The 144,179-nt window shown below is 42.5% G+C and overlaps 4 protein-coding genes and 1 long non-coding RNA gene across 7 annotated transcripts; 2 read left to right on the forward strand and 3 right to left on the reverse strand.

Annotated features, from left to right (window-relative positions):
* Nucleotides 1-4,114: 4,114 nt before the first annotated feature.
* LOC128763410 (rho guanine nucleotide exchange factor 26-like) lies at nt 4,115-32,563 on the forward strand. Of its 2 annotated transcripts, none has more exons than XM_053872184.1 (15): nt 4,115-9,674; nt 10,044-11,404; nt 11,917-11,968; nt 12,028-12,161; nt 14,000-14,056; nt 14,190-14,350; nt 17,426-17,578; nt 17,659-17,788; nt 18,124-18,198; nt 18,267-18,356; nt 18,925-19,079; nt 22,537-22,746; nt 29,208-29,278; nt 29,348-29,452; nt 30,490-32,563. In XM_053872184.1, exons 2-15 carry the CDS (start codon nt 10,115-10,117, stop codon nt 30,630-30,632), a joined length of 2,826 nt encoding a protein of 941 aa, XP_053728159.1. In that variant the 5' UTR covers nt 4,115-9,674; nt 10,044-10,114; the 3' UTR covers nt 30,633-32,563. The 2 variants fall into 2 exon arrangements, with proteins under 2 accessions (XP_053728159.1, XP_053728158.1); XM_053872183.1 differs by having other exon boundaries at nt 12,025-12,161; nt 30,490-32,560.
* Nucleotides 32,059-50,805, reverse strand: dhx36 (DEAH (Asp-Glu-Ala-His) box polypeptide 36). The gene is made up of 26 exons (XM_053872181.1): nt 50,330-50,805; nt 49,946-50,097; nt 49,746-49,844; nt 49,441-49,678; nt 49,088-49,126; nt 48,836-49,006; nt 48,653-48,732; nt 47,176-47,250; nt 46,505-46,671; nt 45,507-45,588; nt 45,267-45,407; nt 43,403-43,508; nt 42,272-42,359; nt 41,316-41,371; nt 41,169-41,233; nt 40,736-40,879; nt 40,348-40,465; nt 38,514-38,612; nt 37,914-38,087; nt 37,745-37,831; nt 37,594-37,677; nt 36,645-36,744; nt 35,617-35,707; nt 34,003-34,123; nt 32,606-32,758; nt 32,059-32,457 (listed from the first exon to the last, which is right to left on the reverse strand). Exons 1-26 carry the CDS (start codon nt 50,579-50,581, stop codon nt 32,212-32,214), a joined length of 3,228 nt encoding a protein of 1,075 aa, XP_053728156.1. The 5' UTR covers nt 50,582-50,805; the 3' UTR covers nt 32,059-32,211.
* Nucleotides 50,806-54,164: 3,359 nt separating this feature from the next.
* Nucleotides 54,165-66,377, reverse strand: LOC128763799 (probable G-protein coupled receptor 149). The gene is made up of 5 exons (XM_053872984.1): nt 65,327-66,377; nt 62,089-62,269; nt 61,532-62,004; nt 59,234-59,377; nt 54,165-57,525 (listed from the first exon to the last, which is right to left on the reverse strand). Exons 1-5 carry the CDS (start codon nt 66,212-66,214, stop codon nt 57,034-57,036), a joined length of 2,178 nt encoding a protein of 725 aa, XP_053728959.1. The 5' UTR covers nt 66,215-66,377; the 3' UTR covers nt 54,165-57,033.
* Nucleotides 66,378-66,502: 125 nt separating this feature from the next.
* On the reverse strand, nt 66,503-78,502 carry LOC128764223 (uncharacterized). The gene is made up of 3 exons (XR_008415729.1): nt 78,360-78,502; nt 67,865-67,993; nt 66,503-66,611 (listed from the first exon to the last, which is right to left on the reverse strand). It is a non-coding gene; the product is annotated as an uncharacterized LOC128764223 (long non-coding RNA).
* A 10,967-nt stretch (nt 78,503-89,469) lies between these two features.
* On the forward strand, nt 89,470-139,629 carry LOC128764026 (neprilysin-like). Of its 2 annotated transcripts, none has more exons than XM_053873390.1 (23): nt 89,470-89,853; nt 98,875-99,051; nt 100,187-100,222; nt 102,426-102,587; nt 116,483-116,563; nt 118,353-118,448; nt 118,527-118,645; nt 119,664-119,732; nt 120,113-120,247; nt 121,352-121,453; nt 122,394-122,530; nt 122,620-122,713; nt 123,712-123,840; nt 130,203-130,301; nt 130,397-130,474; nt 130,645-130,748; nt 131,049-131,107; nt 131,789-131,908; nt 133,664-133,797; nt 134,107-134,172; nt 136,584-136,679; nt 137,235-137,311; nt 137,385-139,629. In XM_053873390.1, the coding sequence occupies exons 1-23, from the start codon at nt 89,811-89,813 to the stop codon at nt 137,482-137,484; spliced, it is 2,313 nt and encodes a 770-aa protein (XP_053729365.1). In that variant the 5' UTR covers nt 89,470-89,810; the 3' UTR covers nt 137,485-139,629. The 2 variants fall into 2 exon arrangements, with proteins under 2 accessions (XP_053729365.1, XP_053729366.1); XM_053873391.1 differs by lacking the exon at nt 89,470-89,853 and adding an exon at nt 96,838-96,958.
* Nucleotides 139,630-144,179: the final 4,550 nt, after the last annotated feature.

Raw genomic sequence — 144,179 nt, forward strand, 5'->3', positions numbered from 1 at the left:
CCTGTGGCAACAAATCCTCCACCCCCACATCTTGTGCCACGACGTCTGATAACTGTCTTAACATGGTAACATGGATGAGGGCACAGCTGGAAGAGAAAGAGCCGGCGTCGCACCAAGAACCCAGGGCAAATATAGAGACAAGGCAGGCGCTGCTAAACTGGCTTTGACTGATGTTTTTTCAGGGATAAAGTCTGAGACAGACGCGGGGAGGGAGGGAGGTTAAGGATAAAGAGAGTGGCAGAGTAACAAAAGCGAGAGCGTTTAATATGAAACTGAATTTCAGAGGTGGCCTGCTATCTTTGTTGCCATGACAACAACACACTTTAACCGCCAATTAATCGGTGCTGTCTGCACTTGCCACTTGTATCTCCATCTAGTCCCTCGCTGTACACCGTATAATTACTGCTTTTGTGATCGTGTACCGGTGCAAACCTGCAGTACTATTACTCAAAGTCGGCGGATCATGAGAAAAATGACACTGGCAAGCAGCTTTAGGAAGATAACTAATTTGCGTGAGCTGTTGGTTCGGACTCAATGACAAATGGGAGAGTTTTGTTTTCCAGCGGTTCGATGACTCAGAAAATGAGTATCATTTTGCCACAGGCTGATTTTAACTACTGCAAAGATTGTCAGTTTAGATACTGCCGTGCTGTGTGCGGAGAGGCGGGTCCCTGTTTGCGCTGGCTTGCCCTTGCATGTTGAGGAACAGTACATTAACTCACCAAAGTTGTTCTGAAAAGCAGAGGTCAGCCGTGTCTTTATCTCCTTCTTGTTTAGACCCTTTGCACGCTACTTCCTGCCTCTTAAAAACGCTCATTCTGCTCAATAAAATCCTCAGTTTGAAAATGGAATCTCTACAGAGTGCAGAAATATCCGAACACCTCCTCTGGCTTTTGATGCTAACCTGAACATAAAGGAGGTTTTTTACAGCAACACAAGGTGAAGGTTCAGCACTCGCCAAGAGGCATTTCACTGTTTCTGTGCACAGCGAGCTGTGAATGTGCGTCTCAGGCTCCCCACCGTTTATTTGTCTATTTTCAGAGAACCGTAGGTGGTTGAGAGCAGAGTCTTCAAGCCAGGACAGGATGTAGATATTCTCTTAAGAACAGCTGTCGCGACAGATACGCGAGAGAAAAACGGGGACAGAAATGACAGCTCAGTTTAATAGATGTTGGATGAAGATGGTGTCTGAAGCAGTCGCCTGGTGTTGTACGTATCTTACGCCTACTGTAAAAACATGAAGAAAGTTTTCCTCAGGCTGCCCTCACCGCTTTTTTTTTTAGTCTCCACCGAAGCACTTCTATAAGCCACGTGAATCTATGACCAATGAGGTGGATGCCCTCAGGATGTTTCTCCGTGCAGATGTTCCAGGCATTTCTAACCTGGAAACCTCACGCTGACTCCGGTCTTATGACTAAGTTTGGACTTTTAAAATGCATGTAAACAGCTTAGTCCGACTGCTGGAGAGAAATTTTAATTTCTCTTAGTCGGACTACGTGACCTGGATAATGTTATTAATAGCCTGACTCAGCTAGCATGTAGCCGTTTAGCTCGACCATGATGGATGACTGACGGCGGCGTGAGCTTCAGCTACCCAGCAGAATTAAACAAACTCCGAGACTAATGGTGGTCTGATGTCTAATAAACGTCTGTACAATCGAGAAGTCGTCGTGTGTAACCTGACCTGCATCGTGTCCGTCGGTCTGTCTGCGGTGAACACGTAACAAACCTGATATCAGCTGTGTTTTGCAACTCGCGACGATGGTGATCTTTAACTTCCTTCACCCGAGTCATTTTTATCGATAGTTCTCACAAAATGGGTAGATGAGATTTGTTGGTTTCAGGAGGCGATGTTACCTGCATGTTATGTCCTTCAGTTACTTGACATGTATTATTCTTGTGATTGAAAGAAAACATTGTTTCCAAAATATTTCATTTTATTCAGAAACGTGTGAGTTTAATCCCAAAACCTGCCGGAGGAAGCGTGTTTGAATATGTGTCCATACAGATGCGCCGTTCATGCTAACAATAGTAAACTCAGGTGGGCGTCTATCTTGTTGTTTTAAACTTGTTCATCTGAAGCATGATGAAATCTTGCATATTCCCCCTGAAAAACAATACATCACAACAACACCATCTGCTGGTCCCTGCCGACCCGAATTTGCCAGCACTAAATCACTCACTCACACCAGCCTGCAGTCACTGGCTGACCTGAAGAACCCTTCCACCGCGCGAGTCGCTGCCTGATGAGAGTCGACTGTTTGTCAGAAGTGCAACTACCTGCTCCTCTTTTTCTCTCCCTGAATCGTTCACCTGCCCGCACGCCTCTAGTCTCCTCCAGACCTGACCTTTTAAACCCCAGTTTTCTGCTCTCCTCGGAGCCACTTTCAAAGTTTCTCTGTGAACCCTCACCGGCGTGGTGGTCTGCTTTTTGACCCGCTCAACATCGCACTATCTTTAAAGCCTCGCCTGTAGCTGTGGCCGGGCTTTAAATACGCAGACCTGCGTTAGCACGCGCTTGCCAAGTCAAGAAAAGAAGAGCAGAAGATTGAGAACGCTTTGGTTCCGCTCAGAAGGGAAGAGAGGAAACAAGTTTGCAGTAGGTGTGTTGATGTTAAAACGCTCAGCTGTGCATTCCTATCAAGTGAATTCATCCCTCCTGCCTGCAGAAACAAACACTCACACTCTGAGTTTTGCACTACAGTTGATAAGAGAGGGTTTGGTTACACAGCCTCCAGGCAAGATGCTATTGTAGCTGTTGACAGGGAGCTGAACCATGGCGGGACGGCGCTGCACCCAATCTCAATGCGTGTGTGGATAAGGCATTTTGCCTTCTCCCCTCCTGTCATGTCAAACACTGGTCAAATCGCTTCCCTTAATTTGCTGCCATCAATGCTTCCTCTCACGTATGGACTGAGTGGGCTCTTGTTCACTGTGCGACCGCCTCCCAAAAAAAATCCAAAGAGAAGGGAGTCACACGGCAGACAAGCCTGCAGACAGCGGACAGTACAGTGGGGCGACTGTACTCGCTGACACTATTGTGGTGTGTGTGTGTGAAATAGGCCGCTGTCATAGACCCAAAACATGCTCTGCCAGAACGCATCCATTTCATGTCGTAGAGGGCTGAGAATAAACATAAAAACGTAAAATATTTTACACGAGTCATGTGATCCCTGCTCGTAACAATGTTAACCTTGACATGTTCTATCCTATATATGTAGGATCAATTGTTTTCTGGGGTAGTTTGACCGCAATATTTATCCATATAATGCTCATTGTGTAAATATTTTAAATAAGTTTTAGCTCCAAGCTGTGACCTCTAATGATGGTCAGCGCTTCCATGTCCATCCCCACGGTAGGCTGGAGCCCCATGCCAGAGGGGGAGTTCAAATAGAAAGATTTGACTTTTTTCCCCACTTATTTATCTCATAATAATATATATTTTTAAACACATTAAAAAAGTTTCACTCTTGCTTCTCACCTTCATTGAAATCATGACATATCTAGCCAAATGTTTGAGAATCTTGAGTCACAGCACTGGAACAATAAAAATAAATAAATATAAATATGTTTAAATTTGCTCTGTTTTTATCTTATCTATACACAGTCATTTGATAGTCTTTTTTTATTTGAAAAATCATCAGCATTAGGGAGCTGTCAGAACAGTAGGTGGCAGTGGACTTCTGGCACTTGCTCGCACAACACACAGAGTTCAGGAGCAAGCAAGAAAGGCAGCGCACAGTCAGGCTCTCTCCACCACTGAGACTGTTACATCCTTCATTCAAGGATCCAGATGGTAGTCCTGAGCTCCACCAAAACATCATTGTTGGTTCCTACATCCCACACCAAATATTTCCAGAAATATCACTGAAATCTGTTCTCCTGGTTACACAGACAACCACATCGCCCGTCTTTAGCCAGCAGTCAAAAAATAGACACTATCTCTTGTATGATCCTGTTTTAAAATATGTTCCATAATTTGCTGCGAGAGGTGAAATAGTGTCGGTGTGAAGTGTTCCATCAGGCTTTGGGGGTCAGGGCTCGTCTCGGAGAGGAGTCTCTCGTCCAACGAGGAGGTGGGGGGATGGAGGGGTGAGGGGCGAGTGTGGAAAGATGACTCATAGTGTGTGGGAGCTGGGAAATAGATTTCTGTGCTCTGGCTCCCGAGGCTGTTTATTTGTCTTGTATCACATGAAAAGACAAATGAATAGGAAACGCTCACATCACATAATGTCACTTCTGCGACTGGTGTCGGTCCGATTGTCGTGTTCTAAAACTGGTGGTTTGCGTGGCGTTAGAAACATGGTGCGTTTATGATTCCAGCTGGTGCTTATGAACAAGGACGGATCGTGAATCTGAACGAAAGTGACAGCTAAAATATATGTAGTCCACTCACTTATTACTTTCATATGTTGTCAATATTTTAATCCTGCTTGCAGTAAAACCTCACAAAAGCTGATGTTCATAGAAAGTGTTTCTATAAATATTAAACTTGCTTTGAATAAGTGTTAAGATTTGCCAGTTTTTATGTCCCAAATTAGACCCTTGAACATGTCAATTTATTAAAATACAATTGAAAAAACAAATAATGATAAATGGTAAATGATAAATAAACATTGTGTGATGTCAGATGTCAGACAACACATGAAAGTGTGTATGAATGTGTATGAAGTGATCATAAACCATCATGTCGCTTTGATCCATCCATGTCGTCCATGAAGAGTCACTCATATTTTACCAGTCCAGGGAACCATCGTATGAACCTGGATCTTTAACTGATCATGACCCACTATATTTACTTTTTCCCCCTGAGTTGAGTTCAGAGTGGCTTGTTGTTTCTGTATTCACATCCATAAGAGGATCCTTGCGTCCGTTTCAGTGCTCCAGATGATGTCACTGCCATCTTTAACATATTATCGATTTATCTGTAGACACCTTGAAACAGTGACATCACCGTCTCAGGTCAAGTCAAGATCACATTTAGATAATGGGATGTCTTCCTGATGGGGTTTTTCATCACATGCAATGTGTTTATTAGTCAATGTGAAGAAAGAAAACCAGCTGCAGCTCTCGGACAGGAGTTCAGCCGGAGAGGAAGAAGATGGGATGGGATTATTGAGAGAGCGATGATGTGGAATTTCACGGCACTCGGCAGACACGTTGGACAGAACTGTCATTCAGCTGTATTCCCGCTAGCTCCGCATATATGACAGGCCGAGGCGGAGAGTGGGAGGAAGAGATGCATCTCCAGAGATCCAGCATATCATGAGTGACTGACAGGCCAGTGAGATGTGTGAAACGGATATAGATTCAAGCGTTTGTGCCAGCGCCTTTGTCAGACTGAGAGCTGCTGTCAGAATGTGTGGGAATAAAGGATATTTAATCTTGTGTTTTTACACCAAAGAGCTCGCGTGATTGGCCGGGTTACGTGTCTTACATGTAGGTCAGTGAAAACAAACCCAAGATGATTTGTTTTCAATTGAAAATCCTGACTTGCATGAGTGTGTGTTTTGAGAGACGCTACATCACCATGAAATAATTCATTAAACTAAGCAGTTATTCAAAATAATCTGGGGATATAGACAAGCAATAACCTGTACAAATATTTAGAGTCGAAGGTGTATGTTTTAGGACTGCGGGAGGAAACCAGAGTGCTGACTGGTGCCACACAGCAGTTATGGCCAGAGCAAAAGAAACGCAGGAGAGATTCTGATAAATCTGCCTCCAGCTGGATTCAGACTCGCAACCTTCGTGCTCCCTTCTAAATCAATGTCCAGACTTGCAGTTATAGAAAAACAATCCCATCAGAGTCTCATTAGAAAAACTGTGTGAGACATCTGGAGTGAAGTCAGATGAATGATCGACTGTATTTTGGGAATAAATGAAGCTATTAGAAGAGGCCTTTGGCGTTGGGGAGTCAATTTACAGCCAAAACGTTGCTAAGATTTTGCAACAGCAACAGCGAGTCATCAGTCTATACTTCTGCTGCTTCAAGGGAAGATTAGCATCGATGCTAATGTTTGCTAGCAACCCTCCAGCGCATCAGTCGCATGGAACTTATGGCATTACTTCGATTGGACTCTGTTCAACATTTCCTGAACATTTTGAGTGGAATATGTTCAGGAACTTTCGGGTTATTTTGCTGACAGATGAATAGCTGAGTAAACAACCTGGTTGGCAGAGCTGGTAGGGGACGTGGTGAACTCCGCTGCGGCTGCCGTCTTTCCCAGTTTGTTTTAATATCTGTGGACTCCCAGTGGAGAAGATTGTTTGTGTGTTGTGGAGTCTTGTTTGCCGCCCGTCCTCAGCATCAACTTTCACCTGCTGCTCACCTATTTCAGCGAACTTTTCATCACTTATTTCCTGATAAACATTTGATCTTTTTTCATATTTTGACCCTTTAAATCCCTGGTTTCTAAATGATCCAAACTGATGCACTATAAGTTCTGCAACACCTTCGATTTGTAACTCCTCCTGAGTCTTAAAAAAGGCCTTTGTGACCCATCCATCGTGCAACCGTGAGACTCACCGTATGAGTTTCTCACCCTGACATCTGAGCCCAGCAGTGCATGTCTTTACTCGCAGCATCTGCAGCATCACATCATCGGCTCCTGTTGGGAAGTGTAACCCAGAAAACCCACGGGGGGCAGTCAATCACGGGTCAACGGCAATATATACCGAGTACGGCCGTCGCCATAGTGATTAGCAAGTTGTCTGTTTGTGCGGCAGATGTTCTCCATGGGCTGTCTGCTGATATCGGAGTGAGATATCGGGGTCACTTCCATTTCAGAGCAGACTTTTGCCTCTCTCTGAATGCTTGATGGAGAGAAAGCGGAACACTGAACTATTTACAACTTTGAGGTTCGACAATTTTAAAAAAATGAAGATGTAGGTTTTGACAAAACAATTGAACATGACTCTGGTTTCCTCCCATGTGTGTTACCAGAGGTGTGACAGTAGTTTCCAACCCTGCGTGGAAACATATTTTTTAAAGCAATGCTGCATTTGTGTGCGAGTGAGCTGCAGCAGCCTTATCAAATAAATAGAAGGCAAATCCATTCTGAAAATGTCTTGAATTTCAAAGCTAAGTCGTGTGTGTTAGCTGATTCTGTGCTGCCGTTGTTGCGTTCTCTTCTGACGGTTCTTCTCTCTGCATTTAGGCTTCTGTCAAACTGGTTCGTCTGCCCTGACCACCGAGGCTTAACTGTGACAATATTTTCAGCAACCCCTGGCAAATATTTGTATTTACACCACTCAGGCTTTAACAGAATCAAAAAACACCCCTGCAACAAGACTATGTTTGTGTAGTGAAATTAAAAACAGTTAAATGAGATATGATCTATCTATCCACTGATCCATCCATCCATCTTTCTACATGGGATGATAGGAGTGCAGTCATTTTGGAATTTAAAAATGTTAAAAAAAAAATTCTAAATCTAAATTATGGCAACTGAAAAAAAATAAAATAAAAAGGAGAAGTTCAGTTCTTGCGACATCTTGTGAATTAAATTAAAGCTAATGTATAAAACATCATGAAAACAACTGGATCTTTTTTTAATCTTCAAAGGAATTGAAATTATACGGATTATAAAAAAAATGAATTGTAATCCATCTTGTGAGATGATTTAATTCAGATAAACCAGAGGTGATGCCTCTCATCAGAAAGAGAGTTGCTGTGAAAATTCCTCCACTGAACACTGAGTATCACCTGGGAACACGTGGCAAGTCGTGCCAAACTAAACCATTGTGATCAGAACAGATCGACTCCTTCAGGATGGCGAAGCCGCCATTTTGTTTGATTGCACAGCTTTGAGCTGATGCCAATTTCTGGTGCAAACACACAATCTTATGGCCCTTGGGTTAAAACTAAGTGGCTGTTGCCGCAGCATGCCTGCAGACACCTGAAGTCCTGCGGCGGCTGCTTTGGTCTGAGCGGATATTTTCGTGCCTCACACTCGGATGTGACTCTCTCGTCTCGTGTCAGGAAGTATCTATATTATTTGAAGTAAACAACACGAGGAAACATATAGCTCTGTTGAACAATACAACAGGATGGACCGATAGACTTCCTCCACCGGGTATAATGAAAACTGTCACCGCGCCGGAGTCTGGATCACAAAAATGGAATATGACTCAATGATTACCACAGGAACCTTGGCTGGATCTTTACAACCTTTATTCCCTCGGTGGCTGTGGAACAGAGAGCTTCACTATTTCATTCCTGTTTGGTGTGGAGTGAGAGGCTAAGCAGCCGCGCATGGGTGTTGAGGCTCATTTGTTGCTTCTCAAGGACTGAATGTGTCACTGCTTTATCGCTGTTAAACGTAGCAAAATAATATTGTCAGTGCTTTCAATCATTCGCTATAATTTCATCATTTACTTTAGACTAAATTATAGCAAACACTAGAGATGATGCATTCATGTTTGAAAATGAAAAAGAATAAAATAAATCACAAGAATAGCAAACAACAGGCTCTCTTAGTCATTTTGTAAGCGGAAACGCTATTCATTTTAGATTTAGATTTAAAAAAAAGACACTGATTTTGTGGACGTCAAATCCATTTTAATTGCAATAAAATCATTTATAAACACAATAACACGTCACCAAAAATTCTATTTTGAGGCAATAATCGATTCTTATAATATATACCTCCATATAATATAACTGTTTTATGTGACATAACTGTCCTCAATTCGCCAGTTGATCGCGATCTTTAATTGACAGTTCATGGGAAGAACCAATAATGTTAGCGCGTTTGTAAATGCTGCAGCGTCCCCACGTGGTCAGATTTGGAGATGCAACCTCCTCGGGGATTTAGTTACCATTAGACTTGTGAGTGAGCAGGTTGTGGTCATTGATATTGATATTTCCGTGTGTACAAATCATTAGTTAGTCAAGTAAACATTTCCATTATCGCTACCTATTTTCCAAAGATCGTAAATTCTTTACTCTTTTGACACAAACAATGGAATTGTCTGAAGACCTTCCGTTACTCCTCGTAAATCTGACCATTGTTTTTGACTATTTAAATAGGAAGATCCACCTGGTCACTAAAACCAGATGAGAGAGGAGCGACGCCTTTTCGCATTTGAATAAAAACAGTACAATAACTTGATTCGATACGAGTGTTGATACGCGTTGAACACTAGATGGCGCGCTGAGCGTCAAAATGACATGATATTTGATGTAAAGTAAGGAGGAAAAGTTTCACCAAAATAAACTACTCTAGCGTTTTATAAATTATTATAAAAACACTCAAATTAGGTTTATTTAACTTTTGCTAAATTATTTTGGAACCTATTGTATTTCAAAATAAGATTTTTTTTTTATTTCGATTGCGTTTCCTATTTTATTTATTATAGTTATTCATCTTCTATTTCCTGCTAACGCATGATGCCAAAGGTTGCACCAGTGGACTTCTTCCCCGGGGAAACCATCAGCTGCTTGAGGACAGATGGGGGTGTTCCTAACCGCTCCCTCTTCCTCCTCCTCCTCCTCTTCCTCCGCCCCTCCGACGAACTCTTCACTTCAGCTGGAGAGTTTCAGACGCGTAGAACGTTTGCTCATGTGGTTCCTGTCCGTCGCTGCGTTATTTACCTTTGAACTCCTTGGACTTTTTGCCTTCTCCGCCGGCGCAATGTGCCAAGTCTGCAGCGGATCCATGGATTTTAAGGTATTCTTTATTTTATTTTATTTTTTAAAATAACTCAGGGCTTCGTTGGAGGTGACTTGTTTTAACAGTTTAAATTGTTGACAGAGATTGAATATCCTGTAAAGTGAAACCAGGACTACATCCGACTTTTCTGTCACAAAGAGCGCATTCAGAATGTAGCGGGTGCCAGTTCTTAATTGGGACATTTCACCGCGCAAATACAAAAGAGGCATCAACAGCCTGTTCTGTCTCCTGCTCTGTAATCCACCCTCTTTTCTGTTTCATTTCCTGACAAGTTCTCTGTGTTTTTCTGAAGCCAAAACCTGGTTAATGAGTGAACTGTCAGGTCGGACACTGCCCTCAGTGAAGGCTCTCGTGCCTGTGTTGCAGGGGTGAGCAGGCACCGAGACCAGCAGCTTGGAAAGTGGGTTGAAAAAACAAGAAAAAGTGACTGAAGCAAGATGGATTTCGGCAATGATGTGGATCTGTCCAACAATAACATCACTCCTCTGTGGAAACGGAGGAGTGATAATTGCAAAAGTCCCCAGCAGCTGAGGAAGCCCAGACCTCAGAGCTATCACCTGAATGGGGTCATGATGACGGACTTCCCGGTGGAGGACCACTTCTCCTTGAGTCAGACTCCCGAGAGGCTGCAGGCGGCGTCGGACAGCAACGTTGCGATGCTCAAACATGTCTTAAACAAGCCGTCGAAGAAATCCCGAGTCGTCCGGAGCATCAGCATCGGCCAGTTCTCCAACGGACGTTTCTCCTTGAACAAGTTCAGGTCTCAGGAGGGCCGGTCCGCCTCTGTGGACCACAGACCGTGTAATGGGGACTACAACAAGGGGATGACCAGCAACGGATTAACGGTGTGGCCCGACAAATGTGACGCTATGAAACCGACCACCCTGAGTTTACCTAAGGACAAAACGGTACTTGGGTCACTGGACTCAAATAATGGCTTAAACCACGGCGAACTGTTTCCATCGAGCCCCTCTCCTCCTGTCCGACGCACGCCCAACCCGTCCCACAGCTCCACCTCAAGCATCCCCTCACTGTCTTCCCTTAACTCCTCAGACCCGCCAACACCTCGCTCCCCGTCACCCGCAGACAATAGACAAGTGCTCCACAGACTGTCCCCAACCTCGCCTGCCTCCTCTCAAGACACCAGACGCTCTTCCTCCTCCTCCTCTTCAACTATGTCCTCCCCCTCCCCAACCCTATCGCCATCCATCTCCCCTGGACCTTCCATTGTCCTGAGCACCAACAGTCCGGCCGCCCTGAAGATGGGCACCCAGCAGCTTATCCCCAAGGGTTTAGCTTGCGATGTTCGTCAGAGCAAGCCGGCGGGATCCCAGGGCCAAGGTTTGGTCGGTCTGCTCGGCATGGACTCCTCGAAGCGTTCGTTGAAAACCCGCAGCATGGTGGAGAGTGGTGCCTACTTTTCTACTGGCACTGCAGAGGGGGCGGACGGGGAAGGGGACAGCCCTGGCCTGCTCCGACGAGGCCTCAGGAGTACGTCCTATAGACGGGCGGTTGTCAGTGGAGTTGAATCGGGGGCGTCTGCCCTTGACCTGAAGGTCTGTCCAAACTCCACCAACAAAGATGGGTCGCCCTCAGGAAGCCCAATCAGTTCTTCTGCCTCAAACCCAATAAGAGACAGCAAAGCTACGAGCCCTAAAACAACGAAACCCTCGAGCCCGAAGACGGCTCAACCTGGGGGCCGCGCTGGTGCGAACGGGATCATCAAGGTAAGGGATCAAAAGTCATCTATAAGGTTGGCCCCTGACTCAAGCTAACCGTTTTTTAGCTTAGCATTTGAGAACAAAGCAGCGAGGTATTACGAAGCTGCCAAGGCTTATGACCCATTAGATTCCCGTACTCCTTGTTTTGCATTGGTGACAGTAATGTACAAAGTTCCAGGTATTTATTTTAAGATAATATCCATCGGCATCATTGAATATTCATGATGGGTTAGTGAAATAATGGCGGTGCCGTGGATGTGAGCACGCGACCTTACAAGGAAACAACTGGTGCCGTTGTTAGAAGGTATGATGTCATTGGAGAGGCCGGGACACACACACACTTACACACACACACACATACAGTCACACACAGACAATGGCTGTGATTAGCTCAGGGTCTCTGCCCAGAGGTCACTGGTCAGCAGCAGGTCAGGGACAGGTGCCCCGAGTGAGCGCTCGCCAGGTCACTTAACTTCTCCCATTCAACCATGTCTGAGGCACATTGTGTTGTTCTCCAGAGCCCTGATAAGAAGAAAGTCTTGACCAATCAGAGGACCTTTGACAGCGAAGGTAAGATGTAGCTATTGTGTTGTGACTCTTTGTTGACACCAAGTATTGTGTTTCAGAAGAGGAGCTGTACCAAAACTATCAAGAGAAGGCCTTGCATAATGATTCGGATGAAGAAAGCGGACGTCCGGAGTCGGACAGCAGCATCGTGGTGCAGTACAGACCCATCAGAACCTCCTGGAGCCAACTCACAGTGGTAAGAAGTCGATGTATATTATTGTTATTCTAATCTGTGGCTGACAGTAGGTGCGACCAGCCATGTCCCTCCCGCCCTGCTTCCAGTTTACACTCAGCAAACCAGCTCATATCTTGGAATTCTTGGGTTCTGAAGAATGTCCCGTCTGGCGGGAGGCCATATCTCCCCTCCCTCAGTGTCGGCCTCGTGCTGCTTGTCACAGTAGCACAGCATCCACAGCGGGGAGGGTAAAGGGGGGGAGGCAGGCAGCTAACAGGCCCACAGGAAGTTTCAGAGCTATCTCGTGCCAGCGTCTTCCAATTTCCAGGACTTTGTCAGCCTGGAAGTATGAAAGAAATGCAGCCAGAACTGCAGTGACTGAATTACATAATGATGCTGTTGAGGCCTGGAAATGGACAAACTGGGCATAAATAAATGGAATGTCTTGTTTACTAATGTTGGCAGCCTGTGTGTTAACAGAGAGAGGATGGATTTCTTCCTGCATTCTCACTGAAACCCATTTTATTTCACCTATCATTTCTACATGGCAGCAGAATGAATGAATATGGCGAAAAGCTGGTGGCAAGAAATGGATACAAATGTTGACTGTCACTGGAGCAACAGTTTTATTTTGGATGATGAATAGAAAACTGCTAGAAAATAAATGTAGCTGTTCAACTTTTACAAATAGCAAGAATGTAATTGCTATGGAAAAATGAGAGTCCAGCGAATCAATGTAAAGACTGAGGTCACCAGGTTGTCTTCTGCGTTTTCCCGCTCATCTGCGCTCCAGCTGTCTCAGACCGCTCCTCAGTGGAGTTCTTCCTTTGTTTGTGAGGCACCGTCATCGCTGCGCCTGACGGGAAATGTTTGTCATTCTGATGAAGGCAGAACTAGATGGGCAACTTTTCAAGTTGCTTGAAGATGAGCTGATGCTGCGCTTTGCTGCTGAAGATTGTTTGATGTGACACGCTAACTCACTGAACCCTGGCTTTTTCCTTTGTCTAGACGTCACCTGCAGTTCATAAATTCTATTTTCAAAAGTGAACCATATTTATAAAAAAGGAAGAAAAAAATTCTTGAGCTTATCCGCTTATCAAGCTCATCTGTTTTGCTAGCTAAAGTCGCTACAGAAAGGTGACATTAGTTTGATGTCCATTGCAACAAAGATGATGTGAATGTTTTTGTGCTGCAACATTAGTCAACATAGTCCACAAGAACAACTAATCTATTACTTGCCAACTATTGGGTTTCAAAACAGCACTTACAACATTGCAAATGAGTCACGTGTTCGTCGACATCATTTGTTGGCTAATCGCTGTGATAGTCTCAATGTGGTTGTAATTTAACATGTAATTTGTTTTTTTATGACAATTTTCATTCAGTTTTCTGTTTTCTAATGACTGGTTACGACACTATAATAAGCTGGCATGTTCACTGATCGCTAGCTAGTGGGTGGCTAGTCATAGTTGTTAGTTGTAGCCCTAGAATATTAAGCTAACAGAAAGTATTGGTGTGGCCAAATTACTTGATGTGAACTTTATCTTTGTTCGCATGCTGCTAAGCTTGAAACCTAGGGAGGTTGCTTTGGAACATTGGATATAAAAATATAAAACGTCTGTTAGCAAAATGCTAACATATGATGCTAGCACGACAGAACAGGCTTCTGATGAACATTTTGTTTTTGTAGTCGATTTGTCTCCTAAAGTTAGAGCTTATTTGTTCATTTAACTTTGCAAAGGTTGGCAAGAACTTTCCCTTCTTTTATCAGTTTAACATTTGGATTTTCACGTGACATTTTCTACAAAATAATCATAGTATTTTCATAGATGCAATACAAAATGTGTTGTGTTTGGCAGGTGAAGAAAAGTGGTCTTTCAGAGCGGCTGAGTCAGGAGGAGCGCAAAAGACAAGAGGTATGTTTATTATTATTATTAGTAGTAGTAGTAGTATTAGTAGTGTTTTAATGCGAGGACACTTTGGTCTCATCCGATGTCAGTGAGAGGCATGAAACACTGTCTTACTTTTCTGTACTTTCCCCCGTCTCAGGCCATTTTCGAGGTGATCTCTTCGGAGCACTCCTACCTCCACAGTCTGGAGATCCTGATCCGCATGTTCAAGAACGCTGCTGAGCTGATAGAGACGATGACCAAGACGGAGCACCACCATCTTTTCTCCAACATCACAGACGTCTGTGAGGCCAGTACAAAGTAAGTGTGCGGAGATTCATATGAATGTCTGAGGCATGTAACTCCATTTTAAGTTTTTCCAAAAACTGCCGCTGTATTTAACAATGTGTGAACGTGACTGAAGCTTGTCCCAGTCGTCCTTTTTCATGTTATCGGTCCATTATGATAGAAAGGGCTCACAAAGGCACCATTTAATAGCCTTTTCTGCTGAGTAACCCAAAACCCTGATCAGATGATGGATGCGCTGGTGCATGAGAGGCAGTGAAAGATGAGACGCTGCTGAATCTCTGAGTGCTCTGCTGGACCGGGCTTCACTTTTTCATCATTGTCTGGAGGATTTTCCGTCCTCATTTGCTTTGAAGCGGACTACTATCAGATATTTCATTCTAATAGTGTTTTCAGTCTGGTGTGTTCCTATCATGGTATTAAATGTACTCGACGTTGAATTTAAGAGGTGAAAGCTGCGTGTTTGTCCAGTGAAACTTCCCTGTTTGCTCTCAGATCTGGCATCTATTTGCATTAAACACTGTCGTGTTAATTACTCACCTTTGTTTGTCGACTCAGACTCAAGTGTGTTGCGACACCTGTGTTGTGAGGCAGTGACACAACAAAAAGACAATGAAGTTATGTGTGGAGAAACTAGAGCCAAAGCACCGGCTCGACAACATGTTTCACGTAAAGCAGACGCAAGTGCTTTGAATTTCAAATGGTTTTTACTTCTCGAGACTCTTGTTTAGCGAGAATGGAGGGTTCAATAGGGCCACGCTGCTCTAAATTGGAGATGAGCCAAAAGGCGAATTGGATTTTTCGTTCAGTAGAGATGAATTTCACCGTCAGTGTTTGTGTTGAACGGCAGTTGCCAGGGACGTGAGAACTGTGACATACTCTACATAGCGCTAACATGGCCTTCACTTGAAGGATGATGTGTACAGAGAGTGGATCATTGTTTGCTAGAATGTGTCATTTCTGTCCCATTTTCTCGCTGTGAATGCTCCGCTCCTTCTGTCATCTCTTTTTCTCATGACCTCATTCTTCTAATTAGCTCCATGTGCGACGATGCTGAGGCCTGTTTTCTGTTCTGCAGTGTAACTGTGCCCTGCTTTAGAAAGTTCACAAGGTCAGCCGTAAAAGTCTTAGCTCCCTAAGTAGTTCAGAAAGCGTGAGCCACCCCTCGTAGTGGGATGAGCAGCAGAACAGACGCTGGTCAAGGCCAGCGTCTGTTCTGTTGCGACGCCTTCCTGTTTGTCACCTCGGATCACACCTTAAAGGCCTTCTATTCGCTTGATGTTGGCCATGTGGCGTGCAGTTAAACTGGCCTTTTGGGGGCTCTCAGGAAGAGGAAAAGCCTCTGTGTTAGGCCAGAGGCTTGGCTGTGTCTATTTTAAGAGGCCTGGTGTTGCTCTTTTGTGATCTAAGCAGAAAGGTGTTGGCAGCATTTCCTGCCTTCCTGACCTGTGCATCTGTCTTTGTGTCCTGCGTTTGTGCGCGGTGGATCGAGGTTTCCCGCTGTGCTTTGTCGCCTACTACTGTGCAACCCTTGCTGTGTACTGTGTAGACTAAGCTCATGCATCTATGTGTGGCTTGTTTACCTTTGGAAGGTCAACCTTGATGGCAAGTTATGTAACGCATTTAGTTCAAATTTCAATTCTTATTTGTTCAAGTGGGAAAATGCATTTTTAACTGTAAGCAACCGTCAACGAAATATCGCTGAATTTCACGCCTGTGTTTTTGCGGCCTGAAATGACCTGGTGTGAGTCAGCGGGAGCGTTTTAAGTGGACACATGTCAGACATCTGGAGGATGGCGACAGCAGCCAGACAACTGTGGCTGCAGCTTAGTAGGTCGCCATCGACACGGGACAATCTCCCAGTACAAACATGCTGATGAATATAATTAGCATGATGCTAAGTAGCTTGCACAAATGCTCATTAGCGGAGGCGCTGTTTGTTTTGTTTCAACAACATGTATTTGACTGATTTAATGGCAGCAAATACTGTGTTTGAGAAGCTTCGGCAGAAGTGCTAGCAAATGCGATTGACATGTAAAGTGCGGGGGAAAAAACAACTGCAATGAGATCAGTCTCAAAAATTATCATATAAAACTTTGGAAAAATATTTTCAAAACCTGTTCAAACAAAATCGAATTGCATTTTGTTTTTGTTTATTGTTTACAAGAAAAAACTAAGTAAACTAAACTTGAAAGTTTCAATACATTACATTACATCAGTATCAAACTCAACAGATAACTGAGTGTGTGCGCTAAAGTAAACCAAATATAAATAAATATAAATGAACCATCACATTATCTCATTGATGTTTGGTAGTCCAGCACACAGTAGAATGCAAGGGGTGTCCGAAAACGTTTTTCTTTTTTCCCAAAACAACACAATTTAAATTCGATAACAAAACAAAATGTGATCTGTTGTGCTAGCATGACATGCTAGGATTGTGTTAGCAGACGTCGTCCTCCTTCACCAGCAACACCACCTCATAGTTCACACATAATTTTGTTTTCTCATCATTTGTCAAATTTCCTTCCTTTCCTTAAGTGTCTGGGTTAATGGTTGACATCTCTAATCCTCTGCTCAGGTCTTCATGTGGTTTGCTGCTTGTCTTTAATCTAGATGAACTTTGAACACTCATTATAAAGTCATGCGGGACAGATTTGGTCCCGAGCCTTGAGTTTGACATCAGTTTGGAAGAATCTGAATGGAAAGGATGTAACTGTTTAATGATCTCTACCTTGCCGTCAGCAGTTTAGTCGCCTCAGTCTGCCACTGCAATTCCTGCAAGAGAAAAAAAATGGAGAAAAAATGTACCTTTTATAATAGGTTTTTGTTACTGTTGTACGTTCCATTAATCTTCTCCGAAGTAAAATAAACTCAGACCCTCCAGGCTTGATCGTCTTCCAGCCACGCGGGCCTCAAAAATGCTCTTCTCTGTTTTGGTTCTGCTTCCTCCAGCTGGCTCGGATTCCTTCATTTGGACTCCGTCCTGGACCACTTCTGGCTCCCGCCTCTTGTTATTGTCTTCACTTCTATAGACACACAGGGGTGTGTGGTCGTTTCATGACTCCTGACGTTTTGGTTTCCACTCAGGTTTTTTAAGGAACTGGAAGAGCGGCACCAACACAATATTGTGATCGACGACATCAGCGACATTGTCTTCAAGCACGCTCAGTCCAACTTTGAGCCGTACGTCACCTACTGCTCCAACGAGGTCTACCAGCAGAGAACCCTGCAGCGCCTGCTGTGAGTGACCCCCCACCTCTCACATTCAGGCCCTAAAACGAAAGTTAGACATCCTAACTCCCAGTTCTGGGTCCTGCCAGGTCCAAGAATTCTGCTTTTAAGGAGGTTCTGTCCAGGATAGAGGCCCACCCGGACTGCAGGAACCTCCCCATGATCTCCTTCCTCATCCTGCCCATGCAGAGGATCACCCGCCTGCCGCTGCTCATGGACGTAAGCAGCAGCTTTTGGAATTCCAAGACTTTGTCTCTTACGTAACTGTTTTGTTTATAAGGTCTGACTAAGAATAAACAGGGAGTGTGCTTGTCCTTTCAACCTTGCTACAGTGACCCAGCATCAGCTCGTGGAGCTGGTCTCTATTTGCTTTCTCTTTCTTATCGTCACTCTTCTGTTCCTCCTTTTAATCGTTGAACTCAGTCCCTCCCTCATTTCCTCTCCGCCAAGGTCTCCTGGGTTTTTGGACCCTGAGAACATATGAGTCTTCTCTTCCCTCTGAAGCTTCACGTTAAATGAGTGTGTCTTGAATGCAAAAACATCATGTCTTGCAGACGATTTGCCATAAGACGACGAAGGACTCCCCCCAGTATGAGGAGTGTAAGAAGGCGCTGCAAGCGATAAGCAAGGTCAGAGCTTCGCTTGAGTCCAAGTTGTCAAACCTTTTGACTTGAAATGCGTATCAATGTTTGCACAGGTGGTACGGAAGTGCAATGAGGGCGCCCGCACCATGGAGAGGACAGAGATGATGTACACCATCAACTCTCAGTTGGACTTTAAGATCAAGGTATTGTGAATCTCTTCATTCTCACTGAACAGTGACGTCAAGCCCGAGGATCCACGCAGCTGTGAACTTGGACGCAGTTCAAACTGTACACAAACATGCCCCACCATGTCACTGAGGATTTAGGGATTTCATCCAACACAAGTGTGGAATGAGGAGAAGCAGTTTTACCTTTTGAAATCTGAACCAGTCCAGGACCTGCTGCTGTACTGGTGTATTAGTCACAAAATATCCTCATTCATTTAGTTTGTCGAAAACTAATTCTGCAAACGGCCATGTCCTGACACGCACTGGCAGAGACAAAGAGATGCCGTTTGCTGACAACATCTCTCACTACAAAGCTTGGCACGTTCCGGTGTTTTGTAAGAGCGTGGGAAAAGTGGTGGGAGCATTTTCTGCTGATAAATATGAGAACAGATTGTTTCGCAGACTGAAAATATGACCACAAAACAGACTGTTTTTTTCGGCGAGTAGTCATTGAACATGATAGCCTTAAGCTCCTTTTCTATTCTGATATATGTGGTCTACTGAGGACATAGTTTAACTGTCGCCTTCTTCCATGTGCTTGCAGCCGTTTCCACTAGTGTCCTCCTCCAGGTGGATGGTGAAGCGAGGCGAGCTGACAGCCTTCGTGGAAGAGAACGGGATCTTTTCCAAGAGAACGTCGAGGCAGCAGGTCTACTTCTTCCTCTTCAACGACGTCCTCATTGTCACGAAAAAGAAAAGGTGGGAAGCTGCACTTGCTGGAGGGTCTTCTCTCATGGCCTGTGCTGACATGTTGAAGGTGAAAGTCTTGCAGAAAAGGGCCATGAATTAGCCTCGACATATATGATGGTACGGGGTGAGCCTGGCCACCTGTGCACTCATCCTTCATTTATAATGGGAATATTTCTCTACATGCTGTTATCAATCTGAGCCTGTTTCGCTCACTCCAGTTTGAGATCTTCTCTCCCATGAATCATCTTCAACCACTGCCTGCTTGTAGCTCCCCTTCCTCTGCTCTTCATCAGCGGCATCAGTGAAACGATGCGGTTTTCAGTTTCATGCGTGTAATGTGGGCGTGTCCGCGCGTATCTGCCAAGGAAAGCCTGCGCTGCTCCCTGTCTGGAACCCATTGTCCACCCTGACTCGCAAAATTCCTTCAAATCATTAAATAAGAGAGCGAGGGATACATTCCATGACATTTTCTGGGAATCTGAGGACGGCATCAGCCTGTGTCGGGAAGAATTCGGGAGTGAGAGTGGCTGTGTGTGTGTGAGTCGGAGGGAGAGAAGCTGTTATAATATTGATCTGTTCTCAGAGGTCCTGCTGTGGCACGCTACTCCACGGCTCTCTGCTATGGTTAGAACCAAAACACACCAGGGGTAAGTGGGGGCCAGCCAGAACCCTCCCAACACAAACCCAAACAGACAGTATCAGAAGAGAGCTGCGGCCCTTTAACCCGGGCTGCTCGCCCCGACTTGCTTTATTTACTGTCAGTCAATCCAACTTCAGTTCAATTTAAATGCATGACCTTTAATGCTACATCACTGAGAGCGTTCTACTTAAGCTTTTGCTCTCACAAAAGTAAAAAATATGTTGCATACCGAGTGTTAAATATATCCTTAGGGCAGTGATGGAATCCACTTACCTCAAGGTGCTTGTCAGCATTCTCCTCTCGCGGTATGTCGACACAAATATGTTTGTGTTGTGTGCTACCGTCTGAATGTTGGGTCAAGTTGGTTGAGCTGCCCAGCAGGGACGCTTGCATAACAATCCGCTTCCCTCCGCCCGCTCTTCCTGCTCCGAGCGTCCTGGGCATCATCTAAACATCCACTTGTTTAGGTTTTCATCTGAGGGCTTGGCCCCCCGTGTTCCCTCACATCCTCGTAGCCATAATCGAGTGGCTTTACTCTGTGATTTCATGAAGCCTAATGTCAACATTATTTTGGTCTTTCCTTCTGTTTTGCGATGGTGTAGTCTAAACATAGTAGTTTTGCCCTCCGTCTGTGTGCCAGGTTGTAGGACTTGGTCCCAAAACAGCATGGAACTGATCACAAAAATTGTTTATAAATAACATTTTGACACCAAACAATGAGCTGCCAAGGTGCAGATATGTAAGAAAAGGTGAATAACTAGTTTATTTTTTACAAGTCAGAAGCCTTGTGCACATTGCAATGGAAAAATGACCCTCTTCATTTTCCATCGTCCCCACAAAAAAACACGGAAATCATCATCATCATCATCAGTGATGGGCTCATGAGGCTTCATGAAACAGTGTCCTTATTTTTAAAGCTCAGAAGGTGGCGCTGTAGGTTTAAACATGAGGTGAGGTTTCATTGAAATGTTTGTTCAAATCCTAAGATTTTAGTGCACAGAGTGCCATCGACTGGACTCTGAAAATAAGGACATTATTTCATGAAGCCTCATCAGTGCGTCAGAAATCATCATCATCGCCACCTAGTGACGTCATGATACATACAAATCACAGGAGTGAATAAACTCCCATCCCAAACTCCAGGTCATTTCTCATCTACCTTCAATTTTCCCTTCATCTTTAACTGTATCAAAGCTACAATATTTTTGGAATACCGATATTGAAGCTGTATATTTCAATAAAATAATACTTCGGGTTGAGACGAGCACTTGGTTAGGTTCCGATCTTACACAACCATTTGATGTCCCATTCAAGTGAAAAACCTGCTGCGTCAACATGGGACAGTCATATGTGACACGGCACCTTAAATGTGTCGCTCACAACCAGGCGGCGCCACTCAGGTTTCCTCCCTTTACAGTTCCAGTTCAAGTGCTTCTGTGGTTTCAACAGCAATATTCCGCACATGTGCTCCGCACAAGGTGATCCCACGCCCATCCCTTTCTCCAGCCACATGCAAATGGAATTCCAGAAATGTTGCCTGAAGGGGGATCAGTCACCGGTCCGCTGACATTCCCCCGAAAATCCAGTGGCCACTGTCAGATGAGAGCGGAGCAGCTTACATGGAAGGTTTTGGACCAAACAAGTAAAAAGTATATAGTATAAAGTGCTGCACCAACATCTTGTTCTAGCAAGGTCACACCAGGTGCGGATTTACAATGTTTTTGTTTTTTCCTTTCAACCTTTATCTGCTCCATCTCTCTCAAACTACTTGGACTGCAGTTGACCCTTGTAAATAACCTCCCAAAACAGTCATGACTCCTCGCTCCGACACCAACTGGGATGACTGTGCTCTCTCTGCGAGTTTAAGACATTTTCCTAGAAGATGTTTTCGTTCAGTAGCGTCTCAAGATCAGCTCCTGTTCCGCTCTCCGCTAAATTAAACACACATGGGCTGAACTTGAGCTGCAGAACTACACAAACACTCTCACGCACATCCACAACACACGCATGCCCTCGCTCTCTCTTGTGTTTCGGCTGTGGCTCCAGATGTTTGTAGCCGTCTGAGTTCAGGAGCGTGGAGGGTCATGGTTGGGATGTTGGTGTAAATACACCCGTCTTTTACAGCTGTTTCTGCAGGGTGAGGTTGTTTAGCCCAAATCATTCATGAGACCAAAATCTGAAATGATATAGAGTTCATAAAACTGTGATGTAGGTTTAGTTGTCAGTTTGGCTTTAAAAAAATGTAAAAAAAAAAAAAGTTAAAAAAAAGTCGAGAGTTGAGAAAAATATAAAATAAGTTAAAAACAAATAAAAATATGTAAAGGGTCAAAAATTAAGAAGTTGGGCAACAAAGTCACCAGAGCAAAAACAGGGAAATCAATAAATAAAAAATATTATTATTAATAATAATACTAAAATCAGGCAAATATACACATATATTTAAATATTTATGTTTGTAAAATTTAGCCAAAGGAAAAAAACAATAAAAAAAAAGAAAAAGGCAATAAAAAAGTTTGGTAGCTGCATAAGTGTGGGATAAAGTGGACTAGTGAAACTGAGGGGCCAAAATCTTAAATGCACAGTTGTCTTCATAACGGTGGGAAGTTTTCCAAGATGGCTTCAGTATCCATCACATTCCTGACATTTAAGTGACTGCTGCCACCATCATTCAGATCTAAGGCTTATCTCTCATATATTGAATTCAACTGTATCGATGGTCGATCTGGGGTGTCTCCTGAGATCTGTGGACTCCAGACTGACCAACCAGGATGGACGTGTTTTCCTGAAGGAAGGGAACTTCTCACCAAACTCCTCTTCTCTCCACAGCGAGGACAGCTACTCGGTGATCGACTACGCTCTGAGGGATCAGATCTGGGTGGGGTCCTGCCAGCCGGAGGACCTCAACCTGTCTCCCGTCCGGAGCTCCGCCAGCATGCTGAGCTTGCGGCAGGCCGGTGCCAACCACCTATTCAAAGTGGGTTTCCGTAGCAACCATTCCGAGGAGAAGGTGCAGATGGTCCTGGGGACGGAGCTGCTGTGAGTAGCAACACCTTTGTGTGTCGTGCGTCCATGACGTCCATAACAAGAGACAAATCAGTTTCAAACTACCTTCTGTTGCGCTGCAAACCTGCTCTCCAAGCTTTGGTCCTCACCAGAACATGAGTTTGTCCCTGAAAATGGCACCCTGCATTCTCTTGCACTTCGGGAAAATGAGGTGCTGACATGGACCTGCTCCGACATAAACGTTCCTAAAAGCTAAAAGCATCTAGTCACTTTTATAAGTCGCTGGAAGACAAGTCTTTTTATCTTTTATTTCCTCTAATCCTCAAAGGAGACGCGACGCTGCATCCTGTAGCTCTGATTTCATTGTCTCTGCGGTCCATTACGGCTTCACAGGGATATTGGGTTTCACCCCTTCCATAAGACTCAACCTGAACTTGCTGTTGGGAACAAAGCCGATATTCGCGTTGTATTCAGGTGTTGTAGCTCTGTTGTGGGACACGTTTTTAATGCTGAAAATCACTTTCGTAGGGAGCGATGAGAGAACACGAGCACGGGGCTGATCTCAGAGGGTCTGGGACGTTGGTGTCTTTTTTATGGAAGCCTGAGTGGGGAGGAATAAATAAATAAATAATAAATACTCAAAAAATGAAAATACAATCAAATTAACTGAATAAGTAAATGTCACAAAAATATAAGGAAACTTGAGCAGAAAAGTCACCTAGCGGGACGAAAATAAAATACGATTGGTAAAAAAAATTGAAGGAATAATAATAATGAGTAAAAATGTAAAACATTTACAAAAACAAGAAAGAAAAAAAAAACGTAATAAATGGAAAAAAAGGGACAGAAAAGTAAATTGAATTGGGCATAATGCTACTACTATGGCTACTACTACTACTACTACTCCTGCTAATACTACTGCTAATAATAATAATTTAATGAAAAAAAATGAACAAAGGGACAAAATGAAAGTAAATCCGGCAAGAAATTGAAAGAATAATCATAATGAATAAAAATTTAAGACATTAAAAAAACAGAATAAATAAAAAAAGCAACAAATATTTTAATAAATTAAATATAATATAATTAAATAATACTGATCTTACGTCTCTTCGTATTACTACTACTAATAATAATAATGATAATTAAACAAAAAAATGAACAAAAAAAAGTTCCCACGGAAAAAAATGGGAAGAAATTAAAGTAAATAGGGCAAAAAATTAAGGAATAGTAATGATGAATACAATAATACAATTTAACAAAAAGTGAAAAAAATGGGACAAAAAAATGGACACAAATTGGGCAAAGGAAATTGGGCAAAAGATAATAATAATCAAAGTAGAAGAAGGGTTGAACAGAAAATATGAACAACATAAAGTCACCTGGGAAAATGGCCAACAATGAATAAAAAAATAATGCCACCAAAGGGGCATGGAAATACAAAAATTTCTTTAAAAAAACAACAACTCAGTTCTCTAAATTGAAAAGGAAACGCAGCTTTGATGGACAGTCACTCTGATGGAATGAAAGTGTCCTGGTATTAGCACCAGCGAGGTGAAGAGCAGAAACGCTCCCCGACAGATGCAGCTGAGCCAAACCCAGTTCAACCTGCTCTGAAATGGACGGCGACGTGTTAAACACGAGCGCGGTTGGTTCCAAACTCAAATGCCGTGCGTTTGTCAAGAGTTGTGTAACCAACACACACAAAGGCGTCCTGTCGTGCACTGACCTGGCCGTTTGCTTGTCCTCATTAGGGTTTGTAGAGGGCGCCGTCGAGGCACACACCAGCACACTTCTCCTCTTTTTTGCTTTCATTATGTGTCAAGTGTTTTTAAAATGCGAAGAGCCAGTTCCTCCTCATTCCAGCGTTGTTGGAGGTCCGCCCTGTGCATGTGAGTGTGCGTGAGTGTGTTTGTGTATCAGACACTGTGTTGTCTTCTTCACTCTACTACAGTGGAGCTCCAGTGGAGGCAGGATTATTTCTCACAGGACCAACTGGATTATGACATATTTGTGCTTGAAAAGTGTGGAGTGACAGTTATGAGTCTTGTCAGTAATAAAAATCCAAGCCACATCAAACAGGAGAATCTGGGCTACGGTCAAAACCCTGGACATGTGCCAACTGTGACACAAATAAGTTGAACTGTCTAAAACACAGATCCTTACGAGCAAGTCCACTATATATTGAGGATAAATAGAGAATTTTTACACCTATTTTTTGGTTTAATTATATATATTTTTTTGTCTTATAAAATCGCTCAAATTAAATTAGATTTTTAGTTTATAAATATTTTTTTACTTTCATCATACATTTCACTTAAACTACAACTTGTGCTCTGACTGTTGCAGCACAAAATGTTTTTAACGTTTGTTTTTTTCCACAATATTTTATCTCGTGTTCACAAAATAGTCAATAATTTCAAGTCATTTTCTACTACGACTAGTACCGCTAATAATAATAATAATAATAATAATAATTGTACGTTTTTTTCCACAGTATTTTATCTCGTGTTCACAAAATAGTCAATGATTTCAAGTCATTTTCTACTGCGACTAGTACCGCTAATAATAATAATAATAATAATAATTGTACATTTTTTTCCACAGTATTTTATCTCGTGTTCACAAAATAGTCAATGATTTCAAGTCATTTTCTACTGCGACTAGTACCGCTAATAATAATAATAATAATAATAATGATAATAATAATAATAATAATAATAATAATAATAGTAAATGTTTTTTCCACAGTATTTTATCTCGTGTTTACTAAAAAGTCATTGATTTCAAGTCATTTTCTACTATGACTACTACTACTAATAATAATAATAATAAATGTTTTTTTGTGACTTTGAATAGCTGGACTTGCAAATCCCCCTGGCGAGTTGTCGGGGTGGGGGTCGCCTGTAGTCAACCTGTTCCTGTGTGTAAACTCTGAGAGTCAACTCCTTTGATAGTTTGGGGCCCAGCGCTGGTGTGTGTGTGTGTGTGTGTGTGTGGTTCCCCCACTGTAGTCCCCTGGCAACGCCCCATTGTTACAGGAGTTGCTAGGCATCATTTAAGCCGTCACATAGCAGCGTCCCATTATGAACCCGCCTGTTTCCCACGACTGTCCCTCCCCCTGCATGCTGCTCCTCGCCCCATCATCCAGTGTCTCATCTTTTAGACAACAGACACTGCTTTTTTGGGGGGGTCTGTTTTTCGGTGTCCTCTGTTCATTCATGCCTCCACAGTGAGCTAAACTCGACACGACACATGGAAGTGCTTGTGTTTGATCAGAGCAAGTGGAGCAGAGAACACTGTTGATGAGGGCGTTCAATGGTTTCGCAGGCAGAAATAGACGAACCCAGATAATGAAGCGCTGCGTCCTCTCGTGAGGAAATGGAGTTGTCGCGCAATATTTGGTGCAACGGTGACATCGGCGATTGGGTTTATTGCAAGGATCCTTCGCAGACAGCTCCAGTCCGAACTGAGGCCGGAGTTTCTGCGAAATTCCTCACATTCTGACGGCAGGTGTGTCCATGTTTTCCCTGGAATTGAAACTCCCCGGGCTTCTGCTGACCAGCACTCGCCGGCCTGCTGACTCCTCCACACAACAGTTAACCTTTGTCTCGCGGCACGACGTGATGTCTGACAAATAAACAGGCCGACCTTTGACCTTCTCCGTGATATAACATCTGGATCACAGCGCCCTCTGTGTGAGGCAGGCGGAGAACCCGAGTCGTCGTTTGAGTCGTTCTGGGTTCCGAGTGCTCTTTGTTTGGCCAGCACATGTCAGGCCTGTCTTCCCGGTGACCCGGGCTCTGTCTTCTGTGCTGGAACACTGCAGCTACACAAGCAAACCAGACTCCAGCGCACCGTTACGTAACAGCACAGGGACTTTGATTTCTGTCTGCGTTTCTCTACCTGATAAGACTTTCATTCCTGTCGTCGCCACAGGAGGAAGTACATGATCAAAATAGTTTCCTGAATTAGTAAGTATTAACTCAGATTAGTTTGGAGTCAAGCCACCGCGCTGATGCAGAGAAATATGCTTGAGAAACAGGAGCGCTGCGAGCTCACAGGGTCAGTTTGTGTGCTCGTCCCCTGCTTGCGTGGGCTTCCTTCTCCCACAGACAAACCAGATACAGAAGTCAATTCCCTGTAAACTGTCCTTCAGTGTGCGCAAGTGGTTGTGACTCCTTTTTTTTTTTTTTTACCCTGCGGTGAAACGGCGACCCCTAGAGGATGTCCAGTGCCTTTCATCCCTGTGACTCCCATAACGAAAAAGCTTACTACTACTATTACTACTACTACTATTCATAATAATAATAATAATAATAATACATGTTTTTATCTCGTATTCACTAAATGGTCATTGATTTTCTACTACGACTAACCACTAATAATAATAATTATAATAATAAAAAATGTTTTTCCACAGTATTTTATCTCGTATTCACTAAAAGCTAATCAATTTTCTACTACTGCTACTACTACTAATAATAATAAAAGTTTTCTTTCACACTACATTATCTTGTGTTCACAAAATAGTCATCGATTTCAAGTCATTTTCTACTATTACTACTACTACTAATAATAATGATAATAATAATAAGTATAATAACAATAACAATACATGTTTTCATCACAATATTTAATCTCATGTTCACAAAATAGTTTTTGATTTCAAGTAATTTTCTACTACTATTAATACTACTAATAATAAATGTTTTATCTTTCTTCAATATTTTATCTCGTGTTCACAAAATAGTCGTCGATCTCAAGTCATTTTCTACGTCAGTGTTTCCTTAACTCTCTCTTAACTTATACTACTTATTGTGTGTATTTTTACCACATACATGTGTTGCTTTTTTAATGAGGAAAAGTTATTAAGATATTTTTTGTTGTTGATGGCAGGTGGCACAGAGAAAAGACAAACTTTAAAATGTCCATCAAATTTCATTTATTTTTTTTATCATCGTGACATTTTTAAATGTTTTTCCCCTCATTTTCAAAGGAGAGTTTTCTCATTATTTGTTGCCGATGAAAGCTTTCTGTGATAGTTGAACTCTAAATCCACCATGGGCTGCAACATTAACCTCTCACAGAGTAGAAATTACAGTCGCAAGTCCTGATAAAAGAAGGTAGTTCACGCATCAGTGCTGGGTGTTTTCCCGCTCCGGTCCATTAACACTGTTTATCATCTCCTTTACAACACAGCTACATTATTCTCTGATCAACTGACACAGTCAAAAAGTCATGGAAAATATTTGGACTTTGGATTTGGCTGAGGAAGGAAGCAGCAAACCTGTCACCGCTTTTTATCTCAGTGTGAGCGAGAGTAGTGAGCCGGTCATGGTGCTGAGAAACATCCCCAGCTCTTTTTTCAATTTTTATTTTTATTTTTATTCACCCCTACTACTTTTTTATTATTTAGTTTCAAAGCAAGTCTCTGTTGAAGATGTGACATAAGAAAAGTGGTCCGGGTGCATGAGGTCGAGGCGGGTCAAGTGTTTTGGAGTGAGAGTACGACTTGTTCTCAGCCAGAGTCCAGCTGTCAGGCGCCGACTTTCCCACTGAGAAACTCAAACATGCAGCCCAGATAAGAACACGTGCCTTTTTCCTGTGTGTGTTTGCTGCAGAGAAAACGGTGGAATTGCAACTCTCTGCTTCCCACCAGGCCTGTGGGTTCAGCAGCTTAATTCAGATCAGCTGTTTTTGAGGTTGTTGTTATCGATCGTGAAGAAGGCGTGATGTGTTTCTGATGCATTTCCAGTCAGACTTTACAGTCCTGGATTATTTTGTGAAGGATGGAGGCTGGAAAGTATGGACCCTGATGGTGATGAGTCACAGGAGCAGTGAGGAGCTGCTGGGTTGTGCAGCCTGGGTGATGAGTCACTCGCCATCACAATGCCTCTCTGTGGCCGACTTCCTGTGCAAGTCCCCCTCCCTCATCACCTCCTGAGAACAGGTGAAATTGGAGCGAGACTCTGGTGGAATCTGAGCGGCTCGGCGCCACCTTCTGTTTTCTCCTCACACAAGGCCTTGAAAGGAGCACAAGCTTGACCTTGCTCACCTGAGAATCCAGCTTTTGTGCTGCGAAACATGCGAGTCTGACATGGAGACCCAATGACCCGCCAGCCCAGGAGCGACATCTTTAAATATCGGTTTAGAAGAAACATGAAGAAACGCACATCTATATGTCACGAAAACTAATATTTTGTTCTGACAAACTTCACCTAAATAATGAGATTTACCCCAAAATATTGATGGGGCAGATAAAGAAACATTCATAAAATGAGAAGTTACTGATAAACAACTGACAAAAACATCAGCGACTAACTTTTATTGCGCATTTTCTGAAGGTTTTGCGCAGGTGTTTCGTCCCTCTACTGCCACCCATCGTCTCCTTGAGCACGTTTGAGTTTGATATATTTCTAAAACTAGAAAGACTATCTGGAGAGCAGTCGCATTCTGGGTTTATAAACTTTGCGCTTTCTCTGTGTCTTCAGGAATGAGCGGGCTCGGTGGATCAGCGCGCTGGGTCAGAACATCAACAAGGAGAAGAGTCAGGACAGAACCAGTAAGTTTTTAAACCCGCGCTTGTGGCACCCTCTGGTGGCCGCAGATAAAACGGCAGCCTGTGTTTCAGACGCCCTGCAGATGGAGGTGATCCGGACCTACACGGCCAAGCAACCCGATGAGCTGTCGCTCCAGATCGCGGACGTGGTTTTGGTCTCCCAGACCGTGGAAGATGGTAAAGTATCCCACTGCAATATTTTTCTTTCTTATAGTTCTTTCACCCCCCACCTTTTTTTTTTCAAACAAACGTAACAATTGCACCCCAATACAAATGACTGTAAAACCAAAAAACGTTTGTTTTTGTCGGTCGAAATATTGATTAAAAAACGTTTGATAAAAGGAATCAATAAAAATAAGAGACCATTTCATAATAACTGTATTAATGTTAATATTGTGTTTTTTTAGAATTTCAAAATGTTCTTCATTATTTGTAATATTATTTGTTAGCATTATTTTGTTTTATATTTTTCATAATTTAGTTTTTGTGTTGCTTGTTTTCATTTAAAATAAAAAACAATGAAAAAAACCCACAAATGATTAAATATCATTAACTTAAGATTAATATACTAAAAAAATTACATGAAACTGTGATGCTGATTTTGTCACATTTTTTTTGTCCTTTTCCCCTCTTTAGATCAATTTAACAAAAGCATTTGAAAAAAAGTTGTTGCCTAGTTGAAAACATTGAGTCAATATTTGGGAGTTTCAATACATTTTACTTCTAAAATCTTTGAAATTAACGCTTATTTTTTGTAATATTTTTATTATTATTTTGACGGAAACTTGCATACCAGATTTTAAACTTATTTTTCTGAAATATCCTATATTTTTTGTGATAAATTATAAAAAAATCATCTACTGAATTATTCATGAGTATATAATATTGAATATATTTATCTGGACGATACTCTGTCGTACAATCCGGTTATAATGGTGTTGCATGATTCTCACACCAAAGTCTAGTCAACTATTTAGCAGTTTGGTTGAGAGGTGACGGGCTATAAAAGTCATAAAAACCAGATGAAACGTGGCCTGGATCTGGAGCTTCAGAACACAGTTCTCAGTGCCCAAGTCTCCTGTCAGCGTGGCGACTCTGTCCGCCTGGGTTACCATGACAACCGCTTCTCATCTCACAAGCCAACATGGAGGTGCGGTGGAAATGTCAAGGACCAGTCCCACACTTCATCAGATTCCCTTGTTTGTGTTGGCCAGGTTGGCTGGAGGGCGAGCGGCTGCGCGACGGAGAGCGAGGATGGTTCCTGGCCGAGTGTGCGGAGCCCATCACGTGTCAAGCCACCATCGAGCGCAACATGCAGAGGATGGACCGCCTGCAGGGCCTGGAGACCAACGTGTGAGCGGGAGCCACTTGACACGGCAGTGACCTGCCGCTGTCGACCCCAGGGCTGAGCGCCGGTGTTCGCCGCTGTGAAGGCTCAGCTCACACACGACACGCCAACGAAACCCGCTGAGAACTTCGCAGCCAAACGTCTCTTCTACACCCCAAATTAGTCTTTCAATTGTAGCGGTGAACAATGACTTTGATGCGGATGATGATGCACTTTAACAATGATCTGTCTGGGTGGAGAAGGAGCGACATTTTGAAAGAATCTGAACACAGTTTGATCCAGGAGCTTCAGTCAGAAGAACATCTGAAGCTCTGGACGCAGCATTTCAAGGCACTTTTTTTGTAAATATGTCGATTCAATTGATGAATTAAGCTACTTTTTAAAAAATCAGAACAGCCAAATGTATTTCCTACCTCATCCTCAGCCACGGGGCTCAAGACCGAGGGCCAGAATATATTTCACGGAAGCTTAAAACAAGGTGTTTCCTGAAGGTGTTTCCGGAAGAGACCTGGTCAACACCAGGGCCGAGTCATCGCTTCAGTGCCACCACTTGGATGGGAGGGCGTCATCTGACAGACCGCGGCATCGGAACGCGGTGACGGTCGCGAGGGCGGTTTATGAAATTTGAGCTCAGGGAGAATTTGCTTTGCGACTCGGTGAGAAATGATTTTTTTTTTTCAATGACTGTAAAGTGTAAATATGTAAAATGGTGTGTATATCCAGAAACAGAGATGCAGAGAACTCAGTAGCTAAATATATTTTGATCACATTAAAGGCTTCATTACCTGGAAGAGCAATTGAAGAGATTGGAAGAGTCTGAGTTTGTGAAAAAACAACTGGGAAAGTTGCGGTTCACCAAAGGTCGGTTATCCAACTCTGGACCAACTCAGAGTTTTCGGTTTCAGAACAGGGGTTAACGGTTCAGAACCAAAGTCGAAGTCGAGTCGCGAACAGCCCGTGTTTGATGGCGGCAAAAGTCCTCACCGATGAGAAGATCGTCCAGTGACAGCTCGACTATTTAGTCCGTTTCCTATTGGTCGGTCCGTCTTTGTCCCGCCCCCTCTGCGTGCCGCGTGTGAGACAAGATCAGAGTATTTAAAATGGTGCTTTCTGGAAGTCACGCTTCACATCCAGGTTCCCATCAGGCTATCGGGTGATAATCCTCCTCTCCAGACTGGGATTTCTGCGTTGTGTTATATGCGCTTCAGCCTGGGTAACTCAAGTGTTTCGCTCTGGTAAACCTGCTCCCCAGGAGTTTAGGTTCATGGCCTGTGTTGCCCTGGTAACTAACACAGAGGATGGTTGATCCTGCTTCATGAAATTCAATTCTGGCTTTTCATTTAAGCACCTTTCTGAAATGGACACCAGGAAGTCCTGGACGGGAATGTGTGTCTGAACAAAACCTAAACAGTGACCACAGACTTATTGTATTGCTCTTCACCTTTATTTATCCATTTAACCAGGAGCAAAATGTAAAAAAACAGGAGGGAAGAAAAGGAAACTTGGGAACGCAGTCGGCAAAAACGTGGAGAAACAGAAGTCATTCAAGTGTGTGAAGAAGGTCCCGGTGAACTGTCCATGTTCCGCTTTAATCTTCGTCCTCATCGTCGTCCTCATCAAAGTTCCTGTGGTGCGAGCTACGACCGAATGACTGGCAGCTTTGAGGGGCACGAGTGTTGGCAGCCTGGCTCCCCGCTGGTCTCTCCTGGGTGGTGATGAGGTCTATGATGGCGCTGATCACAGCGCAGTCTTTGGACTCACGGTTCTGCCAGTCCACAGGAGCCGGGTTACATATTTTATCTTCCAGCAGAGAATCCAACTCTCGCTTCAAACTCTGGGAAAAGAAAGAGAGACCCGTGTGAATACGTCCATCAAATCAAGCGCTTCTCGTCGGAGGTAGGTGTCGACATCATTCACACCCCTGGAGCTCGGCACTGAACTCCACTTCTGAAATATCGGCTGCAAATCAGATCTGTGCTAACCTTCACCAGGTGGGCGATGCGAGCAGGAGAGCGGAAAACGATCCACTTGTCCACCGCGATGGTTTCCTGGTCCTCGTCCTTCTGGATGCTGATGTCGCCGCCGAAGAAGAGCAGCGAGAACGGCGACACTTCCGTGCAGTCGTAGAGGAAGATCTGGAGAGAGGCACAGGCAGAGGTCGCTCACACGCTCCCGCACCAGCCGAAATTTCTGACAGATATTTCCACTCGAAGTGTTCCATTAGGAGCAGTTGTCGGCCTGGAATGTGTTTCAGTGCCAGAGGAAGTGTCACCCTGCTCGCACTGACTCTCGCTTATCTGACTCGCTGCTTCCACAGAGGTGCTGATGCAAGACTCCAAATAAAAAAAAAAAAAACTTGATTTTTCAACTTCATCACTCCATCAAACTTATTAATAAGCAAAGAGACATACGTCAAACTATTATCCCTTTTTGGCCTTTTTATTTTTCAGTTTTCAGCCAATGAATTGAGTGCGACCTGTTTAGCTGGTGTGGAAGGACTGAGCAGCCGACTGGTCTCACTTTCGCTGACTGCAACAGCATGAGTTTGCATGAAACTCGCACTCAGAAATGTGAAACAAAACTCCTCTACTAACCTTCTAAGATAAGCAAAATCCCAACTCAGTGACGTGTGCACCAAGTTCTGGTTCTCTGAAGGTGTTATTTGAAATGCATGACGCGACTACGCATCTGGAAACAGTGTCATAAAAGAAACCACCTCTGCTGCCTTCCTATTTAACCGAATCAAGTCGGTTATTTTTGGCAACAACCTCCTCTTGAATACTGAGCGACTCAGCAACTCGAGCGGGAGATAGAACCAACAGCACAAAGTGAAGTATCGTTCAAATGAGAGAAAGGTGAACGGAGATGAAAGCAGACGTCCACTTCTGCGCGATGAATCGATGCATCATGTAACGGACGGGCAGCTGTTGCGTCAGCGCGGACGCGTCATCTATCGGCTGCGTCTCTCTCGCTCCTCCACTGGGGCTCCGGCTTTTATCCCATGACCTCCAACATCACACGCTCGCTTTCATGGTAAAGCAGAATAGGGGCCATTGTGGAGAGGAGAGCTGACACAATCTGAGCCGACGATGACGAAACCCCTTCACACCATTTTCCCTGCAATTATCAGTGCGGCATTGAGAGGAAACGTCCTCATTTTCAGAAGTGAGCGACGCCGCCAGAGGCCTGTCGCACTGACCCTTCAGTCCCCACGACCTCGCGTGCCGTTTCTTTGAAGCACGTGCGCCTTTGAGTGAGTTGAAAGGAAGAAGCTCTTTCATCAAATATTCATCTGGTGTAAAGCCGCTGCCGACCTTTCCGCCGCCGGAGCGTGTAACCAGGCGTGCGCCGCGTCATGCTCCTCGGGATTATTACTCACGCTGGTGGTCCTCATCTTCAGGTGGTAGATGAGCCACGTGTAGTTGAACTCCGTCTCCTCGTAGTTGACTGACTTGGGGTGTATGGCCACCTTCCCGTCGGCCTGGGTGTAGACCTTTACGCTGAAACAGAGGGCGTTATTGAGGAACGCGTTATTAAGGAACACGTTATAGGAACTACGTTATCTTCTGTAATAAACACATAAACCGGTTAGGTGAAAAAAATAATGGCCGCAATCGGTCCAATATTCTCATTATTTTTCCAGTTGAGCTGGGAGAGACCAGACAGAAGCTATGTGGAGGTTCGAAAGCACTACGCACGTCCAAAAGGAGCAACTCCAATCTGGCGAAAGTGCACACGTCGATCGACCAAGCTCGTGGAAAAAGAGCCCGAAGCCGATGCTGCTGAGTTTCGCTGGTCTGACGCCACAGGAGAAGCCACTGCAGCCAAACAGCAGCAGCTTGACTTCAGACGCCTGTTGCACAGCCTTGATCTCAGAAGCAGTTGACCACACTAGTAGCGAGGTATGTTGTGGAAGACATGCTGCCTATCTTAACACTAAGTGTTCTGTAAAAGAGTTGATTTTTGTGCACTGCTAAAAGTATAGTTTCTGATCTAAATGAAGATAATAAATATGCCGATCAAACGTTTCAATATTGTCTTTCATTTGCACTCACACTGCCATTGCACCTTTAAGTCACTAAGTGGCGACTTTGCAATGCACTTGAAGTGGGTTCGGGCTAATACAGGGGTTGGACAAAATAATGGAAACGCCTTAAAGCATTTTTAGCTTTAAGCTGCGCTATAATAAACCGTTTTTAAAAAGTTGCTTTCGCTCGTAACTAGTTACTTTGAAAGTAATGAGTAACTTGAAGTAACAAAGTTACTTTCGAACAAGGTAACTAAGTTACTAACTTGAAGTAACTTGCCCAACTTAGGTTAAAGCCAGGGTGTCATCAGGCTGCAATGATCAAGGAGGGTAGGGCAGGTGGAGAGCGAGCCACCTGGGGAGGAGCGGTCGACAGCAAGTGTGCGCACTGTTGTGTTGACAGCAGCGAGAGCTTCCCGAGTGAGCAGTCTAATATCACGTCTTAACAGAAGTACATGACAGTCGACGTCGTGCTCGAGGGAGAGAGAACCTGGGTGGGATCCAGGCTACTTTGAAACCCAGTCAGCAGCTCTGCTTTCACAACTCTCCCCAGACTAAGTTGTATCTCTGCCTGGCTGCACGTCTGCAGCTCAGAATCATGTCGTCCTCCAACAACCCAAATCCCCCAAGCTTCAAACTTCACATCAACTCCAGAGAAAACTTTCAGCTTCACTCAGAAACAAGTGAGAAACCATCGGTGAGGAGAGCCGCGTCGCCTGCACACACACAGGTCACTGTCTCTGCTGCCACACATGCCCGCAGGCAACGTGACGGTGACTGCACTGATCCCACTCTGATCAAGGGCCACTGCTCTTCATGCTGCTCAGCTGCGGCCTCAGACCCTGGCCTCGTCCAGCCAGCCCACCACCCAAGTACGTGGTGAGTGGCGCTGTCTCATTTCTGCAGATCAACAAGAGCAACGCGCCACTTCTCGGCCCACTTGTCCTCCGTGTCACAGCGACTCACCCCGGCCTCTTCTTGCTGTAAGACTTGCGAATCATGGCGACCTTCGGATACAGCCCGGCCACAATCACCGCTTTAATCAGCTTCTGGTTGTCTGAGGAGCGCAATCAGTGAGAGAGAGAGAGACCGAGAGAGAGACGGAGGCAGAGCAAGAGAGAGAGAGAGAGAGAGAGAGAAAACACATTGTGTTGTGAAGAAGAGACGCAACCATCACTGCCAGTTAACAGTCTAGTCGTCGACAAATGCAACTCTTGGGCCATTTTCATGAAATATATTTTTACCTTTAAAAGCAAAATGAATACTTCTAAAATACACTTTTTGGATAACTTACGATAAGTTCGCATTTTGACAATAATACTGAGCATTTCATTTGATAGACTGATAAACTGTACCGCAATTTCCAGACTATAAACTGCCACTGTTTTAACCCTGCAGCTTATACAATGTTGGGGCTGATATATGGATGTTTATGCTGCTGTCATGCTGCCAAAATACTGAGCCTCCTCACATCAATCCTGTGACATAACAGCAGCTGAGACCGACTGTGGTGTCGGGAACCTCGGACACACGGGTGAAAACGTAATGTCAATATTCTGGTGCGCTCTATAGTCCGGAATTTACACTGAGTAATATTTTCTTTTGATATTTTTATGTTACATTATTATAACTGTGTAACAACCTAGAGGTTGAATTTTAGTCTTCAAAAATCAACAAAGTTCGATTATATAGAAATGAGTCTGATAAAAGCCATTCAAGTCAGTTTAAAAAAACTAACTTCCTCCTAGCTGGATGATTCTGACGGTATCTTCAGAAAGCATTTTAGAACTACCCAACAAGCGGAGGGTTGAGTGACACACAGATTGAGTGATTGAGATCCGAGTGCTTCCCACTTCATTTTAGATTTGGCTCGGTGCCTTTTGAAGAGTCACGTTTGACACTAAGTTTCAGAGCCAAATTAAACAGTCACATTGTCAAGCAGCCTTTAAAGGAGAGTAATTACTTTGTCAGAGTCAAAAAGAAAACCAACAAACCTGAATTGACATTCGATTTGGGGTCTTTGGGGTCTTTGCTGCCAACAAAGCCGACGTGCATCAGGTGCTCTGCAAACTGGCCCTTCATGTTTTGCAGCATCTGACCGAACAGACGTTCAATCCCATGTGAAAACTGGTTCCAGCACAAAAGTGTAACTGAGGGTCTTTTCACACTGCGGGTTCTGTCTCGGGTGACCTGAGTTCGATTCGCCTCCTGCTGTGCAGCCTTGCACCTCTGCGCCTCAGGTCATGTCCTTTTTTTCCTGCTCAGCTGGTGGCGGTCTGCGCAAAATAGCTGGTTTGTGACCGGGTTGACCGCCTAAACATGAAAAAGTCTTGTCACGTTTGTTTCATAAGGAAACAAGCTGCGTAATACGGAGCGTCTTGATTGATCCACGCTGCTCTCACAACACGTTGAACACAGTGAGTGAGATTGCTGACGATCGAGGAGGTTTTAGTCAGTTATGTACAGATCCAGACGTCAGAAATGATCGATGAATATTCTGGTGATCTTCAGAAACTTGGGGAAAATGAAGCTGCGGCTTTCCTCCTGGCAGTCCTCCTCATGCAGAGCGCAGCATTATTCATTTAAGACAATCTGTCTGTCAATAAAATCAGATGTTTATCAGCCTAATAAAGCTGAAAACATATGAGTTATCAAACATCCGCACACATCGCATGTCCCGGACCGCCGCCCTGCGCTGCGCTCCTGAGCTTCTCGCAGCTCCCGGCTGCACACCTCAGTGTTCTGGGAGTTGGAGAAGTCGCCTGAGGCGAGAAGGTCACCCCCTGCTGAGAGTTTCCCGAGATAAAGTTCTGGTCTCCAGTTGGGATCAAGTCTGATGCTAAAACCTGACTCGCTTGTGTTCACATCTCGACCTTCTGAGCCGAAAGCGCTCTGTGTCGAGACAGAACCTGCAGTGTGAAAGCACCCTAAATCCTTCCATACCTTGAGAGTATTAGCAGACAGGAAGTTGTCCCAACAGAACTCTCTCTCGCACCTGGCGCCACGATGTTTGGCTTCTTCCCAGCCCTGAGACACCAACACCTCATGCGTAAGTGATGAACAATTGACGGAGCAGGGAAGTGGGAAAAGCTACCTGGAAGGCATTGAAAACGGCGAGGTGGTCACTCTTGGAGTTGTTGGATAAAGTCTTCTTCCGCTTGTCGGCCAGCTTCTCCTTGCCCTTGACAGACGTGTGAAAGAGTCTTCAGAGTTGAACCAAGTGTGATAAGAATGAACAAGCGCTCGTGGTGGCGCCGCCCTACCAGGGGGATAAAGAAGGGGTCTTTGAAGCTGAGCGAGGCGGCAATGGTGAGCACGGGGTCCAGGCAGCCCAGCAGCGCTCCGAACAGGATGAGCTTTCCAATGTGAGGCTCCACAGGCAGGCGAGCCAGATGGACGCCGAGCGCAGTGAGCTCCTCGCAACTATCCAGGGCATTCTACCACACAATACACGCCGAGTCATCGAAAGCAGTGAAGCAAGCTGCTTCACCATTCAACAACAACACTATCTAAAATGCAAAACAACTCACAAAACAGATGACAACTTTAGAGGAGTTCACTTTGTAACAAAGAAATATGCGATACTTTCTAGTGATGAAAGAGATTTGCAGGCTTCAAAATGACAGACGGAGCAACTAATTGTCACAAATGTATGTTGTCTGTTGGGAGGAAATGGTAAACCAAAACAAGTTGTTTTTTTCTGTTACAGCTGTTGCTTTCAACAGTTCTTAATGATCGCCATCATCAGCTCTCATGATTCAATATTCACAGCTACAGAGGCGGCGTGTAGGAAGCTGGGGAAAACAAAGTCAAACGACTCATCTGACTCAAGACTTGAGCCACAAAATGCTGATCCCACTCACCAGATCAGTGAGGTTCTTGATGGCGAGGTTGACGGCCTCCTCGGTCGGAGGATCGAGGGCTTTGCTCAGGAACTGTGCTATGAAGCCAAGTTTCAGTACCTGGAGAGAAAACATGGACAGATATTTAACACAGCCTTTGAGCAAACACAAAGAGCCGAAGGAAGTCGCTCCCTGTGCTGTTGTTAACAACTTCACACAGTTCATTTCATGTTTTTCTACCCGTTTTGACGAAGCCAATAATAGAGATGACAGTTTGACAGAGAAACTCTCTTAACTGTCGACCTTTAAATACAGAGCACAAGATGTATAGAAAGACAGGCACGTATTTTTGTGGAAAATTGCACAATTAATGAAGGATTCTTCAGAAATAATTCTTGTCTTAACACCAGCAATATTTTGTTTTTTTGTGTGTCAAGCAACAGAATTCAAAAGAAATTATTATTTTGTATAAATATGAATGATTATTATATAATATATATATAAATCTTTTTTTTTTTCTTTTTTTTTTAGAAATTTCTGTCCAGGTGCTTTCCATGTATCTGTGATTTTTAATTCTGGTGACCAAATATAGTCTGTATTTCAATTTAAAAAACTTTTTTTGTTTTGTTTTTTTTAATCCACCCCCCAAAAAAATCAATTGCATTTCCTGATTTCATTTTGCCAAAAAAATGCAGCCTGAACCCCTTTCTGTCTTTTAAAGTGTCCGATATTTCTTCAGGGAACTGGTGGATAGTCTGCATTTAAAGACGAAAACAGTTCTGAATAAATAAAATAAGAATAAAATACCATGAAAACGCCTTGACTGACTGAAAAATATATATAATGTGACTAAAATAAGAAGTAAAATGGCAGCTTACAAAAATACAACAACTACTGCCACTGCTATAATATAATATAATATATAATATAATACAAATATAAAATAATAATAATATAGATTTATTAATATTATTGTTAATAATAATAATAATAATAATAATAATAATAATAATAATAATTCAATTCCTGAGTAGAATCGACTAAATACAAAAAACAACATGAATTATCACGAAACGTTCCTGAAACAGCATTTACTCACTGCAACCTATCCTGACTGTTGCACACTGATAGATACACTAATGTGTCTCCACCCTTTCACAAGTGTCCACATGGTGGACAACTGAGCGGCTTCCTGTCACTTTCAGAATGCAGAATGCAAACGTCTTCATGGACTGGCCCCGTCACAATGGACGACCTGCTCCACATGTACTCAACAGCCAGACCCACACTGTCTCCTCCAGAGCTGCTCTCTGACTCTTGAACAGTCTCCCTCCAGACACCACAGCAACAAATGTCTTTTTTTAATGTGTCAGGCTTTATCACTGCGTGTTTAAATCCTGTCCTCATCTGTGTGGTGTTTCCTGAGATTGGAAGTGTTTTCAGTGTTAATGTAAAGCACGTTGCTCAGCAACCTGCCCTGGACAGGTGCAATATAAATAAACTTGATCTTCAGCTAGTATAATGAAGGGACCAGAACAATCACTGCATGAGTTTGAGCTCTAGAAAAGAAATCCCACCTATGAAGGATTCTAGTATAATATTAGTAGTAATATTATCATCAGTGTTTGGCTGGTTGGAGGCGGTTACTCCCATGCAAAAACAGGGACCGTGATGGATTAAGGGCTGTGAGTCAGCTCACGAGGACCACCCTCAAGAGACCGCCAGCAATTCAACACCCCCGTAGTTCAACACCCCCCCACCCCCAACCATCCCTTGAGCATCCACACAAGTCATTCACAGTAATCGTGTCATTATATCCACTCAGGCACAGTTGCGAGCGCATCTGATCAGGCACCTTGATTTGCAGGCACAGCTCCTCCAGCGGCGTCCTCATGATCTCAGGTAACTGATAAGCGTTCAGCAGGCTCGCCCGCAGGCCGTTGTACAGATGGTAGCACTTCCCTGGACTCACTCTTTGAATTTATATGCGAGAAGAATAGAAAGTAGTGTTAGTCTGGAGGAAAAAAAAAGGAACATTTTGATTCACTGAACTGCAGCGGCAGTCTGTAAGCAGCTCTTGCTAATTGGGCCTGGGTCTACTTTGATGTCGGAGCTAGCCAAAGAAACAGACTTCTCAAGTCACAGACCGGAAAACAGGGTAGAAGTGACAGAAGGGAAAACAGGGAGGGGGAGCTGTGGCGGGCTTTCACGAGGACAAAAACCAAGTGAGATTATCCACACACCTGCCGGCGCGACCTTTCCTCTGTTTGGCATTGGCCAGGCTCACCCACTCCGCCGCCATGGTGCTGATGTTATTGCTGGTGTCGAAGTGGGTTTCTTTAATTTTCCCTCCGTCAATCACGAAAACGACATCATCTATCGTGATGCTGCGAGGAAAGGGGGGGGAAGAAAAAAAAAAGTTTTCATCATGAAGGATAAAAACATCAAAGCAGCCCATCAAAAACTCACTCCACACACAAACAGTGTTAAAATAAAATCAAACTCTTTGTGAGGTTTAGAGAGTCTATATTTGGAAATGAAATGGAAACCACAAGCAGCTTTTGGACTGGATGTGGGATGCCATGTGAATACATTAAAATGGTTCATTTCCCCAAGATGCACGTGCATACATCAACTATTTCAAATGCATTTAAAACCCTTCCTGGAGAAGCGTACCTGGTTTCAGCAATATTAGTGGCGATAACAATCTTTCGAACTCCAGGTGGAGGCCTCTTGAACACCTGCAAGTGCAAAGGGATTTTTTTTTTTCTATAAGTTTCCACGCATTTTTCAGCAGACGGTTCCAGAGACAGAAATTCTGACCTGCGTCTGGTTGACAGTAGGCATCAGGGAGTGCAGAGGGATGATGACAAACCGATCTAAAACACAAAAGCCAGGCAGAATTGCATTAAGAAACATTTGCAAACAAAGAAGTCCAAATAGCGCATTACAATTGCTCACACTTGACATACTCTCTTCGCCAATTCATCAGGTTTATCCGTAAAATTGTAGTTATATAACGCTTCCATGTCAAACTAATGAGACAGAACTTGACGGAACTTTCAAATTTGCATAAAACACAATTTGATTCCTGCATTTTAATTTGAGGCACTGGCTTTTCTTGCTGAGGAGACGTACCAGAAATAAAACAATGTAACGACCAGAGCAAAGTTAGGAATTAAAATCGAATTCAATCCATTTTCAATTTGCGATCATCCTTAATAAATCAGGTTTAATTAGAAAGACAAACAAGCAGAAAAACATTTTGTCAGGGATACGCCCATTAACATTTACATAGATATTAAAATTGCAAGGTCATGAAATCCTGGAATCATCTAATAACAACCATCACAATCCTAACAATAGGTCACACTTGGTGAACATATATAAAACTATTATTAAGACAATCATCAGTAACTATGGTGTTGTGTTTTCAGTGACTGTTCTGGGGTGAACTACAGTCAGGCGTAACAAGAAGCAAATAATTGCTTTATTATGATTAATTACAGGCCAATAAATTGCTAATACACGTTCCAAAGCTAAAGTTTGAATAATAATAATAATAACAATAATAATAATAGCATAACAATAGCAATAGTAATAATAACATAACAATAGCAATAATAATAATAACATAACAATAGCAATAATAATAATGTCTGAAATATGTACAAATAAACATCATATCAATTAGAGGAGATTCAAAATAAACAGTCATTAAATGCTTGCTATTCTCCATCATGCTCCTTTACGACCAATCTCAGTGTGGTGTTGTTTACCTGAGCGAAACATCTGCTGAGCCATGAGCAGGTCATGAAGGCTGCTAATGTTGTCCCAACCTGGCAGGAAGACCAAAATGGCTCCCTCCTGTCAGACGCATAAAAACCAAACACAGTGTTTCAGCGAATAAGGGAGCCAAAGATCAAGCCTGTTCTCTGACAACTATTCATTTACAGGCACAAAAGCAGAGAAACAAATTCAGCAATTTATAAAACGTGTCGCCTTGAGGCTTCCCAGCTGCTTGAAAACAACAAAGTCCTGCCTGCAATTTGAACATGAGATGAAAGGTAATTATCACCTATTGGATAGTGAACATCGGGGTGTTGACTTTAGCTATTTATTTATAGCTGAATCCCCTGTTAGCCAGTGTTAGGTAGCAAGGATGAACTGCCGGCAGCGTGCCGACTCCTCGCACATACACCGGCAGCGTCTATCATTAATGCAGAAATAACTGTAGCCATGGAGTTAGCGCTGCAGACCTGGCTCGCGCGGCAAGCCTTCCTCGACGTGCTCGCCCATCTGTGCGTTATATTATCAACCAGTGTAAAATCATTTACTGGAGAACGCAGCCGAAACAGGGACAGATGGAGGAAAAGGAACTTGCAGTACAACAGCAGGAAAATGCTGAAAGACATCGGAGCCAAGGCGCTGATTTGCAGGCTCAGAACTGCCGTGTCCAATGGAGGAATGACCTGATACACAACACTAATTATTCTGTCAGTTCGAGTTCGTCTCTCCTCCCTGAAACTCTCCATTGTTCAGTCCCGTCCAATACATGTGTCTAAAGTTAGTCTAAATGTTTCAAAACAGAGAAAACATGTCTACATGTCAGAGCATTCATCATGAAGAAATTGAGAAGACTTGTCGAATTTTGGTTATGAAATGTAAATGAGCATCTGTTCCCTCACTCATTAGCACAAATCTGCTGATATATATCCGCAGTCATATTGTGTGATATGTCACTCAGCATTTGGACGCGCTCTTGCCTGATCTTCCCATCTGCTCCGCTCCGAAATACCATCTACCTTTCATCCCTTTGTTGGTTTATAGTCAGTCCACAAAATCAGCCTCAGCAGGAGGACAAGAATAAATTACAAGTTTACTCTGTTTCGCTAAACCAAAACACTCACGTCTTCATTTTGCGCAATGTGTCGGATCAGCGCCAGGATTAGCTCCAAGTCGATCTTTTCGTCGCTGTCCAAAACCTCCAACGCGGCGATGGTGCTGTCAGAGTATCTGAGGGAAGAAGGGAGCAAGAAAATCACTTCCCAGACAAAACAAAACAGTGACATATATCGATCATGCGATGACGAATATTTATGCGCAGTTTGAAAACAGGTTCTCTTTATCATTGCGCCGTCTCCGATGTGTGATTGACAGGTGGTTAATGAGCTCATTTCAGTCACTAGAGTAGGGACTTGTGGATGTGATGAGACTACTGAGCGTTGTTCACCGCTGCCAGATCAACTGATGAAAATGTCATTTTACGCATTTCAGCCGGGATGAAAACCCGAATCAAGCGGTTCATGAGCGAGTTCTGCGTGACCTTGGTGGCAATCTTTCAGGCGCTAAACAAAATCAGCTTTCTTTGCCGGACAGAAGAATCCTTTTCACTCCGGCTCCTGCCCACAAGGACGTTTCAGTAATCTGTCACTTTAAAATTAGTAGTGGGAACAAAAAAATGTGTTAAAATATTTAAGCATTTTAATTTAATTTAATTGAACAGTTTGCTCTCAAACAAACATGGAGGAATCCGCTGAGAATACTACTTGGACTTATAGGGGTGTAATGTGAGGCAGTTTGTACTGCTTTTTTTGTTTTGTTTTGTAGTTTCATTGTTCATTCAATTGTGCACTTCTTACTTTATGTAACGCTATTTGGACATGCTTTTATTTTGTAATTGCTCTGTTGCCGATGCAAGAACAATATCCTGCGCATGTGTGACTGCTCGTGCGGAGATACTCAACACACGTTGTTCCTGATGTATAGAGAGAGATGCATGTTCTGGCAGTTGATCAACCACTTGTCTGTGGGACGATTTTGGAGTGACAAGCAAAGGAGAGCAGCCGCGACAACTGTTTTATTGAGCGCTCTAGGAAGGCGAAATGAGGTACAATTGTTCGAACACATGTGCGTATAGTATGTAGATTGGATGAATGCGTCATGTAATATGCATGTGCTTTTCAGTTTATTATTCTGCAGTTTTTACGGTGCAAACACACAATAAAAGCACCAGTATTGAAACTCAACGTCTGTCGAAATAATTCCAAGAGGGGGCAAGTTTCATTTTAAGACAAATATTTTCAAGACATCAAAAGAGCTTTAGTTTAAATAAGGTGATATAAAAACTTGAATATGGCCACCGTCGTGATTTATTGTGCTGTAGTCAAACTGATGCAAAATATTTTGTTGTTTAAATGTCTGTATGGGTCCAACATTTGATTCAGTAATATACCAAATTCATTCCAATTGAAAAATGTGGCTTCTTGTGGCAAATATTCTTATACCATTAAACTGCGATTAATTGAGATTAAATAATTACGAATAATATCTAATAATTAGATTCATATTTTCAATCAAATCCCACCCCTAAATAAAATAAAACCTAATTTGGAAAACGGTAAACACGACAATAAGGTCACCAAACTTAGCTTATTGTTATAGCTAGATAAAAAGATGAATTTATATCGAGATAAAAAAAGACTTTCCGACCTTTATCTGACTCTGATTGGAGAACAAAGCTTTTACTTCAGCACTCTGTTCAAGGGCTAAGAACTGGGCTCACATATGGGAAACATAAAAGCTTCCCACTCAGCCTTCACAGGATTCATTTAGACAGTATGCAGAATTTCACTGCATCTCACCCCATCCAAAAACCATTAGTGGAGTGTCTCTGAAACCCCTGACGGCTCCTTCAAAGAGGTCAATTTGACACGCCATCTAAGTGGCAGCTATCAAGTCAATTCAGGCTCCCTGCTGTTTCCACCAACTCACCGGCCCTGAAGTGTTCGTGTGTAACACGGCCAGCTCTCTTTGTATTCAGCCTCCGTCGCCTCCTTTTCAGGTCGGGAGTTTCGCCCATGGCAAAAGCCTTTCTTCCATGAGGGGCGAGTGTTTTGATTTTTCGGATGATACCTGGAAGAGAGGAAATGTCACTGCCAACACCTGTGATTTGTAATAACAATAAATAAAGTCTGAAGTGGCGGCAGCTCCATCGACAGATCGCTGTCGTACCGTAGCATCTCCACCACATCCTCGAGCAAGAACTCTTCCACTGGGAAAGTCAAGCCAGGGATGTGAATCATGGGACACTTGTCTGAGGAAACAAAAAACAAACAGTCATCGCAACCATTTCCTGATGTATACATGAATAGCAATGGCCAAACCATGAGTGAATGATCAGATTTAGGTTAGGTTGAACAAATTCACGAGGTTAGAGTCATTTATTAGAAGTAGCTTTTGGTTATTATTATTATATATTTTTTTACACGATAGTTGGTTAAAATATCATTATCGCAATGTGTGCTTGAGTGATGGCGACATTGCAGGGCAGCGCTTTTTCCGGACTTCTCAACTTTTATTTCGCTTCATCTACATATCTCTTTTCTCCGTGGAGGTTTTGTCATTGCGCGACACTGATGATATGGAACTATTTTGCCTGACGTTTCATCAATCATACATCTCATAAATAACCTGAATGATCATGAGTACATGAGTACTTTGTTTTTACAGCTAGTAGTAAAAATAACAATGACAAAAACGATTATCGAAAAGCAGAGTTTCTTAAAGGGAACTGAATCTGCCAGTAACTGAATTACACAGCCATTTTTATTTTTCATATTTATTTCCCATATTTTTGTCATTTTTTACCTGCTTTGTGGCTTCTTTGAGATCCACTTGATAGTATAAAGCAACTAATTCTTTCCAAATCTCACGACTCACGTTATCTGGTGGGAATTCTTGTTAGTTTGTATAAATATTTCAATGAAAAATCCGTCACAATGTCAGTTTTTTTCAATTTTGCGCAGCCCTATTCCTAAATCTTTGCAAGCACAACGATGTACATAACACAAATGCTGAATATATGCTGTTTTATAGTCAAGCCTCCATGTTTTTTCATGCTGATTCTTTCAAAAGCTTCCTGAATCCAGATGAAAGAGTAAGAATCTATTCCTTGACCCACTCTCAACAGTTCTTTACTGAAACAAGTCCTGAACTGAGATCTCTTTTACCAAAGTACTTGGAGAACTTCTCAGCATTGAGCGTGGCACTCATAAGAATGACTTTGAGATCATCTCTGCGTTTGAGCAGGTCTTTGACGATCACCAGTAAAACATCTGAGTGCAGGCTTCTTTCGTGTATTTCATCCAAAACCAAGTGGCTGACGCTGGTCAGAAGTCTGAAAGCAACAGGAGAAAAAAAACTGTAAATGTCTCAAACTAGTAAACTAAAGAGAATGCATCAACACATTATTTATTTAAGCAGTAGACTCGGCTAGCAGATGAAATATCTGGGGCAACAAAATAAGCATCTGCAGCAGAAGATAGAAATTAAAAGAGCAACAACTTAATTCCTTGACACACAGCAGTTTGCCTGGTTGATTCTGTACTGTAGCTTCATGACGCACAGAAGAGACAACAGTAGTGAAAGAAACAAGATGACAGCATGAACCTCTTCTGTACTCCTGTTCCCGAAGGCAAATAAAATATGAAGCAGACATCGGGATGAGTCAACCAAGGTTGTGTCTGTTTGTGCTTAATAACTCAGAGTGTGGCAGAGTTTGACGTAACCACGGAGAAGAGTGAAATAAAAGCAATAAAGCAGTCACCTAAAAACACGGTCAGGATGAACGATCGCCGGTGCAGGGGAGGCAAGAAACATATAAAGTGGGAAGGACACTCACGGGTCTGAGCGGAGCCACTGAAGAATAATGCCTGTTGTACAATAAAGGATGGAACCCTGTCGCCGTGGTAACCGGCTGCAGAGAAAAGGAGACAAAGAGTCTTTACATATGTGTAATCACTATAATTAATTAAACAAAAAAAGATGTAAAAAAAAAAATACTTGAGCATAAAATGTTGACAGAGCTAGACTTCTGACCCATTTAACCATGTTCCCAAGCAATATGTTTGAGTCACACTTCATAATACCTCACAATTGAAACAGTTAATGCAATACATTACATAGTATTAAATAATGAAATATGGGACACAAACCAAAAAAGTAAAGCATTACTAAAGGGAGACAGATTACCTTGCACAGTGCAAATGGCAAATGGAAAATAAAATTATGTTTCCTGGTGTTGAAGGAAGTTTCATGACACAGTGTCCTGGTTTTCAAAGGCCACCAGATGGCACTGTCTGCTGTGAAATGTTTGGACTTAAAAAACAAATTCAATGAAACCGCACATAAGTTCCAAACCAAGAGCGCCATCTAATGGACATTGAAAATGAGGACACTGTTTCATCAACCCTTCGACACTGTCTGTGCAACGCCTTTCCTCAGAAATCATTCAAACTGTACTCATCTTGTTTCATTGGTATTGGCTTCACTTTTTTGGACAATAGTCCTGAAAAGACCTCAAATTCAACATCGACTTAAATCCAACCAGAAATTAGTTCAGTGGACGACCCCACTGTGCCATACCTAAGAATCTAGCCTTGATTGATAAGATATTTGTACTCACCTGAAATGGCTCAGATTTATACAATATTGGGGAAAATAAAAAACTTTCAAGCCTCAGTCCAAATATCGATCTCCAGCTCCACTGACAATAATTCACATTGATCTTCAAACACTTTAAACTTGGTGTAAACACCTTGGGTCAGGAGAGAGCAAAACAAATAATCTAATTTTCAAGACATCAAGTATTCCCTCTGAAACCTTTATAAGAGAATATGAAAGTTCATCGGTTCCGAAGTCTGCTCTCGTTAAAGTATGCGCCTTAGATAAAGTTGCAGCCTCAGCTCAAGTTTGCCTGCACTCCAAGTTAAACAGTGCTTGAAATAGAAGTGCCAACAACTCAAAAAGCTTCTCCGATTCAAAGTCGTGAAAAAGTCCAGACTGTTCAAGAATCATTCAGAAGCATCTCTATCACAATTAGAAAATAAGAGCCTCTGACTGGCTGCATTGTTGCAGACAATCGCTAACTGTTTATTTGACTGAATGAAAGCATGATGATAGTCTCTGTTGGCTGTGGAAACATGTTAGGATTTTGACTGGCTGAGTAAACTCTAAAATTTGAGTGAAACAATAGCCATATGAACATACAAGTTTTAGCGCAGGAGTCTGCTGCGAGTCTTGACAAATTTCCAAATCTAAACACACTCTTAATTCCCAAATAGCTCACAGGTAATGTGGGCATTTAGAAGGCTACCTACCATTCCAAACGGATCTGGTATCCACAAGAATTCCCATTGCCGACACTCTCTGCTCTTTCAGCCGCTACACGTTCCGCTACCTACGTGGACACCAGCCCAAAACAAAAAGCGGAAAAAAACATGTCAAAAAAGAAAGCACATATAATAAAGATTAGACAGGCGGAAGAAAAAAAAGGTTCATACAGAGATGGCGCTAATGCGTCGGGGCTGAGTGCAAACCACCCGGCACAGAGAACCCACACCACGTCTGATGTGATCGTCCAGGATGAACTGAGTAACCTGAGTGGTCTTTCCACAACCCGTCTCACCACTCACAACCAGGACGCGGTTGCAGTTGATCAGCTGCACCAACTCCTGATGACACAAAATAAAGGATGGTTTCAACATGCGAAAAAGTAGTGATCGTGTTTGATGTAGATTATTTTTAAATCCTACCTCCTTCTTTCCATATGAAGGTAGTTTTTCCCTGAATTGCTAGAATGAAACGAACAAGACATAAGATTAACTGTACATTCTCAGACTTCAGTTTTCTTCTCCTCACGGCTGGTTTTTAAACCATCTCTATGAACCAAGTCATCTTTTCCAAGTGATCATTTTTCACTCCTCCCAGAAGGTTGCAACAATCCTCAACAGTCACTCTTAATTTGGTTAAATAGCTTGTATATATTCGGCATCTTCAATTAATGCTCCACCCATTTCCATTTAAAACATCTGTTGAGGACTTAATTTCACACCACAGGTTCCTGACTGATGGTTGACAATGAGCAAACTACTTACTAAATACTTACCAGCATATCTATGTATTTGGGGTCCGATGTCTTCTTCTGCAGATCTTCTTGTAATCTGTCATCCAGCGAATTGTCGCGGACAACTTCCTGAAATAAAAAGTCTAAATCCTTGTCTCTCCACCTTTGCTCGCCCCTGTCCTTTTCTTGCTTCGGCTGCTGTTGTTGCAGTTGTTCCTGCGGTTCGTCTTCATCCCATGCATCAGGAGGCTCGTCTTTGACAACAGTCTCAGCAAAGTTACTATTGTGAAAGGAATGAATGAAAATTACGGCAAAAGAAAAAGGAAATTATGCTGCTCCGTACTCACTGTTGTGATTTTTGAGTAGCTTTCTTATGCACCAAGTCACCCTCCTCTTCGTCATCCTCAGACCTTTTATTCTTTTCCGGCAAATCACCATCAAAATAACTTCGCACACAAAAAAAACAAACAGATTTTTAATATTTCATTAAGCTTAAGAAGCCTCTCAATAGCCGCAAAACAGAAACATTTTAGTGAGTAAGTCTCACCAATGGCTACTTCTACTTCCATCGTCTTGCCAAGTTCCAGAAGCTCTGGGATGCCTCACGCTGGTCTCAGGACCAGTCTGGTCAGTTTGGACAGAGTGAAGCAGATTGGTAATGTGCTGCTCTCTGGCTTCATCCATCTGGACAACGGCTCGCTGCACACACACATACACTTGAAATAAGCTTACACAGCAGAATAAAATGACACTGGATCGCAAGATGGGGAGACACAAACTTAAAAAGCTGTTTTCCCTGAGAGCAGGGGAAACTGTTCATGTGTATGTGATCTATTAATGGTAATAAAATTAAGGTCCGTTTAAGATAAATACATTGGCACTCTAAACAGCTGATTTAAGACTGGATGTCAGTGCAAGGCGAGTTTCGTACCGATCTCCTATCAACTTGTTTCCTTCTCACGGCTCCGTATCTTGCGTACCACAGACCAATAGCCCGACCCTTCAAGTGAGGAGGCGGGCGGTCCCGGGGTCCACCGCCTTCGTGGTCCTGGTCATAGTTGGGGCTGTGACCCCTCGACCCGCCGCCTCTTCCTCCTCCTCCTCCGTCCCACCGCTCTCTGCTACCGTCCCGGTGCCAGCGGCCGCCTCTTCTTCCTCTCCTGCCGCCGTATCCATAGTTCATCGCTCTGCGGTGAAACAGCAGCGCTGTGCTTGTTAGCTAACGCTGCTAAGCAGAATTCGCTTCCCAAACTCCGGTCACGAGACAGACGGAGATGAACTCATGATTCGAGTTACTGCCGCACAAACCGCTTAACTATAGTTTCAGTTGAAAACACGCAACTCGATAGTTTTAGGTTGACAGAAAGGGTGTCAAAACAATCATCCGGCGAGTCGCAGAATGAGACGTCAGAGACGCCGCACGCAGGAATATGACGTAGCGGTCTGTAATAGGCTGGTTGCTCAGACAGCGGCTACTAAAAGGATGTCAGCATCAGAATCAGCTTTATTGCCAAGGTCAAAACATCATAATAATAACAATAATAATAATAATAATAATAATAATAATAATAATAATAATAATAATAATAATAATAATAATAATAATAAAAATAATAATAAAAACAATACTACTAGTAACTAGTAAATAAATAAACCACAAACAACAAGGTTTATAAATATTTTACAAGGTCAACACGCAAGTGTGCAGTTTAAGTACCATTTTAAATAATAGCTGGACAGATATTTAAATTGATTAAGCTATGAACTGACAAAACAAAAAACATTAACACCTGACTTCTGAGAAAATACATTCTACCACTCATCCTGCTGTTGTTGTTTCATCATGAATGCATTATTTTACATTTATCAGACTCATTTCAACTGATTTATTCTTCCAACAATACAACACAATACAAATCCCAAGTTAAGAAGAAAGGGTTGCAATGGTGGAGCAGATTTTCATCAAGGACGTCTCCAACAAAGAAGTGACGTGACAAACGTCATTAAAAGGCTTTAACTAAAATTGTTTTTGAACACACAGAGCCAGAGTCCCTCAGTGTCACTGTGACTGCTGTAACCAGCCCATTGTTGAGCTTAAGGGAGTGACCTGTTGTCTGGGCCTTAAAGGTTACAGCTGGTTGAAAAAGATCCACTGTGATGGCCAGACTCCATTACTTCAAGGGTCTGTTGCTTTGCTGAACTACAAACACTGCGAGGAACAAGCAAGTCTGAGCGTTGTTCTGGATGAGCTGATTAGAAGAGCTCTCTATTTGAGAATAGTATGTTTAATAAAACACACTGATCAGAAGCTGGTGAAAGTACAAAAACTGCTTTTGATGACTTCAGTTTCAAGCAGGAATTCATCAATGAATGAATATAATGAAGTTTCAATGACCGTTTCCTTCTTTTCTGCCAAAGCATTTCAGCATTAGAAGCATTTCTAACACAAGATTCAACACAGGTGAAAGACCTCAGCTTTTAATGTGCAAGGACTCAAACTTGTCGCTTCAAAAGTGAAAATAAAAGCTAAAATCCAATTAGTGCTTTCGATCTGAGGCGGCAGACTTGAGAGCAGATCAGCTGTGAAGACGTCACTCATGTGTTTATGAGAGATGACAGACTAACAATCGGCCTCCGGCTCAGTTCCTGTCCTGAGATATCGCACATCATCACTTTAAAATGAGCTTTCATTAGCAACTGCACAGGCGCTGCGTCGCCATCTTGATGGAGAGTCTGCTGAGGATGAATCTGTGATCTCACAACCTGAGATGTGAGAATGTCTTGGACCACACAATGGAACACGTCCAAGCCACAGCTTTTTCGTACAATATGTTTTCGTTACTCATCATGAGCGGATTTAAATGATGTTTTAGTGTCATCCGTGAATATCAAGATATTAAAGGAAAAAAGATAGTATATTTTCTGCTGAGGCTTGAGCATATAATAAATTCATCGTCTTAAGCGCAGCGTGAAAAAAACAAAAAAATGTGTCGTTGAAATATGGATGTTGGAAAGAAATAAGCAGAAAGCTTGAATTGCAGAGGCTTTGGAGCTGTGAAAGGGTTGAAATATAATACAGTATGACAGGAAAGGAGTACTTCACTCTGCTCTTCCTTTGCTCAGCTGTGGTGCAAACGATGGATTCTTTTTTTCTCCCCACCTCCCCAGGGCTACCTGCGGTGCATACAAACTCAAACTCTATTGAATCATTTATACAGGAGGAGATGGGAGACAATAAGGAAAAGAAAATATAGCATCCCAGGAAACACGCACAATTTTTCAGGAGTTGCCAAGACTATATAGCCGACCTGCATTTGAGATATGGTTTGTCACAATGGTGAGTTTTATATTGATCAAAACAAGTGATTATCTCCACTTGAATGTACAAAAGGTCGTGTCTTATTAAATACTAATACACCAATAAATAAAGAGCAAACAGGAGGTTGTTTTGTATTGATGTGATCATCAGGTTGTGCCGCACAAGTTAGGCTCCTCCTCACTATGACATCACAGATGATGCCTGTCTCCTCCACCCTACCTGCACTCTCTTCTTCACCTGCCTAGATTTCTGTTATTGAGGTACAAACCTTAATCCACACATGGTTCATTGACTGTACTTATGTGGCCTACATCAAAACGACAAAATTATCTTTTTTTTTATCATCCATTCATGTTTGAATTCTGAATTACACTCTGGTATTAGTTCTTTCTTTCTTCTCCATTGCTCTTCCCCACACTGAAACGTTAAATAGATTTTTCTTTTTAACCAGCGGAAGTATTTAAATTCAGTAAATTCAGAAAATTAAATGAATACATTTTTAAAAATCCTTCTAATGATGAATTATATGGAGAATCTTGACATAAAAAATCACATATTTGAGGCATCTAATGCAGAGATGGGCAATTCAAGAGAGGGGCCGACAAACCCAAACCCCACACTTTTAAAATGCACAGATGCACAGTTTGTTGTGTTTTAATTTCTTTAAACCACATTCCATTTAAAGATTCTAGATGTGTCTCGCACATTTCAAAATCTACTTTCAATTCTGATGTGTTTTAAGGGACAAGAAATAAAACAGTCAACGGAAAAGACAAACAATTAAGAAAAATAATCAAACAAGACTGTTATGTTTCACTTAAATCATAATAAAAAAAATGACAACAACAATGTTAATTTTATAGTTGGACTCTGGGAGGGCCACATAAATACTTTCAAAGGGCCGCATTTGGCCCCCAGGCCGCACTTTGCCCAGGTCTGATCTAATGTCATGGTGTTATTACATCTTGTTTTTGTAATGTATACCCACATAATGTAAGCTAAATATAGGACTCTTTTTCTTCCCTCTGTCTTTAATAATACAAATATAATGTGGCCCATTGGGAAATAAAACCTCCCACCTGCACTTTAATCCCTGCAATCTCTAACTAACTTTGGCTCCTGCCGACTCAAAATCAAACCCCTAATGGTTCAGATTCAAACTTTAATGTCGAAGTAATTCAAAATATGGAGTGGGGGGGGAAAGACTGAGCGAAATGGAGACCTCAGCGTCTGATTTCCTCTTGTTTAGAATCACAGCAGAACACAATGAAAACCACAGGGCTGCTTCAGATCGGCCACATTAGTGTCATCTAAGTGACAAAGCGTCGCCCCATGATCGCCTCAAAAATCACTGAGCTTGACTAGGCTTTAAACACACTCGGATCACCAATGCGCTTGGCGAAAAACCTGAATCAACACAAACAAGGCAAATGATTTCCTTTATTGACATGTCAGAGCTGATCGCTGTGTGAAAGAGAACAAGCAGATGGCTGCATTACTTCCACGCGGCTTGACTGCGGAGTCAAAGCCACGCGCAGATAAAAACCTTTGGCTCCATTAACAGATGAAACTGTTCGATTTAACAGCAGGACAGTGAGCACCATCACCGTACATTCATTATGTTTCCGATAGTCCTCTCATACACAGCAGCAGGCGCTTCTTTCAGAGGCAGCTTACCATCTCTGAGTGTCTCAGGACAACATCCTTCACATGAATGTGGCGTTGGGGATGATGAAACGGTCTTGACCGCGGATGATTCAACAGCCTGGAAGTAAAGTCTTTGCAAAACTGCACAAATGATCATCCAGACAAAAAACACTGTGGTAAGATACACACACATAATAGAAAGTGACAACTCATCTTGTCGTGAAATTACTAGATACATAACACATTATTAAATAACTGCAGTAGAATGATCATAAAATGAGAATACAATTGTGTGTTTCACAGCAACAGCTAGTATCTGTTTGTTTGCATGGATGAAATACAGCAGGGATACAAAATACATTACTATGATAAGGTCAGTGGCTTTGTAGAAATACATCCACTTCAACACAAGCAAAGCCTGAGCATGAAGAGGCTCATCCACTGGTCCTCAAAATGGAAAAAAACAATGTATGTATGTTGGGTCAGTGTATATTAGAATGAAAAATCAAGTATGTCGCCATTCATTTCTATGACTTCTGGTCAAATGACCGGCTGCGACTGAATCATAGAAAATAATTTAATGAATTTTAGATAAATACACTTTTGAGTCAGAAAAATCACGTATGACAGTAAAAGAAAATGTGAATGTTTTTGGCTTTTCTTCCTTCAGTTATCAGCTATATTAAGTGACTTTCAGTTTAATAATTCAATAGCGACACTGCAATTCACTCCTGATCAAGAGAGGCAGTATTGATCAACTGATGGACTGTTGATCCACACAGGTCAAACTGAAACCGGGGTCACGACAAGCCGTTCTTTATGGCCCTCAAGTGCTTTAAACAAACGTAGTTAGCTCAAATTTTCATTGAGTTTTAATTAAAAAGTACACCAAAAGATAATTTGGAAAGTGATGGGAGGAAGATGGGAGGGAATTTAAAAGATGAGTCAAAAAAAATTTTTTTTCTTGACATGCAACAACACAGATGCTTAAGGCAATAACTGACAGCATCAGGTAGAACTGTTAGCGTAGCACATGAGCACATTCCAGTGATGGAAAGTTAAAAGCATTTTGGAAGCAAGCAACACTGAAATAGTAAGGAATTAAATCATTATGGAAGTTTGTTCCTATGAACGAAATTTTAATGAAACAGAACGTCCTCACAAAATAAATTTTGCATGTAAAATCTTGGCAATGAAGAGGATATATTTGTAATATGAATACATCTTTTGTTTCATGGCTAGCGGAATGTGAGCATTGCTGAAGATAATAAATGACTATCATGAGCACTGGATGTATTATGCAGCCATAGAACACATGAATAATGCAAGTGGAAAGCAGCACACGTGGATATGGACACACTATACTATAGTATAGTAAAATAGCTTGCTCTAACTGGAGTAATTCTCCAAAAATACTGAGCTATTGTCGATCTAACTTTAAAGGCCGACACACTGTGGACATCAAGCTATCATTTTACTGCAAAAATACCGGAGGAAATCTGTATTTTACCGAATAAAACTACGTGGAAAAACAAGCAGCTCTGGACTCTTTAAACCTGGATAATGCTGAAAACAAGTGATGAGTCACCGTTCAGGTGGTGGCTCCCTGTAACTCTGAGTCATCTGTTCCGAAGCCAGATCAAATGTGATCAACTTTTCTCACATCTAGCAGCACTACAAACCTCTGTTCATGACACAGAACCATATGGCACTGAGTCTTGGCACGGCAACAGATCTGCTGCAACTCTGTCTCACAGCCTTCTCGCACCTTTGGCACCATATCTCCACTACTGCATCTTTCTTCTTCATATGAACCTATTTTTCATGATCACACAACTTTTACGAATGTTTGAAGAATTAAAATACATTTTCTTTATAAGCAAAACACGTCCAGTCTGTTAAAGTAGTGAGGTACTGAATTGAGAAAGCTTCTGGACCTCACATAAGCAAAGTCGCTTCATGGCAGTGGTCAAGGCCTCACGTCAATGCAATACAAAGCCAAAACGTTGAGAAAACCACAACTCTGCATCAGTATTTGTTCGCCCAGAGAGCAGTTTGGGGAAGAACTGAAGGAAGATAGGATGTGCTGCAGGGAGCACTTCACACATTCCGACGCATTCTTCCAACTCAGTTGTGTCGATCTCTATTTTGGAAAGAGCGACATTTGAACTGAAGAGTGGACAAAAGATACACAGGAAAACTGAACTCTGAACTGATTTTGATGTTGATAGACAGACACGTGCACAGACATTTTGTGTGGCTGGTGCTCAAGACACCTGTAGCAAAAATTATGAATAAAAATCTTCTTTTTGCTGTTGTTGAATTGGTTCATTTGGATTTATATTTAAGACATCTCCCCATTCATTTCTATGACTTCCGGTCACATGACTGGCTGCCACTGAATCACAGAAAATAAGTGCTACGTCAGATACCAAAAAGAAATTTGGACCACATTGCCAATTTTTTTTCTTGCACCTTCAAAATTAAGAAAAAAATTGGGCACCAAATAAAAGGGAATTTTTCTAAAGCTTGAGCACCACTCGCGATCTATCTGTGCACATGTTTGTCAACAGAGAAACGACTTGATAGCAATTGGCAACAAAGTACTAGAAGCCTACATGACGTCCTAAACTTGACATCATCCCTCAAAGCTGTGCAGGAGTTGGATGTTAGTCTTCTGTGTCCTCCACTTGCTTCCTGTAGGCCTCGTTCAGCAGCTGGATCTCTTCCCTGTATCCGGAGCTGCCCTCCGTCTGTCTGCGGCTGTTCTGCCGATGCGCTTCCACAGTGTCAGGGATGGTAATGTTGATAATCTCAGCTTCAGGGTTCCCACCGGTTGGGATCAGAAGAGAGTACGACGCCGTCTCGCCGAGGTCGCAGGAAACAAATCGGTTCTCCTTTCGTGAGTAACGCAATGACGGCGAGCGGGCGTGAGTGGAGGACTGGCTGATGTTGGAGATGATGGATACGCTGTCCATGGCCTCTTCGTTGTCGCAGATCTCTAAAACCTCCAGGTGGATTTTGACGTTGGTGTCGCCAACGCCTGAGCCCATTCCGATCTCAGCTCCTATTCCGACATTTACGTCTCGTGTTTGGCCTCTGGAAGCCGAGTCGTCCGCGCTGGGCTCATGTCCGACTGATTTGGAACGGTACACTTCCACCTTTGGAACAAAAGGAGGGTCATTACCATGACAGGAACGCACAAGCTAATACAGCTCCTGAGGAGCTCTGACACCCATGACATACAGCAGAAACACGGATGCCGAAGCAAAACACTCGACTGCTTCAACTGTAACCGAATGCCTTTCACAAACACTACACAGTACTTTAAAGCTAATGTTGAAACGTCAACATCACAATGACACCAAATGAAATGCTTGAGAGACCAACAGGAAAAGGCTAATCTGTTCAAAAGGGTGCAAGAAAGATGCAGCTGATAAACTATAGAATCATCTCCTGAGTGACAGAAGAAGTGCAGCAACATAGAGTCCAAACTATAAATCGTCAGATTAAAATTAGGATTCAGAGAAAATGACCAGCCACGGTGAGGAAAGAAAGAGCACAAGTTTAAGTTAAACAACGCGTGAAGCTACGAGGTCTTGGAGTGAAGGTCTGAATGTGAAGACGGAGAATTAATTTCTCTGTGAAGCTACTGTGAGACTCTCATTAAGGAGGCTCACCAGACAGATAGAGGGTTTTAATGGGTCTAAACTTTTGGTTGAGAGAAGTGCGTTTGAATATATAGATATTTTCTAATTCAATTTTATTGTTTCAATCATTATTATACAAAAAAGATTTTTTAAATAACAAAATGACACTCAACAGTTCAGCAACCTGAACTGAAAATGGCTATAAATAAAATATGTAGGTGATTTTCTCTGTTTTTGTGGTGTAATTATTTCTGTTTTTATGAGTTATTTTGTTGTGAGTTCTGATAAGAAAACCAATTTACTTTATGCTCAGTTTTCCAGTGCATTTTTTTCCTGAATTTCTGAGTATTTTTCTGAGTACAGTTCAGGATATTTTTCTTTTGTGAGGCATGCGTGGGGCAGGGGCTCGGGAGGCAGGAGACAGCAGTCACCAAACATCAGCAGGAGTCGCCTGCAGGTTGGAGGCTCTCGCAGGATTTCAAAGGATCTCAATAATCCAGTCAGAAAAAGGGAGAAAAAAAATCCCCGGAAGATGAAAAATTATGAAAAAATAAATAAATAAATTACTTAGGAAAAAACAGAAACAATTCCAAAAAAACAAACCAATAAAACAAACTAAAAAAACTAAAATAAAATAAAAATAACCGAAAAACAGAAATAGCATGAAACACAACACTAACACAAAGGGCTCGGGTAAACAAAAACATTGATTAAAATAAATAATATATTAGAAAAAATGTATTATTTAAAAACTAATGTGCAAAGGACACTCCACAACCCCCAGTTCAAATCAAAGGAGAAAAAGAGAACACACACCTCAGCCAACAGCCTTGCTTGTTATTGTTCATTCATAACATACAGCTTGCTTTTGCTTCATCTTCGACCTTCAGCGTCACCTGGACCAGTTGAGTATGAATAAGCACCTCCAAGTCTGATTCTATTTTTATCAACATCATGATCTTGTGCAGGATTGGATGGCTTCTACACCCCCCTGCCAATCTTCCTCCTGTTATTCCCTCCGGAACGTTCTCCAGCCTCACCACATCCCTCACACACTCTCAGCTCCGTAGACACAATTAAGAACGTGACCATGCCACAGCTTGGATAGAAATCCCGAGCTTTGTATAGTCTGGCACTTCATACCGACAAAGGATGGCAGTGAAGGTCACGCAGATATTGCTGAGAAACTACTGGCTTTCTGAAGAAGAAGCGTTCCTACCTTTTTTGCATTGCTTGGGGATATTTTCAGTCCATCGCTGCTGACTTCGTACGTGGAGAGTGATAGGGTCTTCCCTGTGGGAGCTTGCAGGGAAACGGTTCCTTGGAAAGCACACAGAGGGATGGACAGACCACCGGACGACCGCTGCATGGACAGAATACAGATCAAAGGACATGCTCAGATTCTTTTACACACGTCCTTTTAGTTAAAAAAGAACAAATTTATGATGACTACTTTTGCCCACCAGAAATGAGCATGCGGTTGAGAAGATGAATCACTGGCCAACCATGCTTTTCCCAGAAGCAAAACGGATCAAGGGTGAAAGCAACATTAGATTTCATGAATTTAAATTTAGCTACGAGGAAAAGCATTTTCGTTAAACAAAAGGCTGTTGTCTGAAGATCATTTAGCTGGGTTTTAAAAGACTTTGAAGAATCTATTATCAATTTTAAAACGTAAGCAAATCAGTTGTGAGTCGGTGAGTCTCTGCAGGAAGTCGGGTGAGAATGTTCATTGCAGAATCCTGCGGCAGATCTCATTAAGCTCTCTGAATTATTAAGGCGCAGTTAAAAGTAATGATCTGTTTGTGACAGTGAGCCAAACAGAGACGCATCTAGCTGCAGATAAATCGAATCCCACTGAAAACAAGAACGGCATTGGGCACAAATACAGCATGCAAATCTTAAATGAAGTATCACAGTGTAATTACTGGCTGCCACACAACCGCCCCGTCTGTTTTCCAAATGAATTCAATCCCAATAACAATGAGGTCGTCACTTAATTACGTCAACAAACAAGGTTTCTGGAATGAAAGTGTTTTTTGTTCACTGCCTCTGAATCCGTATTTCACCTCAGGGAGAGCCTGAAATTGAGCTTCAAGTCGAGATGTCTTCAAGCTCTCATTCCTCCTGTCCCTGCGGAGGGAGGAGGCGGGGAGCGACGACAGACGTTTGCTACTGAGATTTATGCCACTAATGAACATGAAGGCTCCACCTATTGTCCGCCCCTTTTTCCTTCCCAAATTAGGCGATTTCACGAGGACGCTCCCGCTGCTTTAATACTTGGGGCTCATTATAAAAGTGTTTAGTTTCTTCATTTGATATCGTTTACACTGTTAGGTAGTTGTTTGTGGTTTAGTACAGGTCATCTACAAATCAAAACATTTCACACCTCTGAGAGCAACAGGGAGGAGAGTCAGCACCTGTTTGTTTGTCTAGTTGTTAACAGGCTTCGACAAGCGGATGATGCCATTTTTCAACAAGCTTCTATGTTTATTTTCTTCTCTTAGAATGCAGATGTTGTTCCTACCAACCAGCCTAACATCCTGGGTCCCACTTAACCTTAACATCACTAACCACTAATCTTTGGTTCCTGATAAATATGCTGTATTGCCTGGTCTTACATCTCAAGCGTGAAACTATTTCTTAGTGAATGGATATTCAACATAGTGTTGTGCAAAGCAAGAGCCAAGACGCACCTTGATAATGTCATGAATATCACATTGGCTGATATGTGTGATGTCAACTTAAACAAGGTCCTCAGCTTCTAATATCAGCAAAGAAATGAAGATACTGTGTCACTATTTCTTTAATCTGTAAACCCATATGTTGCCACCATAATTTATAGTTATATATGCAGGGTTTCCACTATGTAAGCGCTATGATGGACAGGAAAACATCAAAACAGACAGTTAAAACATAACACAACATGGAGGTGGACATGAAGAGCCTGTTTTTCAAGGTAAGAAACATCACAATGACCGAAGTCCGCTGCTTACGAAACTCAAGTTGCAGATTCTGGCCTGGGTTAAAAAAGACAGGCCATGTGAGGACAGCTGCTGGTTGGAGAGATATATACTTCTTATGATTAAAAACTAGGGTATTTATTGTCGCCAATTCAGTAAATGTCAAAAGCTTCCACTCTGCTTCAACCTCTATCTCTTCTGATTGGTTGTGTTCCCTTCCTTTTATTTTTTTTCCCCCAAAAAATCCAGCTGGAAACCCTGATATGGAAACTAAATGTTATTGTTATGTAATGTTATTTATTTTGTAAACACAGAATAAAAGCAGCATTTATTTTTTCCATTGACGTATATGTCACAGACCGTTGATGTGGTGAAGCATGACCAAAGAGAAAGTCATGTTCATCTGTTGAACTAAGGCTTTAAAGCATTAAACTGATCCTTTTATTTTATCCTTATACTGGTCCTGACCGTAAGAGGATGAATTAACCATAACCCCCTTCCGAATGACATCATTCAATGATGCGCCAGAATGACTTTTCAGGGAAGTCTTGTACCTGTCGGGGTGTTCTCTCTGATTTGCTTCTGCACCACTCCCAGTCTGTCAGCTCGATTTTCCGGCACTCTTCATGCGACAGCCTCCTCTCCGACCCGTCGAACACCGACGATGTGTCGGTGTGATCCTGATCCTGGTGATGAGAAGCCAGAGGAGTGGCACAGCTGAAACCCTCACTGTCTTTGTGCGAGAGAGGGGGACGCTCGGCCAGCGGCTCTCTTCCACCTGCTGCCGCGTCCGTGAGCGGGAGGGAGCTGTCCACACCACACGGGGTGCTGAAGTCAAAATTGGGCCCCAAGCTCGGCAGGCCGCCTCTCTCCAGAGCATCGAGGCGCGTGCTGGAGAAGTCACAGTCAAAGAGGCTGTGATAGTTCTCCGACGAGGGATTGTAGTGGGAGATGCTTGCGTGAGATAATTTATACACCCCACAGCCTTGTTGAAAGGAGGGGTTGAACTGAAATTTTCTTCTTATTGCTGCGGGAATAAAAAGCAAAAAATAATTAGTCCCCACTGAATCGATCTTCTTTATTAGAAGCTGGGCGGTTGTTAATTCACCACCTGAAGAGTTCTGCATTGGATCACGCTTGCAGTTAATGAAGCAGCCACATGGCAGGTGGATCCAGCGCTTGGACAGCACGAAGAGAGGAGTGACCGCCGGGGCAAGCAGGGTCAGGAAGAAGCTGAGCGTTTCCAGGGAGGAGCTGCGTGCGTTCATCGCATGTCGAACCAGCACCAGCGTCTGTGAAGGAAACCCACTAATGAGTGCGCTGACAAGACAACCCGGTTGTGTGAATAGCACTTTTTGATGAATTATTATTATTATTATTATTATTATCTCTGTGTGCATTGTTGAGCTTTCTGCCTGATGCTTCCACGGCGTCGTGAATTATACATGGCCGCCTTTTCATTTGCCCTGTTGGGGCAAGACAAACCTTCTCCGGGTGAGAAAGGCCAACTCTAAAAAAACATGGTGAATAAAACATTTCAAAATGTATCATACAATTGGGTGAAAAGATTCAACGCAAGATAGAGAACTGATTCCAATTATAATGAGACTTTTCAAGAGAATATTTGGCATTAAATGATTCATCATGTCTGCATAATGGGCACCTTCTGGGCTTATCATTGGAAAACTGTCTTTGCACAGTGACTTTGCAGTGGGGGTGCTAGTTTCATGTGGTGGTGTAAGGGATAAGCGGTTTTCTTGTTGCACTGCTTGTTTCTGGACCCTTTTTTCTCTTTCACCTTCATCACAAACGTCAGTATTTGACATCATGACCTTTGACATCATGGCCGCCTTCCGTAATTCACATATTTACATCTAGCAACTAGTAATGCACCCCAACATCTCCAGAAAAAAATCATTTCATCTTCATTTTAAAGTGAACTCATTGGAAAATATGAGGTCAGTTCCGGGTCAAGCTCTGAGCTGCCCGGTTGGTCTTCACACAGCTGAAGGGGCAGATGATACCACAGGAAAGTAGTGAAACTGTGCCTTGTAAATTCAAATGGATATCACCTCACTCTGGCTCTAAAAGTTGATCTGAGGCGAAAAGTGAGAGTTCTGCGGTTGGCTGAGCTCTTTCTTTCCCTTCTGATACAATCTCTGATTCATGATCTCACGCTCCAGCCTTCCCTCAGTGGCGAACATAGGCTCGCCTGCAGGGGGAAAGAGGCAACACTCTGAGAACCATCATCTCAGAAAGTCGTCAGGTGGCACTGTGAGAAATTCCTGTCGTCAAACCTCAACTCTAATGGACCACTTATTTACCCGACGCATGGTCCCACAGGACGCATGAGATATGTGGAGCTTATGGAGTAATGGACACCTAGCAAGCTTCTGCTTGCTAGGTGTCCATTAATGGCTGTTGTGATGTTTCATTATATATTGTCTCAAACTAAAAATGATAACCAGCAAAGCCTTTTTCCCCCTGAGGTTGTGAGATTATGTTCACCAATAATCTGCCTTCAAGCCCAGCATTAGCAAGACCTGGAATTGAACTGCTGTAACTAATGAAGTCTGTGGAGAAAGCACTTATTTTTTCCCCATATTTGAAGACGTTTTGAAATCCGAACGTCAAGTGCATTGTGAGCGGTTTGGGTTGGTAACTTAATCAGCGGCGCTGTTGCAAGCCTGCCAGCGATGTTTGCCAAACTGTTTCACCGCTGTTGCTGTTTGAACAGGAACAAAAAGCTGAAATTGCAAAGAAAAGGCTTTTGTGGATTAGAATGGAATATGTGTTGTACCACCCTGGCATTGATCATGTTTTTTTTTGTGCCTGAGAGAACAAAATGGTGACTTCAAATTTCAGGCTCAGCTTTTTACACCAAAATAATGACCAAAACAACCTGCAAACAGATGCAGTGTCACAAGTCAGTGGTTGCTATTTGCATCGCGTTGCAAACAGCACTCACTTGCAATTCAGTCATCCCGTCTTGGGTCGCAATAAACCAATAATTTTCCTTTAAATGCATTGATGGCCTCAACGGCTGCTGTGCTGTGGCACATATGCATTTCAAGCAGAATCCATCATGTGGATTTGCTTCCATTCACCTCATGATTCTCTCACATGCAGACCTGCTATTAATACACATCAGTATTCTTCCTCAGTGTAGTCGCTGTCCATAAACTCTGGGTCAGAACTCATTAGAGGGACATTAGGATTACAAGATACTGTTTCCTGTTACACGGCTGCCATCAGCAGAACAGACAGCGAGGGAGTTGAGCCTCTCAAATTCAACAGTCAAACTGGCTACGATCGTGACGACGACCTGTCGCCTGTAGTCTGAGAATGAATTTACTGAGTGGAAATGAAGGCTCAAACCGAGGTTCAGAGGACAGAGATTCCAGAACATTTCAATACAGAATGAAATTAATATGATTATGTGATCGCAATTCAAAATTACGGAAAACTTCCAGTCGATCTCGATTATGACCGTCAATCTGTAATTCAACACAGACATGCCATGCACCTCCCGTCCCTCACCACCAGAGGTCACCATGTAATGGATCTGACTGATGACAGTGAAGACAGTTGAAATTAACCACCCACGAGTCCAGTGGTGGTGGGAGTTAGTTTCAACATGAGGCTTTCACACTGCAGACTTTGGCCTGGCAGACTCAAGTCCGATCCGCCCCCTGACATGCAGCCTGCTCCTCTGTGCCTCAGGTTATATCCTCTTTTTCTACTCAGCTGGGGGCGCTATACACAGAATAGCTGGTTTGTGACCCAGGAAGTGGGTTATCATCCAGGGGACACTGCACTCCTGAGCCTGACCAGCTTATTTGTCTGTCAGTACCAAACATGAGGAGTCGTCATCCTCATCCTCCGGATTTTTAATGACATCATAAACAGCAGATGTTTATCCGCTCCGGGTGGCGCCGCTGTTCAACGACTCTTGATGTTTGCCATCGACTTTCTGTGATTATCATTTTTTATTGTATTTTTTTAAAAATGTGTTCATTGCTATTGAATTGTAGTCACGCTGCTAATGTTGTCTTTGGCATCTAGCGCTCAGTCATCTGGGGCAAAAATCTCGCCCCCCACTGAGCGCGCCCCGAGCCATTATGTCCCATCTGGGCCAAATCTTGGGACTGAAGCCATGCTGTTTAAGCATCCTTGATGGAATTAAGTTGGGGGCCATATATAGCTATACAAAGGGCCAAATCTGGCCCGCGGGCCTTGAGTTTAACACCACTGGTTTAATGTCTAATTTCCAATCAATGAAAATGATTGATTCCAGAGGGAATATATGTCTATAGAATATTTAACGGGCAGAAAAGTTGGGCGCTTACCATGAGCGGCATCCACAGCGTCACTCTGACCACCGCCAGGATCATGGAGAAGCGCTTCTGAGCGAAGCCCGACGGGGTGTCCCCAAGAGCTCCCGGGATACTTGGAGACACGCTGTTGTCTTCTACCGCCCTGAACTCTGACTTGGCCCCGCAGGAACTTGGACTCAGCTCGTTATAGGCGCAGAATCCTCTGGTCAGACTGTCCCTGGAGAAGGTCTGGATGTCGCCACTCAGCCCTCTCTCCAGATACATGAAAGTCCCATCTGGCTCTCTGGAGCACAACAGCTGGTAGGTGAGTGGGATGAAGAAGAAGAGCAAGCCGCACAAACACACCGAGTAGAGGAGGAAGAGCAGGAGGATGTAGAAGCTGTCGCTCTCTGGAAAGCAGCCCAGAGACGCGGGCGTAAAGCTGCCCCAGCCGCACACGGGGAGCACGCTGACCGCCAGGCTCACCGCCCACACCGCGGCGATGGCCCACATCACCCTGAGAGGCTGGAGCGCGCCGAACCTCTTGGTCACGCAAAAAGTGTAAGCGGCGATCAAACACGCCTTCATGTTGCTGGAAACCCCCTGGAAGACGTAGAGCAGCCCGGACAGAGTGCACAGACCGCCGGCGCCTCCGTCCCTCTCCCACTGGAGCAGCATGAAGAGGGAGAGCGGGACCACGCTGAGCAGGTCGTCCACTGACATGGAAGCCACGATGAGGCAGAGGGACGTCTTCCTCCTCATCCGGAGCAGAGACAGAAGCGAATACACGCCTCCGACCACCGTGGCGGCGGCGATGGTTACGCACAAGCTGAAGAGCAGCAGGCGGATCTGCACCTTTGAGGCGTCGCTCTGCTGCTCCACGTCCGCGGAAAAGCTCTCGTTTTGGAAGCTTTTGGACATGTTCCCCGGTCAAACTTTTTTTTTAATCGTTATAAGTTATCCGCGCAAAACAGTCATGACTGACTCTACAAATCGTGGCGTCTTCTTCCACGAAACGCGTAAAAGGCGCTCTTCTTCCTCCTCCAGGTTGGATCCGGTACCGACATCCACTTGTGCAGAGCGTTCACACCGAGCACACAGGACAGGACAGCTGTAGAGCCCAGCTGCTCGTCTGCGTGCTGTCGTCATCGCCGCGTCTTCAGCTGGGGTTGGGCCAGAACCGGGCGCCTACTATTACTACAGGATGAATCAGGCTGTTGGTTCGTTTGTGGCGTGTCGTCGACCTTCTCCTCTGGGTCACTCCAAACACGGCGCCCTTCCCCCCATGACCAAAACCCTCTCCGAGAGAGAGGAACACCTGACGGAATACAAATGAGCAGAGAAAAGATAAGGTAATTGAGCACCTTGCTCATGAGAGAGAGGCACCTAAGAGAAAAAAATACACACAATATAATCAATAAATCGTAAACCGTAAAATTTAAGCGAAAAAAACAATTCAGAAACTAGTTTATAATCAGATATAACCATTAGTTGTTAATTAAATATGGGAATTAAAATCAAAACTATGTATAATATTTTGATTGTTAGAAGAATAGAATTAGAAACTGTTTGAGCAAAAAAATATGCAATATGAAAAATAATATGGGGGAAGTGGATGGGAATAGATGAATATAGAGTAGATATGAAGATGAAGAAGTTGCACTCTTTATAAAACAATGATGAGTAAATTGACCAGGGCTGATATACTAGAGGGCAATAACAGCCAGATCCTGCTAAGAAACATGCAGTGGTGCACGGTGGTAAACACCAGTGGGTTTGGTGGAGGGGGGTGTTTTGAATGTATGTGCAATGTCTTTGCATAATTGTGGCATCGTGTCAAAGGAAAAAGGAACTTTTTTTCCCCCTTTTTTTTTAAACAACAGACCACTTCATTCTTGCGTTGACAGGGAACAGGGACGATGAACTGTCAGTCTCTGAAGGGCGTAACACGGCACTTGAACGTTCAATTTTTGTCAGATAAAGCACCTTTGTCAATTTCTCCAGACTTATTTTTTATGACTCAGGTGCCGTCCAATAATCCTGTTCTGTGTCAAGTCAGTTTCATGTGCTTGGTAGATTTTAAGAGCATTTTAGCACAGGCAAAACTAGACCAGCTCCATGCTGTGTATGAAAACCTCTTAACATACACAGCAAAGAATATTACAGAACAAAATAAAATAAGAAAATCAATATGTACAATAAAGGCTCTTGATTAAGGGAAGAACCGTTTTAAGTTTGCAAAAAAGACACTGAAACTGATCAAGGAAAAAAGATGAAGCAGATTTTCACAAGACACAATAATAAATCAGTGGGAATAAGTGGATTGCAGAAGAAAACAGCAACAGAAAAATCTTTTTTTGTGTCTCAAAATGCAGAGAAAATCTCCCTTTAAGTTGCAGATACAAAACGTGTGATGAATTTGCCATGAATTACTGCAATTAATTGAGATTGAAAATTGTAATCTATCGACAGACCTGTACTGTTCAATGTACTAAAAAGATCCCCCGAGATTCTCAGTTCTCATGTGAATGTTGTGCATCGATTTGTGTTTGATTTGTGTAAACACATTACCAGGCCTAAAAGAGAAAGAGTGTGGAGCCCTGTTGTTTGCAGCCTGTACAGAACAGCCTTGCTCCAGCCTTCCATCTGACACTCAAGGACTCAATGAAGGTCTGCTCTGCTGGTTCATGGGAGTTTGTCCTGTGGAGAGGAACAGATCATAGTCCGCGATTACAGCTCCATGTGCTATGGATTTTATCGACTAATATTTAACTTGATGCACATGAGTGATTCTAATCCATGCTCGCCCCCTGCATCATTTCTATACCGTGTGGATGAGCATGTCTCTCCGCTGGGATCAATGTCAAAGGGGACGTGAGTCAGAAAATTAAATATGAGTTTACATAGATAGTGAACCCTCCTTCTGCCGCAGGGACAAACAAACACAGAAGGACCAACCACAATCCGCACAGATGTCGCACACATCTCGCACACGTCTCGCACACATCTCGGAGCCGCAGCTGAGCTCAGCATCATTCATCAAGGTGACCTATTTTACGTGACTTAATGTATTTATGTACTGTACAGAGATGCAGAAAGCGCAGCCAGGTTTTTGTTACTCGGCAACTAAAGTGGATCCGGTTAGCTGCACCTTGACAGTAAGTTTATTAACAGTACCACTAACAGAAAAACAAACCTAAATATAGGCCATTTGTTAAATGAATTCCAGGCTAAAAACTCATTTAACTGGCCAGAAGATGAAAGAAAATGTTGTCAAATAAATGTGTAATGCAGCTCAAAAGATCATTAAACAGACTTGTGTTATGCTCCCTGCAGCCGTCGACAGTGGAGCGGTGAAGACAAATCCCCAGTTCTACTCTATTATTAGTATGAGAGATGAGAACTTCCTTTACAACAGCACGACGGCGGATTGAAATAAAAGGCCAGAGGAAAAATCCAAAAGCTAATTTAAGTCGATACAAAAATATACATTGTGCTAAAATAGAACAAAGTAAATCACACGTTCAGGATGGAGGAAGTCAGGTCAATGGTGCAGCATGCAAAGCAAAGAGGCCTCGAGTTTTCATTTCTTGTGAAACCCAAAAATTCCAAGGTGGTACAGTGATCTCCACCGTGCTTTCGGTCTGACCCATGGCCTCCTCCCGGTCTGAAACATGTCTGACGCACCTCACCAGGAAGCGTCCTGGACATGTGCCTGATCAACCTACAATGGTTGCAGTGGTCAAGTGTTCTTCCTAGTCACTTCTGATGTGGCACAGTAATGTACATGTTCTGTAAAGTACTCGTGGTTTTTCAGTATTAAACAATGGACTTGTCGGTCCCTTACTGGATGATGATGTGCCAAGACGCTAAAGCAGAAACAGGCCTAACAAAATGTGACATAAATGCCATAACACAGGTCAGAACAAAAAACATCTGTTTTTTTTACATTCATATCTTTCCATTTTTGCCATTTAAAAGGTTGTTCAGAAGCCGAGCTGATTAAATGGCTTAGTCGGCCACATATTTGGCCCCGGGGCCTTGCATTTGTCGTCACAGGCCTCCTGGTGGTTTTGACACTGTTCCACCACCATCACTGAAGGTCCTTCAGGGGGACACCTGACCCTCTCTCAGGAGGACACTGCGTCCTCATACAAGGACATGACATGTTTTCTTCACCACCACGCCACTTCATGCTCTTATACTTGTGGTGACCCTTCACGTTGCTTCCTGCACCATCCTGTCGGGATGGAACAACACATCACACTTATTACAGAGGGTACCAAACGGCAGCAATGTCATCCACCAAAAAACTCAATTGAAAACCTTGTAATTGAAATTCATCTATGTATGACGAATGATGTCACTAGTTTCATGGGCACTAATATGGATAATAACTGTTGACACACAAGGACATCTATGGAGCTTCTAATCCTAGACCAGAGAACAATGACAAATACACCCCAGCGAAAGACTTGATCATAAACATTGTCTAATTCAGTGTTTTTCAACCTTTTTCAAGCCACGGCACCTTGGTTCATTGAAAAAATCCCAGGCTCACCACCAAAAGAACCTGGGCTAAAGCTCACTTGTGCTTAAAGTCATGTAGAAAATCCCTATTCATTTGTCAAATACTGTAGCTACTGACACTCGGTTGTTAGTTTGCCAGGCTATTTGCAGAAACAAATTACAAAAAAATGTATTTGTTTCAAATGTGTCCCGACAGGGGCGAGCAATATGGCAAAATATATCACAATTTATTTGTTTATCCACTTACTTTAAATGACTGTTTCGATTTCATCACTTCTCTTTTGCGTGATTTTATTGTAGTTTTGAGTTTCCAGACAAATCCTTAGCATTCTTTGCCTGAACTTGCTTCATATAAACAATGATTCTTTCTCTCTTCACATTTTGGTGCACATTTATTTTGTTGTGCATCTAGTTTTTCGCTTTTTAAACCACAAAGCAAACTTTGACAGGCCATGACTATCAATAAAGTTGTGAAGTGAGACGCCACGTTAACCGTTAGCTCTGTGGTGCAGACAATCTTTGGCGTCGCGGGTCCGACAAGGATCCCTCCCTCCCTCCATGGTTCTGTGGTGAAGGTGTGTGGTCAAGTTAGAGGCGCATCAGGTTTTAAAACAGCTGGAAGTTGCCCATGTGAGCAGTTTCTTCGCTGTGAGTGTGTGGAAAGAGGAGCGCCACGCACCACAGCAGCTTTTTGAAACTTAAATTTCTATGTGGTTATGACATCACATTGTATAATGTTGGTGTATAATTGGTGAAAAATGACACAGTTTTGCAGTTTATAATGAGGTAAAAAAAACTGACTGGCTTCCAAACATGTGAGTTCCACCCACATGTATCGCTGAACATCAGGTCAGGCTTCTGTGCAATCCACCTCATTGAGCTGAATCTGCCTGGAACCACTTCCCAACACAGAGAAAGCGAAAGGTCTACATCCACCAAAGTAGGTCACAATTGATCGGCTAACTCCCAGCGTTTAAAGGCCTTATCACCCGATCGACAGAAGCCATGCAAGATCTCTCCCTTGGCTTTACACATTTACGGCTTTGAAACTGCCTCAAAAAGAATGAGGCGCACATCGCGTTAATATTTTAGAGGAGACAGGAAGAAAAACAAGGCTGATGAAATGATGAAGAGACGCTGAAAAAAATGACTAATTTCTTTTTTGTTAAGACAGGCGATTAAATATTGTCAAAGAGAACATTCATTTTTTATCTTTATGAATTATGTCGGTTTGATGTATGCGTAATAGACGCGATGCCTAGATTATGCGTTTCAAGCAACCAGGAAGTGGCACGCGTCATTCAGACGCCACTGACAGCCTGGATCGAGCTCCTTTAGGATCGCAGCCATCAGCTTTGAATACATCAGAGAGCTATGGCAGCTGCGTTTCTCCAAAGACTGTCAGCTGACATTTCACACGAGTCCATCCCGGCCCAGACGGACAGCCTGCCAAATGTCATCATGGCCAGAGTTATCGTCTCCGCACTTCAGTGATGCCGTAAAGCCGACTCTCTCCCGGTGAGATAAACGCCTCGGCACACTTACAGCGGCCCGAGTTGATGGAGTTGGGTGTAGGAGGATGGGAAAGCACGACACCCATCAGCGCTGCCTATTGTTGAGATAGCGGAGAAACGCTGAGTCGGCACAGTTGGGGATACAAAGCAAGGAGTCAAAAACTAATTTCTAAATGTTTCAAAATTAGATCGAAAATGGGGCATCAGCTGCGTGGGTGAGCAACTGTTAAGGCCCATTTATGCTCAACGCCACGTACGGATTCGGATACGCTCTGCGTTCATGTCCGTATTTCTGCACAAAGCTTATGGAGCGATGCCACCATGAACTGTGGGGGGCAGTGTTGCTGTTACTACCTGATGCTTAGCTCTAATGAGACACAAAGAAGACATAACAATTGCGGAAAAGAGGCACATGAGGCAATACTACTTCCACAGTCGCTATTGTTTATTTCTGTGTTTTTCCTTGTCAAAAAATTTGACTCTGGGCTGCTCCCCCTGGTGGATAGATTGGTGACGGTAACATTGTTTGAAATAGAGGGATACAATTTTGTACGTATAGGGAGCATGAATGGGACTTTAGTGTTATCTTATTTTTAACTAGTGGACTCATCTTCTTAATGTTCAATGACTGATCCACCTGATCATGCCTCCACAAAGCAGCCCACTTCCCCACATCCCCAGCTGAACTAAACATGTAGCTTGAACCCACAAAAATGTAGCAGTTGTTAATTCAAGAAGAATCATGTTGGCTCACCTCCAAAGCTCATGTAAGACAGAGAAATGAATGCATGTTGCTTCAGAGAAATCACAGAATCAATGAGCACAGAACCAGTGAGCGTGGATTTAGTTCAGTGATTCAATTGCCTGTTGTGTTTTCAGGATCCGAGCTAGATGTGAGCAGAGTTGGGCTGGTGAGCAGCCACACTCGTCCTTTTAAATCCTTGTTTATTCCTCCTGGAGCCACAGAACAGCAACAGCAATGAAAGCATACAGTATCTGCCTCCTTGGCAGCGATGATAATGGTCATGAGGTCAAGATCCTGGCTGCACCTCAACAGCTACCAGCAAGGACAGAAATACCAGCTGCTCACACTGAAACACTTGTATAATTTAGCAACATGAAAATCAAGATCTCTTGTGACAAAAAACAACAACCATGAAGGTCTGCATCAAAGTTATGAATAAGCAGCCTAAATCTCAGGAGCTCAGAACTCTCTCAGTTCCTTTCATGCTGGACTTCCCAAGATCCAGTTCAAGGTCATGTCTTTCCTTGTGTTCCCCACATATTCCAACATCTCCACCAGTTAATCGGCAAGTGACTCTGGAAAGTGATGATATTATCAACCTTTTAAAAGAGAGTGATGACCTCACACAGTTCAGCTCAGTAAATGAGCCAGGTCATGATGAAACAGCTGGCCAGTGCAACAGCGCTCACTGCTCTAGTTTGGCTGTTTTATAATGTTTTTTCACATAACCTGTGATATGATGTTTGCAGAGACTAAAGGCATTTCATCACGTCAGATAGACATGCACACTCCAGACGCAGTTATCCACCATGCAGGTGATATGATACTCGATATTTGTCCGTCTGCTTGCAAAAAAATATTACTATGTTTAATGAAATTTTCAAGAAATATTGATAAAGGGACACCGAAACATATTTCTCAATTTTGATGGTGTTCCAAACTGCCATCTGGATCCTAGGGTCTTGAGCAAGATGCCTCACTTTGTGAAGAGAGAAGCAATAATTGGAGCAAGAGAGCTCTGCTGCCACCTGCTGGAGCTCATCATCAGTGACATTTCAAGATAATAAGCAACTTGGCGGAGGTCTGCACTCTCTGAGTGCTCACCAAGTTGGCAATGTTTAATTAGGTCTACACGTTAATGCGAAGAAAAACGTTTAGGATCATGAAGCTTGTTCGGAGTTCATGTCTCACCGTTGCTAGATTATCCCTGCACATGAAGGCAAACATGAATAGAAGTAATGAATCCCGATATTCAACAAAACAAAAACCTTTGCAGCCCCCAAAAAGTCGCTTCACTTGGGTCATAATTCTCTGTCCAGCAGAGGGACCTATTGCACTGTCTTGAGACATTGATTCAGGGCTGCTTAAGAAGCGTGAATTACTTGATGAAAAAAACAATACCTTATTATTCAAGTTTTAAGTCATTAAATTGCAGTTTACATGGAAACTACATGAAGTGATGACATTTTGTCGCTCAAATTTGAACAACAAAAAGCACAGTCATCCACACGCGCACGTTTGTTTCGCTATTTTGAGGGGACCTCTCATTGACATAACCCTTTCCCCAGCCTCTCAGACATAACTTCACCATCCAAAACAAACGGCTATTCTTAAACAGGACTCTGAACTAACCTTGACGTTTTAACCCTCTAAACCTTGTGAGGACCGGCAACAATGCCCTCAAAGAAGGTGGCTTGTCAGGACTTGGTCCTCACAAGTCTGGCAAACACAAACACATCCTAACACAAACACACAAGAGACAATGAATTTTATCAGAGATGGTTTCTGGCTACTAATCGGATGTTAACAGTGACGCTGCGCCCAAATGTTTCCATCCTGGTGTCTCTTTACTTTACTTTACAATGATCAAAGCAGCAGGGACACAGGAAGCAACACACACTCCCACAGGTATTATTTCCTTCAGTGCACGATCATAATTCATGCGCCTGCTAGGCCTTGAGGTGCAGGGGCCACACAGGACCAACTGGAGATGGAACAGGAAAATACAGACTCATGAACTTGAACACGGAGTCTGGAAATCTGGTGACAAGTTCTGTGATGTACATCACTGGACAGAGAATGCCTTTTAATAACTTAAAATAAATTGAAGGAGGAGGTTACTCGTAATAGGAAACGAGGGCAGGTGTGACTAGGACAGACATGGGCAAACTACGGCCCAGGGGCCACATGCGGCCCGTTAAATCCGGTCCGCCGAACTTGAAAATATTAAATGAATAAACCTTGTCAATGTTTCCATACAATTCTGGTGTTTTCCCACTAGATGACACACTGTCGATACATTGGCTTGGTTGAGGTCAAGTGTCTTTTAGCCGCACCAGAATATAAGCAGCACCCACTAAAATTAAGGAGGAAGAGTGTGTTCATAATAGCAAAGGCCAGCAAACATCTGCATGGGGGCGAGTTTTTAAAAGAATATATGATGGAGACAGCAGGTATTTTGTGCCTGGAGAGCAAAGATAAATTTGAGAAAATCAATTTAGCACGACGGACAGTGACTTGATGTGTGGAACTAATAGATGAAGATATCACCAGTAGCTTAAAAAAAAGACAGAGTCATTCATATTGTACTCTTTAGCACTGGATGAAAGCAACGACGTCAAAGACAGGGCTCAGCTCCTCATTTTTATCTGAGCTGTCAACGACACTTTTGAAATAACGGAGGAGTATTTAACAATGGAGTCCCTGAAAGGACAAACAGAGGGAAGAGAACTTGTTTGACCAGGTGTCTTCTGTCATCGAAAATGCAAAGCTTCCTTGGAGTAAGCTTGTCAACATCACCATCCCAAGGTGTGTATTTTTTTTCCAATCCGGCCCCTTTGTCAAATGTTAGAACCCATTGTGGCTCACGAATCAAAAAGTTTGCCCACCCCTGGACTAGGACATGAGTCTAGTTTAGTTGTTGTTGTTGTTTTTCCTTTAAGGTCATCACACCAACATACTGGAGCCATCAACAACCCCTTCCCTAAATCCAGCCCGAGGCTGGCAGAGTGTAATGAATGAGGCTGACCGCTCGCCCCCAGGACTTATTTTCTCCACGGATGTTTGTGATCCAGCTCAGGCAGGACTGGGCGAAACTTTAATGGAACCTTTTCAGACCAGATTGCAATCGCACCACAGCTCCCTCAGCAAGTCGACAGGCAGGTGATTTTTTATTCTGGCAAACTCTCTCTCTCTGAAAACATTTTGGCAGGAGCCATGAGCGGCTGCTTTTTTTTTTTTGGAAATCCAGTCGGACTGGCACCGAAAAGGGGCTTTGAGAGAATACCATTTGGATCACAGTATTTTGTGAGTGATTTCATGCAATAGATTTGGTGAAAATCAAAGTTCCCCAAAAGTGGATTTTTTTTAAAAAGGCACCACAAACGTCTTATTGTCTTCACTTTTCCATCAAGATGCCACTAATGCACTACATTACTTGACCACAAGGTGGAGGAGTTGTAATTGCAGTAAACGTTTAGTGCTGAGGACACATTGAGGCCGCCGTCTTCATGTAATATTCAGGGCTACTAAACACCTCTGCTACTCTGGTGGTCCAGCGGTTTGAGCACTTCTCTCTCCTGAAGACCAAGGGTTTCAATCCAGGACAGTACAGGTGTGAGGTGGAGGTTTGGCTCTGGAGTAGGAGATGGGACGGTGTCAGCACAGCGACACTGCAAAGGTGGCAGATGCAGAGAAGGTTTACATGAAGACTCTCAAGGGGGAGAGGAGGGGAAGATCTGGGCTTTGGGCGGGTCCCCAGGGTTACCGGTGAAACAAACTTCACATGCACTAAATCTGCTATATTTTGGACAATGAATTCTTATATTTAAATAAATTATTTTAACATACACGTTCATCCATCTGATGATAGTTTCATTCATGAAGATGCCAGTCGTGGCGGCGTCAGTGAATGTTCCTCAGGTTCTGGAGCACCTTCCTCCTCCATGGATGATTCTTCCACCACATTTTGTTTTTGGATAAAGATCTCAAGTTTATAATGAGCTTGTGTTCTCAAAAGAACTCATTGAGGGCTGACCGCATACGTGGGAGGAGGTCCTGGGGCAGACCCACAACATGACAGTGTAAACATATGAATGCGCCCACAAGAGCTGAAGCAGGTTTGTGGGGCGATGACAATTACATCCAGAGATGATGCGAATTCGATCATTTGAAGGAGAAGCTTTAACATCTGGACACAAAAGTCAGGCCAAAAAATGGAAGCAAGGGCTAATGATGCAACTCCTCACTTCCTGTCGGCATAAAACTCATTATGTTCCGCCTCTAGCTAAGACTGTGCTTTGAATTTCACCTCCAGAGTGTCTGAGTTTGACACCCTTGTTCGAACACGGGGGCAAAGTTGAGAGATCAGAGCAGTACACGTGGGCCCTGGAGCCCCTGTGGCGCCTGTAATAGTCCGAACACCTTCTGAGTTATGAGCCCCTCGTGTCACCGAGAACATAAAGCTTAACCTGCTCTTGGGAAAACTAATCATCTGCGGATGAAAGTGGACGAGGCAATATTCCCCTTCGCCAGAGAACGCAATTTTGTTTTTCTAAACACAAACATGATCTCAATTTTAGCGTTTCACCTTGTGCTATTTCGGAGAGAGACCTTCTCAATGTGAAGACAAATCACCAGATGGCAGCCGAGTTCAGGTGGGTCAAGTCGCTGCGGCTACTTTACCTTTGATCTCAGACTCGGTGTGATGGTTTGTCTCGGTCTGGCTTGTTTTGGACTCCACTACATTACGTGTTGTTCCAGGCACAACCACTGCAATGCTTATTCCCTCTGAGTGAAACTGGCCTGCCATCGCTGTGGTAAAGCTCAAGGCTTGTCAACTGCATTCTGGCGCCTAATTGTTTCCATAGGGATCATTTACACAAACACTTGCCTCACTGAAGGATCTTCTCTGCTTCTGTGAACATGTTTGCATTGTCCTTTTAAAGTGATCCACTCTTGACAAATGCATAAGAGACGACTCATCTGTCACCACCATTTAGTGCGCTAGCTCCCGAGCGTGTCGTCCTGCCCTCCAGCGCTTCACAGACAGCCTCTACAAAATTGATAAAACACTCCACCGTGTCCTACTATTCCACGATTTGCTCCACTAAATGACCCGACATACGTTTGTGTGCATCTTTACAGTCGCCGTACAAAAGAGCCTCGTTCCTGGGAAAGAATAAAAGCAGTCTAGTCTGAAGATAAAACATACGCTATCCACACTTTTTGAAAGGTAAGTTTCTATTCTTCTTTTTTCCTTGTTGACTTTTGTGGCCCTCAAAGAAGCGCTGAGACCAACGGGCAACACACAAGCGTTGGACTTACAGAGCACCAGCCACTAGTCATTCTAATGGAACAGCCGCCCTCATGTGGGAAAACCCAGAGAACATCAAGTTTATGCAGTGACAGGATGTTTTACTTGAGATGCATACATATCCCATATAATCCCTGGGGATTATAGCATTTCATTGTATCGCCTTTTTCATGTAAGCGTCTTGGGGTGTTTGAGCAGGGAGTGAATTTTCGCTGTCTATAAAAATGGGCTGACTCTAATCCTGATCATGAAGGTTTATGAAGGCACTGACGCAGGTTCAGGATTCATCAAGAGTCTTGCAGTGGAAATACTTTTTTTTGTTGTTGTCCTGTTCTTTGGATGAGAATACATTCAGACACTCCAAGGACCGTGTTCAAGGCTGATTTTACTTCAAGTGCGTAACTCTTTGGATCTACTTTAGAGCCGAAGTTGAGGGGTGGCCATGTAAACAAACTCGCTCCCTGGCAGGACAATCGACTATTGAATTTTCAAAAACTGTCCATGGACTAGGGTGATGGGCGTTTTCACAAACCTCTGGCTCCAGCATCCAAAAAGAGAAGGGAAGCTGTGTTTTGATCAGTGAGAGGCTGGGTGAATAAATAAAAATAAATAAATAAAAGTTTTTGAAAATTTCAAAAAGGTGACGTGATCATCACTCAAGGGTGGCACAAGTAACATGTATCATTCCAACCAATTCCTGCGAGTTCTGCGAGGTGCTGCAATTTATGCCGGTCACTGCGACTGTCCCGAAAATTCCACCAATCACTTTCGCCCACCCCTCTGCGCAGCATGTGCGACATCATATTCCCTCCCACCTTGTTGAGACAAGGTCACGTGCGACGCCAAACGCTCATATTTGCCAGCAAATATTGCCGCTAAGGTTCGCGATTCACGAATGATTCCAAATGTCCAAATTCCGATTATTCGAATGTAGAATAGACGGAACTGAAAAGTGGAACTCACTAGTGCAGCAGGCCTCAAAACAGGGCGGATGTAAACAAACATGGCTGACCGCGAGATCCATCTCTCTCCAGGCTGTTTCTGACTCTCGACATCCCGACCCTGTGGAACACAACAGCAGTTACTGTTTGGCTATATTAATGAGATGCTCAACAACTCCGATCACACAAACAATCCCCACCTTTGCTCCTCAGACTCCGCCCATCCAAACCTCAGTCAGTCTCCGCCCCCTTGTGAGGAACTCCCTCACAAAACAAGTGCCCATTACACACTGACAGCCTGGAAATTCCTCATCACAAAAAAGATGGACTTATTTATATATCATCTTTTTGTTGCTTTTATTTATTCATGTCATTATTTATATGTGTGTGTGTTCATTGCACTTTCAGCACTCATTGTTTTTTTGCAAATAAAGCACATTTGGTGAAAATCTTTGCAGCCTGGAAGTTATTTTAAACTAAAAAGTGACCACATAATTTATCTTCCCATCACGTTGTTCTATGACCATAAATGATCACAACTTTCACTGGAATAAATTTTGGCCACAACATTCAATAAAATAGTCAGTGAGCACTTCAAGGGTGAACTGTTGCAGTGGAATATGGAAATTATAATGTCGAGGTACCACTGGAAACTTGTGATTTAATGCATCATATCATTTTATTACTTAGCTAGTAAAACTCCTTTTTGATTTTTTAAAATTTGTATTTATTTATTTTTGTGGACAAACAATCTCACATCCCTCGTGGCCTGGTTTAAAAAAAAAAAAAACATGTCACAAGGGAACAGATGCCTTCAGGGTTCAAAGAAATCTCAACATATCATCATACCTCGTCTTTGATCTATATAATCTTAAATATGAGAAATATTCCCGATCCAGAGTGAGTAGGAACTGGTCTGCTGACGTCAAACCAGACCCTTGAGCATTTCGAAGACTCAACCTGATGAAATATTCATGACCCTTAATAGTTGAATTAGTGAGTGATGAGGAGAAAATCAAGTACTCGCTTTTTTAAAATCATTTTAATCAGTTCACGATGAATATCTCGGAGAAAAAAGTGTCAAGAGTATCTGCAGCTTGAACTGGATCATGAAACGACTCCTCTCTTATACATCCAATTCACCATGTTTTGTCATACACTTTTCTGTGTATCACGGTTTTTCAATTTATTTCAAGTCGAGCGGCTTCACACATTCATCCTGAACAAAAACAAATGTGATAATCCAGAGATTCCAGCAACAGATACGTAGAATTGCACCAGCAAATTTCAATTCATTAAAACATCTCTTCACCTTCGCACATTTCTGTTACACTCACCGGCAGCGTCACTGAATACATGTCACTCGCAGGTGAAAGACAAATGTAAAGGATTATACTTGACCTTCAACACATCAGAGGTTCATGAAAGCTGTCGTCCAAGGAACAGTTCCTCAGTTCCTATCTATAAAGAAATTTCCATCTCAACTACATGAAAAAGACGTTTGCTAACGTCACTGAACATGTCAGGAAGACGCTCTCTGAGATGCAGATCTGCTCTAAATGTGTCACCTTCACCTTCATGTCTTTTTTTTTTATTGATCCAGATAAATATTGCAGCAAACAAAATCAAAGCCAGATGAAGGCGAAGGAGATGGCAGAGTGATCAGAGGCGCTGCTCGGATGTCAACCTGTCCCTGTTAGAGTCAATGCTCTGTTAAGCACCGTTGATTGACATGAAACATAAAGATAACAGCAGCAGCTTCAGGGCTTAAAAGGAAATCTTCCGTTGAGTGCGATAAAGTCAGGTGGCGAAGTGGCGACTCCCACACGGGGCCAGGAACGTCATTAAAAGATGATTGGGTTTGATTTTCCAGCCTCCTTCGGAGAGTGAAAACTAGACTCCAGATACAGTTTAAGAGCTTTCCAGTCCAACACCGTGACTTTAAAATGTATCTGATGAGACACAGGAATTCTCAGCCGTGATCCAAAAAGGCTTTGGCGAGCGCCATCGTTGTGAGGGGTATCTGGCTGAAGTCTTCCGAACGAAAACATGGTATTACTCAACTGTAAACTCAAGAAACTGTTGGAAATCTATTGTGTGCTTCGGCTGGTATTCGACTTGGCACTCCCAGTCGCAGAGCGCTCATGTTACTATATTAACATTCCAGCTCATAACAGAGTTTTGTATTGTGCAGGCCGGGGACCACATGCGGCCCTCTGCCCAGCACCCAGGAGTTGAATGTGGACTTGCGAAAAAAAAGGCTTATTTAAAAAAAAAACAAAAGAAAAACAACTTTGAATTCAGTCAGTCAGTCAGCTATAAGTGAATCTGATTGAATAAAACTCCCCTGTTGATCCAATATTAGGAGCTGCAACAGTCTTCCATGTTCAGGGTTTGCTACCACGTACACTAGTTTGGTCCCAGATTTGCATGTACATTTGCAATTGTTTTGTTTCAATAAAATGAATACAATCATCTAAATGTTCATTTCAATCTTCGGTATCTGTCTGTTTGTTATTATTTTCAAAATAATGTGCAGTATTCTATGTGAAACTAATGTATCGATTTAACTGTGTTTCCTTTACACTTTTAGTTTTAGAACGCACATCAAAGGCACGGCATCAAAGCCACCTATTTGGGAGGTTTTTCCAGCCAGGTCCCACTGAACTATAAACATTTAGCTGTTGCAGGAGCAGATGGATTTTACCTCTTGAGAGCTACTGAAGTGGCCAGTGAGAGGGATGTGTAAGTGTTCAGACTAATTTAATTTCATCATAATCGACTATTAAATTAGTTGGCAAAAGCTTCAAGCGTTGACGAGTCATGCTGTCATCCCTTTCTTTGCAGCGTGTGCGACAGTCTGCTTGAAGAGCAAAAATGACTGAGGCTCTGAGACCATCACGACCCACAACAGTATGGGGCCAGTTCACAGTAGACACATCGAAGACGACAGTGAGATGCATTTGCCAAACACACATGTCAAAGTACGTTTTGAGCAGGTGTTTCCAGTATATATTTTTTTCTATTCCAATTACTATTTACAACACTACTTACTAATGCTAAAGTAAGAACTAGTTTGAGTGTGTTTTGAATGGCGACTTCACAAAACTTGAAATACCGACGAGCAAATGTGCTGATCCCAGGATTGTAGGGGAAGGAAGCGCCTTCCTCGGCCTCTGATTGGTTAGAATAGCGGTCTTCTGATTGGCCATTTCATTTGGCCATGAAAAAATCTCATGTCCAGAGGAGGCTTAACATCTGAGGTGAGTCATCACCTCACCCAGAGTTGAACAACTGAGTAGCTGAGTAGAGGCAAATGTTTTAAGGTGAGTTGGCAATTCTTCAGCAAATAACTCAACTGGAAAGAAGTGAGGAAGGTGGGATCTTCTCCTGCCATCCTAGGATTCGAAAACACTTGTGCTGAAATGTCATTCTCCCCAGCCCCGCCCACTGCCAAGATTTGTCTGGAGGAAATTGTCTCACTGTGCTCTCAAAACACCATATAAACTCCACACTTGTGAGTTAAAGACTGTGCCCCATTTCCCTCCCCACACTAGCACTTAACACTAGCACTTGGTTCGGAGTGCCCTCCACTATGAAGTGACCTCCGACGCTGAAGTGATGTGATTGACGTCCCTAAGAATCGAGGCAACACTTCAGGACATTACACGTAAAGACAACGTGTCATTGGCTGCTGTGCTGTGTTTTGTTTCCTGCATATCCAGAGTCGTTTTGTAAATGCCATCCGATAATCTCACTTGGTTTGGTGAACAAACGGAGAAGAAATGGGGGGTGTTGAAGCTGGCTTTGCTGCAATTTTGCGGTGATAGCTCTTTTAGCGGTATGAGGATGGTAACGATAGTCTGGATGCTAGCCCACTGTTGTTTGTTAAGATGAAATACAAACATACTGTCGTACATACATGTTGTTGGACACGGTCGACCATGCTAACGTGTGATACCAGAGAAAGTCAACAAACGGAAGAGTAGTCCTGGCTACTAACCCTGTTGTCCTGTCAAACATTGTTTTGAAATAAAGTACTTGTGTCCTGGAAATCTCTCCACACTTCATATTCCCACTTGGTTTCAAGTCACCTCCCTCAATTTGAAGGAATCATTTCAAGTGGTGAACAGCAAGTACCCTCGGTCTTAGGAGTATTGGGACATACTACACTTACTCATGAACGCGCAAAACCGAGCGTTAGGGTCCAAAACGAGTGTTAAGGTGAGAAATGGGACGCGGCCAAAATCTCCCCGAGCCAAAGCCGCGCTTCCTCACCTGTCCAAATGAGCTAATGTGCAGCTTCCTGTCCGCACGCTTGGTTGTTTACAGTTGAAAATATGTGGGGCTTCAGAGGACCGGAGGATGATGGCATCACTGAAACCTCTCAGACTGAAAATAAACGTCAAACCATGAGTGAGAGAGGAGACGGCAACGTTGATGATAGAAACTTCTTAAAAGTCTTAAAAGTCAGGAACTTCATAACGCAATGACTTGAAAGCGAAGCATCCTCATGATGAGGGGCAAACTGCATCATGGATGGATAGTCGGTGACCAGACGTCAAAATAGTCATTCGCCGCAGCCCTACACACATAGAAGAGAGCAAAACACAACACGGCAAGTCAACTTTTGGTTTGGTTTTTGCTGCGTTGTGGTCTGGCATGCTGGGCTGTAGCGGACTGCACACATTACCTCCCATGAAAGTTCCTAAGGAGGAGTTAAGGAAAAGGCGAGCTGTCGAAGGACTGGCAAGTATTAAGCAATTTGTGTTCCTGCTATAAAAAAAATGTTGTTGAAAATGTGACAAAGGTTCTGTTTGGTGATTCATGGACGTTAAGGGACAAGGAAACAAGATTACTCATGAGTTGGGTTTCTTTCCAACTGCCTGTGGGATTTATGAGCAAAATGAGTGTTTTTATTGTTTTGTCTGTCTTGAAATTCTCGTTTTTTTTAGCTTAAAAAGTGGAGCTATTAAAATCTATTAATGACCATTAGCAGCATGGCAGTTCATGGCAGTTCTGTGGTTAGCATCTGTTTCAAATAAGTCAGGTATTTTTGGACATTTTATTGTTTTTATTTCCTTATCAGTTCTGTATGAATCATAACTGTCACTGGCAAATACTGCATGATAGATGAACAATTATTTGCAGGGATTTTTTATAATTATTTTTTAAGCTTATTGGATCTATTATCAGACAAATACAAAAAAATACAGAATTTAAAATCTCAGTTTGGTAAGAGAACATGTGCAAATATATAACATTTAATAAATAAAAAAATATATTTAAAAAAACAGCACAATTTGTTGGTTGTTTGTCCTCCTCACTTGTTTTGTTGTCTTCGCTCAATAAACAACACACGCTTGTCGCAAACAACTGTGGGCGTCTTATGTGATTGGAAACTCATTAACAATGAGAAAAAACAATTTTGAACCATAATTACAAATTCCACCATTATACTGTCTAAAATGGCAAGGCGGCCAAAGTACTAAAGCCTTGAGGAAACATTTATATTGGAAACGTCGTCCATAAGCAAGGCACATCACATTGGAACCCCAGTATTATTCTGAGGACGCACCTGGGTCCATTTTTGCCGCCAAAGGCTGCTTAATTCCGATGTCACACGGGCACAACACAATTAAAATCCAATTCTCTGCAGGAGTCTATAACATGCTGGATTTACTGACAGCGAGCAGAGAAAAGGCCCAACAGAGAGGGAGTGGGCTTTTATTTGAAGAGCAAGGAGGCAAATATGATAACAGAAATGGCTGCTCGCGCAAATCTTTTTGATGCATTGAAAGGCAGGAATTGTGAGGAGGCATTTAGTTCTGCCTCGCAACCATTGAGAAAGATGTACACACAGATGGAAATTCCTCTGAGAAGAACCTGTCCTTTGATTTGCAGGCTCGGATGAGAGATGCAGCAGGACCCCACGCTCCTCTGATGTACACCTTCATATGTAAAAATAAATCCTGTCGACAGTCACACGGGGGACATGATACGGTGGATACCAGAGGAAAGTTTTACACTGCTAAGACAAATGGAGGGGTGGGATTCTGGACTTGTTACAGGTGAGCAGGGTGTAGAATCATGGCAGTAGACCAGAAATAGAAGCCTGCAGGCGACAACAAAGTCCATAGCAGCTGCTGGAAAGGTCAGTTCGGGGTGAAGACGGAAAGCCTCTGGCTGCTCTTCCATAAAACTGATGTTTACGATGATCAGGTGAGATGTGTGAGCCACTCTGCTTACGCTCTTCATAGAATCAGCATCACTGTAAACATTATATGTAATCCATAACTTCATGCAAAGCATCGACTGCATGACTTTTTAATTCTTATTGATTTATTTTTGCAGTTGAGGCTTAACTTCTCCCGAGGTGGAAACGTGATGCAACTTCAGCCGCATATCTTCGTATGGGATCTTCTCCTGCCTCAGACTTTAAGGCTTTAGTGTCCACTTCTTAGATTAATTAAGAAACCACAAGATGAACGTTCTCAGAGGACCTCCATCCACTTTAATCCGGCCAATGCGGTGCGCTTGTTTGATAGTCTGGAGCTGCCCCTTCCAGAAACACACTCGGGTCTTTTCCTCCGGCAGATCCACCAGCCAAATGGTGTTGTGAAACGCTCTACCAACCTCATCCAAATCTTTTTGTCCCAAGGTGGCTTCGAGGGAACGGACCTTTTAGCCAGAGCTTGTCAACCTTGTTCAGTGAGGCCTTTCACACCGACAAGATTCTGGAATCGGTACCATTCGGGACTCTCGGAACCGTGAGGCTTCCTATAGAACCAGCCCACGTTCATACCAGTTAAGTTAGGGGGGGCTAAAGTGGGACGGCACTAAAAAGTGAGGTGGAATTAGACAGCTCACGCTGATATCCTGAAAACATTTGTTGCTTTGCTGAGATGATTCATATCATCCAACAATCAAGCGCGCAATGTTCAGGCAAGATAGATGACGGTTACGTCGGATGCCTCTGGTATGAAACAACGTGTGTCGGCTGATGTGCTTTACAGACGTGATTTAACGTAACGTATTTCCCAGCCCTCGACTTCCTTCTCATTTTATGAGAAGGAAGATGATGTCATGGTTCATGAACTCAAACCAACTTTTTCTGGTTCGATCGGCTAAACAACTTTTCCGGTTTTGACCCCATCTGAATACGGCAACTTGTTCTAAAAAGGAAAGCGCGGACAGAGTGGAACGGGTGGAGACAACGATGAGGTGTAGATGGTGTGAGCAGACAGAAAAGCAAGGAAGGACAGTTTTTGGATTTGGAGAGACAAGACTAGAAACCTGTACGTCAAAGGGACATGTGGAGAGGTTTGGAGGACTAGGTTTGGGAGGCGACACTCGAGCGGTTTGCCCAATATAGGCTAATACGGTGGGAACTGCATTGGGAAATGCCAAAAACATAGAGCACTGGAGCCCCCAAAGGAGTTTCCTTTTTTGTCTCAAAGAAACGATCTTTGGTCCATAATAGAAATAGCAGCACAGTTCTCCAACACAGCCTGTAGGTGGCCGCCATTACCCAGAAGTCCTGGATTCACTTTGGAGTTCAAAACACTCTCAGAAATAACATTCTGAGGGGCATCACAATAACCAAAGCATAAAGTCCATATGTCTTATACTGGTTTTGGTTTCAGCAGTGACTAACAAGTATCACTTCTCCTTTTTTTTTTTAACTGATGTGCCATTAGAGATTTGCTGACATTTATCACTTACAGTTAATGTGTCATAAGCTCAGCGTTTTTTGTATGTCTCATGGGGAATCTTTTACTTTATATATTTTACTACTGACAAGCCATAGACATTTATGATAAAGACTGTTTGTCGTCGAGAGTTTGATCAAAGGCTGCAGTAGACCAGGCTCAAGCTCTGTTAACAACTTCAGCCTAACTGGAAACAGGTTATATTACAGTGAGTGACTGTTTATAGCTAGAGGAGGACCAGCAATGAGGTTCCTGGATGTGGAAATGGGGGCGCATGGAGACGATCGTGACCCGGATCAAAACACATTAAGGTGAGAAAGGCTAACTTCCTGTGGAAACCCCTGATGTGAATTGCCAGAAGAAGAAGACGATGAAAGTCACAACCAGATCTCATAAAAATAAGTTTTAAAAGAGCCGTAACAGAAGACAGGCACTGCAGAGGAAGAAAGAGAGTCACGGACCGACATCAAGGACTCAGCCACTGGCGTTGGTGTTCACAACATTAATAAAAGCTCAAGAGGTGAAGGGTTCAGATGTTGATGTCTGCAGCTGCTGGGGTCGCGGATGGATGGATGGATAGCTCCAGCTACTCTCGGAGGAAGCTGACAAGCAACAGAAAACGTTGAATTGAAATATCAGTTCCTATTCAAACATGGCGGCATGATTTAGCAGAGGAATGAAAAGTACCGGACGCAGGTGGGAGCCATCACTCACTCATCATTATCAGAGGCAGTGACACGTGGAGCTCGCAAAGAGATCAGATTGAGCGAGCTGGAATATTGGCGGCAGAACGACAAGGCATGACAGTGTCAGCTTTGGGATTTACATACAGCTTTAGTTAGGGCTAACCAATGCAAAGCCCTGTTAAACAACTCACTCTCTGTGCATTTCAATACGCTCCAGTTAAGCGCGGACAAGTCGTCTTGAACAACCATCTAATTGAACATTCATTCTTTGCACAGCGTATTTGCTCTCTCCTCCCTTTACCTTGGACCATCAGACTCTATTTGCAGGAGTGTTTGAAGTGGCCTCAGAGTGAACCGGACTCTAATTGAACCATTTTTTATTGGGAGGATTTAAGTCAATTATGAATTCAATTTGGGAAAATAGATTTAGAAATTGAAATGAATGCAAACATATTTCCCATATCCATCATCCATTGCACTGCTTTGCATCAAAGGAAGAGATGTTTTTGTGAGGACAAGGCCGGGTCACATTAGGAAATAATTGCCCCATCAATACCGAGTATTGGTGACATGCGGACATTCATTTATTGCAAGGGTGGGTAATGACATTTCCTTATTATTTACTCTGACTGTGGTCAGGGGCCGTCAAGTCGCTGACAAAGAGCTCAAACAAAGTCGTTTCCAAGAGGTGACCTCGTCACATAAATATATATGAAACAGTGGAGTTGTACATTGACCTATTGAGGGCCACATAAAAAAGTCAAAGGGCCGTATGTGGCCCCCGAGCCGCCCATTCACATTCATAGTGTGCAAGCTGAAGAGCTGGTGCGTTGCTCAAGGATGAGCCATCGATGATAAAACCATACAGGATGTGCAAGACTCATCCTTGTGAGAAGTGAATCCTCATGTTTTAACTAGTTGTGCAACAGTTCTAAATACACGTTTCTCAGCCTCAGATTTAATGTTTTACTTTTGGTCATGACTGCTAAAGACCTGTTTATGCTCAATGTTACATACGGATCCAGATACGGATGGAACCATCTGCCCGTGCTCTGCCCTTATTTCGTACATTAGCATGTTCCCACAAAGCCTACCAAACAGCTGGACCAACCAAAGCAGTACCACCAGAAACCATGGGGGGCAGTGTTGCTCTTAGTGCCCGATGTGTAGCTCTAATGAGACACGAAGAAGACATATCAACGCCAGATATCCAGTCACGTTAGATTTAATGGCCTAAACAACCACCGCCTCCTACAATGCTGCATTTCGTCTTTTGTGCAAGGGGTACGCTATCTTCCACAGTCGCCATGTTTGTTTTGGAGTTTGTCTTTGTCATAAACTTTTGATGCTGGGATTCTCCCCCTGGTGGATATATTGGTGAACAGCCGTTCCAACGTAAAGAACGCATGACAACATGCTGAGTAATGTAACGTTTAAAACAGACGGGCACAATTTTGTTCATGGGCCTTCAGGGGTGTTCCTGGGCTATAAAAAGTGGGGGACAAAAAAAAAAAAAAACAATAAAAGTTTGCCACTGAAATTGTAAAAAATGTCTCACCGAGAAACAGTAGCTCCATACAGCACTTCCTGAAACTTCCTGTTTGCCAGAGGTCCAAATGGGGGTGTGGATTCATGGGAAGGTAGAGCACTTCTCACCAAATAAAGAAGGTAGAGAACATGCCGTGGATATTTAACCGCTCTGGCGATTTCCAGTACAGTGGTCCAGCTTCTTGACTTCTCTCCGTACCTGTCCAGATTTCCTTTCTTTCATACTTACAATTCATGAAAACCTTTGAAGGGGCACCTTGTTCTTCCACTGGATATCCACTCTCCTATACAAGACAGATTTATGCGCTCAGTCCCTTGGTCTCCTCCGAGCTGGACTTGCTCTCCGCTGCCAAATAACAAGAGGCTACACAGCCACGGATTGAAGCCACATTCCAACTCTGTGTTTTATAGAGGATAAAGAGGTTGTAGTGGGAACCTCTTAATCTTAATATAGATGAGACCCCCTGGACCTTCATTTGGCACCATCAACTACCGTGTCTTTTATAGAGGGAAAACTTGGGAGTGCAAAGTGTGTGTCTGTGTTTCCAATTCTGCCCTCGGGTGTGATTGGCTTGTACAAAATCCTGATGAAAAAGGTTGTTCACTGTCACTGTCACCTTTTTTTATATACACGCCCAGCGATCAAAAATGAATAAGTAAACAATAATGATGATGGCACAGAAATATATATTCAGGAGGCATCTTCTCTGTGTGTCATGTAGTGGGCAACTGGGTGGAAGCCCTCTGCCCCTCATCTGCTGCCCCCATGACTCACTTGGTACAGATAAAACACGCTGGTGCGTGATCAAAAAAGATTCCACTCAGCGATACTGTCATGAAGATCTAAAATGACTTCATAAATGTTAGCGGTAACGCTCAAAATTATAATGTATCATCATCCAAAAATGATAAGGAACCTCAAGATGAAGAATCTGAAGGGTGAATTTCACTGTTGTTATAAACAATAAACAAGGGATTCTGTGCCCAACTTGTCGACTATATGATCCAGAAATTATTGATCAAAACAGAATAATCCATTGGGGGATGTGACAGTTGAAAATGTTTCACTGTGGTTGCTGACAATGTCCAGCTAGTTTTTCTCGTCTGGACGGGGCATGGATTCGTGCAGATATGTACCACACATGACTTCCACATCACTCTTGCAAACGCCGCCCTGACGGAGGAGGCAGCGGCTGGTTGGAGAGGGAACTTCAGAATCTCACTTGACTGTCGCGGCAGATGTCAGCGCGCGGATAATCGAGGATCTCACACCTGAGCGAGAGCGCCGCGCAAAGACGCCGGATGGATTGGATCTGCGCGATCTCGATGTGGAACCAGCGCCAGTAGTTGCAGGGTCAGTGGATAAGTGAATGTGCGCGCTCCATAAAAACACTGAAAGAAGAAAAGACAAATTGTAGCGTCAGGTTCGGTTTGAGTGGATCATTTGGATCGTTTCTGTCGCCGTGGATTGATTCGCACTTCGCGCTGCCCTTCGTGGATTTGATGGATTTGTGACCGGTGGATGTGATGCCCATTTATATCATCGACCGAAAATTTCCCGACGCATCTGGTAAGTCGCGGTCGAACACCAGAACATTTATCACGCGCGTTGGTGTGTGTTGGTGTGTGAGCGCGAGTCGGTGTGAACCAGTTGATCAAGACTAGGTGTGTGCGTGTGTGTGTGTGTGTGTCATTAACTATTCGTTAGAGGAGGTGGATCTGGCAAAAAGCGGATGTGTATTAACTCAAATATCTCACGGAAAGTTGCAGCGTGTGATATCTGCTGGCTTGCAGCAGAACGGTCTCTCTGGTCCCGCGCATAAGCGACTAATAACCTCCCGAGTTTCTCATGCTTATAAGATGCCCTGTCTCATTATACACACGCGCACGTGTCACATGGAGATGAGCAGACTTGATGCCAGGTTTGATTTCAAGTCAACAACATTTGTGGACACTTCATTCACACTGTGCCTTGAGGTGTGTGCGGATCAGTCACATGTTGGCGCCTTCATTTCCTTCCAACCCTCCAACACCATCAGAACTGGACATGAAAATTTGCGGTTTACTAGGGCATTAAAAAGTACCCTAAAGAGGCTGTTATCCCGCATTTCAAAATGGCTGAATAACTCTGGAAGACTTCACAGATTTTCTCACCCCACAGGCAATTTCTTATGTTAATTTGACAAATGCATTCAGTGGCTTAAACGGAAAAATGGCTACAACATGGCGGACAAATTACATGTCCAACAGTCTAAGTCATGTGCTAACCAGATTTCTCATTGCCTAAACAGTTTGACAACACAGAACAGGCAAGTCCAAGGTGCAGCTCGGGGGCCACATTGGGCCTCAGTCTCTGTCATACTGTTGACTCTTCAAATATCTTTTTTTGTGCTTGTGAATAATAATAATAAATAGTTCATGTGAGGTGGAGCACCCCATCCAAGGTGGCCCTATGTCCTAAAAGATGTGTTTGCTGTCTAAATACATAAACTGCACTCAGACTCGACTCAGGTTTTCCTCCCTGAAAAACAAACATACATCTGCTTTGGTATTTTTCATCTAATTCCCTTCCACCTGCCTCAATTATTTGTGGATGGTTCCAGATTCCCTAGATTGCCTGAGCCACCACTTTGAATCAGAAATATATTAAATTTGGGGCCAACTATTTAAAAACTTCAGCCAGCCATTGACAAAAAAAAAACAGACTTGGCAGGTCAGATTTGCCCCCAGGTCTTGAGTCTGACACATGGCGGAGAGCTTATGTATGAGTGTGTTGAAACCAGTGAAATAAAAGGGAGGTGGAATAGATCTAAAGAGGCTTTAGTCGCGTTACGGAAGCGCAGCGGCTCCGTGGCTGATGGTCAGCATCAACCTTTTTTAACACGCGGAGGAGACATGGAACGTCATTTCCATGTACAGCTCTGAGCTCCAGTCCCCACCAGAAACAGAGCGGAGATGGAGTTCACATTCACTGGATCACATGACTGAAGCCCTGCGTCAGGAATGAGCTGCAGCGTGTTGAGTGGAAATGAAATGATTGACTACTAGAAAAAACTCAAAATGACTCTTCCATGTTGGGTGGAAATTTGGGGTCAGAGTGTGTTGCTGTGGCATCTCGAAAGAGGAAACAGTATGAGTCTGCAGAGGATGAATCAGATAGACGTCACTTGACAAAAAGCAAAATGGATCATGTGAAAGATTAAACATGCTCAGCTGGCCTTCAAATAATATTTTATTAGATTAGATTACTATCTTTGTCCCACAGTGGAGAAGGTCAAGATGTCACAGCAGCAACAGTTAAAGACAATAAAGAAACACTAAACATCAAAGTTGTACACAAAACATTCTTTTTTTTTACCATGAAACATGAACCTTATGACTCTATTGGCGGCAAAGGCACCAAGCCAGGATGTGAGATAATGGTTTGACCAACCAAATATCTTGCTGGTTAATTGTTCCTTTTAAATGCCCATCGTGCATCAACCAACTATTATGTGATCAAGTGGATAGGAAGGAAACAAATGGCAGTAAGAGTGCACCGCATCTCTCACCCTCCCATAAGAAGGGAAATTCACCCAAATTGTTTTACGTTGCAGCAGGATGCCAGACGGTGATGTTCCAACCAATGCTGGCCAACACTGCCTCCCACTAAAACTGGGTTAGAAGAGCCACCACAAGCTGTTTAACAGGACCCAGGCTTTTAGCTAGGAGGGCGTCTGGGCATCTGCAAATCATGAAAAAATGCCGGATTCTTGACCATAGCTTGGCCGCCATTTGCCGCCATGTAGAGAATCGGGCCGTCCATTTTTTCATGTTTTGCAGGTGCCCAGACGCCCTCCTAGCTAAAAGCCTGACAGGACCCAAAACTAGATTTCTGTTCCTCTTCCAAGTGCACACATTTCTAAAACTGCATGAATGTATGCAAAGTAGAGGCTGGTAAAATGAGGCTGGTGACAATCGCTGAACAAAAGTAAACAAAACAATGCTTCTAAAAGTCTGCTCTTAATGCATTTGCACTTATGCATTTGAAATTCCAGCGTTTCAGCAGCGATGACAAAGTGCTTTCAGTTATTAGCAGCTAACAACCCCAGCGTCCCACCGAGGGTGTTATTTTAAGTTAAAGTAGGCCACATTCCAGCACTTAACACACTCATCCAGCTCCATGACATGTTCATGGTGTACATGGAGGGCGGCTGTAAATTAGTGACCCTGCGGAGTAGTCTGCTTATATTTGTGTTTTTTTTCTTTTTTTCCAGACGTCGCGGTGAATGATGAGTTTAATTATGAGGAGGTTTGCGACGCCTCTGCAATGGTTTGGGCTTGGAATATGAGCAGCGTGCCAATAAAAGGAGCGGAGACTTGCACTTGGCGTTTATAATCCTAACATTGTGGGGCGTTTGCCAGAGGATGTTGGGGATGAGCATCCAGACAACAAGAGCGTGGCTGATGTGCTCGCCGCGTATTCCGTCTTCCTCAGTCCACAGAGGTGCAATTATCCCGCGGCGCCACATGTCACCCCAGTGGCAGCACAGACATCCGTGAAGACGTAATAAGAGCAGAAGCTTTAAACGCGCCAGTAAAATATTAATTGTCAGCACAAACGTGAGTGATAGTGCACGGGTGGGACATGTATTTAGTGCTCAGCAAGATTCATACCTAGCGTGCCTCGGCACACTTAAACAAGATTTAGGACCTGTCTGCGTCCAACTATTTACTTACACCTTCAAAACCCCGCTTCCCCCCCGCCCTGGTTCTCTGTTTTGCACATTCTTTCTCTCAATTTTCCTCCGTAAAAACAATTTTATATTAATTAGCAATCACCATGTTCATAAATAATATTTTACGGCTGTGTCTGGGAAAATGGTTGTGTCATTTATAACAGCAGATTTGGTCCCAGAAAGACGCAGTCAGAGACTTCCCTCCTGTGGCTTTATAAAGCTCAGACTGGAAACTCTGCGAGAGAACCTAAGTTTCATTTGTGATTGATGAAAAGTAAAAACATTTGGGTCACGCGGGTCAGAATTCCTTGTATAGTCAAATCCATTTTCAGCTCCGTCACGCCTCAGTAAGAACACAAAGACGATAATAAACAATCAGAGTTTGAATAGCCATTGCTAAAAGTCGTCTTAGAACAATATACACAGGTTCCAGAGAAGTAAAACCCACATTTCAACTCCTTAAGAAGCAAAATCTAAGGCTGTAATGATGCTTAATCTTCGTCGACGTTTGATTTGACGCCAACCCTCCTGTCAAAAAGAACAAACATGTCTGGGTGCGCGTCTGAGCGTGCGTCTCAGTGATGACATGACAAAAGGAGCATGATCCTCCATCCAGCACAATTACGCCGGCCATTGTCGAGACAGGTTTGTGTGACAGAAATGGAGTGACCTTCTTTAGAATCTCACCGTGACCCATAAAGTTCTGCCTCTCTGCCCTCATTTAACTCTCACTCAACACTTCATTTTTTTGTTTTCTTTGACGTCACTGTAAAGAGTAGATGCCTAGATTTACAGTAGATAAACACATGGTCTGGATTCTTCTTGCATCAGGAACCTCCCTGTGTTGGGTAAACTGACGGATGGATGGATGGCTGGACAGACAGGGCTGGAGCAATTCATCTAGTACATTAATGGATCGATTAATATTCAATCCAATTTCATCGATCTGTGCTCGACAGGTTGACTGTATATATATATATATATATATATGTATTTATATATATTATTTGTATTTATTTTATTTTATTTTTTTTAAATGTCATCAATCCATACTAGAAAATATGGCATAGCATTTGCAGCGTGACTCACTCTATGTAAACTTGTTACAGTCAGTGTCATTGATTTTGTCTGCGATGTGTTCTAAATGAGTCACTCTTGGTTTGCAGGATTCGTAATGGTGAAGTAAAACTCGACAGCAATAACTTCAACAACAACAACAAACTATTAAAGCTTCATGGGATTTCACAAAACACCGTCCATCAAGGCACCTCCTGCAGCGCCACCGCTGTTAAATTTAATGCACTGAACAATAGGATGACATTAAAATGAGAGGAGCAGCAGGCACTTTATTGTGGTGTTTGCATTAGATTTTTATGTCTGAGTGTAGAAATATTAAATATGATTAAAAAAGAGCAAACGACGTGTCCTCTGGTTGAATTAAGAAATGAAATGTCAATCTGAAGAAATGTTTTTTATATGAATATTGTCAAGGCTAACTTGCCATAAATTCAGTCTCAGGTGTTGTTTGCACTTTTTCCAAATAAAATGTGAATGCAACTTTGTTGACTTGACTAGTCAAGTGTCCAGGTCAGAATTATCGACTATTCAAAGCTACTAAAGCGATTGGAATCATCTCGATATAAATGAGCCATATGATAGATAGATAGATAGATAGATAGATAGATAGATAGATAGATAGATAGATAGATAGGTAGATAGACGGACGGATGGACGTAGCTAGATGGATAGGTAGATCGATAGATAGATAGACAGACAGATAGATGGATAGATAGATAGATATATAGATAGATAGATAGATAGATAGATAGATAGATAGACAGACAGACAGATAGATGATAGATGGATGGATGGACGGACGGACGGACGGACAGATAGATAGATAGATAGATAGATGGATAGATAGATAGATAGATAGATAGATAGATAGATAGATAGATAGATGGATGGACGGACGGACAGACAGACAGACAGACAGATAGACAGATAGGCAGATAGACAGATAGGCAGATAGACAGATAGATAGATAGATAGATAGATAGATAGTTCAAAAGTCACTATTTTTCTCCCAACAGCACTTTCTCAAATTCCATCTGCATGACTTCTTCTCTTCAATTGGGGATTTACTGACATTTACTTTAGAAAACAGCCTGTTCTGCGCAAAAGGTACACACTGCTGTCTACTGCAGTTGTAGGAGGTTGTTATTTAGCAGGTCTTAAATGAACTGTAGGTTCAGTGCTTGGTCCATGTACTGTTAAAAATAGTTTAGAACTACGTTTCAGGTCCGCCGTATATTTTTGGTCAGATTCTTCCCCTGCATTCAGCTTTTATCTGTAAGTCAGAGGTGATCGACTGATGCTTTCTAGCCCATTACTTTAACAGTTTTTAGTGCTTGACATACTTGAACCCGACATGGTGAAGTACAGACTTGAAGGAGACGTTGCAAGGCTTCATATTGTGGAACGGCATCTTCCCTTAAAAATCCTCCGGTTGTACCCACTGCGTCGCGTATTCTGTGGTGTTAACTGAAATCAATGTCATTTTATTCACCCCACTATCATGAAAATGATAATACACAGTAGTACCCGGAATTTCCCCACTGTGGCACAATAAAAACACTTCTAATCCAATGTAATTCATGTATGTTCAGAGCACTCAGATCCTATGTGACAAAAGCTATTGATTTATAAGGAAGGTCAATGTAGATTCATGCAAACACTCTACAAAATAGGATCAAGTGATGCTTCAAGGGTGACAAGGTCGAAGCTTCAGCTTGTGTCAAGCAAAATGACTCAGTAGATATACAGGGCTCAGACAAAATAATGGAAACACCTTAAAGCTAAAACAGCTTAAAGGTGTTTCCATTATTTTGTCCAAGCCCTGTATGTTGCATCACTTGCTCAAAATGAATATTAAGAAATCTGGTGACAAGTCATTTTACCAGTCAGAGCCCAGATTTGGATCAAGGAATTGGACCCAGTCTGTTTCTGCTTTGTGGTTTACTGCCACAGAAGATAAATGTAGGAAGTAGCTCTAGTAGCGCAGCTAGCTGCTGAGTACCTTCAGAATCACCATACGACCTTATAAGTTACAGTGAAAAACACTTAATAGCAGCTACAAAACGCTCCGTATGACCAACTCTTTCTCTTTTTTCCGTATTGTGGGAAACCTCTTGGCAGGAATTGGTCATCCCTGACGAAACGCTTAGTTCATGCCGGCTCCTGCGGCCCTGCGGCACGGAGAATAAAGGAAAGTTTGGATTCACAAGTGGTTGTATTTCCCTCTTCCGCACCCCAAACTGATTCTTTGCTTCCTTTGACATACTTTGTGCCTCCCGCTACTACAATTTTCAGACACAGCGAAAGGTGTCCGTCGCACGCGGGGACAGTGCTCTGCAGAATTAAATCTCGCGACCTCGAGTGAAGCCAAGCACATGGCTGGCTGTGCAGTCTAAGGGGAGCTGTGATTAGCGTGCGCCGTAATGGCCCGTTACCCCGCTGGATAATTACTACAATCTGGAAAATCTATTTGACATTTGGATTGTTTTTTGGACAGACATTTCCAAAAAAACTGTCTTTGTTTGTGGCAGATAAATGCATGAAATCTGTGCGTGTGAGAGGAAGCTCCCAGACTTTGTCCTTTGGTTCCGTGTTGTTCTGAACTCCCTCAGCAGATAGAAGGACCCACCCATCTGCAAAGAGGCTCATGACACCTGCTTGTAAAAGTGTGTGTGTGCTTCCTGGCAATGGACTCGAATGTGTGTGTGTGTGTGCAAATGGGGATTAAGCATTAATTGCCCTCAGAGATAGTTGACTAACTACTTGTTGCAAGTTCTCACTTTGCTGTGGAGAGGAAACAGCTCTGAAGCGGAGGAAGGGCTTACCTTGATTCCTAGCCCTCAGAAGTTTTACTTTTATCCACAGTGCACAGCCAAATGGGTAAGAACTCGCATTGTTTTCATCTTCTGCTCCGCGGCATGTGGAGCAGAAGATGTTTTCTCACAAAGGCGTATGTGGCAGATCTAGTGGCTTATTTTGAAGGGATGGACCTTAAATTTCGGAGGAAGCAACGATTGATGTTCTTGTTCAAAAAGCAGCGACTTATTATGCTTTTCTGCTCATCGTTTGAATAAAACAAGATTAATTTTCAAATGTTTCTGTTCGACTGTTTTGTTTTCGCTGGTCATGATAAGGAAAGAAAAGAAGAGGCTTGTAGTGTCCAAACATAGTCAACTCTTCAGTTGCTGTTCAATGTGCTCCATCATTTTGTGTGGATAGAACAGTCATGTTCAGGTGGGTTCCTCTCAAACCAGGACAAGGTGATGCGTGTCTGCCCGTGTGTCACATGATCACCGGTGTGACGCATTATTGGGCGAAAGTTAGATCACGCTGCTTGGTATTCCATCGGCGTTGCCTGGTCAAGACATCCATGTGAGGAGGAATTTTTATTCATTTATTCATACATTACGAGCGCTTATTCCATAATGGGGTTGAGGGGAGAGGGTCACAGGGCATGTATAGACCAACGATCACAAATTGGCCAGTAATAGTTATTAATAAAGCCGGTACAAGCATGGGGAAACACAAACTACAGGAAGGTCTCCCTAAGAGACATTAAACTTCTTGCATGAGGCTACATCACAAGTGCTACTCCATCTTGCTTGTGAAATGTATTTCAAAATATTTTAGAAACTGTTTTTAAATAACTTTATTTAAATACGAAGCCATGTGTGAAATGTTTTAAATTCAACTTAAAAAAACATCTAATGTGGAAAACATTGAATCACTACACAGCTGATGACTAAAATATTTATATCTATCGCATGATTTGAAGTGGAAGTGGAAGTGAATACTTATCAGGCATGTCAGGGTTTCCGCTACATGTAAACTAGAGTGGCACAGTAGCCACAACTTCAGAAAAACGTATGTAAATGAAGTGGATACCGGGCTTGAGTACTGGTACTGGCATTCATAGAATGGACACCAATACTATGAAACGGATACCTCTCTGTATCGGTGAATATTTGAATACAAGTGCTCTTACACTACACATTTTTGGAGAAATTTTACTATCAGCAAATCCCTGAGCAAAACAAATGGATAGCACATAACACATCATGGAGGTGGACATGGATGTGACGGTTTTTGCGGTGTTTTTCACAAATCCTGAAAGAAGCCTCATCATGACTGAAGTCTGTTTCTCGCAGGAACTCAAGTTGAACATTCCGAAGAGACGGACCGCGTCTCTTCATAGACTTCTCATTATTGTTTTTATTGTTGCCAAGTCAGTAAATGTCAATCCTTCCACCAATGTTTCTCTATCGCTTCTTGACTAGCTGCGTTTCCGTTTTTTATTTTTTCAACACAGACTTCCTGCCAGTTTGAAAAAATCCTGGCGGAAACTCTACATTTTATGTCTAAACAGAAAGTGCACATATCTCAAACTAATTTTGTCCAACTCAGGCTGCACAGGTTCCTGAGAACTTTAAAAGTTGTTCCACTTCAATTTTTTTTTTTTATTTGTTGGTCTAGATGTGAGTAACAGTGTAATGGAGGCCACATTAAATCTCATTGAGGGACTCTAATGGCCCAAACATAGGACTCACTTGTTGTAAACTATTCCATTTTCTTTTGATGTTGATTTACTGATGGTTTATTATTTTTGTGTATTGTTTATTATTTATCAGAAATGCAGTGAATCCTGGTCTCATCATGAAGTGTCAGCACCAGCACTGTATAGTTACAGATCCAGACATCCCGCCGCCCTCCTGAGACACAATGAATAATCAGATGCATGTAAAGAACATCCATGCATTTCACATTTCTTGCATGCCTTCGCTCTTTGTGTTCTTCAGGAGAGTTGTTGCAGCCGGAAGCTGACAGAGGAGAGTTTAAGATGACAGAGACCAATCCCCCAAAGTCTGCTAAGAAGCTCCACTGGACGTCTCTGGAGATCGGGCTCATCACCATCGTGTCCTTGCTCTTTATTGTTATAGTTGCCCTCGTCATCCTCTTCGCAACACAGAAGACTGGTGAGTCGATATTCAGCAAAAGCAGGAATTTGTTGATGGTTTTTATTCCTTCATGATGCCCATGACCCATTTGAAAATTGAAAAACAAGTAGAGTTTTCACTTTCTTGAGTTTGACAACCACATTTCATGGTGTTTTCAACCCCATTGGACTCAAGGGGGTCTTAAAGGATCTGTTTACTCTCCAATCCGGGACTTGTGTTTCTCCTTTTGTGCTGCTTCATGTACATGCCTTTGCAGTTCTGCCATATTTTTAGCTATTCATGGTGATTCCTCGCCACCAAAGAGGGAAGCCAACAATCCCATGGATCGATATTGTACATCAGACTATAATACCGAGCGGATGTTTCACCCCTAAACCCTTGCTGAATCTTTATCCTCGTGGGCTCCTTGCCAAGCATTTTCATGTTGCACTGTTCTGTGGATTTATCCACCAGTCAACCGCCTGGAGAGCCTTCATTCGATCTATCAAACCCCTTTAAATTGCATTTTTGTCTTCATTAAATAATGATTTTTCATTCTTTAGACCCAACTTGGATGATATATCTGCCAAAAATGTTTGCTAGCTGGCTCTTATTAAACATGGCCAAACAGAAAGGTGACATTTGTGTAACTGGAAAGGAATATGTTGATACAGAGCGCTGGGGAAGGCAGTGAAGCCATGTGTCCAAAAGTGCAATCACTGATCCAGCAAGGACCCAGCAGCACTTTTATTAGCCTTTCCACCTGTCAAGTATCTCATTCATTCCTCTGTAATTACTCTGTAATATCACCAGACCATTTTAAACAAATGAAAATTTGATCCCATGAAGCAGCTGCCACCTACTTATCCATCCAACAGGGAAGGAGATGTTAATTTATTCCACTTTCTGTTAACACTGACACTCAACACAGAAAAACAGATGAGTCACTCCTCGTGGTTCCACAGGTTTGAGTGGCACGCATTCGTCACGACGGGACGCTTCGCTGTCATGTGTTTTGTTTATGAGTAACTGGGCGGCTGTAGCTTTGACACCTGAGTCAGCGTGTTCAAAGTAATTGATAATATGTCTTGCAAATCAACGCCAAAACAAAAGAAAGGGAGAGAATCGTGCCTCCCAAAATGTCCCGGCTAATATGTTCCCTGTTTTCTTGTAGATGAAATCTGCACCACGGCCGACTGCACACAATCAGGTAAGCATTTCTGTACTCTCCTCACTGTCTCTGATCCTGATGGATCACCTTCACAAATGCTACAAAAGTCCAAATGAAAAGTCTAATTCATTTACTTTTCATTCAGTCTCCAGTTTCTAATATCAAATTCCAAAAGCAAACAGAACTGAATTAACATATTAACAGCTTAAAGATTACAAATATTAGAGTGCCTTCACCGGCGCCAAGCAAAATGTCCCAACTCTATCTGGAGGCAATTTGAAGATCTAATGTCCTTATTTACTCACGTCCCGGTCGCAAAATAGCCAGCGGCTGTTGCATCACTTGAAATATCTCCATGTTGCCGAAGCGCCACAATTCACCTGAAGTATGAATACGAATGGTTTTGTTGTGTGTTCCGTTGGAAAATTAAGTTCTTTCATGCTACACCGGGAGACATTCACTCTGGGATGAAGCTTTTATGTGGAGAAGACCATCAACCCTTGGCTGAGTGGAAATAAATTGTTTCTGTAATGACATATTCAAATATAATCAAGAAATAATTACCTTTTAATGCAAACTGTGAGTATTCTCTTCAATCAAACGTTCTTGTGGGAATTCTAAGCTCTAATGCTCACTACTCTGTAACAACTCAGAGTTTGTAATGAATTTCATTCGCATTTTAATTTCCATTTGCATAATGGAGGAATGCAATATCTTGCAGCACGGAATCCTACAGTCATGAAGAGGCGACTACTGTCCGAACTTCCTTTCATCTGAAAACATTACCATTGTTTGGGACCAGTCTGTTGCTAGGTGCTAGCAATGAGCTGCTTCAACTATGGCTTAAATGCCGCACCGGATAGACACATACCCAATTTCAAAGTCAACATTTATCGTCTGTTTAAAAACCGCAACACATTCTCACTTCTAAGGCGTCAAACTTCCAAGTATCGACTTTCAAATCAAGTGTACTTCCACGTCCGAGGGTGACGCCGAAGTCAGCCTTCTGTACTCCAATCAAATGCAACGTATCCTCTTTTCCCCTTTTAAGGCCTTTGTTGACACCATATTTGGCGCCTCACTGGAGTATTCACTTGTAAATAAAGAGAGTAGTTGGGGTAAGAGTTAAGCCATAAGGCGCCTCACGGGGTTCCACTCATGAAATACAGTTTCACGCCAATGTTTCAGCCCTAACCATGTTTTTCGAACGTGACCAAAAATGGAACATTTCATTCAGTTAGAATGCATTGCAAAAGGCTAACTTCTAAAGTCCAACTGTCCATAGTGCTGAGTCATGAAACTTTGAGGAAAAAATAAGTAAAAAAATCATTACCACTGAAACTCCTTGCAGATCAGAGTTCACATGTCCTTGATAGATAGGAATTTGGTTGGTTTTAGTAAGGCAGGATATTCCACTAAATTGCAGGATGTCCATTATCTCGGCCCTAAAATGTACATTTTATTGCCTGAACAGAGGAATAACTGCAGAAATAGACATTAAAAACTGAGTAGTAGTGTGTATACACTGGTGCAAGGTTTAGCAAAAGGAGCTCAGAGTTTCCTATGACCACATAAACTGATGTGGCGGCTTGTATTTGGCCCACGGGTCTCGATTTTGATCTTTTTTTTTCATTTATTGCACTGAAAATCATGTTACACTGTTATGAAACAGCTTGAGCACACACAGCTACATTCCAGTTCAAATTTAGGGGAGACAAGAGGAATCCGGGTGCATTTTCCAGAGTAAAGAGATATTGAATCCTGGCAAGTGTCTTATTGACTGTTCCCGGCTAACTGCTCCAGCGGTTGGCATCATTATTAGAGTGGATCGCAAAACATCCTGCTCAACTCCACGACTCCAAATGAAAAATGCAGCACTTACAACTTACAATGCTTCTTCCTTGATAATTTTATACCTCAATAGGTGCTCCATGAAGCTGCCGAGAGGAAGAACATCAAGTTATATATCTTTCTGGGAGGGACTCCAACTATGCTCAGCTGATTTTAATTGTGCGTCCACATATGTCCTCCCTTTATATCTTCCCACCTGCTGACGGTGTATTGAGAGAAATCATTTACAATTCTAAGGAACTCAAAGTAGTTGGATGACCTTGCAGAGACGCTCACTCAGTCACGAAGAAAGTGGCGGCGATTATAAAGGAAGGGGAACAGATATGCAAATGAGTTTGCATCCCGGCAGCAGTTTGTTCTGACCCGCTGTGTCTCCTCCGTGTCCACAAAGCTTCACGTCTCATTGACAACATGGACGCCAGCGTGGATCCCTGTGATAACTTCTACCAGTACGCCTGTGGAGGCTGGCTGAAAAAGAACATCATCCCCGAGACCTCTTCCAGATACAGCACCTTCAATATCCTCCGAGATGAACTGGAGGTCATCCTCAAAGGTCAGACGCCTACTCATACACCCACAGCATTCCACACAAAACTTAAACTTATGGTGATCCCGCTCGAAAAGGGTGTAATGCAGACTCAGAGGCGCTGTTGTTTGTGACATAAGCCCTGTTGTTTTTTTTTTTTTCATGATGAGAGACTTGCAGCATCTCACGTTTAAGAGCACTGAGAATAGGTTTGTATGAGTAACTGCTAAAGCGGACTGGGCTTCAGGGAGTTGTGTTCTATATATCTCAGCGAGGAATTAGCACATGAACACTGGAGCAGAGTTCGGTCTGTCTGTTACAAGGTGTGCGTCTGGTTGATCCTCACTTGTGGGGGGTCAATTCTTGACAAAACACTGTCCTTGTGAGGACCTTATGCCAATGTAGGGACCATTTGGCTGGACCCCACCAATCCAAACCTCAATTTAAGAATGAAGACATCAAGATAACTGGGATTATAGTTGGGTTTCAGTTTGGCTCAGAGAGCTGGTTAAGGCCATTTGTTTTGGATGGTTAAGTTAAGGATGAGAGGCTGGGGAATGCATTATGTCAATGAGATGTCCTCACAAGGATAGAAATACAAACGTGTGGGTACATATATAGCACATGGGGGACACATATATAGAGTAGTTTACCTCATTTTGAACTGTGGGAGGAATCCAGAGTGAACGACAGCCACAGGAAGAACACACAAACTAACACCTATGTATGAGTGAGCGAAGCCGGAGTCAAACCGGCGACCTTGCTATGAGGCTGGCGCTCGGAGCACAGAGACAAGCTTGATCATTTCAGCGTCCAAGAAAGGACTCTTGAATAAATATTCACCCTCCAAGCCTTTGTTTTAAAGTCTAGTCCCTCGAGTGACCGAGTCTTATTTCTCCGTCTGACTCTTCATGACTCACAAACAGGGGCCACTGCTTTCAGGGCACCAGTGAAGTCCATTTTTCAGTGGAAGCTGTTCAGTACCGAACAGGCAGTAGGTAAATCTTAAACTTGGGCAAACTTTGGCGGTCGACCCAAACTCCTCACGGACTGTAGATCCACTATTTATTTGCCTGTCCGTTGCCGCTCTAATAAAGACAGTTTAGATCGCCCGCGGGACAAGTTACAGTGCGGAGGGAGAAAATTGATCCATCGCTGCCGAGACGGGCGGGAGTTTAAAGTGCGTGCCGCCTCTTGCAGCCATCATTTGCAGCCCTTCTCGTAAAATTCAACCCTCCTTCTCGTAAAAATATAAATCATTAAATAGATCTTCAAAGGCTTGGCGGATTGTTCCCTTTATTTGGTCTTGACTCTTGGCAGTTGATGAGGTGTCAGGTTATTTCCCTCGTCCTGCATGGCTAATATGGAGCGATGAGCACGTTTGCTCGATCTCAGGTGGCTATTTGGTTTGGTTTGCTGTCTTTTTGGAGCCATAAAACCTTGAATAAATGATGCCTTAGTGGTCAGCTATGCAGTGTGTGTCCCGCAGTAAACATCTTGTTGTACAAAAAAATAAAAAATGAAAATTCAAGGACTTTTTTTTTTCTTTAGATCGCCCTATTTCTCTGTTCTTTAATTAAAAAAAACTCCATTAAATATTAAAAAAGGCTGTTCACACTTCTTATAAACACAGAGGCTCGCATGGAAGTACTTCATTATTTAAAGAGGGTCACCTCGCTTGGGTCCTGTTCTTTTCCACTCACCCTTCCGGCTGTATTAACACTCATAAAAATCACACACAGGGGGGAAAAGCAAAATAAACACTGCTCAGCTGGGGCGCAGTCTTGGCATTTGGTTTCTATATGGTCATGTACGTACTTAGCAGCTCCCTGTGCTGTCGTCCTGCCCTCTTTCTTTTATCACTGCTGCTTTCCGGTGACAGGACTAGGCGATGTATTGATATGAAATTCAAATTGCTTGTCATTGTGACACTCATTCCTTCAGGCAGCTCGAGTAGTTGGAATGTCTCATACTGTGCACACAAGTTCAGAATTAGTCTGTGTGTATGTTGCTGTGTGCGTAGAGTAGAGTGAGTGTTCTGCTGGTTCACATTTTGTTCGAGTGCGATGTATGTCTGGTGACCGACGCCTGGAGACCTCAGGATGTGACATTAAACATGTGACCTCTGATCTTGAGGCTAACCATTGCCGCTTTCCTGAAACCCCACCGCCCGCTGACGGACGGATCGCTTTCCTGTTAACAGCTGCAGGGGCCTGGAAACACCTGGACGCCGCCGCACTCCAGGCTGTGCTTGTGTATGCGTGTGTGTAAATAAGAGTTTGGATTTGTGGTGGCTCGTAAATACCTCACATTGTTCTCTCCTGCTCTAAAGGAGGGTAAATGATTCATGATTATTGTCGTGACAATTGCTGGTATTTGTTGATCAGAGGTGGACGAGTGCGGCCTGGGGGCCCTTATATTCCTGTATTCATCTGGCCCCATAGGAAAATTCCTATTAGAAGTTTCCTTTTTTTCTTTCTGAATTACTTTGATGAGAAATAGTTGTATTTTTTTGTAAGTTAAAATAAATGAAAAGATAAAACAGATTGAAGAAAATAACATGTAATAAAGTCTTTTTTTATTATATTCACTTGTACATTTACATTTACATCCATTTTTTATTATTTATATTAAGAATATAAAATGAAAAGATACATAACCAAATAAGTTTTTATTATATTTACTTGACAAAAATTAAGTTTCTCTTTCTTTTAGCTTGCTGGCCCCATGTGTGAGTCACAGGAAAGAATGTGGCCCCTGAGGAAATTAAATTACCCATAGATACAATTGTCAAAGAGGGGTGCACAGGTGAAGCATGTGAACGCGCTACATACTGTAAAAAGGTTTAAGCAGGTCATGGGTGCAACATGGAGGGGGTGAAACTTCAGGCAAGCATGTGATCTGACGCTGCACCATCATCACAAGTTAGAACGATTTTATATAGGAAAACTTGAGCAAACAAGATACACATGGATTTATAATTTTCTATGATAATTTACAACTATAAAGAACTTCCTATATAATTATTTCTCAAAGTAAAGTTAAAAAAAATTATTGCAAAGTAACTACAAAACTTTTTCTTTTTTCCAATTTAATGTAAAACCCATTTAAAGTGCACAAAAACTACACTTAGAAAGGATGTCGATACGATGACAAAACAGATTATTGTTCAGGCTTTGCCAAGACACAAGCAAGTGGAGACAATACAGTTAGTGTCAAGAATTATTCTGGAAAAATCCTAAAAATTCATGCGTAAGTCTAAGGATCATTGTATTTAAAGTGAACCAGGGAAGCCTTGCCAGTACACAGATATCCGATTCCCCTATGAAATGGTGCCGTTTCCAGAATGAATGAATTCTGTTCGACCCATGATTTGATCATCGTTTGAAATGTCGACCCCTTCAGTGACTGACAACCCTGGAGGACTCAAAAAAGCTGTGTGGCTCTAAGTCTGTTTCTAACAGAGCATCTTACAATGGTCATGAGACACGTGGAGCACTGAGCGGTTGTGTGTACTGTAGCTTGATCTCAATCAGTTAAGTGAATACTGAAGTACGTTGTTTACTTCTGAACTCAGTTATAGACACTGAAGTGTTGGAGAGAAGATTGCAGTTTCTCTCCAGGCGCATGAGGGTTTTGAAGCTAGACTTGCCATAGTGTTGCACCTGGGTTGAGAAAATCATCACAAATACTCTTAAATAAATACTATCAGCGTCGAATGTAGCATATAAATGGTCTTCTTTCTGTTGCCACAGGAGGCAAGCCTCCTTCACCTTCATCCCGAGCATCCTCTCTAGTCCATGTTGGCCAAACCACCTGGCCTCCTTATTATTGTCTCCTTGCTTCTGCATGTGAGCTGCCAGATGTACTCACTACAGAAAAATAATCACTTGTAGCATGAGTTCAGAGGGTCTGCAAAAATTGTATCGGGACCACAAGGTCACAAAAGCAGGACTGAGAGATGGAGGAAAAGCGTTAATAATGACCGAAAATGAAAATAAAGTTGACAATAGCGGAGGAGATCAGACGACATCCAGCTCAGTGTGAAACTAATCCACCAGCAACTCCCGACACGGCTGATGATTCTTGCAGAACTTGGCTCTGATATGACGCAGTGATGTCCAAAACATGTTTGTCAGAGCTTTTAATAACTGATATTAAACGCCTGAAGGCAAAGTGTGTCACAATCTCTGCGTTTCTTCCTCTGAAGTAGAAAGTTAAAAGCTTTGTTTGACAGTGTCTCTTCGAGTTTCACTTTTTCCAAGTTCCACTCCGCAGCATCAAAACACAGTGCTCCTCCTGACATATCAAATAGAGATACGTGATCGGAGTTTGTGGCCAAATAAAATAAGATGAATTTTAATGCTGTACTATGTTGGCCTAGCAAATGCATTCAATGAAAATAAGGGAGGGAAATTGCTTTCACCAGCGAGAATGAATAACAGGAAACAGGATGGTCCGAGTCCACGATGTCTGTCAAAATAATGCCTCCTCCATGACTCATTTGGACTTTCGGAATGCACTATTGAAAGATTATTTTATCACTAGAGTTAATGGCTTTAAGATATTGGCACAGAAGGCCCACACGGTGAAGGCTATTACAAGAGTTATTTCCATAGTATACATCTGAAACATAAGTACAATCCTATGAATAGGTTGAATGGATGTTGTGTGCAATGCAATGCTCTTTGATGGACTGGCAAGCTATCCAGGTTGTACACTGCGCGTCATGATGAAGCCGGAATGGATGTGAGTTTTGGGTGGCCCAGAAATACACTACTTTTCATGCAAAAAATGCAACATTAATGGAGCACAATGACAGACTCACACAGAGAAACACTATAAGCAGGAGGGTTGGTGCTTTCCATGACAGGAATCAGATTCAGGGTCAAAATGAGCAGTCTGCAGTCCTGACCCTGCCACGAGAGATAATCATTCCACAATATAAGACAACAGAGTTGTAAGTGCAGGAGTTCCTGGTCCACTGCTCACACTGATGCACAAGACACGTGGCAACTAGGGTGATAACAACAACAACAAACATGGAGGAATCCCTGAACAAAAGCAAACACAAGCATCTGTTTGCTTTTGTTCAGGGAGGTTTTTCACTACACAGTGTCCAGGGTTTCCACTACTCTGAATGTACTTGAAATTCTTATAAAACTGAAATTCTTATACAAATATTTTCAAGACATTAAAAGAGCTTCAGTTTAAATAAGGTTATATAGAAACTTGAATACAGATACCATCGTTATTTATTGTGCTTTTGTCAAACTGATGCAAAATAAACAATATTTTGTTTAATGTTTTTGGGTTGATTGTGTTAATGTTTTGTTTAAATGTCTGTATGGCTCCATCATTTGATTCAGTAAAATACCAAATTCATTCAAATTGGAAAATGTGGCTTCTTGTGGCAAATATTCGTATACCATTAAACTGCGATTAATTGAGAGTAAATAATCACAAATTCTGTGAATAATTGCATTATTTTTAAATCGAATCCTGCCCCTAGAATAAACACATTTAAAACTCAAACTCAAAATGAGTCTCCAGTTGGCCCTATCCACCCTCCAAAGTCATAAAGAATTAAAATGAAATAACTCGACTTTTATCGTTCTGTTGAGTGCTAATCCAATGATGTGTTTGATATTATTCATTATATTTTGCTCATCTACTGCAACAGATGAGTTTTGAATGTTGTTTATCTGCAGTCATTTTCATAACCACTTTCCCTTCAAGGCATTCAACCCCCAGACTAGACAGCCCCTGACTTTTCCTGTATAATATCATAATATCGTTTCATTTTAAAGCTATTGGAAAAATAAAAAACATGTATAAACAATTGACATTTTGTTTTGTCACCTTTAGAGAACCTGCATGCATCTGAAGCCGAGTACATTAGTCAGGTGATAGCGCAGCAGACAGTGAGGGATTAGGAGCAGCTCCACATGGAATAAATCTGGAATTGTGATTCAGAAGGGAACCAAGCTTTTTGGTACCTATTGACGTCTCAAACAGACATCTGGTGGCTGCAAATCCATTTTGATAGAAATGCTTTGTGAGTGTGTATGTGTGTGCCTGAGACTGAGGTAGAAGATAAGCCTTTGCTGTGGTTAAACATTAGCACCAGGCAGTCTGTAATCCAATCACACACACATGATCTGTGCCCTTTTGCAGGAAGCTCCCCGTGAAGGGTCTCCATCTCAGGACTTCATTAAGATGAAATGAGCACATAAATAGTGCACACATGGTAATGAGAAAATGGAGGATTAGAAAAATGAAAGGGTAAAATAAGTGGAAGTGACAGGCATCGTCTGAAGAACAGGAGAAACAGGGGGGTAAAATGATCCCAATGCTTGAGCTAATGAAAGCAATAAAACATATTTTGACTCATTTCTGCTCAGACAATCCAAGCCTGACTGAAAAACACTTTTTTTTTTTTATTTCGCTGCGTTCCTACATTTCCATTTTCAGGCTTGTTTATTCCGACAGACAAAGTCAAGAATACAATTGCCTTCATTTGTATCGCTAACTCCTGAATCACTCTGACAAGAACAATTTTCTTTTGGTCTCTGGAGACTTTCCTGCCACTCTGCTGTGTAATTGTAGATCTGCCCTGTTTCCAGTATTGATCCTCACGTAGCACTGGTATGTGCAGTCTGATGATCTAGTTCTGTTGAGTCATGGCAGTATTTAGTCGAGATTTCATGTTGAGTGTTTTTGAAAACAAAAAACACTTGAGCACAGACCAAAGTGTGGCTCATGCAGCTCTCTGCCTGTATTTATCTGGTCAATTCAACTGACACAATGAACTCAAAACATGTTGTATATTTTAGATTCTTCAAAACAGCCACCCTTTGTTTCTATGACTACTTTGCTCACTCTTGAGCTCCATGACATAGTCACCTGATAAGGTTTTCCAACAGGTGACTATGTCATGAAGCTCATGAAGAAGGTCAAGGGTTTGCAGCGCTGCCAACAAAGCAAAAGGTGGCTGCTTTAAGTATGAAATATGAAACATATTTAGAGTTATTCCATTTTTTTTCCTCTGCGACATAATTCCATATGTGCTGCTTCACATATCTGTTGTCTTCTGTAATTTTTTTTCCAAAAACAAAATGCTTACAGTACTAGATAGATAGATAGATAGATAGATAGATAGATAGATAGACAGATAGATAGATGGATAGATAGATAGATAGATAGATAGATAGATAGATAGATAGACAGATAGATAGATGGATAGATAGATAGACAGATAGATAGATAGATAGATAGATAGATAGATAGAAAGAAAGACAGACAGACAGACAGACAGACAGACAGACAGACAGATAGATAGATAGATAGATAGATAGATAGATAGATAGATAGAAAGACAGACAGACAGACAGACAGACAGACAGACAGATAGATTGACAGACAGATAGATAGATAGATAGATAGATAGATAGATAGATAGATAGATAGATAGATAGAGAGACAGATAGATAGACAGACAGATAGATAGATAGATAGAAAGACAGACAGACAGACAGACAGACAGACAGACAGATAGATAGATAGATAGATAGATAGATAGATAGATAGATAGATAGATAGACAGACAGACAGACAGACAGACAGATAGATAGATAGATAGATATACAGATAATAAAGATAGAATATAGTGATCTGGCTTGGCTGGCGAAACCCATGTGTTAACAGCTCAGCTGCCTCACTTGGAGTTGGCTTTTAACACCACCCAACAACTTCCAACACTTCCTACACGGGGCACTAAGTTCAGTCAATTTTAGCCTAACACTCAGGGAAAACAAGTTATTACTTGCTACATAATTGTCTGTATTGATAACTGACCAGGCTAAGCAGCGAGCTATTTGAGGCTGCTCAACTACGCCCAAACAACAAGTGGAATGATGGCTGTATTTTATATGGACTAATAAGTGTTCAATTTGGTTTTTAAAATAACAGCATATTTATGTCAAGTTCCTCTAGCTTTACTGGTCGAAGCGGAAATTCCTTGCTTGGATATTCCTGCCTGTATAAATCTGTATATATGTCTTCTTGCACCTGAGAGTGTCCTAGGACTGAGAACCTGTGTGACCATCTATGTCTCACCAACTTCTGCAGCATCAAAATGAGTCTGATTCACTAAAACAAAATCATTTTCCAAGTCACTTTCTAAGGTAATGAACGCTCGACAACTCGTGCTCCGACACCGTCTCCTCCCTCTGCATGTGCCAAGCAAATTTTACCACCAGCATGCAAGCGCCTGTTTCCTGCTCTCAGACACTGTCAAATGAATAAATGGCATCATCTTGAGGCCGGTGTAACTTTTGAGGCATGTGCGATTGAATCTGGTCCATTTGCAGAAGTGCTAGTGCTACCGTAATACCAGTTATATGAGCACCAAGCTAGGCGTTCACACGTTCAGATGGGGTGTGAATAATGTCAATAGGATAAACCTTCCAAGAGTCATTTGAAATGTACCTGGCAATTCCTGTTGGTGGTCAATAAAGGGTTAATTAAAGCAGTTAAAACGTGACTTCTCAACATTTAACGTTGTCGTGAGCATTTTTCTGAAGAGGATCATTAGAGGTCCATCAATTATTTAACCTTTCCCAGTGTTAGAAGTGTCGATGGAAATATTCTCCACCTGTGATGCTGTGTGAATATTCCACCTCCAGCTTCCGAACGTGTAGATGAGGGCAACATATTTTACTGTCAATCAAAAAGAAAGAAAGCAAGAAAGAAAGAAAGAAGTCGGGAAATGTGTTGTTGTGGAGTTTCATTATATTCCATGAATAGACTTGCTGTTAACACTAGAAACAGGTTGACAACAAGCCGAAGGCAGCTGGTGAGGAAAAGTTTGAAGAGGTGATAGTTGGCGCACGGAGATTGAAGGCAAATATTGTTTGAACCCTTCAGCCTGGGGCAGCTAGACATGTGCATTCCACAAGTGAAAAGTGAGGTAAAAGAAATGATTGACTATGAACTCGGGGCTAAAATCATGAATGTCTGAGATGGTTTTATGGAAATGCCTTTGATGTTTACACCATGTCAAGCCTCATTACGGAACATCTATTTTATTTCCTGGGCATTTCTTGCCACAAGGTAAATGAAGCTAATGCCTGCTTTCTTTGTGGAGACATTCTGCAAGAGTCAGTCCTCCAGTTTCAGTTTCAGCGTCAGTTTCACACTATTATCAGGTATGACTCAGGGTCCTCATCAACATCACATGTATGGTTCAGGAGGTACACACCACGCATATAATAATGATGTTGTGTGACACCACAGCAGGAATGTGGCAGGTTCAAATCCTGCGTGAGGCAACTCTGCCTTCGCTTGTGCTCCCACTAGTGTTGTGTAGAGGCACTCTGCAAAATTGGAACTGTAAATCTCAGGTGTAAAACTCAAGGCCCAGGGGCCGGATCTGATCTATTAAATGATTTTATCTGGCCCCGGAATTGATTGACTTAAGATTAAATTCAATGAAGATGTTAACCACCAGTGTTAACCCAAAATAATCCACTTTGATATTACTGTTTCAAAAGGTTGGAGCTTGGAAACTGTTGGATATAAAGGGCTACTGTGAATGAGAGTGTGGGTTGGGAGTACGTTCACTCATCGAATTTGTATATGATGATGTCACCAGGTGGCGGCCATAGTGAGATACATAACTTTTACAGATGTTTATCTGATCCACTGGGCATACACTTCCTCATCTCTCAAGCAATAATGGTGATGGCAGGACATCAACCGTGAACACAGCTGAAGCCCTTCAGCCTCCATCCAACGTTTGACCGCGCGTCCACTATGTCCATGTGTACCAGTGTTGCCAACTCCCCAGCATCTGAAGTAGCTATTGGCCCGTCCAGAAGTAGCTAAAAGTAGCTAGACAAGTGTGCGGTATTGGTGTTGTTAGTACATATACTTGTTTTTTTTTAAAGATTTTTTTTTGGAGCTGTCTCTTTCTCTGATCAGGGAATATTCCTCCGAGTCAGTCCAATTCACTGAGTCCGAGTCAGTCCAATTCACTGATATGCTCCAATGACGAAACTACAGCCTCCCTTGTCTTCTCGACAGGTGGTCGGTTTTCATTCTCCATTTGCTCAAAACTTTGAAAAAACATGTCCAAATATGTTACTCAAATTTAAGTTACAGGTGTTCGCCATCTGCTTGTGAAAAGTAGTAACTGCATCAGGCCTCACATTTGCAAGATTGGATTGTTTAAATGCCGCTATGCTTCCCTTTGCAAATTGGCACACAAAGGGTTAACTGTGTTGACTATTACATAGGAAATTTGCCAATAAACCTTTTTCCATCACACATGAAAGAAAAGTCAAGAAAAGTCATAAAAGTCAAGACTTTAACCTTTTTGATCTTGGGGCCCAGAACAAATGGGACCGGAATCAAGGAACAGAACTTATTAATTACTCTTGATTTCATTTGTGTTCAATAACCATTCACGCAAACAAACCTTGTGAAATGACACAAACCCATGTGATCATTGCAAAGATTTATCTGTCATCGAAAAGTCCAACCGGCAGCAGAACCAGGTGCAAGTTCTATTCATCAAAGAAAAAAAAACACTTGATGCAAACTGTTGAGAAAATTGATACAATTGTACGTCATGAATAAAATATATTTTACTTTCTCCAAATAAGATATAAATAGAGAGTGAATGAATGTATCACCATTAAATGTTTGAATTCATTTTTAAAACTGCTTCGACAGTTGCTTTCATGAACAGTTTTGGAGGTGGCATCACTTTCTTTATCATTTTTTCTTTTCAAAACCTCTCCATACTTGGTAACTATCACAGATCACACTATGTAATGTAAAAATGTAAATGTATTAAAGCTAAAAAGAGGTGTAAAAAAAAAGACTAAAAGATTTCCAGTGGCTCAAATAAGACTAAAACTAAAGTGTAGTTGGGTCCATGTCAGGACCCTCCTTCCAGGTTCCCCTGATCCGTGCATTCAGAATTCTTTCTGCGGAAAAAAATGGCAAGCAACTTCAGTAGTATGTAGTAGAGACTACATTAAATCAGCGCTGAGTCTGCCTAAACTCACAGTACCACAGAAATATGTATCCTCTGGGCTGGTCCCAAAAAAGAATCAACAAAACGTGTTTGTGATTAACATGAGTTGAATAAATGTTAGGATGCTTTGTCTGGGGGTAATGAGCCAGTAGCAGGGGAAAGATATGTGGCGCCCGCTAGCTGATAGTGGTAAAGTGTATCACAACATTGAGGTCACCACGGCCTGTGGCAGTGCCAGACTGGAGCCAAACACACTCAGAAAGGCTGACATTTTTCACCAAACTCGACAAGTGCCAAAAGACTGAAAACGTGATCCTAGCGTAAGTTAGCAAGCGGATCTGTCAACAGTTACAATGACAAATGATACGGAGGGAAGGGGATTGGATGAAAGCACCATCGGACTCCACATAGAAGGTGAAACATGATGTCAACTCATGTTTCTGTGTGAATTTAGTTTGGAAAACTCAAGTATGTGAGCACACTTTTAAACAGTTTGACTGGAAGAGATGCTTTGTTATATTTAGACCAGCAATCGCTGTGAGTAAATTATATTAAGACAATAGCAGCGGTAGAAAATAGGAAGCGTGATGAGATAAAAAGAGGCAAATAGCGAGGGAAGTAAGCAGCATCTCTGACTGGCGGGATGTTTGGAGACTCTCTGAGCTCTGCACTGCAGTCGGCAGCACGAAATGAAGCCATGAGAGTCGCTCAGCTATTTTTACATGAGCGATGAATTATAATAGTCATTTCAGAGTGAAATTGTCACGAGCATCCAGTGTCGCTGAAATAATTTGTCTATCTTCCCAGATAACTTAAAAGCAAAGGGCCATATTTTCCAAATTATGACATGTACCCAAATATTGAGTCAGGCTGGGATTCAAGCGGGACTTGGTAGATTCACTTGTTTTTCTAGGTCAACACGGGGTGATAATCATAATCTTTTTTTTTTCCACGGGAGCAATCTGATTTCTGGTCAGCAGGAAGAAATCAAGAAGAAATATTAATGTGGGGGAGAAACAGTAATTTGAGTCTGGAACGTGTGTTTTTCAGTGCGTATTCTCGTCGCTGAACCCCTCACCTCCGGCTGTGGAGGAGCCAGCTGATCAGAATGAATAAGAATTGCACTGAGGTGAAACCCGCCTGCTTGTGAGGGGAGCATGAACGCCATGCCCAGAGGCACCATGTCAGATGTTGTCATTCTTAAGTAGAATCAACACAGCAGGCCTTTTTGTTCTGGCACACATCTTCATGAGTGGTCAAGAAGATGATCTAAGATGTTCAGTAAGATGGGATAACAATGCTCGGACTCACCTGCTGCCAACAGCATCCACCCATGCAAGATGTCTATAAGTCATCCCGTCTTTTCAAAAGACTTCTACCGTTTTTCCAAGGGAAGAAGAAAACTCTATTTTCTATTTGTATTATTTGCTGTTGAATTATGAGTAATATAAAACAGCTTAGCAGTCGGATGAGATACTTTTCAGAGGGAAGTAAAGGTCATTTGTAATTGATGAATTTATAGAATGTTTTTTGATAGTTATATCTCAGTTTCTTCTTGATATTTGGCTCAGTTAAAATGTCATAACATAAATAAGGAGCGTGAGAGGGAAGTTATCGAAACAAATGTGTCTGAGCACTTTTAGGCTGCTTAGTTGCAACTTCAGAAAGTGTGAAATGGGGTTAATGATGGCTGGGGTTTACCAGAAAAATGAAATATGTTTTAATGCTATTACGCTGTTCGTACAATGGCTCCATTCACGCTCTTTTCACACAACAGCTATTGTTGGTTTGGTTAATCTCTTGGCCTTTAGATGTCAGAATTTCTTGACATTCTGTTCCACTCAGGTTTCACTCCTCCTAATCCGGAAACATGTACAAGGGCTAACGGCGGATTTCACACCGGTGTGAGTCAGCTATGAATCTATCAAGCTTGTGTAAGATAGAATATGAACCCCTGAGCTCTTCTTTCATTTCTGCATTACATGTTGATCAAACAAGGAATCAACACTGAGACACTAAATGGAAACATGCCACTGCAATAGAAACCTTTTATGTATAATGGTATATAGTTGTATATATACTTTTTAAATAGGAATAATGTTTTCATTTCTCACTAAAATAAACAATTGAATGGATTATAAAAGAAAACAAGAATTAGAATTTAATAAAATTAATAAATAAATAATACAAAAAGGCTTGATTTATGAGAGGTGAAGCACTTATTTTGTCTTTCGTTCATAAATTTAACCCACTAAGAACAATTTCAAACAAAGGAAAATGCATTTTAACATGTTCTTAATTCCTGTTTACAGTCTCCTCAGTTAAATTAAACCCTGCATCGTCGTCCTGCTGGAGGCTGCTGTATTACTGCCACAGAGATGATCTGTTCGTGAAGTAACTCAAAAACAAATGAACATATTTCAACATATCTTTCGTGAAATGTTGATAATGCAACCGAGGAACTGATGATTTAGTTATAATGCGTTTGAATTCCTAGTTTACATTACTTATAAGACGGGACAAGCTTGTTTAAAAAAACAAAAAAAAACATGGCATGGCATTATCCTGTGCCACTGGTATTGATCTTTAAGTTTGTGGCAGTGGGATGGCAGGTTTGCCTCTCCTCAGATCTGCGCTCTGATCGTGCTCAGTAACACAGGGGTCGACAGGTTGTAATTAACGTGATTATGACCATCTGTACAGCTGGACTCGATTTCCGCCGCACGAAGATGAGAAACTCAGCGCTGTACCTGAGGTTGTTTACATACGGCTCCCGCTCCCCCCGTCCCTCCGTCTGAAATGCCACGCTTCTCTCCTTCATCCAGCTGGTTTTATCTCTGTTGTTCACCTTCACATTTTATCATCTGCTTTACTGCAGGAGTTCTTGAAAAACAAGTGGACGAGGAAGCCGCTGCTCTCACTAAGGCCAAGACCCTCTACAAGTCCTGCATAAACGAGAGTGAGTCCTCTGGGTTTTTTAAATTTCACTACTTATTAAAGTGTTTTTTGTGTCCAACATTCATGATCTTTTCTTCCAATGAAAAGTCACGATGATGATAGTCCATGAAACGAACATCATGATAACTTTTTCAGGACAAGTGGATTGATGGATGGATGGATGGATGGATGGATGGATGGATGGATACTTTTTCAGGACAAGTGGATGGATGGATAGGCAGACAGACAGACAAACAGACAGATAGATAGATAGATAGACAGACAGACAGACAGACAGACAGACAGATAGACAGACAGACAGACAGACAGACAGACAGACAGACAGACAGACAGACAGATAGAGAGACAGACAGACAGACAGACAGACAGAGAGGTAGATAGATAGATAGATAGATTAATGTAGCCACCAGGCAGATTCAGCAAAGTAAATGATGTACAGGATATTTACAGACACATGTCAGAATTCATCATGAGCTCAGCATCGATTCCACGACAAATTAGTATTCTATTGGTGTACTATGTTCAAGGTTTGATACTACTGTTTTTCGTCAATATTTTTTCACAACCTCAGTGGACAGCCAGCAGACGCAGGAGGCGTCATTCTGATAACTTTCCCTGTCATTTAACACTGGATCCTCGCCCTTTAACTTCCATTTTGGGAATCAAAGTTGTGTCCCAAATGAAAATGTTGAGAAAAAAATAAAAAATAAAATAAAAAAGCCCTGTTTCTGCCTTCCACAAAAAGTAAACATAGTAATTGAATTCATGACAAAAATGTTCCGTGAATAGTCCTTCTGCTCAGATGCTGCTGCGTAAACCTGCGGATGACAAATAAAGTTTGCTGTCTGGGGACCTCCCAGCTGAGTCACAAGACAAATGCTTGTCTTGATGCAAACAGATATAAAAACAGATTCACATATTTTAATAATTCAATGCAACATTTCAATAACGTCAAGAGTCAAATGGCGCTCTAACAACAACAACATCTGAGACAGTTTTTTGTATTCCATAAACAGCGGTGAGATAAGAGTCTTCGTTCTCTTCTACTGCAGCTCTCTACTCTGCTGGATAGTTTCCCAATGCTCCAACTGTTAGCACCACCCAGCTACTAGGGGACACACAGAACAAAGAGACGTGCTGTGCGGCAGTATGGTCTCTCTTAGAGGTAGAGCTCTGACATATGAGACTCTTAGTAGAGCCACTGCTTACGTACTAAAATAGCATTTTGTAAGTGAATATGCTTTGCTCAAGATGCTAAACAAATCCTTTAGTGGGCCTCTATTGAAATAAAAAAGCTCCAGGAAAGCAAATTCAGAACATACAGATGGAGAAAAGTCGAGATCATGGGAGCACATCTCCGATGAGCTCACACAGAGCCCAGCAAAACTGCAAAACTGCGTGACTTGAGAAAAGAAAGAGCTAGTGGTGGGACACTGAAGGAGGCCTTCTACCAGAGTGTTCTATCATGCTGCATCACAGCATGGTTCCACAACTGATCACTGGCTGACTCAAAACCCTTGCGCGACTCGTAATGGACCAAAACAATTATTGGTTGCCTTCCTCTGTGTCTCATCAAAGCAATGGAAATCACTGCAGCTCCGGAACAGCTCCACCAGGCGATACAGGTGCTTAAAATGCAGAACAAATACACACAGAAGTAGTTTCATCCCCTGCCACCGCTTCTTGTTCACGCTGCATTCTGCTGTATGCATGGGTTCAGACCCTCCCCTCCCGCACACAGATGTCACCAGTCTCTCTTTTAAGCATCTTCCTTCATGTCCTCATTCGAGGTTTGATCGAGCAGAGAGGAGGTTCCCCATTGCTGGAGATGCTGCCCGACATGTTTGAGTGGCCCATTGCTGTGGACGACTGGGAGACCAATTACGGTTAGCAATGATTCCCACGGTACTTTTCCCAGTTATTCATTCAAAGCGATATTGTTAAATCAATGCTGTTTTCTCCAGGTGAAACATGGAGGCTGGAGAACGTTATCGCCAAGCTGAATGAGAAATACGGAACTCAACTTCTGGTCAACTTCTTTGTTGGAGTTGATGACAGGGATTCAAAGTCACACATCATTCATGTAGGTGTGCGAGTGTAAACGCCCCTCTCATTTTCGGGTCTCACTCAAGAGCAATGGCCACCTGGCTTGTTTTTTCGTTGAGAACACTTCATCGTGCTTTTCATTAAAATCTGCGCTACTACATAAAAAAAATAGCAGTTTGCAACAAAAACATTATTTTCTATAACGGCATATTTATATTTTTGACTGTCAGAACAGTCTTTTTTTTTAATAATGAATTCATCAGAGGTTTGAAACATTTGCCAAGGTCACGTCACATTTTCAGTTTTAAAGCTTATTAAAGACAGAGATGTAAGAGCTTAATGTTTCTTTTAATTGAATCCAACCCTGTCATTTGCATGATAGTTGCGGTGCATGATGCTCACTGGCACTGTGTTTGTATTAATCCATCAGCTCCGCATTGCCACTTTTACCTTGTTTTTATTTCACGGTTTTATTGGTTTTCAGCCTAATAGTCTCCAGCGCATTGAAAAACAAATCCCAAAAGTAATAAAGCTGAATTTTATAATAATAATAATGATCGGAAAGACAAAGAATAATAACCGTCTTTTGTCCATATTATCTTTACATTTGCCAACAATGTACCCTGAAGCACATAAATCATCTGAAAGGCAGCTTAAGAATGTTTGTACAATCTCTTCCTGTCTTGGATTGTGACCAATTCATCCCTGAAATGCGACACACCGGAGTTTCGAGCCATTGTTTTTGGAGGTAAGAAGAGTACGTGCAAGACAACCCTGCCAGGCTGCATACTTGAAACAGCACTTCGCTGAGCGGTGGTGCGTTCACTGTCTGAACAAGAATATTTGCAAAAGACGTGTTTTTCTTAGTTTGGCTCGCTCTTTCTTGGAGAGCGAACACCACAGGGATGCTTTTTCTGGGCCAAGTGAAATGTGCTTCAGTGACCTTTTTGGGCCACCGTGCCTCGACACACACTCCCGTTTAGCTTCAATGAATGGTTTTGTCTGTACATCCAAAATGTAATGCACCTAAGTGTGATTTCTTTTTTTGTCCTCAGTTTGATCAGCAGACCAGCCTGGGCCTTCTGTCCCGAGATTACTACGCCTGCACGGGACCTTATGAAGAAGTGAGCACACACTCGCACACGTTAGAATATGTAGGCAAAGCATGGCAGGCACCAAGAGTGTGTTCGTGTCCCTCCCTGTAGATGCATTGCCCCCCAGGGACATGTCACTGAACACTTGACATTTTCATTGTTTAACATCTGTGTTTGATTTTTCTTTTTTTGCAGTTGCTCAAAGGCATACAGCTGATGATGAGAAACCTGTCTGTGATTTGTACAATAGTTTCTTTTTACAACTGCGCGAACACTTTGTCAGTGTTTCTCTGTAACTATGCTGCAGGAGAAACAGTTTTTCAGATTGTTTATCCATCTGCATCTGGACAGCAGATTTTTCACCAGCCTGTTATCCTGTAAGACGATAGTTTTGCATGTATATTCGGCAGGCATGTCGATCCTACGGGCAGTTCATGGTTGACCTGGCTAAAATGATCCGGAGTGACCGAAAGCTGCCCATCAACGAGACCCATATCAGGGAGGAGGTGACAAGAGTGATGGACCTGGAGAGGGACATTGCCAATGTAAGTCCACTTGAGTTGCTACGAACTTGCCGGTGTCCCGGGGAATGTTTATGTGTTCTCCAGCCAAAATTTAATTCCCTTCCAACCAGCAGGAGGATTTTGTTTGTAAACCAGATCTGACAGTCTGACAAACCTCCCGCTGTTTGTTGCCCCAACCTGCCTCTTCTCTGTGTTTGTGTCTCCCGTCTGGAGTTTAGCGTAAAACAAAAGCGGTCAGATATCCACAGGTCTGGCAGCGACACTTCTTCCATCACTTTGCCAACTTCTCTTTCACCTCAAGTCCACTTTTCTTTCAGCCTTAGATACGTTCTAATCTGACAACTTTAACGGAGCAAATATTCAGAGGTGTGACCCACAACAACATCCAATCTGAGTGATATTGAATCACAAAATGATTCCTTTCACCAAGACAAAAACTTGATATCAGCTGTCTTGTTTCATTTCCATAAAATTCCTCCCACAGCCAGTCTTTTTTTTTCTCCAATATGAGCACAAAGCCCCTGTTCTCTGCTTCGAAATGCTAGAATATTCTCCAACTTTGGTGGATATGGTAACAAAAAGATGAGTTAAACAAAGGAGCATTATGATGGAAAATGTTTGTTTTCTGGGGATTTAGAGCATATCCCATCTGCTACTAGCGAAAGGCAAAACATACTCGCTCCTGAGGCCAAACGCATAAACAATTGTCATGTGGACATTGCATTCTGTCCACGCATTCTGAGGGAAAAAAAAAAGTATATATATATATATATATATATATATATATATATATATATATATATATATATATATATATATATATATATATATATATACTTTTTTATATATATATATATATATATATATATAGTACTGTATCTGAGAGTACAAATCCGCTTAAGTCTCAGCACCATACCGGACATCTGACATGAAGACACTGTTGCGCATTAGTTTTGTTGCTGCTCAAGTGTGCAAACAAGATTTTCATGATGCTATTATATCGTTCAAGAGGTTAGTCGATGGCAAACCCATCTGGGTATCTCTGACATTTCTACAATGTGCTGCAAATACGTGGAGGTTGCCTGCAGTTGAATCAGAAAAAAAAAATTCGGAACTGTCTTACAGGCCACAGATACTCCGGAGGACCGCAATAACCCGGTGCTGCTCTACAACAAAATGGAGCTCGGTGATATGAATGCCAACTTCACCCTGGAGGTCGACTCACAGGTAAGAGATGTGTCAGGCTCGATCCAAAAGACAGGCTCAGCTGACAGGTTTTTAACATTTTCTGAAACCAAACACGACTAATCAAGAATATGGTTTTAATACATATTGAAAAAAAAAGTGTCAACTGTTGCGGCTCAGTAGAGCAGCGTTTTTCAACCTTTTTAAAGCCACTGCTCACTTGGTTCATGGTAAAAATCCTGAGGCTCACCCCCAAAGGAAACTCAGCCAAAGCGCAATTGTGGTTAGTCGAAAGTCCCGTAGAAAATCCCTTTTAATTTGTGAAAAATTGCTGCTACTGACACTCTGCAATTTTGGCATGTCATTTGCTGGAACAAATTGCTGAAAATGTATTTGTTTAAAAATGTCTCCAGAAAGGGCTGGGCAATCTGACAAAAATGCATCAGGATTTATTTATTTATTTGAAATAATGCTATGATTTTATCACATTCTCCTTTGCGTGATTTTATTCTAGTTTAGGGAAATTCTGGACAAATATTTATCATTCTCTTTATCTCTTCACATTTTGGAGCACATTATTTAGTTTTTAGCCAACTTTTAAACCACATAGCCAACTTTGACGGTCTACTTGTGTCAATAAAGTTTTGAAGGGGGACGTCACGTTAGCCGTTAGCTCTGTGGTGCAGACAGTCTTTGGCTTCGCGGGTCCGACTGGGAACACTCCATCATTCTATCGTGACGGTGTGCGGTCAAGTTAGAGGCACAGGTTTAAAAACAGCGTGGAGTTAAGCATTTGACCGGCTTCTTCGCTGTGTGTGGGAAGTGGACCAATCGCAGCACTGCACAGCGAATCAACGCATCAGCATAGATCTATACTGTATAGAAAGAACGTAGCCAATAGATTGACGTGCGAGAAATTGATCATTTTTCTGTCTCTCTCCAACTTTTCAGCCTTTTGATAATTTTTTTTTTCTCACAAAAGGTGTTCAACTGGAGCTACTTCACCACAAGGATAATGGACAAAGTGAACATCAGCGTTACAGACACAGAGAAGGTCATCAACTACTCGCCCAACTATTACAGAAGACTCAACCTGATCTTAGCTCGATACAATAAGAGGTGATGCCAGGTTTCAGCAAAGCATTGTGTTAGTCCGCTCATATGTGTGTAGTCTGTGATTTAGCCTGCGTTGTGTTGTCCTCCCGCAGGGATTTGCAGAACTACATGGTGTGGCGCTTTGTCATGAACATTGTGGTGGGCCTGAGCAAAGCCTACAGAGACACTAACATAGCTTTCCGAAAGGTACGCGCTTAAGGTCAACATATACGCACTGTTTTGAATTGCTGGGCTGGAACCACTGGCTTTAAAAAATGCTGTCAGATTAAATTGGAGGGGAAGAAGCTGAGTTTCTTGACACACACACACACACACAGAGGCCACCCAAAGTCAATAACAAAAGCTGGCAATTCAAATTGGAAAAAGGGGATTTTGAAGTGGAAGCTTTAAATGTATGTTTGAGAGTCAGACAGAACAAAACAGCGAAAGCAGGTCACAGGGATTTAAAAAGAAGATGCAGAAGGCAGGGAGAGTTGATGGATGCCATTAAGTCTGGAGGGGGAGTGGGCCTGGTATTTATGCAGGCGTTTGGAAGTGCTGAGGGAGAATGGGATGGGGGGAATCCGTCTCAATCAGGGACGACAGGGAGACTCGTGAAAACAAGACGATGCCTTCACAAAGTTCAAGTCATTAATAGCCATGAACGTGTGGCAGCTGCTGCACCGTCTGTGGCAGTGCCAAGAGTCAATTAGTGCTTCTCCTTAGAAAGACCTGAGCTGCAACACTCATCGCTGTCTCTCAGCCAACTGTTTAAACAGCTATGAATAGTCTCAGACATTTATCTTCACCTATAACAATGTGCATTATATTTTACACTGTAAAACAAAAGCAACACAAAAAGAAGTTGCCATCAACATCTGTGGTACCAGCTACATTATGGATATTTAAGTATATATTTATTTAAAAAAGTCATTTCAGTTCATCTTTGAATGCGAGTCAAATGTCCACGTCAGCAACAATTAACCATCATATTTACCATATTAATTTCCCTTACCTCTTCAACGCATCCCCAACTTCCTTCCAATGTAATTATTTCCCACCTGCATAATATCCAAACTCCTTGTGGAATGAGAGGGAGCTGAGGATGAAATATAAATGTGCCTTTAGCCTCTTAAACTATGTTGCTGGGTGTTATTTTCCTCCTCCAACTGTAATTGATCTGTGCCTCCTAACTGTCCCCATAGGCTCTGTATGGCACCACGTCGGATGCCGCCGTGTGGCGACAGTGCGCTCGGTACGTCAACAGCAACATGGACGACGCGGTGGGGCGGCTGTATGTGCAGGAGGCTTTCTCAGAGAAGAGCAAAGAGCTGGTCAGTGAATTCATCGGGTTGTCTTTGTGCAGCAGCAAGCTAAGCCAAAATGCCCGGACCTCTTTATTCCCTGAACCTTCCTGCAGCTCTTCCCCACACCAGGGAGCAATCCTGGCTTGGTGTCTGAGCCAACTCAGTTTACTTCTCTCAATGGACTGGCCCTTCTCGATGACCAATATCTCAGCCTATCTCTAAGGAAAAGGCCTGCGATCATTTAGAAAAAAATACCCCATATTTCCCTATATATTTGCATATATATTTGCAACTTGCTGAATAGAAATGTGAAAGACAACTATCATTTCGACATGACCTTTTAAACCAGTAAGACTCAGCTCTGGACCTTTGTGGGTGGAGTTTTCTCTGGGTACAATGTGATGTCATAACCGAAACATCCACGACGAAGGAGATAAGAGCAGGTTTTTTAGGAAAATTTAAAACGTCAGGATAGAAGCACAAACATGTTTTACCATCAAGCACTTCCGCCCTCATGTTGAAGGGAATGTGCACAGGTTCATGATCATTCTGGTATCAAATATTAAAATGCGAATTAATCATTACTCATGAATGATAAAACCTTGACTCCCACCTGTAGGTAAACCTTTCACGTCCTCAGCAAAAACTTTCAAATATCCATCTGCATTGAAATGACCATTTCATTCATTTTAATCCATAGATTAAGGAGGCTCCGATCAGGATTTTTGCCGCCGATTACCGATCTGATCACATGGATTGACAATGAATTTGTAATCAAAAGGTTGAGACCTTCTGTGTACGTGATGTGAAAACATGAACCATTAAATGATTTTAATTCAGACACGTTTTTATATATCTCTTCAAGGTGGCAAAGAAATAGAAAAACCTTGCTGAATGCAACAATTATTCTGTCAAAAGGACTGAACTGAAAAACATTAAATTTAATGTGAATCTCAGGTGAATCTCTAGAGACTGTGCTGTGTCCGTGAAATATTTACATACTATAGCGGGACTCTGAGACAGAGAGCACTTTTATTATTATTATTATTATTTATTCATTTATGAAAGTTTCCACTCCGGATGTTTTCAAAAGTTTTAGATTCAGGTGGCTAAAGAACGCTGCACCTGACTCCAAAACAGGGGCGGATTCAGACGTTTCCATTTCCGTCTGCGTAAACAACCTGAGAACGACTGGTCATCTAGCTTGGTGAAATTATGTCTAATCATTCCGAATGTCACGCTCTGACCAGCGGGTGTAGCTAAGCGTTACAGCCTGCTGCTGAGGAACCAGTGGTTTCACTTTCACGAGCCCAGAAAACTCTCCGTCAGTGGCAGTAGTGATCGCCATTCACCGATCACGCTGAAATCGACCGATCATGATCGGTGACAGACCGATCGGAGCATCCCTACCACAAACACATGTAAAGTTCTTGTGGGCTATCTAGACTTACCTGGTGGGCCCCCGGCCTTGAGTTGGACAACAGGACAAAACCTGCCCACCAGGTAAGTCTATACAGCCCACAAGAACTTGATATATTTATGGATTCAAATGTAAGATAAAAGGTAAAAGCTTCCAATCTCCATCTCATATCCAATTACCCGAACGTCTCAAAAGCTGCTCACAAACCTCTCATAGCCAAACACAGTTGACTGAAAGTGAAGTGTTTTACAACATGTTTATCGCTCGCAGAACAGTCGTCATGTTCCGTTGCGGTTCAACGCAGCTCAAACTTGACTGCCGCATAAATCTGTCATATTAGTGAAACATGCGCTCGGCTGTAATGTTGTTTGAGTGTTGAGAGACAGAACAGCCCCCTAAGCACGCACTCCGCCTTTCAGCGGCCCTCGCCCTGATTTTGCTGACATGGCTGAACGCGAATCACTGGAACGAATTTGCTGCCACGCACGAGACTCACATGCTTGTGTCAGTAAGAGACCTTTGACTGCTGCTCAGTAACTACGGCAGCTTGTTTATTTATATATTAGATACGTATTACTTCATGCAATCAATCAGCCATAGAATTATGACCACTGATGTGTCATCATGACGAGAATTTAATGTTGCTCCGAGCATCGATGTGTTTCCGACATTTAAATGAGCTGTAACTCGGCAGACCTCAAATTCTCAAACAGGTTTACATGACTGAAATAACTACTAGTGATAAAAGAAATAAACATCAAAAATGCTTCTCAATTTCAGTTGCCGAAGATCAAACATTAATATTTGGTTAGACTTTATTTTGTTCGAGGCCAAGTTAGAAGCTGTTCATTTAACTTTGTGAATTGATATTTTGCACTTCTTAAAATGTCAAAATTCTGACAGCTAACAAATCACAAAAATAATTTTTGAAGTGTTAAGATACTCATCACATCTTTTATTTATTTGTTTTCTGTAAATATAACATCGCTGTTGCAGTGGATTATGGGATAATAACGGGACATAAATGCTTGTAACCAGTGAGATCTGGCCCCAATGACTTTCTCAAGTAATTTAAGAAAAAATGTGCGCTACAAAAATGATATATAAATAACACGGCAATCCAAAATGTTTTAAAATGTTGCAGGTTCTCTAGATATATGGCATAAAAACTGTTCCTGCCAAGAACAGTCAAATTAGAAAAACATGCTGTGATAATAATTCTATCAGACTCACTAAATAACATTGATCCAGCCAGAGATATGCACTCACAGACTCTGAAGACCCCCATCTACATGGTCTCTGCAGGTTTGTGGTTGACCGCAGCATGTGGTCCGAGATGAGATGTTGGCATTTCTCTGTCAGCCTGGTCTGAGAGCACGATCGATCTCAAAGTTTGACCTTTACTGCCAACGCGGTTGGCAAATACCGCCCTCCCAATTTCACTTTCCAACACTATATATTCTATATTTTATTTCATCTCAGAATTCTCGTTGTTTTGCTGGCCAGTTTGTCTTCACACAGTCAGACTGCCTGTCTCTTTGTGGCCTCATTCTTGTGATAACAGTAACTAGTGATGGATGGAGCACTGTGTGATACCCGGAGGAGCGAAAAGCGTTCCTCATCAGGGAATATGTCTGCTAGGCTTCAAGAAACATTTTATACCACTAAAGAAAGAGAGGAGATGGGAGGACTTGACTCATACGAACTTTCACTGCAAAACCCTGATACTTTAAGGAAGTTTTCATTTATCAAAAAATTGATCTCACGATTTCTAAGTGCAGAGACGGAGCAGATGGGTGGCTGATCTAAACAGATGCCACAGAAAAGCTGAGCGATCGGCTGCCATATCAAATACAAACTCTTTATACTCAGCTGAAATTACTAGCTCGTAAATCCAACCACATGACAAGAAACCTCTCCTAAATCAGTAGATATATGGAAGCGGGATGGTTGTAGAGGTTTGTTTGTGCAGCCTAAACAGCCTGTCTAAAGAGTCCGTGTCCTCATCGTGCTTGAGTGAGTTTCCTTCAGGCAGTCTAACTCCAACACAGTTAATATAACAGTTAAGGAAGTTAAGTTTGGGGTTTCTGAGGAGGAACTTTGTCTTTTTATTTCATCAACATCACTAAAAAATTTAGCAATATAGCTGGAAGTAGCTCTGTGTATCAGCAGGTATCTCGCGATACGTTACATATTCCAATACAGGAGTGGTGATATGATACATTGCAATACATTGCGACACAGCTTCAACAATATATTGTCTTAGATCCATCAGTTTAAGGTAAAAAAAATCAAATGAAACAATGCAGTACTGTATGACGTGCATGAAAACAGGTATTATAATGACGTCAGTCCAGGTGGACTTTCCGATAAATGTCACAGTCCAATAGAGGAATGAATTGTTCCCATAATCACAAAATAACTCACCGTACATGAAGAGATTAGTACTAAACACGTATGAAGTGTGGCAGCATATCCAGGTATCTATGTGTTACATATTGATACAGCCGACTTCAAATAGTCTCAAGTCTCAAGTATTGTGATATTTCAGCAAAAATATCTATACAGTATGGCGCTATAAAGTATTGTGATATTTCAGTGTATCGATATTATCTTACACTTCTAGCTGTCTTTTTAATAACATTCAAAGGCCTTACATTTGTGTACACTAGGCATTGAACGTTTCTGCCACAGTTACTACTAGGTATGTCGTTTCGTCGTAAGATAGCTAGCTAAGTGCTTCAGTATATTCAGTGGCCCATTGTCCTCCATAGAAATGATGGCAGTGGAATGATTTATTTTATTCAATTTTTAAAAGAGGATTAAACTCAAATTTAGATTTTTATTCAGACAAGCTACTATCAAGACACAATACTCGTGATCTTTTTAGGAAACTTTCCGCTGTCATGTGGTTCAACCCCACTTTTCCCACAGGACTTTCTGGCGCCAGGCCGAATATGGTTGATACCAATTTTGGAAAAAGCCACTGACTGAGGATATAAGTGGAACAGTACCTCAGATAGTTGTAGAGTTTTGGTGTAAAGAAAAGTGCCTGGGCACCTTAGTGGCTGGTCTTCTTGGTGCGTCTTGTTGGGTTCAAACACACCTTGGATTATTAAAATCTGAGTGATGAATACAAATTTAGGTTTTCAGGCACTCTATATTTAAATTCACCTCCCTTAAGCACTTAACTATGTATTTATGGTAATATTATTGTAAAATGTGCTATTTTTATCACTTAGTAGCTGAAAAGAATTCACTTTGAAAAAACCTGTTGAAGAAGAGCTGCATGAATTGTTGCCTACATTTCTGCTGCTGTTGCTACATCATTTACATCAAAAATATACGTTGGTGGCTCCAGATTTAGCTCACACACAGCGGACAGTTCAGTTCTTAGAATCTTAGAATTCTCTTCCATATACACACGCAGGCTCCGATTCTGTTTGTTTCAAGTCAAAGCTGTCAGTATAAGGATCAAGCGACATTCCTTATCTCACCTGAGGTGACAATGCTCAGCCAGCTGTGAGCTTCTCAAAGTAGAACTGATGCTCTGTGAGAGAATACAGTTAATGCTTTAAAGTTGAAGGTTTATCTTCTCCAGAAAATTCAACATGAAAGTAGGAAACCAGAGCTTCTCTTTTTTTTTGTTACAAAATTAGGTTGCACAGCTGTTGATTTAATTTGGAAGTAAGACTGGAGAATTTTATTCAAAACTTTCTGGAAGATACTGCAATTTCAACTATCAGTAACATCTAGAGAGTTATAACACTGCATCATAGATTATATTAGAGCAGACTAGATTAGACTAGACTAAACTAATGTTGGGCCAAATTAATCTGTACATGCAAACAGTGATGCGGTCTCCAAAACGGCGCAGTTGAACTCAAGGAATGTCCAATAAAATCTGGCGGTGCTCCCACACGGTGGGCGGCTACCATTTTTAGTGAATGCATATGGATTTAGTGAATCCATATAAACATAGACATAGCCTAGCGCATTGGCCAACAGCCCATTTAGGGTCCGAAAGGCAACACCAGCTAAAAACCACCTGGATATTTCACATACCAACCAGCAGAAAGTAGAATAATAGAAGGCCAGGAGTGAATATCAGTTATTGCGAACACAAAAAACTGTTTAAATTCATCCTCGCAGTTTGCTTGCATTAGGGATTAGTCTTCAGCACGTGTATATCCTGATGCCATGGGTCGCGGTAAAAGAAAGATGGTGCTTGGGGTCAGGTGATGCCATGGGATTGTGCTCCTATACTCGCAATACTACGTGTCACTTGGTGTATATAGTGAAGCAGGGTTTCTGCCAGCATATTTTGAAGCCACAGCGGAGCATGCATCATTATGATACTCTATGTGGAAAGGCTTCCTTCAGTGTCAACAGAAAACACCAAGGTCATGTGTCGATAGTCGCTATTGATCGTCCATTTAAACTCTCGAAACTCGCAGTAAAGTTTAACAGCTGCTGGACAAAGTCTGTCACGCATAGCTGTTTTTAAACATCACCACAGACACAAAACTGTAGTGCTAAAGGGTCTAAGGTGGCTCAGACATGTCTCCCGTACGCCTCACTAATGAGGTGCCCTGGTCAGACCCCAGACACGCTGGAGAGATATATCACCAGCTGTCCAGGGAATGCCTCTGTATTCCCCCAGAAGACTGGAGGAGGTTTCCGGGGAGAGGGGGCGTCCTTTGATTTAGACTGCTGCAACCTTGGATGAGCGGGAGAAGATGGTCGACTGGGGGAGGTTGAAATGAATTATATTAAATCCTGGAATATGTCATTACTCTGCTATAATAGCTGTAATGAATTCCCAAAGGTTGCAGTATAATTGCCTTTTTTTTCCAGGTCTAATCTCACTAACAGTGTGTGTTTGAGGAAGATTATGGTGATGTTTGTGCTTCTCTGTGTGTTATCCAAACTCACCAAATGCACGGTTGCTTCTTCCTGTCCGCATCAGATGGAAAAGATGATAAAAGACATCCGGGAAGTTTTCATTAGCAACCTCCACGACCTGACTTGGATGGATGCCGAAACCAGGAGAGCTGCCGAGGAAAAGGCATCTCGATTTTTTTTTCTTTCCTTATTACATTTTACTCTGACGTGCAGAATGGGAAACGTGATATTTGTGCAATGTCCAATTTTCTTTTTTAGGCCAGAGCTATCCGTGAGAGGATTGGTTATTCCAACGACATCATGGACGACAAATACCTGAACAATGAGTACAAAGATGTGAGTTCATGAACAGATTAATAAGTTTCTCGGTAGCCACATACCAGCTCTGTGGGAAATGAAAAGGCATCTATTCCTTTGTGAGCTCTGAGGAAATATGACTGGGTGCTGATAGCGCTCTCATCGACTCTAATCCTCCTCCCTGTTCTCCGGCTGTGTGTTGGTGTTAGCTGAACTACAGTGCAGAGGAGTACTTTGAAAACATCCTACAGAACCTGGAGTACGCGCAGAAAAAACGCCTGCGCAAACTCCGAGTCAAAGTCAACAAAGAAGAGTAAGATTTTTCATCCTTAATTAGAGACGTATATAGTCTTTAAAGCGATCCAGTTTCAATCGTTCATTTAAAAAAAAAAAAAATGGTACCTTCTAAGAGTAATTGCGGAGGAACCCTGACATTTAGCATGTGAACTCACGTTCTCCCACACAAACTCCCACTCCTGATACAGAGCTGCTTTTCTTGTGGCTCGGCAGGAATGTTAATTTTAGTCGAGTTAATAATAACATTAGAGCAATTTTAAGTCAGGAATTCCAACACACAACATGGTCCTTATTGTGCCCCTTTTCTTCCCTACAGGTGGGTGACAGGGGCCGCAGTTGTCAACGCGTTTTACTCATCCAGCAAAAACCAAATAGGTATGTGATTAAATCGACTGTATCAGACAAACAGACCGATGTGTTGTGCAGCGTGTGGGCCACATGCGGCCCTCAGCAGTACCTATCTGGACCCTATGATTTATGTATTAAACCATAACATATTTAGGTGGCCCCAAAGACACAAACGTTAGGACTCGTTTTTGGTATTTTCTTTACTTCTACCTCACTCACCCTGTGCTTTTCTTCGCTTTGTGTTTGGCCTGACTGCCAGCCCGAAGCCAGGCTCTCCAGAGGTTTGTGCCTCAATGAGACACCTTTTCTTGCAACAGTTGCAAAGCTTCTAGCTTGTACAATAATCGAAGCATTATCTAGACAAAACGCTATAATGGTACTATCAGAAGCAACTGATCGGTGATGAAATGTTTGAAACAATATTGCAAATAAGTGGGAACTGTCAGGTCGCAGTGATTTGTACAGCAGCAGCGGTGACTCCTGATAAATATTTTAACTCGGCTGGGCAAGTGATCCCCCTCAGCAGCTCATGGCTTGAATCATCTCCTTCATTGACCTTTTTTTTTTTTCTGACTGATGTCTTCAATGCATTGTTTCGTCAAACAAGAGAAGGCGTTACATAAGCATGGTTTTATTTAGGGAATATTTCGTCATCTGTACAGCCGCCTCGCTCTGTATGTCGACGTGACCGCAGTCTTTTTTTGTCAGTATTCCCCGCAGGTATCCTCCAGCCTCCCTTTTTCAGCAAAGCCCAGTCGAAGTCCCTCAACTACGGCGGCATCGGCATGGTGATCGGTCACGAGATAACACACGGCTTTGATGACAACGGTAGGATTTTCTCCACAGCTGCTCTCTTTTGTTCTCTCCAGGAGCACTTCTGCCGGATTTTATGTTTCACTGGATAGAAATATTTCCTGTCTTATTACTGGTAACACCTCATAAAACAAGCGTTTGGAAAAATCCACTTGCACATGCTGTCAGAGAGCATTTTTAACCACCATTATTTTTACTGGAAGCACAGATACTGCGGAATTAAGTCAACGCTAAAGCCTTCCTGCCAGGACTATAAAAGTACAGTCTCCATAATGGTACAGTGAGGATGTTGCTTTAATTTAACAATAATCCCTTTACAATATTTTCTCCACATGACGACTGCACTAGCAATTATAGTTTAACTATCCAGCTGGATGACATGCAACACCCTGGTGTAGCTTTACAACCGTGGATCAATTTCGTGGACCCACATGCAGGTGCCTCATTTATGAATACCTTCTGAAAACACAAGTACATGAGAATTATACAGTAACGTGAAGAGAACACCGACCTCCTCTCAGTCGCTCATTTCCAGGCATTTTCCCCTTATACTATACTTGAATGTGAATCTTATTTTATTTGACTTTATTTATTTTACTTTACTTTTTTATAAATACTCTTAACTGTGTGCTGGGAGGATTGCAATTTCATTTTAACTGGATGTCGTGCATTTAGTATTCATGACAATAAAGTTGACTTTGACTTTTGACTATTGCACGACATTAATTTTAGGGCTACATTTAGCTTCTTTGATGTCTATTGCTCTTTTGAAGGTGAAAAAAAAAACCTTAACGCATATATCGCAATTTACTTTTGTGACAATATTGAATATCATGTTTCTTCTTTATTATTTATTTTTTATCTTGCTATGTGCAGCAATGAATGACACCACATCATATTCATTTCTGAGCGAACAGAAGGTGAGCTGAGCTCAAGGCCAGCCAAAAGAGGAAAATGGCTGGCCTCCCAACTCCGCCAACACAAGTTGGAAACACGCACGACAGAGCAGCATATCAAAAACACAAGTTTAAAAGCCTCAGTCACATAAGATCTTGACTCAAATGCAATGTACTCCCAAGTGCTTCAGTAGTGCAGATTTCACCCCAACAATGAGTTTTCGAGGACTCGCTCTGTTAGCGCTGCCTAGCTGTCAGCCACGGAGGAGTCCGCCTTTCGATGCACTCGTAACATAAATCAAATAGGCGCCTACGTATCAGGACAAAATCTATCGTCAAATTCAAATGAGCTGATTCAAACAGCAGAATCATTCCGGATCTCGCCTGTGCAACACACAGAGAGCAAAGAAGAAAATTTGCATCGCTGGCGCTGCAGCTCTTTCTAAAGACAAATAGTCATCCTTTGATGGAGGTTTTCATTCGTACAGTTTTACTGAGAGTGACGCTACTTCTTTTGCCGAGTGTCTGCAGGCAGTGCATACTGGAGTCAATGCTTCGCAGTGTGGCGGGAATGTGGAAAAAAAATGGGGAAATAGTGGCAGACACGATAAACACCGCAAATAGCGAAGGCTGCACAATGTTGCTTCAGAGATGAGGAAGAATATCTCCAGTGGATCAGTTAAACATCTGTAACAAATACGTAATTCACTATGGCTGGCGCCTGGTGACGTTTGAATTTGAATTGAATTGAACTGAAAATTTCTCAGATTTACAGTATGATTTTATGTCTAATAATTTTCAAGCAGCAGCCTTTTGAAATGGGGTTTCTTTTTTTTCTTACTACAACCATGAATATAACCATGTCCATCTGTAGGGCGCAACTATGATAAGGACGGTGACCTTAATGATTGGTGGACACCAGGATCCACTCAAAGGTTCTTGGAGCTGTCAAAGTGCATCGTGGATCAGTACAGCAACTTCTCTTGGGACCTGGCTAATGGACTCCACGTATGTTCCCTCTTTTCATATCAATACTTTGACATCATTGTCAAACCTAATCCCACATTTGTCCGTAGCGCTCTCTTTCCCATGGCTTCCACTGTAAAATACATTCCTCTGGTTGTTATCTTTTTCCACAGTGTTATCACGTCCCCGCTGCAGGTGTCTTTAATATTTCAATTGACCGAAAAAAAAATCCCTCCGCGTGCCATTTCTGTGAACAATGACTCCTTTATTTGCAGTGTTCTTGAGTCCTGGATGTGATGTGCGGAAGCGCAGAATGAAAATGAAACTTTCTCTCTTTATGTCTGTTTCTAGTTAAATGGCAACAACACCCTCGGGGAAAACATCGCTGACAATGGCGGTATACGGCAGGCCTATCAGGTAATGACGCCCCCGCGGTTATTAATAAAGCCGTGTCAAACAATCTGAGAGAAACAGAGGTTTATTTAATGTCTCTTTCTCTTGCTTGTTTGCCAATAAGTGAGAGAAGGAATTATTCAGCACTTAATATTCAGAGTTGCTGGCCTTTATATATATAAGAAACTACTTGAGCTGCAATAAACTTTATTGCGTTACACATTTACAGCATAATAGTTGGTGTGTGCTTTGCTTAACAAGAATCCACAGAGTAATGTAAATATATGGAAAGCCGGAGGCATGTGTGCTTGAGGGTGAGATTTTCAGGAATGTGTTGAGTTTACTGAGGGCCACACTTGCAACTGCAACGTGACTGTAACAAATCTGGGCATGGTGCCTGACTTGAAGTTGCAGACAGCAAGAGTCACAAACTACTTTTAAGGCACTTAATATATAAATATATACATTTATTTATATATATATAACCCACGGTTAAGCTACAGTAACATCTTTACAATGCTACAGTGAATCCTCACAATGTGTTGCTGCAATGATTCACTGTGGTCCTTTAGCTTCATCTGCGATCTTAGCACTCCCTTCACTGGTTCTATTTTCAGTGTCATTGCTTTTATGTGCAGGTTGAAGTGACATTGCAAGGATGTCTAACTCCACCAGGCGAGGGAAAACTAAAAAAAAAAATCTATTTCACACTGCATCATCGTAGGAAGAACTATGACACTAAACAAAATGTACCATCCTCTGAAATTTGTAGTTTTCCCCTGGACTCTAAAGGCCCATTAATTCTCAATATCAAGTACAGATCTGAATATGGACGGAGTTCTCTGTTAATTTTGTCAGTATTTTTTTCCTCAAGGTTTACGGATATAGACCAAACTGTTACTACCTGATAAATATCTCTCATGACACACGACGTAAACATCACAATGGAGGAAATTCTCCAGTCGGATATATTTAATGGCCTCACCGAGCAGCACCTCCGACAATGCTGCCTCCGTTTTCGTATTTAGTGCAAGAAGTACACCAGCAACACTTCCTCCAAAGTCTTGTTTGGGAGTTTGTCGTTTACTGTGGACTGATCCCCGGTGGATATATTGGTGCCTGAACAGCAATACCAACGTAAAGAACACATGGAAGGATGTGATCAGAGATCATCTGAAATGGACGGTACAATTTCATATGTAAAATATACGCAAATATACACTGAAATTTTACTCTTTCCCCAACAACAGTAACATAGATCAACTTACAATAAAGAATAACTTTAGAAGAATAACATTAACATTGTTTTTGTCTGTAACAGAAAAGACTTAAGGTGCATCAATTTGCCTGAAACAAAATTAAAAAAAAAAAAGATGGGTGGATGTGCAATTACACTTTATTCTAGTATGGCAAAAAAGTATGTTTCGAGGTCTGGCATCACTCCACGCCCCCTGTTCTGAGCGCATCAAAACGTGACTATATTTAAGTGTATTTGCGTCCCAGATTTTGATTAAATTTTGCCTTTTGTGACACATTCTGATGCTGTGAGTAGCGCCTCATATAAAGGAGAGGGTGGTTAGTGTTAAGCCATGGGGTGGCGCTCTCTCTGTATGATCACTTGGGTCACTTGGTGTATGTAGTATCTTAATCCTTAATCCTGCTGCTCACTGGGAGGCACTGTGAATGAAGCACATGGCCACATGTGGCGCTATATACACTGAGTAAAATATATTCTGAGCTAAAATATTAGTGAGCGCTCCGGATCGTCGTGTCCTAACCCAGCCCCTCCTTTTGGAACATCACAGGGGAGGGGAAATATTGAACTCCATTGGAGCAATCGCGTCAACGTGCAAACAGAAGGATGACTTCAGCGTCAACACCTCCTCAGTCCTCTTGAAAGTGGACACATAGGAGTGACTGTCTTGTTTGTCTCATGTAGTATGGGAGGAAGTAATCTGAGCACAGGGTCATGACTGTACTGTTGAGATAAGATAAACCGCTCATCTGTGTTTATCGTTAGTGTTCTGCCCTGCGCTCACCCATGATCTCCAGGGTTATGAGCGATCAAAAGACTGGCCTGTACCTGGTGCTTTTATCAGCTGAGCCATTTCTTGCTGCAGCAGCTGCTCCTGCAGACTGAAGCGATCGGGAAAACCTTCCGCTTCTTCACCTGTAGTAGAAGATATGGGGGAAGGAATAGGGAAGAAATACATCCTGCTGAGGTTGTTCAAGTCGTAATACGGTCGATCTTACCAGAACTAGCCTGAGATGGTGAGATTCACTGAAGGAACCAAGCGCGGGCAAATCACATGAAAGATTGTGTCATATCATAACGTTGTGCTTCAACCATGAATAAACATGAAGCAGCAACATGATGCATTTTTTTCAAGCATGTTTTAAACCACCGTTCTCCCATATCTTGAATGAACTTCCAGGCCTACCAGAACTACGTCCGAAAGAACGGAGAGGAGCCGCCTCTGCCTGGAATTGACCTTTCACATGACCAGCTGTTTTTCCTCAATTTCGCTCAGGTAGGAGACGGATGCCAATGAATGCAGTTGTGAATAAATAAATAGGATAGGCACAGACGCGCTGATGAACGGTGTAATGACAGTTGGCTGTAGTATAATGAATTAAATATGGAGGCAATGATGGATGGAATGAAGGCTGGATGGACTGACTCGTAAATATATGGCGAAAGGAGGGATTTATTACTGAATAGAGGATGAAATATGTATGAATCGATCCTGGATGAATGGAGGAATAAATCCAAAATGAATAATGGATAATTTTATGAGTGGCAAAATACTGCTTTCTCAGTAGGGACGGGAGAATTATAACAGGTTGGTTTCTCACTGATACAGGAGTGTTTTCGATGTATGTGGATGATGAGGCTTTGGTTTGCACACGCAAGGTCGGTTGGAGGTTGATTTATGAATGAAACCATGGACAGATCACACATTACGCTGGTGTAATGGAGTTATAAAAGGATGACATAGTGACAACTGGTGGCGGGAGAGTGAATGAATTGGTTCATTCAGAAGGAGATGGATGGACTGACCGACTCTCACGTTCACCCCCTGCAGGTGTGGTGTGGAACACACAGACCAGAACAGGCTGTGAACTCGGTCAAAGTGGAAGTCCACAGTCCAGGAAAATTCAGGTGAAGCCCGCGTCTGTAAATACGTGTTGGGGAACTCGACATATATCATCACTGTCATGTGTGTGCACCTCAGGGTTCTGGGCTCACTTCAGAACTTCCCAGAATTTGCCAAAGCCTTCAACTGCAACAAGAGCAGCAACATGGTACCTGAGAATGTCTGTCGCGTGTGGTGATCCGCCGACACATGTCCAAGACCGCGCAGGTGCGGTCCACACTGTCCCCTACAGAACCTTTGACTGTAGGAAACTCCAATTGTGGCTACCGGGAAGCAGAAGCTGCCCTCCGCTCTTCTCTGAATGGACCAGGACTCATCAGTCCTGACACTGCAGTGCGCACTTGCAGAGAGAACAGTGACGGACAGTGTCCTCGGGACAGAACCAGCAGTGTCTGTCCGCCTCTGATACTGTACTTCATTCACTTTAAATCCTCTGTTTCTCTTTGGATACAGCCTCTTCTTTGTTTTCTGTCCCTCCATTTCTTTTGTCTCAGCCTTTCATTATTTATGATTTACCAATGTGCTTATGCATAGGCGCTGATCCAGAAAATGCCAAGCATCCGCAGAACATTGTAAGCTGTCATGAAGATTAAGGCTAAATGGTCAGGCTTTGTCTGCGGAAGAAATGTCTCATCACATCAACTTACAATGTCACCATTAAATGTCGCAGTAGTCATTTCAGATTTGGGGAAAATGACTCTGTTTATTCAAGCAGGCTTTCAAAGTGTTGTGTTGAAGGGGGAGCGAGACATCCATGAGAATTCAGCCATCACTATGTAGAACGTGCCGCTTTTTGTAATTGAGTCATCGTAAATGCTTTTCCTTATCAGAAATTGGGCACCATTGTCCAAACACAAATCAGCGTCTATGTTCATGGAACAGTGTTTGTGTGTGTGTGTGTGTGTGTGCGCCTTTCATTGTTGGCGATAGAGGGGCAGACGGATAGATGCGCTCGAGCCCACTGGCATGAATAGAGTGTACGCCCACTCACACTCAAAAAACACATGAGACAGGACTGAGCACTGCTGCAGGACTGTGTCATTCGCCTCACAAAAGCTGGATTTAGCCTCCGTCTTCATACGCACTACAATCAATCGAACACCCACATTCATACGTACACGGCAGATATCTCAATATACCTTTGGTATTAGCGAAATGACGACACCAACAACAGTGCTATTCCGACAAAAACGCCTTTGACGACAGTTTGTAGGCACCTGCTGTTCCACTGCTCTATCTCAAACCCACCAAACACAAGTTCTTTGCCTTTCAGATGACAGCTGCTCCTGAATCAGTGAGCCGACAATTGACAGGCGCCAGATCTCGCCGCGCACATTTACCGCGCCGTGTTTGTTGTTTCCGCACAGATGTCCATCTTTTAAGGATTATTTCCGGCAGCGTCACAATGGTTGCCTGCCTCTGTTTGTCACACACACACACAAAAAAATCTGTATGCCTTACATCATCCGTCGTGCTGCTTTGTGGTGGTGCTTGTCACATTTTGTTATTTGTCCAAATCTTTACTGTTTAACAAGAAATTCGTTCCGCTCTGTTTTATGAGAAATTGCTATCTCGCACTGTAAGAGCTCCAATTTCAATGCTTGTGTCTGGAGGACTCCCCAAGTGCCGTCCTAAATAACTTGAGGTGACTGGCCTTGTTTTAATCTACATTTACTCAAAATACAAAATTCCTTCAATCTAAATTGCGCACGTTTAGGCGGAATATTTTTTTATTTGATTATTGTTTTCCAAAACAGTCCATCTGTACGATTTTAATTGAACTGTAAAACAAAGCAGTACGACCTGAATGATACCAGCGTACTAGTTGTCATTATCGTATCATGAATGTGTCAACGGAACCATTTCAACTTCCGCTGTGTGACAGCACAACACCTTACATCGACCTAGCATCTGATCCTGAGTTTGAAGACGTGGTGTTTGTCGTTACATCTGTGGATTTTATCCTTCTAGTTGAACTTAAAAGTGGCTTTTATTTATACAAACAAACAAGGGTTTTGAGGGGCGGAACAACACAATAGCTCAACATTTGCGATTAGCTTTTGGAGTGGAGCTGTGAAACAATGCCTTTACTTTTATACCGATGTTGGATGATGAATGAAGGTGATTTATGGTGTCAATCATGTGTGTAACTTTATATATTTTTTAACCGTGTTTGTTTCTCCTCAGCTGTCGCTCACTCTGACATATGTATCTCTCTACCCCGCTTTCTCACACATGCAACTTTAGAAAGACGAATATACCTCAGTTGCCTGTATTAGATATTTTATAATAATTTGATACTCATCATGAGGATCATTTGTTTCTTTCAAATAAATAATTGCATATACTGATTTGTCTTTGATCTGTGATCTGGTTTTCATCGTCACAATCTTTGCCTGGAAACTTGGACCCATGAACATGAACTATTACGGTGCCATCTACAAAATAACATTCCAGGTACTTGAGCAGTGTTTGAGCTGATGTGATGTGTGCCCCACTGCTTGCCACAGTATGTCTAAGACATAAAAAATGAAAAGTTTAATGACTAAAATACGAGCAAGATAAATAGATATATGGATGTTAATTTGTTCCATCGATCAGTGTGTCATATTAAATGACGTATTTCCGCCTCAAGGTGCACAAATCTTTACCATTCGCTCTTGTCAAAGCTCACCGTGCACCATGTGCAGTTCATCCTCTTAGAGCAAAGTAACAAGACCATGCTTGGGAGGAATCAGCCCGGGCCCAGCTCTGAGTAGGATTCAGTCTTTTTGCTAGGATTTTGATACAGGGCGTCCAAAACCCCGCCCCAATACATAACCCCACCCCTAACCCCACACACCATGCGAAGTGTCTGCGAATTTGGATCATATTTTCCGGGTGGAAACACAACGCACTAATAATGCATTTAGGGCATCCTGCTGAGGAAACAGGGCGTCCTGTTTTGAATCCGAGAGGGCGTCCATTTTTTCATGTTTTGCAGTTTCAAGACACCCGCTAGCTAAAAGCCTGGTAGGATGGCATGCGCCATCAAATGACGCCCCAACTCCACACACCGCAAAGACGGAGCAAGAGCATTTAGATAACTCAGTGAAATCCCTCGAGAAAAGCCCTTATTGAACCTATCGAGAGAAGCTTGATGTGAAAGATCGCAGAGCTGACAAGCCAAACATAAAGATTATTCAGCACTCTGGAGATAGAGGGCAGCAATGCGCCCGATCTTTGAGCAGGTCCTGCCTGGACAACAAGCCTCGGCCAACGGCATGTAAAGATGATATTCTGCTTCGCCAGGCTCCAAACGTCACGGTCTGACCCAGCTTGGATTAAGACAGTCATAACAGTCATAACAGGAACACATAGCCTCAGAGTCTTTTTTTTTTTGTTGGTTTTCATTTAGGTAAATACACTGTACATTTGGTTGGCAGTATTTTGGAGTAAAGTCCAACAGCTGCCACTAGCTGATTGGCATTTTCAGAAAGTAAAGGCCAACAGTTCACCTCAGGTTCAGCCCACCATCATTTCAGGATTTCAAGCCTTGACAGTCCACCGTACTTTAAACTGACACCGTTTCCTAGCATCCAGTGTAAATACAGAATGGCCGTGAAAGGAGCTGTAGCATTGTGTTGCAGGACCACGTTTTCAGCGCCACAATATCAAGGCCAGACGCCCGTATATATAATACTGCTCTATTTTCTTTCTTCTTTCTATTTTGTTTTTCTTAATTTTTGTTTTAAAACATCAAATGTGAGAACATAAATGGTGCTCGCCTAAATCAACGTTGGCAACTAAAACTGCCGATGTCGTGTGAATAAAGAATGAGGTCACTGAGCCCGAGTGAGTGAAGGTCACTTCGTGGTGTTTCAATCATTTTCACTTTGGCCATGAACGTGACTTGTCAGCCGCCATATTAAATCCACAAGCAGATGGTGATTACTTGCTTACAATGGACACAATGGGTGAAGATGAATCCTCTCAAACAGAGCTGTGCTTCCAGTTCTGATCCTGGACTTACGGATTTCTTATTTGAACTTCAGGCAAAAATACTAATACAGCTGTAATAAAGTTGTTATACTAGCATAATAAGCAGACACAGTAAAATTGATGTGTAATAATAATGTTATATTTAGTAATTTTGGGTTACAGGAGAATATCAGATCTGCATGCAACATGCTTCTATTATTCTATTTGTTATGGCTAAAAGTCGCATATACCACGTTGTTTATTCAATTTTTGTCCACGAGATAATGATAAAACGAAAACTCAGCGTGAAATCTGACGCCAGTGGTTGTGCTTAAAACCACTTAGCTGTCTGTGAGTCAACAATTGTTTATTCGGTTTTATCAGTCACATTTGCTTATTGACTGCCCGACTTCCCCCTTTGCTCTTACAGTCTGCTAACACACTGGCAAACCAGGGAGCTCACACCGCCCACCTCCCTCGTCCTCTCGCTCTCTCAGCCGCTACCCGCTCAGCTAGTTGACACCGCGGCTAACATTACGACACTTCAGCATGTTCCTGGGAGACTGAACTTTGAATAGTCAGCTTCCATTTTTATTCCCCTCAAGGAGCTCGTAGAAAGTGGGGGAACTGTTTTGGAACTTCCACACTGTTTACTAGGCATGAGAAGCCTGACTAGATTTAAATGCATCTATCACTGAGTAACAAGGGGTCGGCACTTTATGAGCACTGTTTTCAACAGGTCGTTACTTTTTTTGTTGTTGTTTTTCTCGTGTACATATATCAAATTCTGCTCCCCTCTGTTGCTCACTGCAGTAAAATATGTTTGTTTTCTTCCATCTGCTCCTTGGGCAAATCTTATAGCCTGTCGTGTGCTATGTGTTTAGAGGCTTTGAGCGGCAGGGGCTCCGGTGAGGGTCCCTGGAATGTCTGCTAATATGTGGCTTGAGGGTATAAACTTCGATAGAAGGAATGTGGGGCTTTATTTTAACGGCATATCATGAGAAGAAATCAGTGCGACTGGTGTGATAACGGCAATTTTATTAACGTCATTCTCGACTCCAAAATTACCCAAAGAATGGAATTAAAAAACACACCATGCACTAGAGAAGTGCACACCTGAATAAAAGCATCACGATGAAAAAAAAAAAGGGTATTTCTCCTCCTCGGATTTGACGTGACAACACACAAGAGGCTGGGAACTGTCAACATTAAAAGATGGAGGTAGCTTCAAAGACACACTTGTAAATACACAGTTGCTCAGATCCTATTTGACAAAGGTAGACTGTGTGTGTCAAACCGAGAGTCTGGAATGAAAATTCAAACAGATGTATAATGTATACTGCAGTCTCCAAAATGCATAGCAAGTTCATGAATGGCAGAACAAATATGGGAGGGGCTGTTGTCGGCAATGTGATGGAACCTGGCCTCATGGTTATTTTGAAATGGGATGTCAGAACTGTCAACCGAATGAATGACTTTTTATGCTGGTTTATATCTTTAATGATGTTGCCGGATTACTTAACTCTTTTTCCACAGCCATTCTTCAACCGAGCATTAGCGCTTAAACCAAGAGTTATGGTCCCATTACTGGGTCGGTGACGTGCAACAAAATCATAGCACCTTGAAACTGTGGTTGTTCTGATCCAAAGCTATGGAACTGACAGAAAGCCCTTGTATGCGTGAGCTTATTCAGTCAGTTTCAAACTATGAGGCGGATGAAGAGAAGGGATGGGAAATCATTTTTCCTTCATTTTTTTGGATTATATAATAGGAGTCCAATCTGTGCACTGAATAAACAAAAAGAAAATGTATGGGGCGGCGTGCAGGAAGGGAGGAATGGATGGGAAATGACTCTTAAGCCGGAGCTTTGACAGTGGAGTAGCTGCTGGAATAAATGGGAAGCTCCTACAGGACAATAGAAAGTCCTGCCATAATGCATGGAAAGTAGGGTTGATAAAAAGACATGAAGCAGAGTTGAAGATGCTCAGGTTTTCATTTTTCATAAGACCAGAAAAGAATAAATCAGAGGGGGAGCTCATGTGGAAAAAATTGCTGGACCAAGTGGACGAATGGTTGGGACACGTGGAGAGGAGAGGCAGTGTGGTGGTAAATAAACAACAGGTTAGGTTCACGTCTGTGGTGAAGGAAGCCATGAAGAGCCATTGCTTTCTCACTCCCAAGGCATCAGAAATTGACGATTGTCCTGGGGACTTTGGCGTCACCTTCAATGTTGCATGTTGATGCATGAGCTTTCAATTATGTGTATTCCCTCCAACAGCATGATACCATAAGCAGCACGACACCGGACTGTCCGACAACGCTTTAGATTTTTTGGCATCACGAGTGAAGCCCATGGTCTCATGGGGTACTACATGCATCGCGTCACAACAGAAGTGTTGCTCACAATCATCCTGACCTCAACTGTTCTTTTTGAACATCACGAAATGCAGCGGGAAGGGAAACATTTGATAGAAGAGAAATACCTATGTGTTAACATAGACTAACTTCTGCATCACTTGATAACAGTCGATATGTGAGTGAGAATGTGCCGGACCAAGAAAGGGACCAAGATAAGTCTAGGTGGAGCTGTCTGTCTTACTATGGCAACACCTGACAGACATTGCTGACAGACCCAGAAGGAGCATGGATGGGACTAGCGATGACGGCAAGTGTGCACCATGAAGAGGAAGCCGAGAGCCTGGAGAAGGAGAAGAGTCCTGCACCAGTTCAACGTCATCATCAGCTGATCTTGAACAGGTAGAAGGAATAGGCTTCTGACTTATACCATTCCATTGTGTTTATTGTGTAGTCACAGTGGGCTTTTGTTTGGAGGGGCCTCGAAAATGCCAAACATGAGAAACTGGACGCTCTGTTTTTTTCAGCAGGACACCCTAAATTTTCGATTATTAGGGC

Source organism: Synchiropus splendidus, chromosome 8 (genome assembly GCF_027744825.2).
Source record: "Synchiropus splendidus isolate RoL2022-P1 chromosome 8, RoL_Sspl_1.0, whole genome shotgun sequence".
Taxonomy (NCBI): domain Eukaryota; kingdom Metazoa; phylum Chordata; class Actinopteri; order Syngnathiformes; family Callionymidae; genus Synchiropus; species Synchiropus splendidus.

Coding starts and splice junctions, on each gene's coding strand:
- LOC128763799 (XM_053872984.1), bottom strand. CDS start 66,214: ATGTCCAAAAGCTTCCAAAACGAGAGCTTTTCCGCGGACGTGGAGCAG. Junction 62,270..65,326: donor CGCTGTGGATGCCGCTCATG/GTAAGCGCCCAA, acceptor TTTCCTTCACAG/ACGCTGGTGCTGGTTCGACA. Junction 62,005..62,088: donor TCCAATGCAGAACTCTTCAG/GTGGTGAATTAA, acceptor TTATTCCCGCAG/CAATAAGAAGAAAATTTCAG.
- LOC128763410 (XM_053872183.1), top strand. CDS start 10,115: ATGGATTTCGGCAATGATGTGGATCTGTCCAACAATAACATCACTCCT. Junction 14,057..14,189: donor AGGAGCGCAAAAGACAAGAG/GTATGTTTATTA, acceptor CCCCCGTCTCAG/GCCATTTTCGAGGTGATCTC. Junction 14,351..17,425: donor GTCTGTGAGGCCAGTACAAA/GTAAGTGTGCGG, acceptor GTTTCCACTCAG/GTTTTTTAAGGAACTGGAAG.
- LOC128764026 (XM_053873390.1), top strand. CDS start 89,811: ATGCCCATTTATATCATCGACCGAAAATTTCCCGACGCATCTG. Junction 118,449..118,526: donor CGACTGGGAGACCAATTACG/GTTAGCAATGAT, acceptor TGTTTTCTCCAG/GTGAAACATGGAGGCTGGAG. Junction 136,680..137,234: donor TTTTCCTCAATTTCGCTCAG/GTAGGAGACGGA, acceptor CACCCCCTGCAG/GTGTGGTGTGGAACACACAG.
- dhx36 (XM_053872181.1), bottom strand. CDS start 50,581: ATGAACTATGGATACGGCGGCAGGAGAGGAAGAAGAGGCGGCCGCTGG. Junction 38,613..40,347: donor AGCTGTGCCTGCAAATCAAG/GTGCCTGATCAG, acceptor TTTTCTCTCCAG/GTACTGAAACTTGGCTTCAT. Junction 36,745..37,593: donor TGTCTGCTAATACTCTCAAG/GTATGGAAGGAT, acceptor CTGTTCGGTCAG/ATGCTGCAAAACATGAAGGG.